The sequence below is a fragment of the Ciconia boyciana genome, chromosome 2, assembly GCF_034638445.1.
Source record: "Ciconia boyciana chromosome 2, ASM3463844v1, whole genome shotgun sequence".
Taxonomy (NCBI): domain Eukaryota; kingdom Metazoa; phylum Chordata; class Aves; order Ciconiiformes; family Ciconiidae; genus Ciconia; species Ciconia boyciana.
The window spans coordinates 153,018,343-153,162,521 of NC_132935.1; positions in this window are offsets into that span (position 1 = coordinate 153,018,343).

Below are 144,179 nucleotides of genomic sequence, written 5' to 3' on the forward strand. Positions count from 1 at the left end.
CAGTGTTCTCAGTCACTAACCTGGCTGCAGTCCCCAATAACTTATTTTCTTGTGTATATCCCTTGGCCATTTTAATTTGCTCTTTGTTCTGCAGCATGAAACAACTTATCAACAATTTACCAGCACCTTAAATGAACTGTCAGACCTGTCAAATTCCCCTCCTTAATACACTTTCAATTACTTTGCATTTTTGAGTAAGTAAAGCCCAGCCAAACTTTGTTGGGGCTGCTTAATCATTTCAAGCTTGATCTTCACTGTTTAGCCCTGGATATTCCTCCAGCACTACTAGCCAATTTGTATGTTTTTCCTGTTTAAGGATCCTAAGTCCTTTTTTGGTTGTTCTAACATGATTGATGTCCAATTCTGTTTCAACAGTGATTTGTTCACTTATCCTTTACTCCTTCTGGTTTGGAAATTAATTTGGTGATCACTAGTTTTACCATTTCTTGTGCTTGTTTTAATGTTACTAATTTGTATTCTCTTCTTAATGAAGGGAGTGTATTATATTCTTGTGGACTCTCATTAAGTCCTACAAAATTTGGGTCATACCAGACATCTCCATTCAAGTTAAGTTATTCCCCACTTGTACAGCTGTTGCAATGCCTATTTTTGCTGCTTGTTTTTTAAAGCTGGTATTTTAAAAGAATGTTTTCAAACTGTCATATTTCCTGGTAACACAACATGTGATCAGATTTCTCCTCTGATTCCTCTTTCTATCTTCCAGTAAAACTTGAAAAGTAGCCTGGGCATCACTTAATTTTTGGTTTAGCTCTTGCTTCCTCTTATGGGAACTGGTTACTCTTTTTCTATATTATGTTCCTTTTTCTAGAAATGTCAGCATTTCTGCTGCTCAGAATCCTTTTCTGTTACATGACCTGCATTAATTTTCTTCTACATTGTGTTTCAACTCCCATAGTTCATCTTCTGGGTTTTGGTTCTAATTTTGTCTTCTTTTGTTTAATCTTCAGCTTCTTTTATTCTACTTTTTTGGATTCTTTTATCCCATTTTTTTGTTTCTTTGGCTTCTTTGGTTTTATTTTCAGTGTCTTCTATCCTACCTCTGGTTTCTTCTCCTGTACACTGCAATACCCAAATGGCTCATCTTTTGAGCTCATTGGATTCTTGTAACTGAATTTCTTGCTTCATATTAACACTTAGACATCAAGAATTCATTCCACATTTTCTAATGACCCATGGAAAACATCCTCTGTCCATGGATTTGGACCTCATTGTGAGAGCCATGATTCTAGTTGAGAATTCATTTTCCCCTGTCCTAGAGATGACAATCAAAGGTTGTGATCCTTTCAATCCATTGCTCTATTTTTTCTGTTACAGATCTGGTTACTACCCCTTGGCTAACTGATTCCCCATTCCATAGGCTGTTTGGATACTTAAAACTGTTATCACCAAATGGTCAAGGTGAAAAGACAAATGTTTCGGTAGGTACTTAGGCTGTTGAGGCTGAATTGCAGCTAGATCATGAGAGCAAGACAGAGGATGTTTCCTTCTTCATGGCAGATTTTCAGTAGTACTCAATTTCGTAGATTGCCTACATCCTCCATCAACTGCTGCATGCAGAATTAACAGCCAGTCCTCCAAAGCAGGTAACCATATCAGTCAAGCACAATCACGTACCAAAACACAGTTATGTTTATGGTAGTAAGACAGCGTTACCATAGTACTAAGTACTACCGTGCTACTACCACAGCACTAAGATGGGAGTTCAGGATAGGATCTGAACCATATGTTCTGCACATCTGGTTCTGAAGTACAGGACTGAAACACAGGCAAACAGTTGCTTTTGTGGCTGTCTTATAAATAGACCTTAAAGACGCTCCACCTATGCTATCTGTTATGGGCAGCTTCATTGGGCTGCTGCACATGTCTGTATCAATGACCATCTGCGTGTCTGTCTGCTGGGTCTCTGGCCCCCTCTTCTTCCCGTATTTCCAAGGTCTCTGCTCCCCAGCTTTGTGGTTGCTTTCTGTTACACAGAAAGCCGAAAGCCTTATCCGAAAGCCACTGGTAATTTACACTGCCCAGCCATGGTGTTTCAAAGCACATATGTATATACATATGTAATACTTCCTTGACTTGCTATTGGTATCTATCTAATTGTGGTAATGTTATTATTATGGATTTGGATTTGGTTCTTTTCAGGTTGTAACACCCCAAAGAGTAAGTACAGAATATTTTCACTAAAAATGAACAGTGTGGAACTGTGACAGATGGGCATTAATCTGTCAGCAATTACATTGGACACAGAACAGAGCAAAGTTGGGAAGCTGTAAGAAAACATGAACCCTATCTTTTTTAAAGGAAAAATGAACAGGACACAAATTGACACCTCTAACCAGAATAAGTAGGTTCTAAATCCATGATTTTTTTTAAGGCAGGAACCTGGGGCAGATGGAAATAAAATGTGGAAGCCAGCTCTGGAGAAAAGGCATTATCCTCGTTCCGTTTCAGAGGGACTCTCCATGACACAGGGCCAAAAATCCAGGATCACAAATTGCTCATACAACGTTGGTAGCATTTTCAGAGAGCTTCTATGTAAGTGCCTTTAAGGAGGGGGCAAATGGAGGCAGACAAATTTCATACGAAGAAGTATGACTGGGTTCACCAAAGGAATGTAAGCGACGGGACAGTTAACAAATAGCATCTGTACCAGTGGCTATGGTAGTGCCGGGGTGTCTTTGGGGCAAAAAGATCAAACACAAATTAAGAAGCCGGACTGTAAGAGAGTCTCTGTTCCTGTGGATTTTGCCTCACGGGGTTAATGTTTGCAGTGTGTGAGCTAAGTGTAACTAGAGTTTGTTTTATTTTACTTTCCTTTTGATCATTTATTCACGGTAAGTATTGTATTTCTGCAGTGTTTGAGGTTTGGGAATGTCATAAAAGAATTGTCTCAAACATATAAAATCTACTTACCTGTTTTGAATGGTGCCATATTTCTGACACTTGCCTGGCATTTGTTGCTCAAAGAAATGCAGGCTGAGATCCAGCCAGCCTAGGATAGTTTGCTACGAGGTCTAAGAGCTGACAGGTGAATACAGTAGTATGGCTTCTGAGCTCAGAGGAGAGCTAAAGGGACAAAACTGTATTTTGTCACACATGCCAAACATACAATTCATACTTGCAATTGCCTGGATAACTGCTTGCATTGATTTATCCCATATATTTTTTTTCTCATATAAAATTGAGAGTCTTCTTACATTTAACTGATAATTGTTTGTAGGCTCACTGAAAAGTTCTACCATTTTTACAGACAGAAGGAACTCCAGTGTAATTATCAGTTCACATAAAAACATAAACAGATGCCCCATAGCAACACATATTTTATTGCTGAGAATGTAGATTTTGTAAAAATATCCAGAGACAGTGCTGTGAGTAAGCAAGACTTGCGTGACTAGCATTCCAGATGCCCTCATGATACGGGTACTGGATCTGATTTTCAGCAATATTAAAGTTTATATTGATTTTACAGGGAGAGTTGGGTACTCTGGATTTCCAAAATCCAGTCTGTTTCTTTTGTGGGTCAAAATGTGCCACCAACAGAAAACTGTAAAAACTGTTCTGGGTGAGGCTTTTATTGCTGAGCCAGTGCTGGGTACCACTTTGGGTGCAGCAGCTGGAGCGGCTCTGAGCTTCAGCTGGTCACGCAGCAGCGAGGCAGAGCTTATTACCTCAGGCATGGAACAATGTTAATGTAATTATACAGCTTTTAGGACTAGAGCTAATATTTCCAACCGAAATCAGAGCTGTGTTATACCAGATTGGCCAGTACTAGCTCAAGGATCTCTTTGTGAAAGAGGATAAAGATTGTCTCTTCTAATGGATATAGGGCTAGATATCTTCCTTTTCTGTGCCAATGCCTGATGCTAAGCAATGATGCTACTGATATTGAGGTTATCATCAGATCTCACTGCAAGTGTTAGACACAGGACAGAAATCTCTCTTTTGGAACTATGATGGCTAGGAATAGATTTTTTTTTTTAAGGAAGGTCTAGGTTGAAACTAGTTTCATGGTATGATTCTGAAAGCTAAGACTGGAGGCACATTGCTAGGCCTGAGTCAGTAAGAGTTAACTACTGCAGTATCACTTTGGCAAGAAAGGTGCCCAATTACCTGCTAAAATCGTCATCAAAGACAGAGAGAAGGAACAAACAGAAAATCCCTGATGGGTAGAATACCTTTCTGAAAATGCTGGCTCTGGTTTGCTTCTGTCATAGTGTATTCTCATACAACTTGATCCACTGAAAAGAAAAAAATATAGAGGAACAGCTCTCATGAGTAACACAGCAAGACAGAGTCATTTAGCACAAGTAGCACAACTAATTTCAGAGTTCTCAAGCTGAACAATGTTCCTTTAACTGAGCTAGAACTATTCAACTCATTTTGTTGTGGACTTTGTACCATCATATCCCAATTATTGAGCTATTTCTGAGGGATGCTTTTCAGTTACTCTCTGAGGTACTTTGTGCAATTCTTCCACTGCACCAAGAAATGTTTGCCGGGTCAAGCAACACATACGTTTTCCTGTCAAGCAAACAGATGTGCCCATCTGCTCACCCTTTAAAGGCATACTCTCTCTAATCTTTACCTGACTAATACCTGAGGCCTTGGAAACATTTTGGAGATAAGGATTTAAATAAGAAGTGAACTGTTATTTCACTAGGACCTCACATCTAAACAGTCTGAACAGGCCTTCTGCTTCAGGTCACTTCTATTCTGCTCATGCCTGCGTGGACAGAGTGCATCTCCATCTGTCCTTGCTGAGGTGGAAGTAGCAGAATATTTTGCCCTACTTTCTTAAGCTACAGATATAGAACTGCTATGTTTTTCTGGGGGACTCTCTAGCCACAGTGTATCTTTGCTGTGATAGGCAGGATCCTGGCATAGCAATTGAACAGTGCATCTATCTAAAAAAACAGACTGTTTTTATAGATTCCATGTACAGATGATGCCTATATCTCCAGTAATTTTATCTACCTGATAAGGGACGATGAAAATGTAATAACACAAAAGCAATTTACATTTATGTAACATCTTTCAATCACAGAGCTGTAGAATTGAAGCCCTACAAAGCAGTGTGAAGTTTCATTTACTGTGTCCCTGCCCAACATTGACTATACTTGCCATTTCTGGCAGGTATCTTCTTCAAGGAGTCCAGTGATATAACACAGAAATCTGCTGCATTTTCCTGTTTTGTATATCACTAGAACATTTTTTGCTTGCATGTAGCTTTAGTCTCCTTTTCACTTTCACCTGAAGCTTGTTATTGTGTTGGACCTTGGTCTTCTCTGCTTTAGGCTGTACATCCCCTCTTCTGTCAATCTTTCCTGATAGATCATATTTTCTGCACCTCTGATTGCTTTTGTTGCTCTCCTCAGGGCTTTCTGCAAGTAGTCCACAGCTCTTTTTGGAGTGTAGTAGCCAAAACTAGAAGAAATTCCTCTAGGGCCGGAAGGAGGATCCGGGGAACTACAGGCCTGTCAGCCTGACCTCAGTACTGGGGAAAATTATGGAGCGGTTCATCTTGAGTGTGCTCAACAGGCAAGTGCAGGCCAACCAGGGGATCAAGCCCAGCCAGCACGGGTTCATGAAAGGCAGGTCCTGCTTGACCAACCTGATCTCCTTCTACGACCAGGTGACTTGCCTAATGGATGAGGGAAAGGCTGCAGATGTCATCTACTTGGACTTCAGTAAAGCCTTTGACACTGTCTCCCACAGCAGTCTCCCAGAGAAGCTGGTGGCTCATGGCTTAGGCCAGTATACTCTTCGCTGGGTAAAAAACTGGCTGGATGACCAGGCCCAGAGAGTTGTGGTGAATGGAGTTAAATCCAGTTGGTGGCTGGTCACAAGTGGTGTTCCCCAGGGATCAGTGTTGGGGCCAGTCCTGTTTAATATCTTTATCAATGATCTGGATGAGGGGATTGAGTGCGCCCTGAGTAAGTTTGCAGATGACACCAAGTTGGGTGGGAGTGTTGATCTGCTTGAGGGTAGGAAGGCTCTACAGAGGGATCTGGACAGGCTGGATCGATGGGCCAAGGTCAGTTGTATGAGGTTCAACAAGGCCAAGTGTTGGGTCCTGCACTTGGGCCACAGCAACCCCATGCAATGCTACAGGCTTGGGGAAGAGTGGCTGGAAAGCTGCCTGGTGGAAAAGGACCTGGGAGTGCTGGCTGACAGCCAGCTGAACATGAACCAGCAGTGTGCCCAGGTGGCCAAGAAAGCCAATGGCATCCTGGCTTGTATCAGGAATAGTGTGGCCAGCAGGACTAAGGAAGTGATTGTGCCCCTGTCCTCGGCACTGGTGAGGCTGCACCTCGAACACTGTGTTCAGTTTTGGGCCCCTCACTACAAGAGAGATATTGTGCTGGAGCGTGTCCAGAGAAGGGCAGCGAAGCTGGTGAAGGGTCTAGAGCAGAAGTCTTATAAGGAGCAGCTGAGGGAACTGGGGTTGTTTAGCCTGGAGAAAAGGAGGCTGAGGGGAGACCTTATCACTCTCTACAACTACCTGAAAGGAGGTTGTAGAGAGGTGGGGGTCGGTCTCTTCTCCCAAGTTACTAGTGATAGGACGAGAGGAAATGGCCTCAAGTTGCACCAGGGGAGGTTTAGATTGGATATTAGGAAAAATTTCTTTACTGAAAGGGTTGTCAAGCATTGGAACAGGCGGCCCAGAGAGGTGGTGGAGTCACCATCCCTGGAGGAGTTCAAAAAACATGTAGATGTGGCACTTTGGGACATGGTTTAGTAGGCATGGAGGTGTTGGGTTGGCAGTTGGACTAGATGATCTTAGAGGTCTTTTCCAACCTTACTGATTCTATGATTCTATGCTATGCATTCATATCCTAATAAAATACACAGAGTTTGTACAGATGAATCTGCAGAATGTAGTATGGAGCGTTCATTAAATCATGCAACAGCTATGTGGTACATAACACCATTGCTGTTGTTGTTTTAAAGTTATGTTCTTAAACATCTTGACCAGTTGCTACACACTGAATCAACCAGCAGCATCCCGAGAGTCTTGCTTCCTGTTGCCCGAAGCTAGTCTTAAATCACCCTACAAATGCCATGCCTGATGGTTATTAATTCTGAGCAACCTTCAGTCATACAACTGGTTCTCCAGCAGTTAGTGGGATTCTTCACACAAAGAGGATGACTACCATGAAGCTGGCCAAAGGAGTAGCCTTATTTCATTTTGAAGGAATATCGACCTATGTGAAAACAGAAGAAGAGCAAATGCCAGAATAAACAAGGGTGGCAAATGATACAGCATGTTGTATATATTGTGCTGCTATCTCTACCTTGTAACTGACAATCAAGGATTTAACACTCAGTGTCTGACTGAGGCTTTCAAAGTGCTTGATAGTAGCTCTACTCCCATTGGCTTTTTATGCAATTTGGGTCTCTAAGACAACGTAGAGGTCCCTGCCCTAACTGGAGGTTTGGTGGTTATTGGTAAGACATTAGGAGAGACCAGACATTAATTATCTGTTCTTATAATTTAAATTCAGTTTTTTAAGCATTGCAGCATCTTGTCATTAAAAATATAGATGCTGAATGATCGGAGTCTAGAGCCCCATAGAACTCGTCAGCAGATTCCATGGTAGGTATTCCCTTTGGAATCAATTAAAAACATCTACAAATCCGTTTCTTCTTATCCTCATTTAAAAGGAATACACAAACAGCATATTTAGGCAAAGGAAAAAAGGTTTTAACACCAATTACATCAAATTAGGTAAAGATTCTCTAATAAATTGCTAAGCTTGACACTATATGAACATATTTAACTGGAGCCTTGACTTGATATATTCAAAGTATTCACTGTGTGCCACGAAAATAATTTCAATGAGTTTGCTGGTAAGCTTTTCACTGTTACTGAAACCACTCCTCCAGACCTACTCTTTATGCCATATTTAGAGGAGACTACCAGCAAAATGTCTGATTCTGCAACCACTTGAGCATTTCAGCTTCTTAATTTCTGTGACTAATGGAACTCAAAGATTATTTGTTTGCTTCGATATTTACAGGCTCATATCTGTACAGACTGAGATCATCAGGGCTGTTCTGGGCCTCGTCTACTTTAACTAAGTTGTGATTGGTCCTGCAGTACTAGCAATGAGTGAAATAATAGCAATACTTCACTACTTTTTGCTTGAGAGACTAGAAATGATTTTTCCCTTGCAAGTGGTGATTTCTTCTGCTGGCTGGAAGATGGGGAGGGAGGCCCATATTCTGGGACAATCAAGGAGCTGAGCAATGCCCTGGCAGCAATCAGGTTCTGCTCAGGTCCCTGTGTATCCAGGAAGCAGCCTCAGCATAACCGGGGTGGGCTGAGGGGGCAGGTCAGATGTTGCCTCATCGGTTCTTTATCCTACGCTATTGTCATTAAGGAACTGTGCTTGTTGACAATTGGAGCAGCCTTCCTTACTGGCTTTAATTTCAAGGTAATGGCTCTGAGTTCAGTGTGATGCCCCCCCACGCATGTCTGATTTCTATAGAACTGTCCTGGCTTTATGGAGTTGAAATCCAGGCTCTCAGGGAAGACTGCTTCAAAAGAAACAAAACTTTATCTGTGTTAGGTAATTAGGCTATGGAGCATAGAATTGAATAGATTATTCCCATAAATAAAGAATTGATATTAACGAGGAATGGATATTATGGCAAGAAAGATAAATGGAGAATTATATTGTAACAAAATTATGTACTGAAAGCAGTGTTGAAGCTCCAGGGTATTTGTCTCATCAGTACAATGTGTCTAAATAATTGCTAACCTTACATACATTTGTGGAAAAATTAAAACAACATCATGACAAAATGCTTTTTAAGAAACAAAATGTAACCTAGGCCTGATAAATTCCATCCATTTATTAAATCAAGACTTATGATTAATATCAGGGTTTAGTATATTTTAGGACTAGGAAAAAGTCCTTCAGTACAAAAACTCAAAAAAGGCTTATTCTTATAAAAGACACCCCCCCCAATGCTCTTGTATTCAAAGTTCTCCTGGAGTAGACGTGCTTCCCCCTTGCCTCCCCTTTTCCTTTTCTCAAGGGTCTGCTGAAGACATTCTTTACTGTCTACACCCAGGATTAAGAAAATGACCTGGAAAGCAGTGATGCAGAAGACTCTCTCAGGGAGAAAAGTGCTAGAAGAATCTCCAAGAGTTTTGAGACTTAAATATATATGCCACAATGTATCAGCCAGTTTTGTCAAGATCTGAACCACTGATCCTAGCTCTAGACCTATGGGAATACTTTCAGCACTTCTGCCTGCAGCCCAGGGCAAATCATTGATGATCGGATATATCTGTTTCACAGCTTCCACACTTGTGCACTGTTACTTCTTCTGAGAGTTGTGATAAAAGGCTTCCATATCTGGCAAAGTATAGAAACTGGTGTGACAGGACATTTCACAGAGCCACCGCTGACCAGAGCACAGAGTGGGGAATCAGGAGATTGAGGCCCTTGGTTAAATTTCATCAGTGATCCTGGGTAAATCACCTCACCTTCATATGCTTCAGTCCTTAATCTGTAACATGAAGATACCAAATGCTTTTAAAACTGGTTTGGGATTGAGTGGTAAAAAGTAGCTGGCTATTAGAATCAGGAGACAAGAAGATATATGAAGTGGCCTAATGTTTATAAATATCATGCAACCCAGGAAATATTGTGGTTAAAATACAAATTAATCTCTTGTTTATACCTTCCCATGCTGTGACGATCATTCAGATATTAAATATCAGACACTATTCTCACATAACCAAATGTATAGCCACTGATTTTTTTTGTCAAAATAATTCCCTTTTTCATATTACTTTCCAACACTTATATTTCTTATTATTTGCTTTGCTATTGAATATTGAGAAACAAGGCACTCATATTCAGTTCTGTACATAAAGTAAATGAAAATTGTGTGTGCACAACAGAGGAAATCAGACTACTGTAACTGTCTTGATTGCAGTTGTTGATGCAGATATTAGAAATCGTAAAATAGCATTGGCACACTGTACTTCCCACTGAGGTATTCCTCATGGCAAGATTAACCTGTCTAACAGAGATGTCCATTTGAGATACCATCTGAGGTGTCCAGGACAGCTATAAGAGCCAGCAGATACAAATCATGCTCTGCAGATACTTACACCCTTTTGGAGCCACAGCTGGAAACTGGGCAGTACACCCCAGTGTAAACTGCTTGCACACGTGAGCCTTAAAACGAAGATATTTTTAACTTTGAAAATATTTCTAGGAAGGACAACAAATACAATTCACATGCAACACTTCAAATGAGAAAGCTACCTCCAATCCTTCAATGGTTCTTGCCATATATTTCTTCTGTAAGACAGAGACATACATCAATTAACTATCCCTAAAATACGGATCCAAATCAAGGTCTTACAAAATGTGTTGTTAACAACACATACTGGTGGTGTGTTTCCGTTGCATCAATTGTTTTAATGATAAATAACCCTCACAAAATGGAATGGTTTGTTGACAGACAAAAGCAGAATCTAACAACGGACTATTTAGACTTGCAAATTACAGAACACTTAATTATTCCAAAATAACATTTCCCCGTTAGACTATGATCATTAAATCCATCATCCTTCAGTTTATATGCATGAAACATTTATCATGTCTTCTACAAACAGGAGTCAGTCATCTAAATATAGATTTTTGGACCATCCATTTCATCATGGCATTTCATCGAAAGCCCAGGATTTCATTTATTTTCAGTTACAGAGATAAAGTGTTTGTAAACGATGTGATAAGACCATAAAGAAAAGTGAAGTGAAATTCAGCTCCATACAAAGATGATAAATACAATACCTACTTTGAACACTGGGATTATTGTGAGAGAAAAATGAGATATCGGAAGTCAGCAGCTATGTTTAAGATAAGAACTTTTTTCTCCTGTGAATTTTTCATTAAAGTCAGGGGCCAATAAAGAATTATCTGAATGATTCCATTTTTTAAAATGGCCGTTAGAGACATCAAAATAAAAAAAACCAAACACAGAACAACTGGAACTAAAAGGAAGCAAATTCTGTGGTACTCTACCTCTCATATCGTGGAATTATTAAAGGGCTGATACTCAGTTACTGAAAAAGCCTGGAAACATTCCTATTGCATTAAAATGTGCTCTGGTCAGAAGACGTGTGATTTTCAATGCTCATTCAAGACAACCAAACCAGAATCCTTTTCTTCAAACAATATCTAATCTGTGTGTTTCTGGGTGTTTCCAGCAGAAGCCTGAGCTTTTAGTTCAAAACCTTATTTGGGCAGTTTGCTAGCACACATTTGGGACATTCATAAGAGCATTTAATCTGTACCTCTGGGCATTTTGGCTTCACCTTTGCATGAGTTCACTTTGGCAGGATTTATTCCTTCCCTTGCCCCCACCCCTTTGCTCTCTTTTCCTATTTGGCAGAGTGGCAGCTTCTCTCCAAATCACTGCACCCAAGCCTATTTGAATGATTGTTTTTACTTTTGTAATGCAATCTAACTCATAACTATCATAATGAGAATGTGCTTACATAATTCCTGTGGGACTTAGTTGCGCAGACTGAAGAGTGGAGAACATTCTTATTTTATTTGCCAAGGTAACAAAATTAGTTCTTTTCTATGCTTTTTCTTACTGCAACTATATAGCAGATGAACTTTTTTCCCTGTTTCTACCTGCTTTTTTTTTTCTTGACAAACAAGATCTAAAGAAGAAAACTAAATAAATAATGGATGTACGGAATGTTGTTGGCTTCTGTATATGCCTACAGGTGTCGTTTCATCATATTCATTTGGCTGGCAAAGTGGGAAAGTTCTTGCAACCTGAGGGTTAGCTTGCATAACAAACTAATTCAAAATATGGCACAGAAAGGGAAAAAACCATTAGGTTTTGTATCTAGTGTCTCTAGATGGCCCTTTTTGGGGGGCTGTCTAGAGATTAAACACATATCTCTATCATACCAAAAACTATATTAAGACAATGTTAGCGTTACAGAATGGTTGAGTTTGGAAGGGACATGTGGAGGTCATCTTGTCCAACCTTTTTCACAGAGACAAGGATTTAAAAGTGAGGAAATGCTAGATTTCAAGTAGTCTATGTAACCTTAACTTGTCCTTCCCCTGAGTATGCATTTGAACAGAGCTTTAATTACATGTGTTAAACTTATTTTTTCCATTTGACCCTCATATTATTTAATGTACTGGATTCAGAAAGCTCACAGAAGAGGAATTAGATGTTGATGGTTTTTTAAGCTGACTCAATTCCCTTTGTGATGTCTCTAAGCCTTTTGTTTTTAATACACACTACTCAAACCTTTATCACCAATAAAATCATTACACTTCCTCCTGTGTGTTTATATCATGATCAGAGGGTGAGAGCCCATTGAGATACTTTGGCTTCTAGTTCTCATTTTCAGTGCTTACAAAAGTGTAGATTTCTACCTCGTTCCCTCACACTGGGGTTCTTGAAAGGACAATGTTAATTCAAGCACTTCCTCACTTTTGAATCCTTCAGAAGTTAATGACTCTTCTATACGTTTACTGTTCATCGTTTTTACTATGAGGTTCCTTAAACTTGTTTGTAAAGCACCGTGTGAGTGATATCCAATCCACCCAGAGGGTTTAGCAAAGTTCAGGTCAAAGCAGTTGACTGCTGTAGTCATACAGACTAATCAGAGCAGCTGTCTTTGTGCATGTTCTCTTTAAGACACTAGGCATTTGATATCTTATGGGTTCACTATGAGATGAAGAGAAGTCTTGAGAATAGACTTAAGCACACTGATCCATGATGCAGGTGCTTCCTGATCCTTGTTGTAAGTGCTTCTGTCCTCATTGCTGTAACTATAATAATCTACATTGTCCTTGAGAAGAGCTGAACTCTTAATACTACTGATAGATGGGTCTATAGGGCTATCATGCCTGATTTATGCAATGTGTATGAATGACATTGTGAGCAGCCTTGGACTATATATTTTTATATATACATATATATGTGGGTGTTCTCCACAGAGAAGGAAAACATACACTGTGCACAAGATGTCATAGTTGTATGAGAAGACAGCATGCTTACTGCAAATAGAGTATTTGGAGAATTTACATTTTAACAGAACATGACTGCATAAGAATTTAGTTTTTTAGGAGATTACAGCTGGATCAGATTTCCACAGGAGTGACAGAAGAGAAGTCTTGACATCAAAGCAATTTCCTTATGGAGTTTCAAACCTTAGCTCCAAAGCTCAGACATGCTAGAGTCTCTCAACATGATGGTTGCAAGAGTTCTTAACATGACTAAAAGGATGTATTTTTACTAACTATGTTCTTGGAATTATCTGAGCCATTTTAGTGAAAACTTTCCAAACCCAATTCAGTTACAGACACCCACCATGGAAAATTTAAGCTGTAACAGTTAAATTTTGGCAAACTGTATAAGTAATTGGAAGTAAGTTCTTATAAATGAGCATTAGCCAATCTTAGCTAAAGGCATTACTTCTCCTATTATGTATACACATACAGGAATAACTAATACATTTACTCCTGCTACGCGTGTACATACACATTATATATGCATATGTATAACAGGGAATTAGTGTAATAGTTTTTAATGCAGCTGGCAATCAGAAAGACAGGGCTTTATGTGGAGCAGTAGCTTGTACTCTTTAGGCAGAATCCTGAGGTTAAACACTAACTTCCAAAGCCTCCAAATTTTTGACATAAATTTAGAGTTCATGAAAAGTGTCAGCCCGATGCTTGTTAAGAATGAAGTCCTTTGTTTGGGTACGGCACAGGGCGGCACAGAGAGCAGCAGCCCAAGCTTCCGATGTGGCTCTATCAGATGTCTCATCCCTGACCTGGAATAGGGGGGAGGTGAAAGGTTAGTCCATTCTTCATGCTCATTCAATACTTTGCTTCTCTGTTGAGTGCCAAAAGAGTATCAATTACTGCCAGTTGTGTGTTGCTTTTTGTAATGTGGACTCTTGTCCATTAAGAATTGGACTGAGGCCACAAAACCATCTCATTGAGCCTGTTGGAAAGTCATCTTGATGGCGATGGCTCTTCCATCATTTCCACAATTGTTGGATTTGAAACAGGTATCTGGATTTAATGTACTTCATTACTTGAGTCATACAGCTTCCCAACTTTTCATTTGTGTTTGGAGAGGAGCTGTCAGGGCAGGAACTCTCTCTACTAATACTGATAAAATAGAACAGTAATTACAATCTTTCAGTATAGCCAGGATGCCTGGTAAATCTATGCTTTTCTAGTCAGGACCTTGTTGCAAGAAAGGTCACGAAACATTATTCAGATAAAATTGCTCTAGTCAGGCAGTGTATGCACATTCTTAATACTCCCTGCAACAATCTAATTTATGGGATACTGCAGTGAGAAACAGACTGCGATGGTGCTAGTGTAACAGTATCTTAGCAGCAAATAAACACAGTGTGAGAAACTCTTCCTTTTAAAAACAATGTAAAGGAAAGACATTCAATCCCTTGGGCAATTTATTTTCAAAGCATTTGCATTCTACAATACTAGAGAGATTCTCAGTGCGTCACATGGGGGATATGGACAAATGCCATCTATAAGTTAATTAGTTTTGCACATGCTTTTCACGGACAACATTTCAAACACTTTGCCCTTACTATCGCTACTTTTTGGTCTGTGTGCATGTAGTTTATCCTAAAAATGCAGAATTGCATTTATAAATGACGGCTTTATCTGAGCAAGAATGCCGTATTGATTTAACTCCAGCCATTTTCTAGCTGGATATAGTTATACATTTGCAAAAAGCTATCATGGGTGTCCTACAGCCCAGGATCCGAGTCTTTCCAAGCACAGACTTTCTGCAGCCATCCCTCCGCCTCTCTACGTTCTTCACCATGACCCATATTTCAGACCTGCCCTTCTCAGCTCTCTCACATGCATATATAGCAGCACTGGGATTTCAGTGCTGGGATTTCAGAAGCTCTCCCTTCTAACTCTTTGCCTCAGGAGCAAGAGAAGCAGGAACGGTGATAGGTAATTCAGAAAGGAGTGGCTGGTGCTAACAAAGAAAATTCTCTCTGCCAACACAAAGACTCCACCCCAGTGTGCTGCTGAAGATGGGGAGGCTGTGCCAGGGAGGTATCACTACGTGTTTGCCCTGTTTCTGTACTCTTTTATAGGCAATGGCTATAGGACAGTGTCAGAGCCAGGATGCTGTGCTAGGGAGCCTTTCGTTTCGACTCTGCTCAGCTAGATTTGGTATTCTAACTGCTGGGTTACTGCACTGACGATGCCAGCAGCAAATGTTGAGCCCCTTTGTAAGCACAAGCCCAGTTTGTGGTTAACACATGGCACACCATGAGAGGCTGAAATTTGGGCCCACTAATTAGCAAGTGCCTGAAATCGCAGGGCTCAAATCTGGATCCAAACTCCTCTGGAGTTTCAAGTTATTCAGGTCTATGGTTTTGGCTCTGGCTCATCTGTCCTAAAAACAAAGTGAAGCTGACAAATGTCTCTCTTAGGCAGCTGCCCCGAAGGACTGAATATCATTACAAAAAAGACATTAAAATACAAAAGGCCTTAGTAATTTGTGTAGGGTCTAGTTTCCAGTAATGCTATAAGAAGCCTGCCAGCATTTTGGTGAAAAGGGCCTGCAGCACAAATCTTATTAACCAAACTGAATGAGGAACAAAACAGCCTCGTTTTGCACTCCCACTGAAGTCAATGGCAGAACTCCCACTGGCCATGGTGGTGCATGATCCAGCCTTTGCAGTATGGAATATGAGCACTTTCCATTAATTACCTGGTCAATTAGTTACCAAGGGCTTTTCATTCAAGAAAGTAAGCCTGTTTAGCACACCATTTATGCACCGTGTTTCAGAGTTTAATATGATCTCAAACGCAAATAGATTTAAACCTGCTATTGTTCCTGAACATGAACCTCTATGAATAGCAGTAAAAAGTATAATGAATTTAAAGCATAGTACAACCCAGGACCCAATCATCTTCATGAAAGACTAATCATGCTGTATTCCAAAGGGAAAATCATAGAATACTTTCTATTTAGCACCAGGTCTTCATGAGGACATGGTGAAGCAAGTTTTACTCCTATCTCAAAAGATAATACTTACCTTGCATGTAGTGCTCACTAACTGCTGGATTCACTAAGGCACTTAGGAGCCAAAATCTTTCTAGCCTCAGTGAACCTGTGTGTAATAAGAGCATCCATGCAGAAGGTGAGAGAGATGTATCTGGTGTGCTCTAAATTAATGACCTAGCTTACTCCTAGAAACATGACAGAGCAACATTACTGTTGATTTCATTGTTGATCAAAGGCTGCAGGAAAGTACCAATTCAGTACTGTCATGAGAGTGCACCATGGAGTATGGACAACGCCGGAGAGAACTCATTTTTTTCCCAGGCTTCTGATAGATCATGTTGATTGAAAAAAAATCATAATTTATATTGAAATTTTGACATTAATGAAATAATTAATTAATTAAAAGAACATCCTGTACTGGATTATGAGCTATTTTCATTTTTAAAATATAATTTATGCTATGCCAATGATTAATTTGTATTTATTTTGCTCTTTTTTAGTTCAGTGATCTTGTAAAAGCTTTTAATTCTCTCCAGTCTTCCTCCACTGCCAACATAGCTCAGTATAACCCAGACTTCTTAGCAAACATTGGTACACATGCCAGTATTCTGTCTAATTTTAACTAAACATTCAATAATGCTAAGCTATTTTAGTACCTTGGGCCCACATTCTCAAAGGTATTTAAGCACAGAACTCCTGTGAGGATCTTGGCTTTGTTGCTTTCTAGAAATGCTAGAATTCCCATACGTGCTAACACGGCAATGGTAAATGAACAACTAATACTGCTGCTGTATTTACATAAACTATTATAAATTACATTCTTTCAGTGTAGAACGTGATTATTAATCATCCCATTCACTTCTGTGTTATATGTAACTAAATAAGGAACACAGTGGACCTTTGTAATTACTTACCCTAACTTCAGTTTTAAAGCCAAACACATTGTGACCTTATACTGATTTTGGGTTTATTAAACAGTCTCCTCTATTATATGAAAAAAAAGAGAGGAAAATGTTTATGTAAGATTTTTGACATTTATTAACCCTGCTGAAATCTCTCATACAGTAGTCAATAAAATGTGCAGTATGTACATATGGGTGTAGTAATTAGCACGTACGTCAGAGTAACAAATGAACTCTTTCTGTCAACACAGAAAAGGCCGGGAGAAGGATAAATCAAGATTATTCTCTACTCATGTGGAACCTGAATAATTCAAAAATAATCTAATGTCTTTAAATGCTACAAATTATTAAAAGCACCAAAATATTCAGGTCTGTCCTCAAGATTGTTTGTGCACTAAATTATAACTACCCCAAGTCCTCAAACTGATGACCCAGCTCTCCCCTTCCACTGCCTGCTCCCCAAATCTGTTGCATTGCCTAATTTTCTCTTGCTTAATTAACACTGGCACTAAATTTAGAATTGTCACAGTCTGAAAGGACAATTTACAATCTATGCGTTCCTGTATTAGCACTAATGGAAATAGTGCTTGGGGAAATATTAATCTAAATTTGAACATTAGTTTAGGGTCATATTTTTCTCCATCCTGCCTGGTATATTTGCAAGCAGATGATGTGCCCATACAGATAATAGACTTCAGATAACAGACTTTTAGCCACAGGAACTCTAAAACATTGGTTTGCATACAGAAATATCGTGCTTTGAGTGGGTTAGTCAGGGGTATTTACAGCACTGTCTGCCGGGGGAATGCAGAAAGTTGCACTGTCCTAGGAAGAAAAGCCAAGGCTTTTGGTGTTACACTTTCTGGAGGGGTACAATACAGCTTAATAAACAGTTTTAACAGTTAAAGCAGAGAAACCTGTACCTCCTCTGCTATGGGCTAGTTGAGATGGGAAGCAAGAGAGTGCAATCCTTCTGCTTCGCACTGCAGGCACCCAGCTGCAGGAGGTGCGAGATGCTGCTTCTGTGTTCCTCCCACACTGCCTGCCGGAACACTGCTCCTGTGTAGTCTGGCCCATAAAAACCCATTTCTTGAGAATCTGGCCCCGTGTCTTGAACTATCTTGAGAGAATCAAGCCTTCTGAGGTTCAGCATCTAATAAATTCTGCCCCTAGGCAAGGAAGTGAATGGCCATTTAATCTTTTCTGCAGCTGCCCAGTGAATGTATGCAGAGCAGCACAAGCAGGGAGAGACAAGCACGAAAGGTAGATGATGATACAGAGAGAAGAGGGTTCATGCTCTTAAAATACTAGACCTAATGAGGAGCTGGAAGATGGCTATAGGCCTAAGAAGAAAGGGCCATGCAAATAGTAGGGGAGATTTGGATGGGTGAGAGTCCTGGAAAATAAGAGTCATACAAGTGCCTTGAAAAAAAGGAAGAAGGTGGGTGGGGGGAAGAATGTGATGGAGAGGTAAAATCCTGAAAGCAGATTTAGAAATAGTGATATTACCGAGGAACCAACAGGAGAAAGAATGAACAGAAGATTAGAAGTGAGGTGGACTGAGAAAGGCTGTGCACAACGCAGAGAGAAGCTGCTAAGGGAGGTACAAAGAGGTTCCAGACAGGGAAATCCAGGGAGCACCACCGAGGATCGTATCTTGGGGGGCTTCCTGTGAGGCACAGAAGATATAAATCTGCAGTTTCTTCTGAATTTTTTTCTTTTTTTGTTATTTCCTCTGACACAAGATTAGTTTCATGAGACATAACTCTGAGGATTTCGACACTTTTCCATAAAAGGCATCCCAGTGATTGAAAGGAAAAGCTTTCAGAAAATGTAGAAAGTCTCCTGGTTTCCTGCTAGTGGTTCAAATGTTCTCCAAGGAAGCATTTTTCATCTTAGAATAAAAACTATGTTTTGAGTCTTCTCAAAAAGATAGGAGGGCATCTAAGGTGTTAGCCTGTTTAGTTACTAATGGACAGCAGTTCTCATAGACTACATAAAACTCAGTGTGGCTGGAAAGTCCACTCAAAAAAAAATTAGAAAAGAGAAGTGTCTCAGATATCTCCAAGGTAAATTCGACTTACTCTTCCAGAGAGCGATGTTTTGAGATCTGTGTGGAGATCATTAGCACAGCCTCTCACACAGAGGTTACTTGGACTGCAACAGCCAAGTGGATAAAAATAGTCTTAATACAAATTCAGAGAAGTAATAAAAGTCCACTTCCCATTACAGTAAGAAAACCCACAAATACTCTCCTATCACTGGACTACTCCTTTTTTATGCATTTTTGATCAGTACTTATTATGCATGGAAAACATGTTCATGCTAAAAAACCCCATTATCATCTACTTCAATGGCCTGTGGTCAAATATATTTAAAACAACAACAGTAATAACATATAATATGCCCTCTTTTTTCCCTGAAAGGTAACCTTAGGCAGTGTTCCCAAACTATTTCAGATAATTTTGCCTTAAGAAAAAGCAATGTTCATTGAGTACTGTTGACTAAACCTTTTAAAACCTCTCATTTGGGGAATGCCACTGTTTCTCATCTCTCTGTGCCTGAGATAATGCAACTTCATACTCCTTTGGTTTTCTCAGTCTGACAAAAGGTTTTTGATATTTCTTATGAATTTTTGATTCTGCATCTCAATCATCTTCTAGCTGAATAGCCAGAAGTTTGAATGATTCCAACTATTACTCACCATGACTAATTTTTTTAAAAAAGAGCTTTATGCCACATATGAGTGACTCCTTATCTGCAGTTTGCAGGAAAAAAAAGTACAGGGAAATAAATATAGTGATCTGTTAAATTATGGATAAAGAATGCACTATTTTATGGCTATTTATAAAAATAATGAGCAAAGCATCAAAGAAACTTTGTTTTCAAATTCTAATGAAAGAGACAGATTATTTCCTCCAGTTTTTCCCTATCACAATACACACAGAAAGAGGGAAAATTTCTGAGGACAAAGAAAGCAAACCCTTAAGTGCATGTTTTTTCAAGAACTCCACAAATGGAGCCAGGAGTTGCTAGAAATGTTTGAATTTGTGTATGGAAATCAACCAGGCATGGGATAGTAGGAATATAAATCATGCACAGAGAGGGAAAGGCTCTTCTGAAAATGTTTGTATGGTATGAAGGCAAATAGTGAACTGCATATGAAGTATAAGCTAAACAAAAACACTAGGCCCAATTTTTGGCTGCTTTTCTCTGCTCAGCAAAAAGCACAGGTAAAGACAGCTTAAATTATTTTTTGAAGATTTGTGGTTATATTTTGCACTGGTTTTTCTTTTATTATTCCACTGGAAATGGATTTCTGCTTGAAAAGGGGTCTCCACATATCCATCTCAGTTTATTTTATAATTTTCTTTATCGTAGTTACTATACCACCTCTATGTTTATGGAATTAGCAGGTGCTCGCGGACTAAAAGGCGGATAGTAGAAGTCCATACAAACAGTATTTGGAAGCATGGTGATCCTCACCCAGAAGGAGATCTCATTGTGCACTACTCCTACCACAACATTTTCACACTGCTTGCAGATACTGACTGTAGCTGCAGTGGCTCAAACTGGATACATGCAGGACTGAAATAATGCTAGCTGAAAGGGGTGGATGATTCGGATAAGGAGCCAAAGCAGAGTATGTGCCTCAGTTCATTAAATGACTGAGTTTCTCATTAGTCCCAGATACTTTGGATAGTTGATGGAAGGGAAAACCCCCCACTCTTCTATCTCTTCTTGCTACAGGTGGGAATCAGTGGCTTCTTCCCAGCTTAAAATTTGGCCTTGGCTGTGCGTGTAATCAGCAACTCCAGCCATTACTGGTGAAATTTCCTGTATCATCTGGGACAGCGCATGAAAACACTTCAGAGACTTCAGTTTATTCAGTTTAGTGCTGCCATAGGATACAAGGAGGACGTTGCTGGAGCCTCAGCACTGCTTAGCGTTTCCATCCCTTGGCCCTGATCCCTGAAGCTGCTGACAACTCTGGTCACTGCTATCTCCGTGGGGATCCTGTAGCTTTACAGACGTTATCCAAGGAATGTCTGGCAAGTGATCATACAGCGTTTTCTTAATGTGTGTGCTGCCTGGTTTGGTTAGTCACAACTGATCTTGTAGTATTTCTTTCCTTGACTGGACAGTCTACAAGCTAACCTTGGACAATCAAGCACCACAGCCATTTGCACATCTGACCTGAAGTCTGGCCTCTGTGAACACTCAGCAAAGCTCAGTCCCTAAAGCAATTATGGAAAGTGAAAGGATACAGCACACCTGAAGGGAGCTCATTAATAAAACTGCAACTTTTTTTTCTTTTTTTTTTTTTTGGCAGTGTTACCTCCAGTCTCGATGCTTTTGGCATAAAAGAGAGCCAAGAAGTGAGGTTTTTCCCTTACAGCACAGGCAACCAGGTGGTTTCCCCAAGGCTCAGCATCAGTTGTGAAAGGGGCTGGCAGTGAATACCAATCTGACGGGGATAAGGGGCAGATGATTTCAGCCAATGCAACTGTGGCACGCTAACGTGATTGCCAGAGAACTGGGAGCTTTGGTAAATGCGTTGCTCGTATGGCAAAACACACTGCTAAAAGATCCCAGCAATATTTAGAGTAGGAAGTTTATTTTTCCCAGAATTGCTTTTGTTTTCTTATTCCATTATTCTTATAATTTTTCTTCTGTTTCCTTTCAACATGATTGTTTTTCAAATCCTAAACAAAAGAGTAAGACAAATTATTCTGCAGCAGTAATATACTGCATAGAGATGTGCAGAGTTGGCATAGAGTAACAGAAGGAGACATTATGATCTGTCAGACAACTACTTATTTAGGGACTTTTGAAACCACTGATAATTGACTTAGTAGAATAAAACAGCTTCTCTGGAACTGATGGAGTCTATTGTTTAAGTACTTACCACATTTGCTGCAAGTCATTTAAAAAATGTTATTGACCCTGGTTAAACTATTACAGACATAAAGGAATGGTGAAAGTGTGAGGGGCAATGGTGCTATTTAATACAGTTTTACTAAACTGACTGCACAAATACAGATTTGAAGACTAAGGTGGGGTGAGGTAGGGGGAGTTGGTCCCAAATCTAAACTCCAGTGGCAAACACCATCAGTAACAGAGGCAGCTGGAGACTGGAAGAAACAGATTATAATATGCAAGGCATTCGGCTGTGTCAGCCTGACAGCCTCTCTGTCTGCTCCACAGGACTCCTGTGAAGGTTGCCATGGGCTCAGATCCATGTGTCCCTGATGCATATTCAACACCAGACCCCATCTCACTCTCCAGAACAGGGTAAGTTGTGCAGACATACAAGACTGACACACGCACACAAGCAGCCACATCAGCTGGAGCAGGGAACTGAATGCCTGGTGATACCCAGGGACCTAGGAGACTCAGTCCCCTAGGTCCCTGGGAAGCACAGAAATCCTGAGAAGGCATTTGTAAATCTAAATCTTAAAATCTGGGCACCTTGTCAAACTGTGCTGAACAGTCTGATCGCAGTGGTTCCTGTTCATGGTGACAGATGTGGGCTTGCTTTTATACAGCTACAACATGGCTGTTGCATTAAGGAGCTCAGAGGCTCCTCATTTCTAGTTCTATGGTTAGGACACCCTTCTGGGAGGTGAGAAATAGGAGTCTGAATAATCACTATCTGAGAAAGGCACTGAACAGAGTCTCCGACATCCCATGCTCCAGTCTCTGAGAATTCAGATGCAAAATGTTGTATCCCTAGTAGGAAGTGCCAGTGTTTTGTATTAGACAGCAAGAGAGGATCATTTCCTGGTGAGAGCCCATTGCTTTGCCTCCTTGGCAAGGGGAATGCAGATAAGGACTGGCTGGCATACCCTTTTGCAGGTTTTCTCAAACAGGATGAAGTACACAAGCCCAGCGGGTCCTGGCAGCAGCTGATCTATGTGATTTATGCTCACGTGCTCCCACATCCAGTCTGTACGTTTGCAAGAGGTGCAGTGCTGTCTGGATGGGCCATTCTTACCATGCATGGGCCACCCTCTTGATCTCCATACGTGCTGTAGGCATAGCCAGGATTTCCATAGTGCTCTGTTGCTGCTCTGACTTGATTGTTGGACATTGGGAACTGTTGTTTCTAATCTGATTGTGTGAACAGTCCTCAAATACCACTTGAGCAAAATTTCCAGCTGGAAAGAAAGGATATACTTGGGATCGAACAGTTCCTGTATCTGCCAAAATGTAGATTAAAAAACTTAAAAAAATGCTAACAAAATTTTTGAAGAATTGTAACTTTTTCCTTGAAAAACCTTTGTGACTATTGAAACCGTGAAATATTTTAGAAAGATAACTTAGCACACTGTGGCAATTTCAAGTTCCAGTGCTAATATGGACATCTTACCTGAAGTATGGAAATGTTCATGGAGATGCACGTGCTTGTTGAAGATGCTGTGAGCTACCACTAAGGAAAACAGAGACCCATCTATCTTTTTCAAGTGCATAGCATGGCATTGGGAATAGAAATGAAGAAATTATGAGGTCTGAATTTGCCTTTACTGTGCTTGTACAAATCCGACTCACTTTGCTGGTTTCAATGGAATTACTCCAGATTTACACTGACAGAAGAAGAGAATTTACCTTACTTAGATTTCTACCGCCACAAAACAAAATAAATGCCAGTCTCGAGCTCTGGATGCCCCTGACTGTCTTTAAAGAACATTAAATAAAACTGACTGGCTCCAGCAATTATCTCCAGATCATACCTCAGTTGCAACATAAATATAACAAAAATTTAATTAGTCCCACCAACAAAATCACTAACTTTGTTGCTTGCTAAAAGTGAAACAGCTCTCCTCTGTATGACAATGTCAGTGTTATGCGTTAAGTCTTGGATTCTTGATGTAATGAAAGCAATATTTATGTCAGCTAAAGACAATAAAGGCCATGACTAAATTCATAGGCTGAGACAGATAAAACAGTACTGTTATTATGAGCATCTTGGCAGCACTGTACAGATATATTGTGCTGACACTACAGATATATTTACCTACATGGAAGTAAATATACATCTATATCTTAAGATTGGATGTAAAGCAAAACAACGGGGTATTAAGAACATGAAGCTTGAAGACACGGTGCTTTTTTATTGACTGCCTTTTCCCATGAGGAAATCTGTGGAAAGGGATAAGAAAAACTGTTCATCTGGGAAAGCAGGTCACATCCCTATTTTTGGGGAACACAATAGGGATGTGACCCACCTGATCCACCTGATCCATGTCTGAGTGATCCACCCCAAATCTTTTGGAAACAGACTTATCTGACAGGGATATCTATGCTATAGCAAGCACCAATCACTGACCACCAAGCATAATCAACCTTCTTCAAAGCAAATCCAGGATTCCCTTAGGGCGCCAATACCTCCACCTCTGTTAAGGGATCATCAAATGTGTAAAGCCATGGATTATGGGGACACTGTATTACAATATCCATCTGTATTACGTTTCTATCGCAAAGCTCATAAGCCACCAGTGCACATTCCTTTGGACATGTTGTTTGCAGACTGAGCTCCAGTCCAAATCTGTTTTGTGGGCATCTTTCTCGAAAGTGGCCTTTGCCTGTAGGAGGAAAAAAACCATGTGCAGAAGAGCCATTCACATGCAGCTCTTAGGGCATGGTCCTGCCAGCTCTCAATAGAGGCTCTTATAATGAGCTTGGCTTTCCTGAGACACTGTTTTCTCTTCTCACTATTCTTGTAGTTACCCAGGAATGTCAATATGTTCTCATGCTGAAATTGCACCAACTGTGTAAGGGCTGTTTCAAATAAAGGAGTGAAAATGAAACAGGAGGAAGAAGGTAAGAGAGGGAAAAAAAGAAAGAGATAATAATAAAATTAAAAAGACAACATTTCTTTTTTTCATGCCTTTGATTTTTTCGATTTGTTTGTTTGTTAGTTGTATTTTCCCGGAAGGAATGGTCACTTAAAGAAGAACTTCATATAGAATTGGTGAATAGTATTGAAAAATCCATCAACCTCTAGTAACATACCACGTACATTTTAGTCCATTTTAAGCCATAAATTATTTGGTCTGGAATGGAATAATGGATGTTCCTTATGGCATCATCCTCACATTAGCCAGAATTCATTTGTAAATAAAATATTAAATGAAAGAACATTGCATAAGGTTTATAGGTAGCATAACTTTCTCTCTGTCTTGTCTTCTTTCTTTTGTCATTAAATACAACATTCGCCTACTATTTTCAGTTAAGTCTTAATAACAAGTATTGGGTTTTACTGTTTATTTGCAGGAAAAGTGTATGTAAATGTATTTAAATCTTTATGCAAATTAAACTTAACCTTCGGCTGTCAGGGTTGCAAATGTTGCATTTAACAGCACAAAAGGGTAAGCACCTCTGGCCAAGAGTGAATTTTTATAGATGTGTATTGAGGGGATACCAGCATTATTTTAAGTGGTGGCACTCTAATGTTGCTCATGGCTATTTCTTAGTATTAATTAGGGAGGGACAAATTAGTTTGGAAAAATCACAAGCGTAAGTTGAAGTAGAAATTTTAACCTCCAGCTTCTATAACTGCCCCAGTAAGAATCATTTTCTGACTCTACCTCCCACAATTGACTTACCCTCTGCCCCAGACATTTCTCTTGATATTCAACCCCACTGTTGAAGGGCCTTAGCCAAAAAGGGAATCAGCTCTTGGCTGGCTGCTGATGTCCAATGTCATATGCAGTAAGTGATCTAGGGCAAAAAATACACAGGTTCAATGTTATTATGCGGACTTTGCAACATTTGTTAGTCATGCAGACAGTTTGGTGGGACAGAAATAAGAAGCTCAATGGGGTTTGTCTGAAGGAGCGTGCGGTTAAGGGTAAAAGAGAAGCCTCAAAAGAGGGTAGGAAGGGACTGGAAGAACCTACATGAGTCAGGCAAAATGCTTATTGAATTTAGACTCCCACTAATAGACACAGCTGGTTGCAAGGTCAAAGACAAAGTCAAAGATATGACAAAGGGACATAGATAAGTGCTGAAAGGCGGAGCAGAGAATCTTTGTGGGATGAGGACAATCTCCCTTGAGAGAGATGTACGACAGAAGAAAAGAGGTAGAAGAACCAGAAAAAAACTGGGTCACTCTCAGGTAATCTTATGGTTCCTGCAAAACAAGATTGCTCAACCTTTTGAAGTTTTCATCCCTAAAAATGATATGAATAATAACCATAATAATCTGAAATGGAAAAAATTCTCTCTCAGTAGGCGCTAATTAAAAAGCAGTATATTATTTGCTGCCTGCTAAATATTGCTAGACATATAGAGAATCTATTAATCAGAGAATCCATTATATCTGTTAGTTATATTAATTCTACAGTTTTATCACATGTGAACTATCAGGCTATAAATTGTACAGAAAGCTATAAAACCTTGATTATTTAAGTACGCTTAGGTGAATGGGAAAATTAGGAATGAGTAAGGTCCTATTCTCTTAAAGCTAACAATCATGTGACATCAGAAGTGGCTTGACCCTTAAGTTCCAGCTCAGAGATTTGAGTTTTGTTAGTGAGATTTTAAGGCCACTTACTGTTAATTCATTTCCATAAATGTATTAAAGCCTTGTTTAAAGGTACTCCATTCATACCTGAAGACATAAAGAATAAACCTGTTGCTGGTGTATTCTCTGCTCAGGTAAAAAACCTAAAGGATCTCCTTTCTCTTGGAGAAATCGTATGTGTTCAAATTCCTCATGTGAGAGAGAAAGAGTTCTACCCTGCCTCCTAAATTTCTAAGTAATGTGAAACTTTTGAAAAAGGTAACTAAGGGGAATGTTTTAAAACGGAATGAATTTAAAAATAAAGGAGAAAGCTAGAGTAAAGGAAAAAGAAAGTACAAGTATATGGGTACATTCTAGAACATGTCTCAAAACCAAATAGTGGAAATGATGTCTGGGAAAGAAGGCTAGAAAGGACCATAATCCTTGACAAGTTAAAACAAAAATCATGAAAAACATGTCAAAAAGATTTGGAGAAACTAATCTTTAGTGATACAGAAGCTGCTTCTTATTCAAACCTATCAGAACAAGAAAGCTAGTCTAGTTCCACGGTATGGTTAAGAAATAATAGGAATATTTGTGTAATATATAGCAATCGCAGAAAGGCTGACTGAATCATTCCCATGTCACAGTCATTCATTAAAGGGAATGAGCCTGAGGAAATGTTTCAGACTGATGCATCAATGAAAGAGTTTTAAAATAAGTTAATACACTTAAGAATAACGAATCATTAGAACTTAGTAGCATTGTCTCTAGAATTCTAAAAAAAGGTAAATATAAAATTGTTGAACTGCTAATTGACACTTGTGATTATTGTTTACATCTGTCTGTCCTAGTTTCAGCTGAGATAGATAGAGTTAATTTTCTTTATAGTGGCTGGTATGGGGCTATGTTTTGGATTTGTGTTGAAAACAGTGTTGATAACACAGAGACGTTTTAGTTGTTGCTGCACTAGTCAAGGACTTTTCAGCTTCCCATGCTCTGCCAGGTGCAGAAGAAGATGGGAGGGGACACAGCCAGGATAGTTGATCCAAACTGACCAAAGGGCTATTCCATACCATATGACGTCAGGCTCAGTATATAAAGCTGGGTAAGAAGAAGGAAGGGGGGGACGTTTGGAGTGATGGCGTTTGTCTTCCCAAGTCACCATTATGTGTGATGGAGCCCTGCTTTCCTGGAGATGGCTGAACACCTGCCTGCCCATGGGAAGGAGTGAATGAATTCTTTGTTTTGCTTTGCTTGTGTGCGCGGCTTTTGCTTTATTTATTAAACTGTCTTTATCTCAACCCACGAGTTTTCTCACTTTTACTCTTCTGATTCTCTCCCCCATCCCACCAGGGGGGAGTGAGCGGACAGCTGTGTCGTGCTTAGTTGCCGACTGGGGCTAAACCACGACACTGTCTTATTGTCAGAGGAAAGCAGATGGGAAACATGGCATCAGACTTTCAAGAAAAGCTCCACTCATGATCCTGGGAAATATGAATCAGTAAATCTGATTTCCACAAAACAGTAGAAATGAAAAAACTTGATAATGAATAGATTTAGTAATGCAGTGAGGAATATGACATATTTGGGAACAGGCTTTTGATGGAAGCCATAGTTTTATTATAGTTGAGAAAAGAATAAATGAACATGTGGATGTGGCTGATCCAAAGGATATAATGTGTGTGGATTTTCAAAAAGCATTTGACAAAATCTCTTTTAAAGAAACTAAGCACTCACGGGATAACAGAGGAATTTTTCTTATGGATTAATGGGTGATCAAAGAAGGTTAGAAACAAATGACATGTTTATGCAATGGAGAAGGGTTAGGTACCCAAAAATTTGCAAAATCTTCTTAAGATCAGTACTGGGACATATGTAAGTTCACCATAGTCTGGATCTGAAAACGAGGATGAATGTGTTGTCAGTCACTGTTAAGTCTCTACATTGTATAGACATTTTTGGCATAGTCTGTTTTGAAATTGACTCTGAAGAGCTACAAAAGGATCTCACAGTCATGAACAGCTAGAGAATAACTTATCATCTCAATATAAAATTCAACGTCAGTGAAAGCAGGGAAGTATGCACAAAAAAGTAAATTTTGCTCCAGGTACACAGTCATGGGTTATAAACATATTTTTATGAGATATAATCATTGTGGGTAGTTCTCTGAATGCATCAACCTAATACTCAACAATAGTGAAAAAGGTAAATAGAAGATTGAGCAAAACAAGATTTGTGGAAAAAAGTTTCTCTCTTTAAGTTGACCAATTTACATAATTTTGTACAAAGGAGTAAAGGTATCAAGAACACTTCAGGTCACCTACCCAATAGCTGGAAAAATATCCTGCTTATTTAAAGAAATAAGGTATAGCGGAACAGAAGCTGATCATTAGTTAATAATACCACATAATGATGGAGATGTACGTATTGAACTGAGATACGTATGCCCTTGCTTTTGAAAAATTTCTCCCCACCCAGTCATTCCTTGGCTTGAAGATGTATACTTTCTAATGTGCACTAAGGTTCTTTATCTGTTTTCCAAACTGTTTCTCCAAATTCTGGTTGAAGAGAGTGTCTCTGGTCTGTGATTCCCACCTCTGGAATGGGATGCCTGGGAACGCTCCTTGCTGTCTTACAGGCGGCACAAAGCAGAGTGCTGGCCCTTGGGTAGTCAAGGCTTTCACTCCTGCCTCTCCCTTCTGCTGGTGCTCCACCTAGAAATATTTGTTCTAAAGACAACTGACAACACAATTATAATTTTAAATCCTTTGTTTCCTGTAACAAGCAATATTCCGTACCATCAGGGCCTGGAGGGAACCCATGGGCCTTGGTGTCTTCTCCCCTGGCCCCACCTCAGCACAGCCTGGGGCCATCAGTCTCTGCCCCAGCCATGGGATGCCACCTCAAGCTCTGCCACAGCTGTGCCCTGCCTGGCCTCCCGCCCTGGGGAGCCCCCAGTGGCCAATGTCCTGCCCAGCCTTGGCCATCCCCATCCCCAGGGAGGCTGTCCTGCTCCCTGGCTGGGCTGGTGGGATGGGCCCCAGCTGCCAGGTCCTTCCCTGCCTGCTCCAGGGAGACCCTGCAGCCCCCAGCCCCTCTCCAGGTGGGCCACAGCTCCCTGACACCTACATTTACTTTCTGAACCATGTATATGAAACAAAGAGAGCCAGAGAAACTGTGGTTAATGCTACTACCCTGAGAAAAAATCACATTCTCCAGCCTAAGCCCCACCAGAAGTCCCACGGCAGCAGTGAGCTGTGAACAAAAGGGGCATAAAAGCAGATTTTTGTTCATAGGCGGGAGAGCTTGGCCCCCCAGTTTTCTTATTCTGCTGTGTAGCAGAATTGTGCCTTGTTGAACAGTAGCTTTGTCTTTACCCAAAAAGTGGCTATTATTTGTTGAAAAGGACATAGTGATTTCTGTGCAGGAGTGTATATTTTTGTGCAGCATTCTGAACTTTTGAAGTATTATCTTAATACATAACAACTCATAAACATTTCGTCTTGTTAGCAAATCCTGAATCAATCATTCCACCTAAATCATAACTAAAATGCAGAAAAGTAACTGGCGCCAGCACTCCAGTTTTATATTTGCATAATACAATTAAAATTAAAAAGAGTTTCCCTAGTACATGTCAGGACTGATGTTCTCTTTCTTTACAGGAAATACAGATACTCTTAAACATTCCTGCCTATTTCACTTTTAGAAGACCAAACTATAGAAAAGCACTGACCAATCAAATAATTGTGTAAAGGCACTTAAATGTCATGTTTTGTAAAGAAATTTCATGTTTTGTAAATAGAGAGATCATCACTGAATTCCAGAGTGGGAATCCCATCACAGGTAGCAGAAGAGTAAGATATAAATACTGAGATAAGTAATTTCTACTAATACCTGAATGGCACCCTGAAATTCAGAGGCATGTATTCTAATTCTGGATTTGGTTTCTAAATATTATTTCTTTAAAATAAAAGACAACTTGGCAACATGGCTTACAATGTATTGTGGACTATTTAATAAATAAACACAGAAATCACTGATTGAAGATATTTAGTTAATTAGTGGAAGAGAGCTTTGACGAATGCCAGGAAATAATTTCACAGCCAAGGCATAGTTCTATCTGTGTTTCGAATAATTCATAGAAAGTACTCCTCTAAAATGCCAAATACTTTATTCCTGGATAAAGCCGACTGCCTTATTGTCTACTTTATAAGTCAGTTATAGATTATGTCTACTTTTTAATTCCCACAAGGAAATGACATATTTTCATCCTTTTAAAGATTAATACTCACTTTGACCCTGCACTTTACGAAAATAAATTTAAAATGTTACATTTTTTGGTAGCACTACAGCTCTAAATTTGCTGATTAATATCCATGGGGATATGCAACTCAGGCTGCAAGCTAGTTAAAATTAAAAAGTGCTCCTTGTGCTTTGGTTGCAGCTCAAAGAATAGCAGGTGGCCACTGTTTACCCTGCTAAAGCAAGCCTTTCGGTTAGAGAAAGCTCATTTTGGACCAAAGCTGAACGCCATGCCTGAGTGATTCTACTCCTAACAAAGCAGCCGAGAGTCTCATTCGCATTGTTTTATTTGAATGAGAATTAGCTACTGGTGATGGCATATCCAGGAGCTGCTATTTTAAAATGGTTCTCCAGGAGTGCTTATTGATGACTCTCAGTCTAAGAATTTGGGAATAATCTCTTAATGGGTCTATGCTTTCCACGTTTGACTTTGCCAGTGAGAGTGAAAGTCGAGCAAATGCAGCAAAGAAAGAAGCAGGGGGTGTGGGGAGGCAGCATCCTCTTTCTGTGACAGCCACCCTTACAGCCTGGTGAGCACCACGGAGGCGGTGGGCCTATATATTTTCATTATGAAAAGGAAACATATCTGCTCAGTGTGATTCCAGTGAAACTAGGCAGGATTCCATGTTCAGAGAGCACAATGTCAATGCAATCACAGTGCATACGACTTATCAGTACCAGATCTTGGACAAAATGTTGAAACAACCTGAGATATAAATGCTCTTATTTTTGTAGCTAACAGATTCCCCTACATGCACTTGGAAAAGCTGTCCTGGAAAGGCTGGTGGCTTTTGCCTGGTAGACTTTTGCAGAGCAGGAGAATTTCACCCTACATCTCTGAGGCCTGAATGTGTAACAACAGGGTCTGGGATGTCTCCTCTCATGTGTGCAATATGTGAGAGCTCCTCAGAAAAAGCAATTCACATGCTTTAAATACTAGGGCCACACTTCTCTAACCAGTCCACAGCAAAATGAAAACTATTGGTGCCTAATTTCAGCTTCTCACAGGCTACCACAGAAAGCTAAAATTTCTGCATGCCTCATGAAGCTGCCTTTTAAATTTGGACTATTCATTTTTAATCTTCTGTAATTTTTTTTTTCTTGTAGAGAGTGCCATTTAAAATATGAAATTAAGAATGGAAAGAACCTCCTACGATGTTTAGATTGTCACAGTTGGTCAACTAGTAAGAGTCTCCCAAGTTATTTACTGTGGGGAAATGGGAAAATGGTAAGAGCCCTTATTTGGGTTCATTCTAGGTACCTATGATATACAGGTAATCAGAAATATATTGTGTAGATTCTACCCATGCAAAGTTAAATAAATAGAAGGAGGTTTAAAAATTCAACTCTCCTAGCAGGCTTGATGTGCTTTAGTTAATATCTTTAATCCAAAGTGGAACAAATCTTTTTAATTAACACATATATCTATGACCACAAGTGAAAATACTGAAGTACTTTGAAAGAGACTTGTATTTTGAGAACATTCCAGATTGTGTGAAAGCAACTGATATTTGAAATCTTGTAAGAATTTGTGAGACTTGCAGCTTTACAATCAGACTGATGGTTAAAAGAAATGGTATTGACCCTTTAACGCATGGCATATTTATCTAAAATTTTCTGAAACATTTGGAATTTTACTTTAAACAGGGTTTCGTTAATTGGCTCCTTGAATGTTTTTCTTTTTAAACATTTTTTCAATACTAAATTAAACTTACAGTATTTGACAGTTTGCTGCTGTTTAAGAAGCACATTACAATCTTAGTTAACATGCTATCTTTGCAAGAACGGTGCAATCTAATCAATCAAAGGCAAATATGGAAACTCGTTTGTGTTTTTTCTTTTAGTCTAGATCATATGGCACTGTCCTGTAGCTCTTGAAATGTCTTATCAAACAAGATTCACTTCCTTTTTTAGATTATTTTTTACTTCAATTTAATAGCAGTAAAAGTACTGAACTCCGTGGTAAAGCAGTTTCTGATCAGATGATGAAAAAATGCTATGTGAGAACTAGGTATTACTACTAAACCAAGATCCAAAATAATGACTGCTACAAAGAAACTCCGGCTTATTACGCTGTCAAACTTGAAATCCTTCCATTGACTTCCAGTGAAATTCTTTATTAATGTTAAAAGTTTGCCTGATAACTCAGACACTTTCTTGGGTTCATATGTTTTAGAACTACTGGAGTGACACACTCCATTTCTCCCTCTCTGATCTGCTGACTCATTCATTTCCTCTCACCAGTGAAGATAAGAGGAAGACTGCTGGGTTAGAGCTTTTACTGTTCTTGTCCTGTGCATCTGGCACTCCTTCCTTTAGAGATTAGACTATTTCCAGCTGGGGAGCTTTTAAAATAGCAAATTAAAATCTCTTTTTGCTTGATAAAGTATTTGATTACTGAAACATCAGGATGAGGTATAACCTCTAAAGTTATTGTAAAAGGTCTTTTTTTCTCTCCCCTTTAATATTTCTTTTTTATTCACCCTTGAAAGAAATGAAAATAATTTGTTTCCAGAATATATATACTGCCAAATTCCTTGATCTTCTCTGCTGCTCCCCTTCTGAAGATTTTTGCTTTTGCAATTAGAAGTTGAGACACTTTCCCCTCTCACGGGTCTTTGTGATAAACATACGCCAGCAATAGAACTTTCAGCAGTGTATGTATTCACAGAGTTTTTAACCTTCTTTGCAGATTAGCAACAGACAAAAAAAATCATGACTTTTAAAAAAATACCACCAACTGTAAAAACTATTGAAGGGCTCTTTAAAATGTTTGGAAGAGTTGGGGATCTTCTGCAGTATTTTTCAGAGGGATGACTCACAACAGAAGTTGTTGGGTGGCCAGCTCTGCTGGCACACGAGTGACATGTAGGAAGAAAAAAAGCAAGATGCCAAGAGTACAGGAGGGAAGGCATGGCTTGACAGGCGGCTAGGGACTCATTCAGTCTCTGCAGAAGGGGAGCCACAGGAGAAGGGGGATATGAGTTGGGAAGCTTTCTGTTTCATCGCTTTGCTATGGTGTAGGGCTTTCTGACAGCCGATGGTGTGAGTTAGCTGTTGTTTGGAGTCTGAAGAGTATTTGACCTAAGATCAGGTTCGGACACTGGCGTATTTTTCCCTTTGGGCTGGTAATCAGAAATTCTGTCACGGCTCTACTGTCAGCACTGAACTCCTGTTTTGATGGCTTGTTCTAAAAGACAGATGAAATTCGTGTTTGGACCCTGAGGAAGATAATTTATCCTCCCATGGGCACTCTATTGATGGATTTAGACCTCTAGCTGACTCCAAGGTATCCCTCTCCATGACTTTGCCTTTGGAGATCACATTGATTGGGACCATCCAGAGCAGTTCCAGAGGCCCAGAAAGCAGGCCGAGCTCTCACTGGAGGCTTGTCAAGCAAAAGCTACCTGATTGCAGCAAAAAATGTGGTATAACCTCTAATACCACCACAACATTGGAATCAAAGAAGAGATTTCTTGCCCATAGGATTTACCAAATCCCCCAGTTGCTTTAGGTTACAGATATCTAGGAGGAAAATCCTACCTGGCTCTGCTCCATGACTGACATGAGATATCTGTGAGAAAAATCAGACTGCTTTCAGATGGACATCGTCTCTGTGGAGCTAGTACAATATCTTCCCAGCAGAAATGCTACAATATTTCTGCTTCATTTTTGTCCTTGTCATGCTCTGTATAGTAGTGAAGAGATTGGTGACATTTGGGCCATGACTTGGAGGCTGAAAACATGAGTTTCACAGCTATTAAATCCTAGCAGGAGGCACCAGGTCCTGTGTAAATGGAATAGTTACTTCAAGAGCCCAGGCCAGCATCTTTTCTTAAAACAGCAGTGATATGGCTTGTGTTAATGAAACACGGATGGGTGGGTTGGCCAGCTTTGTTTTTTGTTAGCTCTTTCATTCTTTATGAAGCTTATTGACAAGGTCACAGTGAAACAAAAATTACATGTTTTGTCTGTGTATACACTCACATATACATATATAATATACATATATATACACATAATTAAAGCTTCCTGTCAGGGCACAATGTGAAAACTGACTTTGTTTAGCTGGCAGATGAATTTCCTGTACTGATGGATGAAGTCAGAGAAGTTATGCATATCCTTTTGGCTGTTCATGTGATGCTGTTAAAATACCTCTAAACCTAAGTGGTGTGCACCGGTCTGCTCTTATTCTTTACCCAGAGAAAGTCCTAGTGAGTCACGTCAGACAGTTGGTTTATCTCCTCTGAGAACTACTTTTTTGCAAGAGTTTATCCTGCTCTGTTTCTCTTGCTCATCTTGAAAACAGGCTACTGAAGGTGCTGGTAGGAATACCTGGTTAGCTTGCTTTCAGTGCGCAGACACAGGTTAGCTTTATCTTTTCTCTTCTCTGCTCCAGATGGCATGGTTAAATCCTTGTTCCTGGGTCTGGCTGGCATTGCCACATGGATTTATGAAAGTTAATTGAGGCTTGTGTTGGATGGCATTTGCTTTACTAATATCTTCACAATTACACTTGTCTTTCCTGAAGAGAGTGGCTGGGTGATGTGCAGCCTGGGGACAGGGGAGATGGTTCCTCCCCATCAGGCCTATGAGCACACTTGGACACAACGTGATGGAGAAAGTGCAGGATGAACCTGGCAAAGGAACAAGGAGCCGGAGGCTTGTGGCATGGTGCTGAGAGAAGCCAGCCAGGCCTTAGAGATGATGAAAATAACTTTCCTCAGACCCAAAGGGTACAGGGAAGAGTTTGTTGCTACTCCATAGTAAAGGAGTTGCCTGGAAGCAAGGATGTAGTGGATGAGGAAAGAGGTTGTGTACAAAAACCCAATCCTATTCATTTGTCCTTGGTTACTTTGTTTTCCCTATTTGAAAAGTTGCATTACTATTTTTTTTTCCCAAATAAAGGTTGGTTATTTTGTCTTTGGTCTTCTTTGAGGATTTCCCTACAGAGCAATGGTCTATAGAGACCCAATCCCACTGTAGCCAGTTTGGCATCCTGTCACAATGCCCAAACTAGATAAAAATCAAAAAATGGGATTATTATGAAGAATGTATATTTCTGTTGGATTGCAGGTGTTTGTCAGCCATTTGTTTTTGTTTTATCAGTGAATAGTCTGATTTTATTCTCAGTTATTCCTTGATTCTCGTAGAAGTAGCTGCAACAGCTTTCTTATCTTTATATGTGGACAAGAAGGTGCAATCTTCATGCATATGTGCAAACCCACACTACAATGATTTATGTAAACTCTGCTTCTTAAATCTGTTGGAATAATTTTGTTGGTACAGAGAAAAGGATTCCAGCTGTTCACCGGAGGAATGTTGAGATGATTATATTTTGGGTACCCTGTGATCTATGTTGATTGCTTATTGATTTTTGGGTGGAGTTTAGAGTGTTGGTTTGGATTTACGATATACTAACTGGCTTAATTTCTCCCTTGAGAAACTACTTTTTTCTTTGTGCTGTACTGATGCAGCAGAAATCTGTGCAGACCCACACTTTATCTTCTGAGCTCTAATAAAAAAAGGAACCTGCCAATGGAAGATTATGGTTTGTGAAGGGCTCTGTCTTCAGAACTCACCCATCTTCTCTGAGAAGAGAAGGTCTCTAAGTAAACCTGATTTTAAGGTGTCCATGCAAAGCCTGTCATTTCAGGGGTACTTTTCAGACATAACTTATTTCTTGAGCAACAGTGTTGCACTTCAGTTTCGTGTTGTTGGAAAGATTAACCTGCTTGTATTCAAACCTACGGTTCCAGTAAGTCTGAGTATTTCAAACCTGAAGCTTAGCTGAGGCTCAGCAAACAGCATATAAAAATAAAACAGGCTTATTTGCTTAGTTTTTGAGATAAAAAGAGGCTCAAGATTATCAGAGAAGATAGTGGAAATTAAGAGATACTAATTGTTTGAATAATGTATTAGAAGTCCAGGATACAAATTACAAACAAATATCAGAAGGTAGGAATAGCAAAAAAGGTGAAGAATACATACAAAGATATAGACCCATTATCAGGGCCCAGAAGGTAATACCATTTTGTTTGATTTCTCCATTTCCCCTCTGAGATGGTAGCTGAAACATGATTTGCTATATATACATTTTCCATTCTTTTTTGTCATTTTCATTAAACATATAAGTAAGCCATTACACATACAGAAACAAGAAAAAAATGAGGAAATTTGTGAAATAAATGGACAGAAAATAATGTCCAGAGGGGAAACAGAACATGAGAAATAAACTACTGGGTCTTGATAGAAGGTATAATATTTAAATGAAAATAATAGTAAAAAAAATAGTTATTGAAAGCATTGTAAAACTCTTGCTGGAACAATAGACTCCTTTACAAGATAAGCTTTCTGGGTCAGGTTGTGGCTTCTGCTATTCTGCTGTACAGAAAGGACTGTAAAAAGCAGCCCTAGTCGGGTAGTTGCTGGTTCTCTTGGCATACGCGTACATCGTGACATCCAAGGGATTGCACCGGATGATGTGCTACAGTTACATTAGGAAAAGGAAGAGAGGCCAGCTGTGTAATTTTTCCTCGGGACATCTCAGTCCCAGACCAAATCAGAGTCCCTGGGGGGATGCTCATCTGTTCCCAGAATCGTATTTTATCCCTGTTGTACCCAGCTTTCCAGAGACATACATATAGCAAGATCCCTCATGCTCCTCTCACAATGAACTCATGTTCTGTTTGGCCAGATTCAAAAATCATGTCCTTTATAATGCATTGTTATGGAGAATATTTAAGGAGCCAAAAACATTTAGCTATTTTCTCATAATCAGTCTGCCTAAGCAAAGGAAATGTTTAGTCTGAAAATATACAACGGATTTCCAGCTGCTCTTTGCTGCAGTGATGCAGCCATTGGGAAGATAGAGTCTCTAATGAGGAGCAGGTAATCAAGTCATCCTTGCATGCATTCTTAAGCACTCTATTATGGGCTTAGCTTTTCAAGGCAGATCTGTGGCTTGTTGCAAAAGGAATTCTATATCCCACAAGTGGGAATGCATAGAGGCCCTCAAAAAGAACAAGTAATCTGAAATGAAAGTCATACTGACCCTTTAACTAGCAGTGGCATTGCCACACAGCTTGCTACAAATGAAGACTGACAAATTGTCTTAGCAGGATACAGGCTTTCAATTTGCTGTGGTCTCACATCTTGGCAATTCCAAGCTACAAGGGTGAAACATGCATTTCACAGCTGTTATGGATGGACCTGTCCAAGGCAGGTGTGGGTTCAGCTGGAGAAAGAGAAGAAACGGGGGCTCCTGAGTTTACCATTCACTGGCAATAGGAGTCTCGCACATTCCTTCTCCGGCTCTGGGGAAAGGCCAGGAAAGGGTTTGGGAAGCTGAGAGCATTGAGATGTTATAATTAGCATGAGTTCTTTTGCCAGACATTCAAATTCTAGAAAGTGAGCCCCTCCAGGTCTACTTGGAAAAGTTTGCAAACTCTTTTCTGTTTTTCTCTTAGATTCAAGGGGGAAAGCAGGTCTGAAAGCTGCCAGTACTTCTTTATTGGAATCAGCTGTTTTAGCTGAGGCTGAGCCCAGCCATATAAACAAAGAGAGAGAAAGAAAAAGAGTGTTGTGAAGGCAAAACCAAAAATAGCTTTTTTGAAATATTCTTCTCTCCTTTTCTCTCTCGGCACCCTTCAGTTGATTTAACTTAATTAGGATCTATTTGGTCTCACAGGCATTTATTTTTTCTTTTTAAAGCAGACATGTAAAAGATTAAGAGATGTTTTGCAATACTGGGCTTTGGTTTACCGAGTTTTGTTTGCCAAGATAAGCCTCAAGAGAGACAGCACCTCATTTTCACAAATATCCCTGGAGACAGCAGGTGCTTTCCGAAATGTCCACATTTGCATCTGGCGAGTTCAAATAGCCAAATTAGTCAAAGCAGTACTTGCCCACTAAATCAAATACCTGACATCCTTTCCAGTCATGTCCCAGACTAGCAAATGTCATGGAAATGGACAGCTGTCCAATTGCAATTCCATTTGAAAGCATTGGCTGTGAACTAAAATTTGTTCAAGTTGAAGGAAAGATTCCCATGAATTATGCCTTATCTGTTTCACTGCAATATGGGATATTTTCCTCAGTGTTTATGGGATATTTGGAGGTGCTTAATCAGAAATCTCCAAGATTAAAGGGCCAAGATGGAGATTTCTGAAACACTCCGTTTACCAGACATTTGCATGCTTTTCTGGGAGGATGATAGCAATCTGCCCAAAGATGGGAATGTAAACAGACACTTAATGAAGATGGCTTGCACTGATACTCGCTCTGGTCTGTTCATGATGCAGAAAATAAAGGTGGACTTGTTGGAAGAGATTGTACTGCAAACAAACAAGTTCAGATTCATCTCACTTAACTGTTATCCACAGAGCAGACATCTGCAGCCATACTGCTCACCCCAGGCTTCCATGAGAACTAGACATATTAATCAGATACTCCTCACTATTAAGGGCAACCTGGGTAACAGTCACTATAAACATCTGCATTCAGCAGAGAAATCCTCCTTACAGTCACTGACAGTGGTGGTGAGCATCATGGTTAAGAAGAGCTCCTTTATGTGTGGAGTTAAGGCCAAAGTCCCACAGACTGGCTGGCAACATCTGCCAAGCAGCACAAGCTTTCTGAAAGCCACGATACTTCCTATTACAAAATATGGGCAGTCATAAAAAAAAAGTAATGTCTTCACCTGTCAAAAAAATGGCCAATAAATTATAAAGAGCTTGGCACATATCTCTACTGGTTGTGGATATCTTTTGTTAATCTACCTCCCTCGTTAATTGTAATTTTTAATTATTGATCTTTCCCCATGTGAAATTTGTGTCTGCTGTAGGTGAACTACTTTGATTGCCAGCAATCCAAGCACATTCTGCCTGCCACACATGCACAGGCCACTGCATGGAAACCCCATTCATCAACTGATTTCTGTAAGTACTGGGTGAAATGAGCAACCTTCTCAATCGCGAGAAAAGTACTTTTGTCTAGAACAAAACCAATTAATACTTGGGCAGGGCTTTAAAACACAGATGTAACACAAATATAAAAAGAAGGATTTAAATGCCCATTCAAGAACAAAGAGAGGTGGGTACAACTTAGCTCAAATGAAGAATAGTACTGGTTCCAACTAGTTGGGCTTTGGGATGTTTCAGTGGTGGATGCATGGAGAGGAAAACCTTCTTCACCTGCTGCAAGCACCAATACCCTGAATGCTGAAAAAGCAATTCTTCAAACATGTGTAGAAGTGAGACAGCCAGGGGCTGCTGTTGTCCCTGCCTGACATAGAGAAGCTGTGGTCTCACCAGTGATATAGTACACCATTGTATATGGCTGAAATGATCTTAAGAGGTTACAGTCAAGGTGAGGACATTTTGTTTCTTGAAGGTAGGACTACTAAATCTTTCTTCACAACATGGTGTAAAATACATAATTTTTTTTTACCCTGCAATTTTACCTTCTAATTGGGTGCGGAGCATCCTCTTGGGCCTCTTGATCTACCTTATTATGCTTTACCATGTCAGCTGAATGAGCTCAGCTAATGAAAATCCAAAGACCCATCGTTCCTCTCTAAGCCTTGCCATTACTTCTGGTGAAACCCCATTAGATCTTTCTGGAAAATATAGGTTGTGATGTTGGGAGTCTACAAGCTCTTGCTGGACACTGTTCCTATTTGGCTCAAGGTTACCAAGGTTCTCAGTGGCTGTAATCACCAACATGCTTTGAGTTGCCAACCCTGAAAGGTAAGAAGTGTGACAAGCAGATATTTTCCTGTCCTCTTTCAGTAGCCTGAGTGAAGTTCTTGATTTCCCAACCATTTCCAGTTTGTCATATTCACAAATATTTCTTCTTGAGAGACTTGATGCCTGCGAGTTCTTTTCTGCCATAACAGCTGGTGTTCTGGATAGACGCCTTGAGGCCCCAGACATTTCTCAGTGTGGGATGCACACTGCTTTGTGAATGATGCTTTTGCATGGGAGGAAAAGAAGGGAGAGTTTCCAGGTGGTGATGGATCCTTAACAGGGGTGATGTAGGCAGGCTGACTGTACCAGCGTCATACAGGTGATTTGTTGCATAGGATGACAGATAATTCCTATTATAAATGCCATGTCCTCAGTTGGTGTGGCAAAGGGGCATCTTTGCAAAGATTTGCCCTGTATTAGTTAGACTGGTGCCACCAGAGCTCTTGCAGGGTTGAAAAAGGAATGTTGCTAATTCAGGAACAGGGGGCAGGCCAGGCATCCTCACAAACATTACAGCTTGGCCAGAGTACTTCCTGTGCCTCAGCCTCCAACTTATCTCCCAAGCAAACATGACCTGGCACTGTCAGATTACAAATGCTTATCTGCAGTGACTGGTGACTAACTGTGTTTTTACTCTCCTAAAAAAGTTAATTTGGGCTTTGGCAGGGGAAGGGTCAGCAGCACATGTGCGTTCAGGTGCTGGCCTGTGTTTGCTCTCTCCAGTGCTTACGGTAGTAGATGAGAAGACTGGTTCTCATCGTCGTGACTCCTCCAGGAACCCTAGTGGGTATTGCTGTGATAAACAGTTGGACTCTGAATAACTGAAAACTCTGTTTCGGAGTTTAGCAGCCTGGGGAAGTCAGGGGGAGGTTGGGAGAAGAAGGAGCGCATGAAGTATGGCTGGTTCCTGGCATGCATGCTGAAAACTTTGGAGTCTGAAGGGACTTGGGTGTCTGCCTAAGCCAGATAACAAGTCTGGGAGAAGGGAGGGGAGTTTTGTATGCAGGTTTGGCCAACAGCCTTTATGTGAGGAGGAGACCAGGGGAAAAGAAAATAAGAAGCAAAAGGAAGGTAAAGGAACATTTTCCACATCTGACCACAATAATGTAAGTGGCACCAGCTGTTTGTGTGTTGGCAGGAAGGGGCATCTAATGGTTGTGCAGGACCAGGATGCTAAAAAGGCTCTTGGTTGGTGAAGAGTCCTGGTTCCTGAGGATCCACACACACTGTTTTGCCCAGTCTTATGCAAGTCAGGTGCAGAATCTGCAGCAAAATGTGACTTGAGGTGATGCCTTTGCAGACTGTACCAGCTTCCTGTTTGAAAGTGCTTGTGGCACCTTCGGCACTGGAATGATGATTAATATCTCTCATCCACCTCTGTACTCCTCAAAGTCCTTGCCCAAGGGCTTCTGGCATCTCGCTGGAGTGCAATAGGCTTGTCAAACTCCATGTTTTCAGGCCTGCTAGGCCTTTGCTTTTCTCCTAAGCCTGAGTTTGAAAATCTTTATGAGGCACCCTGAGGGGACAGATGGGAGACTTACAGTGATCAGAGAGCTAAAGGCATAGGTGGGATCCCAGAGTCTCCATCGCTGGAATGTCTGTGGAAATGGAAAACGTGCTCCTGTGCCAGACTATAAAGTGGGAAATGACAGCTAGTCTCTGGGATGTCAGAGTAGTAGAGACCAGAAGGTGACCAGATACGCCTGTCCTGGAAGGGTGCAAAATGGTGGCAAAATTATTAGGGGAATCATTAGGTGAATCAGAAGGGGATCACGTATAAGCATAATAAAAAATACTATGTTTGAAAGTGGCAAATTTATTCCTGACCAACCAGGAGCAACTATGTTTGCTACTATGGCATTGTAGAATTTATTCACACCATTTTTGGTTTCAGGTCACTTTCATTTAAATGGACCATAAAATAACTTTCTAGTCAAAGGCCTGAAAAAACCTCATTGTAACAGTCATGGCCACCAGGAACATGGAGGCTAATGCTTACTTAGAGTTTGTCAGTGACCAGAGGCAGGGGTTTCTCACCGGAAAGGTGCAGGCGATGGAAATCCTTTACCAGAAGGAGGCCTGGCCAGAGAACTGAGGCTAACCTTTTACTCTTGTACTGGCTTTTGTACTTCAGTTTTTCCATACAACTAAGCTGGTGATTTTGATGTTTAAACTAAACTATTTCACCTTGCAAAACAACATACTAAAACCAAGGTTAAATGCTTGGCAGCAAAACTCGCAGCACTTATTCCTCACCCTGTACTGCAAGGGCCTTCTCCCTGTTTCTGTGGGTGCAGTGGTTGGTGGGGTCTTGCTGCGAAGCAGATCAAGTAATGAATCCTGTTTGGTCCAACAGAGAAGAAGTCTAGGCTGGGTTTTTTTGTTGATTTTCTCCCAGAATTATTTCCCTTGCTCAGTTCAGTCTGCAGCCCCACAAGCACTTGTGGTGGTACCATTGGGAGAGGAAGGACAGGCATGCAGATAGTAGCCACAGGCAGGAGAAAGGATCCGGCCCATATAGCGTAATGGAGCCCTAGGGGAGGGCTGGTTACCGTGATTCAGCTGATATCTGTTAACTAACTGAGTCATAAACAGTCCTGTGGCCAGACGTATATCCCTCTACAGTTTACACTCCTTTCCTGCTATTTACTCCTCTTTACTGGTTTAATTTTGTCAACACTAAGAGGTTTTAGCTTCTAAGAGAGACAAGCCTTGAGGAACGTGTTTCAGTGGCAAGGTGTCCTCAATGTGAAATGAGCAGGTACAAAATTCTGCAGTCTTCTGTTTCCAGGCAATGGATCTTATTATCCTTTCCCTTAGATTAAAGAGACCTTTAATACCGAAAACCTCTGCACACAGACTCTAAACCAATCAGGGTGTAATGTTTAAAGGTGCTAATGGCCTGCCATTAAAGGTCACTGATGTATACACATGCAGACCCTAATTAAAGGGACTGTGTAGGTTAAGGCAGTCTCTTTTGTCTGGCAATTAAAGCTCAGAGGTTCCTTTGTATTGCAAAGTGGCACAAGGGGAGAGCTGATATTCAAATCTCACCTTTGAAGGCCACAAGTTTCCAGCAGCTTTTAGGCAAGGGGCTTTTACAAGGGGGACAGGAAGTTCTTGTCGAGGTCTTCAATTTAGTGTGAAACTTTAGAAGAGATAAGAAATCTCAGGCAGTTCTTTTTTGGGCAAAGCAGTGAGGTCTGTGGTCTCTGTGAGTGGCAGACTGCCATTTGTTATCCCTGTTCGCAATCCACTGCTTCCACAGACGTGGGCTGGTGAATACTTTATAATAAACTAATCACATCACAAAAATAGCTAACATAAGCTGACCGTTTATTATTGCCCAAAAGAGGACCCTGATTTACACAGTACACTATTCTTTAGGAAAAGTTACTATTGATCTACAAAGCAGCAACTGTATTAACAGTACTGGAAATAAAAAAAAGCACAAAACATTTCAATCTATCTTTAGATGCAGCACAGGTTTTAGATGTAGCTTTAAGGTTTCCAGCTACTGTGGAGCTGACGGTAATTATCCTCATTTTAAAAAGTGGAATGCAGAGGGGCTGATTTCTAACTTTTGAAGGCTTAGCACAAAAAATGAGGTGCTTATGAGTGTATACAAAACTTATCCAGACTGATTAAGTCTTAGAGCCTTACAAGGAAAGGTTTTCTCACATGATTTATGAAGCTTCCCACTTTTGCTGGACTTGAGTGCAGAGCTGGGCAAAATGATTCTTCAGATAATATATTGAGTGACTAATCAGAGAAAGGTGGATGAACATTGGAGATAAAATAATTCAATATGTTCGCAATCAAAAGAGAGGAAAAAAAGAAAAGCAAACTGGAAAGTATACAGTCCATGTGCTTTACCAGAAAGTTGAGATTATGATCATCTGTTGTCACAAGAACACTTTTTAGAAAATCTGTTTGATATCCTAATTTGATCAACTCTACATAAAGTGTAATATTCTGAGGATTTTCTTGTGAAGATTTTTATGTTTTTCCCTTGTCATATAATTTATTTAAAAAGCTCATAAAAAAGTGAAAAACCGTATTAAACATATCAAGCAATCCAAGTTCCAAGCCTCTCCTATCAGTTTGCAGAATAAGAAAAACAATAGCAGAATAAAGAGAATAAGACATAAATGCAAACACCCAACTGAGAAAAACCTTGGAAAAAGTTTTGAAGGTAGAGCACGCCAGCAGACATCCTCACGTGAGGCATTCCAGCCCTGATGCTGCTGAGCTGCTCAGAGCCTCTGAATGAAGGCAAACTCAGGCCTGATTTGCACATTTTAAGTCTCCCCCCCAGCCTTTGCTTATAGGTGATTTTTACATTGAAAGAGTTTTAAAAGAAAAACCACTGTGACGATACCCTAACTTATAGTTGTCCTAGACTGGTATTACTTACTTTAATGCTGATACAAAGGGAAGTCTGGTCTTAAGAGCAATTGAGACTGTAAAAGAGTTTGCTGCTATTGAAATGTTGATCTCCTCCCTCTCCTCCACCACTTCTCTCTTCCTCTCCCCTGTTCCTAGCCCTAAGGCCCTACTTTCTCCTTTACACTTGCTCTGTCATTTTGCAGAGGTGTCCCTGGGCTGCTTTAATTCACTGAGCCAACAGAAATCTAACCCTTTCCCTTCCCTTTCTCCACCCTCCTTGAATTATTTTTCTGCCTGAGTAGTGAGTTAAACCAGCACAGGGAAGGGAGAAGGGCTGTCCAAACACATGCCATAGCTAGCCCTAAAGAGGAGGTAGTGTTTCACAGCTGGGAAGGGTGGAGTAGAGTGGGACTTCCCATTTTTGGTAGCAGTGAGTTCTACCTCATACTACAGGACTATCTAGAAATGAATTTAGTGTTAAGGAATGTATGCCGCTAACTTCTAATAAAGTAATACGAAATATATACATTGCGATTGTACATTTCTAACATGTCTCCCTCACCATTTTGAACTATTCAACATCCCCTTTCCCTCCCTCTTCCCCACTTGGTGACCACTGGCTGGATAATACCTTCCATGCAAACCTCACACAGTGGTCACTGTGTCTGCTGGGAAAGAGGCAGGGCAAAATATGAAGTTGGCTGAAGCAGGAATTTGAGACTGTGGTTCTCAAGGACTGATCCGACGGCAGTCTGTGCCATTCCCATGGCATCGGGCAGATCCTGGCAAAGACCAGGCTGCAGCAGAGCGCCGTCCTGTTCCTGAGCTGCCAGACCAAAATTCAGATTGGGGTTAGTATATGATTTATAAATTGACATAAAAGCCACACATCATAAGAGAAAATGAAATTGAACTGAACATTTCCTAAGCAGAAAATATGTGGAGTCAGGAAGCTGGGGGAGCAGTGGCAGTTGCAGCAAGGGGGAAGCAATTCTGGTGAGGATTTCTTTGGCATTAGCTCTCCCTTCTGCCTTCCCAGAGGTGGAGGAGCTAACAGCCACTTGAGAAGAATTGCTAAAAGCGTGGGGGAAAGTGTTCTGCTTTGCCTGTGATGTTCCCGTCTGTAGAAAACGATGGACCCTAATTATGCAGATTTCCTTAGTGAATCATCTCTCTCCACTTTCTCTTACAGGAAATAGTAGAAAGTAACAGTGTTCATTAAGTATGTTGGGCTGCTGTCCGTGGAGAATAAAATCTCCCCGGTACAGTTCGTATGGTGTACACAGTGCGAGCTCTCCACATTAGTGTGCTTCAGTCCTCCACAATTCACTCTGGACAGCCACAGGAGAAAAGTGTAATTCAGCGCACAGAAGTGCATGCATATTATTCCAGGAAAACCCCATCTGCCCCTGGGGAAAAGAAAAAACACCAGAAAACTGCCCACATGACATAGCCCCTTGGCCTGAAGTAAAACTGTCTGAGCTCAAGGGGCTCCAGCCTGCATCATTTCCCCCCAGAATAGCTACATGTGTGTGTGTGCGTGCGCAGTTGCCCTGCGATGGTTCCCCTCACATTGTGCCAGGTGGTTTCCTGTCCTGGGGTACCTCTGTCCAGGGGGGCAGAACACAGGAACACTTTTTCTTCCAGGACAAACAGCTTTCACCCTCTGTCCTGGGTCGTCTTTTGCTCCATCCATCTGTCCTGGTACCTCAGCCCCCTGCCCTTTGCACTCCTAGAAACCTAAGCAGGTAAAAGAGACTGAAATGGCCTGGAAGGAGAAGGGGAAATCTCAGCAATGTAAGGGATGACAGTGCAAGGGGATAGCAGTGCAAACCCTGGGTGTTGTTTGAGACCTTGTAAACCTTGTTGCTAGTGGACTGCCTCCCCTCCCCTCTCGCACATCTCCCTGACCTCTTCCTTCAGGCCTGTGAAACCATTTCTCTTACTGTCCTGATTGCTAAAAAAGTGCCAGTTAGCAGTGTCTGTTTTCTGACATTGACCCACATGCATGAGAGGCAGAAGAGGCACTGCCAGGGTCTGGGTGCAGAAGCAAAAGATTAGCTGATCTGTAGGAAGTCACTGGATTTCAGTACCTGAAGTGCTTGGTCTCTAAAAGCAAAGCTCTGGAGTGCACTTATATACCCTCCTGCTTTTCTATACTTTGACTCAAGAGAACTGACAGCGGTGACATTTGTGGTCACATTCAAGGTTGAGGCTGTGGCATGTTCAGGGGAGGGGAGCAGCACGCTGAGAGCTCAGTCTTGTGTGAAACCCAAAGTTTCTATTTAGAATCATGGATTTAAAGCCTTGGCATGTTTTTGATCTCATAAATACTGGCGTAGCATACTTACCATATCTAGAGAGAACGTCTGGAATTCGGATTCTTTTATGTAGTGTTTAATATAGTTGAGGTAGATGTGAAGCACTATGGGACACCATAATTTTCCACATGGAGTATTGTTCCAGGATGCTTCTGAAACACTCTGGGTCCATCACCATAGTATACTTGTTAAATAGAAGACATTAAATAGAAACAGGTGATCACCTAGTGAGGGCAGGATCGGATGGTACTTCGCATTTTGACACGATGTCCAAAGAAGCGTATCCTGTTTTAGTGCTGGAAAGACTGTTAGAGTACAAGTGTTTGTTATTGAAGTGAGGCTGGCATTAATCCCCGAAGTCAGTGTTATCCATTCCAGGCTGCGGGACCATGTAGTGAACAGATGTGCCAGTGCATATGCACAATCCTTATTGAAAATACAAACCACTTGTATTTTGTTAGAGCAAGGCTCTGGTATTGGCGTTCTCCCCTTGCCTTAGACAGACAATATTTCTAGATTAAAAGACATCTGCAAACAGTTTTTGTGGTGGTGGGGCAGGAAACATTTTATAGGCATTACATAACTGTACGGTATGAATATTCAAGCTACATTTTATTAAAGTACATAATTCCTCCGACATAACTGGGTTATTTCTTCCTCTAAATTTAGCATACAGCAACACTGATTTGCTTAATAAGGAGCAATATTTACTTTAACGGTCCCATGATATTTACTTTGGGACCCAAATCAGTTTCTGATGACTTCAGTGGAGATTGGGTCAAATTCTTCCTTATTTTTGTGAAAAAGAGATGGGACCTCTCTAAAATTTTTCCTTTCCAAGTTAGAGAACATGTATCAAAAGCAGACGTCCAAAAAATGCTGAAGAAAGACTAAATGAGGAGGAGGTAACCTGGAGAGTAGATACTTGTATAATCACTATATAGAGTTCGTAGCCAGTTTTCCATATTGAGCTTATTATGAGAGAGTTCCCAGAAGACAGAAACCAATTAACTCTTTATTTTGTCAGTGATCATTCTAGGTGTTCTTTAATGGGCATTATTCTTGCTAAATTATGAATGAGCTTTATAGTAAGACAAATGCCATTATCAGAGTTATTTATTCATGGGCTGTCATCCGTAACATCCCCACACTAGTTTTTCTCAAAGTTTAGTATCGATCATTTGCTTTAATCAGATGCATCAAGGGACACTCAAAGAATCAGCAACTGCAGATTTGAATATCAGCATCTCTCTCTGGGTCTTTGCCAGGTCTAAGTGAGTACTAAGGCCATGTCAAGCGTCAGGTAACAAGGGCAGTAAGTGGGGCCTTACTCTCCTTACATTAGGATAAGTGTCTGTGTGTCCCCCAAACTCTAACTTGACTGATGATTAATCAGTCTGCACCGACATGTCCATTACTCTGTTTTTCCACTTGATTCTGAGATCCCCCAGGGCTCTGTGGGGATGATGCCCTGAAGAATTGCTGGTAGTGCAGAAGGGTCTTGCTCACCCTAATGGTATTGACAGCTGTTCATCTGTCTCGCCAGGTAAAATCTTCTAACATGAGAGTAAATATTCTGTGTTCCATGCTAGCTAGCAGGCTCAAACCAAGTCTAAAATCAGCATTACATTCAACGAGGCAATTTAAAATGATACAATGTCTATTACTGTTTATACTGCTTACAGAGCGGACAGGAGAAAGCATGGTGTCAGCATCTTGCCTGGCTCAGTGAGTGCTTGCTTCTGCATCGATCTACATGTGGCAGAGACTGCCTTATTTTCACTCTTCATTTCTTTATGCAAAAGTTCAGCTTTACCAGATACTAAATCCAGGCACACGCAGTAAGAAATCTGCCCTTCTTTTTCTTTCTTCATTGATGTATATGGTGTACCTGAAACACTGATTAGCAGACACTTCACTTCACTTTAGGCATGAGAAAGTTAAAGTCTAGGTCTGAGTTAGTCACCATAGACTTTTTCTAAACTCAGTGAAGAGAAATGGGCATCTCTAGTTGTCAATTTATCTAAGAAGGGCATTTAGGAGGCAGCAGACAGTCTTAGACACTAAGACTATTTTTATACTACTAAACTGAGCCAGGTTATCACACAGCCCTGCGCACCGGTGCATGACCATCCATATGGTCAAATTGTGAGCACTGTCAGCAGCATCCCAGCACTCTCCCAGACAGTGCCCACACACAGTTCAGGGCTCAGCATGGGCCTGACACATCCTCAATAAGCATATTAAATGTGGTCAGTCTGCTTTGGGGACTGAGAGAGTTTAATCATGTGGATGTGAAAAAGTTAGCCCGGAGTCAGAGAATGGGTCCAGTCCCATGTTATTTTCTAATACAGCGTGAAATTTTAGAGGTCTGTAACCAAAGATGAGCTGGATCCCATGGTAAGTGTAATTTTCAGTGTTTTGGAGGACACTATGGCACGCCTGTGATACAATAGGGGAACAAGTGACTTCCGTCTCAGAGCAGTGTGAAGCAATCCTAGAGCCCTGCAACATGCCCTTAGGATGCAGATTTTCTATATTGGGATTAGATCAATAAATTAAGGTCCAATCCTTAGGTTTTTCTACAGCAAATGGGAAGCCATCCTTTGAGGATAATTCTGTTTTCAGTTATCAGAGCACAGATCTAGAGCAATTTCACTGAGGTCTGAGAAGTTACCCTGATGTAAAAGCTGCTGGAGACTCAGATCTGACTTCAGAGTTGAATCCTTACACCAGCAAATGCCTTTCAGACTCAGGAAATGTCAATGACAAATTTCAAAGTCAGCTCCATAGTCAGATCTGTTTCGTAAAATAGGACATTTCCCTGTTTTCCACACAGTCCACTTGACTTGTCCAAAATATGAAAGAAAAACCATGTTTGTTCCTATTTAGATTTATTACCAAGATAATTATCCCTGTATAAATGATCTATAACATGGTACTTTTGTAAATGCCTTCTACTGTTACTATTAAAGATTTCAACATATTTTAAAATTACAGTTTACCACAGCTCATTATATTTTAGCACAGCCTGACCTCCTTATCTTCCTGCTGGAAAAGATAGTAAGAGACAGCGTGTACATATTCCCTTTAAAATGAGATACACAATTCCCTCTTTCCCTCCCCACTAACACACTTTTTTGAATTCCAAAGTCCCATCGTTTTACGCAGACCCATCTGCTTCTATTTTGAGGCAACTATTCTTCTGGCTCTGGAGTGCTGGGTAGCACTCCTGTTAAAGTCTGTCACTGTCTCTGGTTAATCAGCTGGAGAAGCTGCTGCTGCTATCTCTGCAGCACTCAGTGCCCATGACAGCCTGGGGAACAAGAGGGTTGGAAGAGAACCTGTTTCTCCCACATGCTAGTGGAGAACAGATCACCCGGGTGCCAGCCTTCTTTTTTTTCCCCACTTCTGTATATTTCGTGCTGTAGCAATAAATAGTCTCGATAGATATGCACAGAAGTTTAGGCTACATCCAGCAAAATGGGTCATGTATTAATTTTAAATAATTTGAATTGGAAAGATCCAAGGTAAACCTAAGACTTGCCAGTAAAGGGGCAGAGGCATTTAGGAGGCAGGCTGCATAGTTAATTGGTATAGTCATTTTGCTGGTTAAATTAACACATATTTTGAAAATACTTTCATGTACCCTTTGTGGGCATGCATGCAGAAATTCTCCCAAAACAAAACTGTAAAGTTGTGAGCTGGATAAAACATTTCATTCTCCAGCCTTTGTAGTGAAAGAAAAACACACTGGGGAAAGAAGGCCAGGTTTCACTGCGAGTGACAGCGTGGCAGGTCCAAGCACGGAGGGCACGGGTCGGACCAGGCTGCCGCTGCCCCCAGCTCTCTGCCAGGCTGCCTTGCACGGACGGCTGCTCCCTTTCGGAGCCGGCTGCATGTCTGTGGCACAGCGGAGCCCATGGTCGGGAGGAAGCCGTCTCCGATTCCAGTTTGCTTAGCAACACCGCAGTGTTGAGCCCTGATTTACAAGGAGATCAGTTGCCCGGGCACTCGAGGTGGAGCGGGCTGCTGAAGGCAGTAACCTCAGCCAGAGTTTTGTTCTTAATTTTTTTCATTCATACAAAAGCCCTTACATGGATTCCACCTGGGTTCAGGAGGAGATCTGGCTGATCTGAAACTGCACTCTCTGGTGTGCATGCATGACTTTTAGCATCTCCATCCTGAACATGTCACTCATAGGTGTCTAAACCGCTTAAAAACAGGGTTTACCGTTCTAACGTGGGTACACACTGTGGACAATGTCACCCATATTCTTCAGCTGTGCCTTTTAAAATTCAACATGAATGGAGCCTTTTACCTCATCAACCTCAAAATGGAAGCCCTATATTTGCATAAAAAGGAATTTTCTCATTTTCAGAGGTCATTTTTATTGATTTTTTTTTCTGGATGGGCAGCAAAGTTTTTCTGTTTTATTTCATTTTCTGCTTCCTGGGCTTTGTCAGGGCTTAGAATACTTTTCTTGTATAGTGAAGATAACATTTGATGAATAAAATGTTTGACAACATTTTCTTGCTTGTCAGAAAAGGCATTCAAAGCGCTTTTTTTGTAAGACCAAACCTGTACATTCTACAGCAGTAGCTGAACTTTCCTTTGTATCCTATGTTTGATGTGTCTGCCTTCCTTCCTGCATTCTAATCTCTGGGCATATACAGTTGTGAAATGTCATATATACCATTTACACCTTTATTCTAAATGAGCTGCAGAAAACAGCCTTATCACACTAGTGTCATTTTCCTTTCAGAGCTTGAAATACAATGTGTTAATTGCCAGCTATTACTTATTTATGATTACTGCACCAAATCCACGTCTGCTTTTTTGTGGTTCTGAAATCATGTTCTGGACCATAACTGTTATTATTGCTACTACTGTTATTTATCGTTCTTATAATGGTGTGCATATGTAAATGATACTTTTCCACTAAAATTAAAACTCTTTTCTAGTTTTGATATATTTAGGTAGTACTGAATGAAATAATGGCAATAATAATTTAAAGACACCCCCCCACACACACACACACAGAAAGACTGCTGACTGTGAAGTTTGGTCAAAGCATGGTTAGGGGAAAATTGTCAAGATACAAAGGGATTTATGCATGCATTTATCACTTGCACTAGTGGGAGTTCCTCCAATAAATCCCTTGGGATGAATGTGAGCCTACATTTTTCAACGCTAGTGGAACAGACCTTATCTTCAGCAATCATTTTATTTCCACACTTTAATGTTCCCATTCTATAGTGCAGCTCTCTATAATTTTTCTAAAAGATTTTTTATCAGTCTTGATCAAGTGTGTTAGCTGATAAATGGTTGAGAGGTGCAGACTACAAGGAAAGATGCAATGAGTCATGCTGTCTCCTAGAAACCAGACAGCAAATAGCTTTCAACAACATTTCAGCCTTCCCAAGTACCCTCCACTCCAGTACTCTCTCAAGATGTAATATAGACTTCCACATTACCTGTACGTTCAGCTGCCCAGGAAAATTTGGGACGCAACTGTAATGAAACAAAGTTTAAGTGGAGTCCTTCAGTACCTACCCAGAGGAACAAGACTGATCGTAAAAGAAGGCAAGAGGATGATGACAAAATATGTAGGTAAGGGAACTATTTCCTCAACAGTTTAGCCCAGTCTGAATATGGGCTTCTGCCAACCGCAGTGGTTCAGCTCTTCCCCCATGCCTCTGACCACACATTCCCTTCCCTTGGGGCAGCACTAGCTGTCATATCATCAACCATATGAACCAGCTGATTTGTCTGAAAAACGTACAGAAAAAAAGAGACTAGTTTTCTGTGTTGTGAGGCTATGCAATTGCTACTGCCAGCACAAGAGATGCGTCAAGAACATAAGGCAGGAAGTGCTGAGGAAAGACTGCTTTAGGCTATTGTGGTCTAAGATTGCTCACTGAGAAACTACACCCTCAGCTGGAGTGGTTTATTTTGAAGGAACACAGTTTTAATTTCACTAAATAGACAAGCTGAGACTACAGGAGGCCTGGGGTAACATCAGGGACAGTTGAGAGTGTCATTGCTGCAAGAGCAATTCCAGGGATCTCCCTCCTTCCCCCATGTGCTGCCCATGGTGCAGAGGTAGCACCTGATGCTACCTGCACATGATGTAGGATACAATACCAAATATTGCAGAGTGCCTCTAGTCAGATCCACTGCTTAGTGAAGAGTAAGGGTCTGCTGGGTAACGTTCAGGTATTACCCTGAGACACGAACAGGGGAAGGTCCAAATACTGGGGGTATGCAAAGACTCCTTAGGCCTGAGTCTGGAACAGAGATTGGACGTCATTGAAAAGTCACTCCCAAAAGCACTTGCGTTGTCTTCTCCAGCTGCCTGTCCACACAAAATGAGGCTTCCTCCTAGGACTCCAGTGAGACGGATTTGGATTTTATTCCCATTTAGCTGGCAGGAAAACTAAGAAAAAGAACATAATTTGTCTAAAAAAATGGAGTAAACCTTCATAAGTATTAAAGTTACTGGACCCAAGAGGCTGAGACCCTCATTTCTGTGCCCTGATGATCCGGCCATGTCTCTCTAGATCCTGTAGCAATAGTTTCTATGGCAATGACCTACAAGAAAAAAGTTATGTTTGCATATGCCTTTACTGATCTTGCATTTCCTTCAAATTCTATTCGAATAGATTAGTAATGAAGGATAAACATTGGAAGAGCCCTGTGTGGAAACTATGGAGCGCACCACCCCCCTTCTCCTTTCCCAGCTGCAGTGCTCCTGAGAGCTCTGGCATCAGCTCCAAAGCTGCAATGACTCTCAGGGCTCTGAGTCAGCCATGGCGTGGGTGCACTGAACATCTTGAGGCACGCTCCTCCCTCTTACTGAGGCAAGCATAAGCAGCATGATATGGCTGATACCTGCCTGTGACCCACTGGGTCCTTGAGCTGCTTAGATGCAAGTGCCCTGTTCAGAATGCATCCTGCAGCTGTTCGTGTAGGGGACCCTTCTCATAGGTGGCCACAGAGATATGGCCAAAAACTTGTGTCATGTTCTTCAAAGATGAAATTATGAAAATAAAGTCATTAAATGGGCAGATGGTAGAGGTTGAACTGAACTTTCTTTGTATAAACTCAGTATATATGCATATTTGATTATAGCTAATTTACCCTATCTGATAGGAATGTGTTTTACACTGCCATCGCAAAACAGATCTTTTTCTATGTTTTGCCTAAGAACTTGTTCTAAAAGCCTATCTGCCTTGCATCCCTATGCAGCTTTTTGTGGGGGGGATGTGAAGGGAGTCTTCAGTAGGTTCTTGACACTGCAGATGAGGTTACTACGACACAGCAATCTGGAAACTGATCTCAGGTTTCCAGCACATGGGTAAGCCTGATCTTGAAAGGTCTGGGAGGATGATCTATTCATCTTCCCTGAGGATGTTTTGTTTCTCATGGAACCAATCTCTTCTTTCTGTTTGCTCCTACTTTGAGGTTGTAATCCCCTGTTTGTGATACCAGCAGGATTCCCACAGCAACAGATTATGATGTCACAAGCAGAGATTTATGAAGCCATAGGACAGAGAAGCAGGAAGAAGGGCTCTGTTGTGAGACGGCCCTGTCTGCAAACTCTTTTTGTAGTAATTGCCCAAATGGGAGGAAACCCATCTCAGAGAAGTTATATTTTAACCATCTAAGTGATTGGTTATCAAAGTGCAACTGAGCATGGATATTCAACAGCAGGTTTTCTGCTTTAAAGCCCATTCATAAATCCTGACTGAATACACTAAAATCCTCTGAGGTGATTTCACAAATGCTGCTAACAAAAGGAGGAGAATGCATTGGCATGTACAACAACTATATGAAGTGTCTCCATAAAATGAAGGAAGAGACACTGGGAGCTGCAGAAGGCTGCTCAAGGGACATCCTAAGCAGTGACCATGCCTGAGGTAGCACCATCCCATTCACAGCCTCATGGCAAGCAGAGTCTGCACGTTTTCAGAAAGGTCATTGATTCTCCATGAATACCTCCTTAGCTCTGCCTTGGCTGGGTTGCCTGATTTTGAGCAATACTCAGTGCCCATTGCAGACACATTCATGAGACAAGGACTCTAAGACAAACAGCTCTGTGGGACTTTCTCCCCCAGTGGGTGAGCTGTAGGGCTCTAGGTCTCATGACTGGTCAGCCACATGCTGTGATGTTGGGCTCAGCTGGGAAATTCACCCTCTCTGCCCATCTATCCCACCCTTGTGCTGAACAGAGGTAATGGTAGATTCATCTGTCCAGCTGGGTCTAGGACCTGGCTCACAGAAAAGAAGAGTAGCTTTGGAGTGCTGTGGGGATGGAATGGGTCTGTTTGCTGGTGTACATTTTGGGACTGAGTGTGTGGGGTTTGCTCTCAGTGTGTGACCCTTGACTGGCCTGCACACTCTTCCCTAGCTTGTCCTTACTTGTCCTTACTTCAAAGTGACCAGAATATAGTTTTGAATCTAACTTGCACAGTGACTGGCAGGCATTTGATCTGGCATTTTACTGAGATGTAACCAAACGTGACTTGTAGAAGAAATTCCTCAGCAATGGCGCTTGTGCCCTTTTAGTGGGATTTTAGTCCAAGTTCTGGACTTCAGCTTTCCCTGTGGTTTAGCTTTGGGTTGAATTCAAACCAGAAGGAGCACATTTTCCAGATCAAAATCAGGTGCCGTAAAGAATAGATGAATTTCCACAAGAACGTCTGAAATGCAAAATTGACCTTGTCTTGCATATGAGATTTCTACCAGGTCAATAGAACTGAAACCTCCTCTGATTTCAAAAATGTAAAAGAAAATTTATTTTTCTTCCAGTTCTTTTCAACAAAAAAAGCCCTTATGAAAATCACATTGAAAACTGTAAGTTGGTGTCAAGTCATCCGATTGTTGGAAGCCCATTGCTGATTTTCCCCATGGTCACAAACCATACAGGAACGGATAAAAAGATGAGTCTTGTAGTCATACAAGTCACACAAACTACCCCTTCATGAAAACAGGTTTTTTTTTCTGCTGCAGACATAGGCTGCAATTTTACAGCAACACCAGTCAGTGATGTCACTAAAAGGTCCCAGCATCCTTCTGCATCTGCTGTTCATCACTATCCTCCCACTGCTCTTTCTGTAATGCTGGCAAAACCATTCATGTGAACTCTGTTATGAACTTGATCAGAGAAATGGTGACATAAAGGCAGGAACAAGCAGCCTACAGTGGTAGGTGCAAGATTACTTTTGTTGGCATGGGTTCTGACTGATACTGACTTAAAGTGCATATGAAGTGACAGTTATATTTGCATATCTATGTGTTGGCTTAAATTCTCTTCGTACTGTTGCTTATACAGATTATACCTCTATGAAATTAAAATTTACCCAGAATGTTTTACAGGCCTGTTGCATAATACTAATCCTGAAACCAGCTGAGTCTTGGTTTCAGTCTCAGATCTTCTCTCCAGATCCACTCCAGTTTGGACATCATCTGAACATCCATCATTTGACCTAATGTCAGCCTTTGACCTTCATACATGTAGGATAAATGCCGGATAGCAGAGCATTCAGAGGGTTTGGTGACTGCTGCTAGACTTTTAAGATAACTCTGATTATGATACTTGATTTACTACTTCTTGTTGGAATTGTATAGACATTCCGATTATGAACAAGCACTAAACAGCTGTGGCACTAAAAGAGATGGGCAGACACAGCAGGCAGAGCCAACACGTGGTGCTTGATGTAATTCCCTAAGACTGTTACTGATATATGCTTTAGTGTCATTCACTTTAAGAAGCTCATTCAAAACAATGCTATTTAAAAAAATGTACAGAATTAAGTAACAATCATCCTGATATTTTTGGAGTTCCTCATTTCTTGTAAAATGAGTTGTCATGCTATTTTAAATTCATCACAAGCACAGCCAGTAAGTAGAAAAAAATCCCCCCTTAAATAATATATTAATTTGTGCTCAAATTTCCAAAGTTCTTGGGTTTTTACTTTGCTTATTTAAAACTTGTCCAACTTTTATGAAGTACTGCATCCTCAGTCACAGGAAAAAACATACACAAGTGTTAAAAACAATTAGTCTCGATATATTTTGAATGCCAAGTGGGAAATTAATAATGAAACAAAGAAAGTGTGTTTCTTGAACATGACTTACATTAGGCTTACACCCACACTTTCCTTAAATAACTCTTATAGTGGAACTCCAGCTATTTACTTTGTGTGTCTCTCAGCCCACACTAATGGTTCTTAGGACCTGTAAAGTCCTGCCATTTGAGGATGTGAAGTGATTTTACAAATATGATCAGATCACAATGAGTAGGTAGATTTCATGATCTCCATTTCAGAGATGTGGGTCCTGAGGCACAGAAGTTTAAGTGACATTCCCAAGGACACAGAGGAAGCCAGTGAGAGAGATGAGAAGCCCAGAGTTCCTGACCTCTCTGTCCTGCTCACTAATCACAAAACTGCGTGTCTTCTGTGTACCTCAGAGATTTTTCCATTGCAGACTGTTCAGAGGTGTCTCTGTACTTGGTTCTTTCTGCAAAATTCCCTATGTAGCAAGTATAATCTAACAAAGGTGTTAAGGTGAACAATGAAAGGGCAAGAATCGAATTTCTGCCACTTTAGCCTTAAGAAATGCAAGAGGTATGTTTCTGCTGGGTGGGTCCCCGAGAGACACTTGTCACAGCATCAAGTCTTCTTCCCTTTGGCAACAGCCCAGGGCATGTACCTGGGAGAGTTAAAGATCTGTAAGGCTGAAGGACCTGGGCACTAGTGCTCATTTTCTTGCTGGGCACTGTGTGTGCTCCAGTGATTACAGAAGTGCCAGTGCTGAGTACATTTTGACAAGCCACAAAGGATTTGACCTCCTGGGAACCAGTTCATAAAATTTACAGTAACCTTCAAGCTTCTCCTATTTTGTTTGTAAACAAAGACAAAGAATTAGAGAGTCATAAGAAACTCCCTTATGCCTCTCTCCTGATTGAAAAAAGAAGTAAGTAAGTCCATTGTCTATGAAAGAAGACCCATCTACATGTGACAACTTACCTATATTCCAAAAACATTCCACATAGAGTCATATATTTTTTTTCTGGGTTCCCTTGAATTCAGTTCACGCTAAGAACAAAGATGCATTTCTTGGGTTTCCCAAAGTTTTTTTGTCAGGTGTGACAGTTCTTCAGGGCTTTTTGACCCAGGTTTTCCCTGCATGGTGCTAGAAACCTTGTCTTGGCTCCTTGGCGATTACTGCAGAGAGGGGAAAGAGTCAAAGTTCTCTTTCAAATAAATCCTTTCTTGTTTCATTGCCATTTATAATACTATTTTTCAGTTCCTCGCTAGCACATATTGAAATAAATGTAGCAAGTGACACCTCCTAAGTAGGCAGAAGTGGGAGAAACCTCTTTGGATGACGAAGTCCTCTCCATCCCCTGTTTAACACAGTCAGTCAGATGGTGTAATCCTTTCCGTAAAATTAAAACCTTTTTAAAACTCCTTATCCTTTTTTGGTCTTGCTAAAAAGATGATCCAGAACTTTGTAACTCTAATGGTTCTTTTAAATTTCTTCACTGCAGTCACTGTTGTTAACTCAGACCAGTGTGAAAATGCTTGAGCTAATTTTAAACAAGGAGTCTTTGAAATAATCTAGCTGGGCAGCAAGATGTTCAGCATGGGCTCTCTTAGTTTGCTTCTCAGCAAGTAGACATATTATTTAGCTGTGTCTACATTAGCAAGAAGCATGGTTTCGTATGACCAAATCTGTAGAATGAAACTTGGTGCTGAGGAGTCTACATCCACATTACAAACACTTTGGGGATTTTACCTGCTCTGCTTGGTTGAGTCTCATCCTGTGGATTGAACTCCCACTAGTGACTGGAGCTCACCAGATGAATTTTTATCACATATTCCAGATTAATTTCATCTGAAAGGAATCATTCTGGTGCCCTCTAAAACCATTCTGCAAGGTGAAGCAATCTGATCAGGAGATCTGCTTCAAAATTGATCTGAATCAAAACACTGATGTAAACATACCTTCTGCTTTCTTAGGCTAAACAAGCCACATGCATCTATGTGTGGATACAGACAAACAGAGATCACCCTTGCCATGCTCTGAATGGGCCAGATGTGACCCAGCTGTGGTATGGAAGTGGAGTGCCGTGATCTGGGTATTATACTCTAAGGAGAGCTTAAGTCTGTCTCTATCCTCTCACTTAGTCTTGTTCTCAGTCTCTTCTAAAATGAAATCTATTCTCCATGCCAAACTGGGAGTAATTTTCCTGGCCTGCACCAATTTTAATATGTCTTTTTGGAACAGGATAAACAGAACTGGACATGCTACTCCAGATGAGGCTAGTGTTTGGAGCTTGTCATTTAGATTCTGCAAATGCTGGTAGACATCACTACATCAGTTACAGGCAGTTCCCATTTCAAGGCTATTTCAGCAATTGTATCAGATAGAAATTTAGCCATCAGCTACAAATAAGATAGGCAGACACTGCAGACCCAGAATAAAAGAATGATAGCATTCTGTACCACAGCTCACCAACCTACTCTGAGCAGCACCCAGACAAAATTTTATATATAGTTAGAACTGATCCATAGTCAAGACCATGTGAAATATGATCTGAGGAGAAGGACTTGAGGGTGTTGGTTGATGAGAAGCTCAGCATGGCCCAGCAATGTGCGACTGCAGCCAGAAAGCCAACCGTATTCTGGGCTGCATCAAAAGAAGTGTGATCAGCAGGTCGAGGGAGGTGATTCTCCCCCTCTACTCCTCTCTCATGAGACCCCACCTGGAGTACTGTGTCCAGCTCTGGGGGCCCCAACATAAGAAGGACATGGACCTGTTGGAGCGAGTCCAGAGGAGGGCCATGAAGATGATCATAGGGCTGGAGCACCTCTTTTATGAAGACAGGCTGAGAGAGTTGGGGTTGTTCAGTCTGGAGGAGAGAAGGCTCTGGGTACACCTTATAGCAGCCTTCCAGTGCTCAAAGGGGGCCTACAAGAAAGCTGGAGAGGGACTTTTTACAAGGGCATGGAGTGATAGGACAAGGGGTAATGGCTTTAAACTGAAAGAGGGTAGATTTCGGTTAGATATAAGGAAGAAATTCTTTACTGTGAGGGTGGTGAGGCACCGGAACAGGTTGCTGAGAGAAGTTGTGGAACAGGTTGCTGAGAGAAGTTGTGGATGCCCCATCCCTGGAAGTGTTCAAGGCCAGGTTGGATGGGGCTTTGAGCAACCTGGTCTAGCAGAAGGTGTCCTTGCCCATGGCACAGGGGCTGGAACTAGATGATCTTTAAGGTCCCTTCCAACCCAAACCATTCTATGATTCTATGAAATAGCCAGAACACATTTTCTATGAGCTATAACTCCATTCATCTGAGAAAAGTTACAGAGGGAAATCTGCTGGGAAAAGCACATGGATCTGCTGTTATGTCCCCTATAAGATATTACTGGGGCAGATTTTACAACACTTTTCTCTCCAGCTGCTCAGATATCAACACTCTTGGAGTTTGAAATGGGCCATTGATGGGCTGATTAGGACTCTGATGGGGCAATAAGGTTGATGAAAGTGAATATTCCAGGGCTGCACTTTTTCATAGAATTTACTAGCTTCTGTTGTCTAATGGACCCTCCATCCCTGCCCACATAACCCATTACTTTGCATTTATGCACCACAGGCAGAAGACTTAACTATCAGTAGGAGAGAAGGCAGATGGGAGACAATATGCCTAGTTGCAAAATAAAAGATTGAAAGGACAAAGAATAATGGAAAAACTTCTATTTTTGACAGCTCTACATCTTAAATACATAAAAGACTTAAAAGTTGGAAGGCAGCACACTCCCAAACACTTCACAGTTGCTGTCATTGGGCACTTCATGTCAGAAATATGATTCTGACTGACATTTGTGGGAGTAGCATTCACAGGAAGGATTGTACTGAACAGTAGCTTTGATTTGGCATATCTGTATTGTGCCATACAGCATACTATAGATATTCCCAAGCCAGTTTCTCATCTGGTTTCAGGACAACGTTGTGTCTTTGATGATTAGCCATGGTAAGAGACAGAGTTAATTTTCTTAGGGTCCTGTGCTATGTAAATGTAGTTCTGCCTCCAGGACCTGAGCTAGGACATCAGTGTCAGGGTGCTTTTGCTTACAGTGGATTTGGGCAACAGCCAAAGGTGTAGTATTGCACTGGAAGGTGTGGACATGTCCTCAGCTGGTGATGCTGCAGAGAATGAGAGCTTTATCTGCACTGCTTTCTCCATGTCTTATCTTCTCATTTCTTCTTTCAACATAAGGAGGACCTTTGGTCTCTGGGTGGTTTACTTAATTTTGAACTAACTCAAACACTTTGGGTTCAAAAGTTTACCTTCAGTGTTACTGGTTTCATGTTCTACCAGGATGAAACTGGGGTAGAAGGCTCAGAAAGAATAATTTCCAATAAGAAAAGAAAAAAAAAAAAGAAGGGATGAGCAAGGATGTTGCAGAATAATAAACAAATGTTGAGATGAGCAGAATGAGAAAAAAAAAAAGGTAATGGAAAAAATAATACAATAAATACATTCCATATGGCCAAGGCAAGGGGCAACCCAGCTTTAAGGACAATCTGCCACGTGCTGGCTTTTTTTTTTTAGCTTGAATTGTGTGTCACTATGAGTTGGTTGTTTTTTAATTGAGTAATTGAATCATTCTGGAAAAAAAATAGGGAAGCTAGCAACCTTACAGCTCTCAGCAAATAGTTTTAGAGCGTCACAAAAATATCTGTCATTCTTTCTTTGATTTCTAGCCGCCTCTTAGAAACTTTATTCCCACACTGGTGATGGGGTGAGAGCCCAGGACTTACATGCTTTGTGTTGGCCTCTGGCCAGCGGTGTTCAAACTGCACATACTCTTTGCCAGATCTGCTAAGAACCTGTGATGACATTTTTGGAAGGGCAAGATGTCTCTCAGAGTTCGGGGAATGAGTGGATTATCTGTCACTGTAAGTGTGTATGTGATCTAAATAATTGCTTGGCTTCAGTTTGTAACCTGGGCTGTGGTGCCGGTTCATTGCTCTGATCTCTGAACCAGGGAGTCCATCTCGAGAGCTTGGGACATGCCCTTCTTCTGTCCACCATATTTTCACAATAATTTTCTGAATTACAGGGAAGCTCTTAAAAATAAAAATGTTTAGATGCTTTATAGTTGTCTGTACCATAAAATGAACTGAACTTCCATGACCTTCTGGGCCTTATACAAAGGCCCATCAAGTAGGGTTAGCCTGAGGGGTGGGTTAGCTGGGCCACTGCCCAGCATGCTTAAGACTAGAGTGCACAACTGAAATTCTAGGTTAATGTTTATCCCCAATCAATTAGCATTTTGGAAAGGCATGAAATTCTGGCTTGCCCTGGGCACTGTTTGACTAAAGGCCAGCCATGGTTGGGAGCCCCAGAAGGTTGCAGATTTTGGCTCTGTGGGAGGCCCGGCTATACAGCGGCAAACAAGCTTTCCTCCAAAGACCCTCAGTGCTCTGTTCAAAAGAATTTTTCATCCTCCACCTGTGGCCATGAAAGAGGGTTGACAGATGGGCTGTTGTAATGGGCTATTGTGTAAATAGCATGCATTTAGCAGAAATGCTGAGGGTGTGTATTTACAGGGGACTTACATGGAGTTTTATTGTAGATGAGGAGGACTCCAGAAGAGCCACTGCAGGCCTGCTGCATTAATTCCCTATGCAGAGCAAAGTATTTTCTTTTTCTTCATTATCTTCTGTCAGAAAGTAAATACAGCAATTCAGAGAGGGAGGGAAGGAGATGCTTTGAAATAACATTTGGCCTAGATATTAATGGTCACTTTTTAATAACCTGGCCTCTCAAACCTTGGACTTGCAATGGCGTTTGTACCCATGTACAAAGGTTTTGGGTGATTCTACCTCATCCCTCTCCTCCTCACATCCCTGAGCAGAATATTCAGGGATACAGCAAACTGGGAAATCAGGAGCAACAGAGTGGAGAGGACTATCAAGTGTATATTGATAGGATGGAAGGAAAGGTGAAGTAATGTGTGGAGGAGAGCTATAAAACTGGTTGCAGAGGACTCATGGGAACCTGAAGGTTGGAAGGGGAATCTGAGAAACAGCAGAGAAAATTGCAATAAAGAGAAGATGAGAGGAAAAAAAATATGTCATTTCCACAAAGCAGTGAGGAGCTGACAGGAAGAAGATGATCCCAAATAAAAATGGGCAGAAATAGAGGTGAGCTGGAGTAGCAGGAGAAGTGCTGGCGGGGCCAGTCTGAAGGACGCTGATGAGAAAGCAGGAGAGGTGATGAGTGCTGGTCCCTGGGTGATCCAACAGGCAGGTGGGGATGGCTAGCCATCCTCTCCACTGCTGGCCTCAGTAGTGTGTCAGCTGACAGGGCCAGGAGTTGGCGATATAGTACTGACGGGGGATGAGCAACACGTGGTTTCACTGGCAGAGGATAGCTGTTCCCAAGGGACTTCAAAAATTTTGATATATATAGAAGCAGGTCTGGCTCTCAGGCACAAGGCCAGCAAGTGAGAAAAGAGTCAGTACACATGTCCATGTTAGTACTCCCTTCTAATAGGTACCCAGCCTCTGTGGAAACTTACGCTCTCAGGTCTGCCTAGAGCAGCTCCTGATTCCTGTCAAGCAAGTTCATCATGGGGCCACCAGAGATAAAAGTGTCCCTCATCTTTTCTCCGAATCCTGCAATAAGCCCACATTTCTGTTTCCAGCTCAGGATGATATACTCTGGCTGTCAGTACAGAACAATTGCAGCCAACCAGACGGCACCGTGACAGTCCACAGGGCTATTTTTGGAGGATGAGAAAGTTTGCTGGAATCTATACCAAATACCAAGGGGTTCAGCCAGCAGGGAAAGTTAGTGCCACTCACCTCAGGTACATCAAATTTTCCAAGCCTTCACTGCTGGTGTTTTGCACAGCAAAGGGTTGGCTCTGTGTGAAATATTTAGAGGGGGTGTTAATGTCCTTCTCGTGCTGTTGACTGTGCTGACAGCAGGAGCAGCCCTGTTTCCTGGGAAGATGGTAGAAGCCATGATTCTTGACGTGGATCCCCCTTTCTCTCCCCAGAAGCAGAAGTCGTGTGAACTGGTGGGGCAGTGAACTGTTTTTGACTGGATGAGGGATGAGTCATCTCTTGAAATTGTCATCGAATTAGTATGGAATCAGGATATCCAGGTCCTGTAGAGGAAGATAGGCCTAAGGAAGAGGTCAGCTTTGGCTGATGTCTCAAGACTAGGTCTGAGGTTGTCTTCCTGGGCACTGGATTTCAGTTCCATTGCAGCTCCCAAATGAAGAAAGAGTGTACCCATTAAAGATAATTGTACTTCTGTGCAATTTAGTGAGGAATTTGTGCCTTCCAAACACACACAAAAGAAGTACAGTCAGTTTTGTTGTTGATTTTTCTTTCCTGATTCCAGTCAATTGTTAATAATCATGTTGTCATTTTTTTAAAGAGTTGGCACCAAAACTTCATTCATTCCACTTAGAAAGAACCACCACCAACCTATTACAAAACCTGTCATTATCTCACAAAGTCATATTCTTGACATCTGTTAAGTAAAGGTTTATTTTACACTTCAAAAGTCAATCTGCACAGCTGACTAAACTTCTTCAGAACTGTACAGTCTGCTTCTGTCAAATATTTGGGAAAATAAAAGTTGGTTTAAGAAAAATATTTGTTTTAGTTGGAAAATGAGTCGCCTTTTTTCTGTATATGGGAAAACATGACTTTGTTTCCTTAAAAATTGAAGTAGGGGATGCAAAAAAGAAGATGAAGCATTTCCTAAGTACTGTATCTGATTTTATCAGTATCAGAAAATGACAGCTGAATCAGTTCTCTGTACATTTCATTTCAAGCTCTTTTCATTTTTCATTTTTTAGCTATAACATAGTGGAAGGTTGATGGGGGTCAAGCTAAGCTCCTGGATAGTTTGCAAAGAAAGTTCTAGAAACTATTTGGTTCAGGGTACCTGTGATTTGCAACCAAGTCTATGCTACATGACAATTTTGGCTTGGCTGTCAGACTTGGTTACGCCATTAACCCAGGTGCAAGAATCTAATGTGTATAATTATAGGCCTTGGCAACGACACCTAGAAACACAAAAGTGCTGGAAGAATCTTTAAGGTTTTCCAGCAGCTGATCCTACCCTATTTATTTCTCTTTATCACTAGCTCTGGCCATGCATGCATAGTATTTACTAGACAAGTCTTGTAACTATTGAGAGCAATGATACAAATGCTACTGTAGACAACTCAGATATTTTTTTACCGTCTCAGAACAAATCTCAACAACATGGTGGAATATGTGCATGAGTCCTTTCTGCTCCGGGTTTTACCCTTTTGACAGCCTTGGTCACACTGTGTCATTATTAGAGAAGAAAAAAATTGTCTCTTGAATTAAAGAAATAGACATTATTTGGGAATGTTTTGTCAGAATATTTTATTAAATAGAAAATTCAATTTCCACAAAATCAAAAATGTTCATTTCCGTTTTATCCCCCTCTCCCCAGAAAAAAAAATAATCATGGATTCTTGCAGAACTCAGGAGATCTGGAGAATGGAAATTCCAGATATCTCTCATCTGTGCAGAGTCACTCTCTGCAGTCAGTCATCACAAGCCTATACTCAGGAAAGGAATCAATTTACCAGTCAGTGGCCAGCAGTCAAAGCAGATATATTTCTGATGATCACTGAGATAAGACAAGGATACAGAAAATTCAGTTAATGAGTAGCTATCTTTACTTTAATACAAAGAAATTTTGATTGCTTCTATCCAGGTAGTCTTGGACCTTATCTTACGCCTTCAGGTCAGCTTTGGGTCAACTATGTTGATGACTGAATTGGAGCTTAGTAAAGTAGATTGGGTACGGCACAACTAAGCACACCTCATCAGTGGAGTTAAGCCCTGAAAAGAACTTGTCTTGGGATTATGCTGGTGCAGACAAAGGGAAAAGGACAGGGAAGCCGTGTGTGACAGAAAGCAGGAGCAACACTTCATATATACTGCTGGACTTGCAAGGTGAATTCCAAAGGGATGATTTTGAATTTCTGAAAAATAAATAAACAATATATTTTTTTCTTCAGTCCAACCATAAAAGATTGGGCCATAACCAGAAGGAGTATTATATGTGATTGGTCATCTCGGGCACTCAGATCCACAAATTAGCTCCACAACCCTTTCAGTAGTTGTCCCTTAAATCTGAAGTATATCTATGATTTCAAGAGTGGGGTTCATTTTGCCTTAATTGAGCCATTAAAAATGAGATATCTAATCTGAGTGGATTGTTTAGCCTCCTTCTATAGTCACTGGAGGAAAACTGGTATGCATACAAGGTGTCGTTTATATGATAGCTGGAGTGACTTGCTCTCTCACAACATCTATTTCTTCACATCCATTACAGAGTGAACATAGGCAAGTTGGACTAAACATGTTAGTCAGCTCAAGTTTGGTGAGATTAATCCTCCCCAGTTGTCTTAAATTCCCACTCTAGGCAGACTCGCAAAACATCTCAAGACCTGTCCCTGGCCCAAATCTTGCCATTACTCATAAAGATTCTCCTACAAGGATCAGTGCCTTCTAGAGCAAACCTAGCAGCTGATCTGCCTGTGATAAAGCCAGGAAACAGGAGTGCGGCTAGTGACTTTTTTCATCAAAGGGTAGAACACCAACCCAGGACAGAAGTTCAGCTTCCTCCTAGGTGTATGTGGATTTGAGCCTTCATCTCCTGTTTCCTGGAGTGTGTCTTTACCACTAACCTGAGTGGAAAGGTGTGGATACCCTCATTCTCCCATCCTGAGTCTCTTCTGCTTTATATAGCCAACTTAAACAGTCACTGAGAAAGAGAGAAAGCAAGTACCAAGTAACAGAGCTTGGGCTAGGGAACTGTGTCATTTATTATAATATTTTACTATTACATATTCCTGTGAGTGATTTAAACCCTGGGGTTTAGAGTCATCTCTCTCTTTTCCATTTCATCGTTTAAATGGGTCACATAAAGTGGAGGAACTTCAGTATGTGGGAACACGAACAACCCTTCACAAAACCCCTAAAGCTCTTCTTAATGACTATGGTGCCTCAGGGAGCTGGGAGAACAGGGCTTAAATTCATTAGAGAGAGAAGGGAGTTGAATGCAGAACCCCACATTCTAGATGAGTGCCCCAGTCCCTGGAAGTTCTGGAAAACAGGGGTAAGGGATAATAGCATTTCCTTCTCCAGCTAGTTTTTAAAAGAACCCATTATTGAAACAATTTTTCGCCTAGCTTTCAGAGAGAAATCAGTGCAGTAATGGGAGCAATGTGTGCCCAGACCCTGGAGATCAGGAGGGAGGATGTAGAACTCCTGCTTTTATTGTAATTTCTTGCAATTTGAGAAACTTCAGTTCAACAGACCATGCTGTTTTAGGCAGAACTTCTTACAGGATTGTCCATCTCAGTGCTTTGGGTATATAGTAAATCTGGATGCATAACTTAAAGACTAGATGCTACAGTGCTCTAAAGTGCAATGCTCTTATTGACCTAATCTTAGGATTACAGAACACCAGGAAAACCTAAGTAGTAACTTGCCAACAATTTATTTTGAATTTGATCATATGATATAAGTTGTCTCAGCCTAGAGTCCACTACCAATTTCCAACCTATTCTACATGAACTTTGGGCATTTTGATTACATTTTATGTTATTACACTTCTGTCCTTTGCAGTTCAGGTCTGGAATACCGATTATTATTTCTGTTGCCTTTATAAGGTTTTGGGGGTAAAGTGTTTTACAATAAATGATAGGAATTTTCTTCATCTACTAGTACAGTATTATCACCAGGACACAGGCTTTGGATAAATCTAAGTGTTTTGGGTTTAATGCATCCTTTTATATACTGACCTTTGTTATCATAATGTATTTAACATATTTTTTAAATAAACACACTCATGTAGGCTGCAGATCAATGAGTTTTTCTTACATGGGAAGATTGATTTTCTGGAAGCCTAAGGCTTAAATATGACTACCTGCTTAGCTTAATTTGTAGTGAAATGTTTGCACTCTTACTCCAGTCACTTGTGTAAGGCAGCTTCTTTGCAGTGATGGTTGCATTATAGTATATGACAAAAGTCTGAGATGATAGGTTTAATATAAGTTAGAATCAATTTAATACAAAATGACCCGCAGAATTTCCACAGGGACAGAACATAGTCTTTCAGCAGCTGACGGAATAATTCTTTATGAAATGATATCAATTGGGATACTGCAACTTCCAAAAGAGCATAATATATTACACGTCAATCAACAAGAGCTTATGAAAATAATTCTTGTCAAACCAACCAGATGTCTTTCTCTGATGGGATTACAAGCTGGGTTAATAAAGGTAAATAGCATTGATACAATATATATAGAGTTATGTCAGGCATTCATCTGAGCGCCCAGCAAACATTTCTTTAAGAAACTGTAATGATTAAAAGTCAACACAGCACTCATTGAGTTTATTAGAACTGGCTAACTGGTAGGTCTCAAAATGTAAACAAGGAATAATAAGTGAACAAATATGGCTTTTGTGATCCTTGGAAGAGTGAGGAGGAGTTGGCTTGCTATATCTTCTTTATATTTTGCATCTGTATGGCTGTGACTACAATAATAGGTGCAGTTCTGGGACTCACCATCTTATGAAGTCATCTGCAAACTGGGGAGGGGAGAGAAGCAATTTGGGGGAGAAGTACAGGAACGGTTAAAGGACAAGAAAACAAGGAATGTAAACTCAATGAGTTCAGTCTGTTTAGTTTATCAAAGGAAAGGTTAAGAGATGACATAATCACAGTTTATACGTATCTCCATGCATAAAATAAATTTGATAATTAGAGGTTCTTCAGTTCAACAGACAAAGGCATAACAAGACGTAGTAGATGGACACTGAAGCTGGAAAAATTCAGATTTAAAAGCATTAATTTTATAAAGAAGATGATTAACCTCTGGAACAATTTAACAAGGATGATGGTGAAACCTCTGTCTCTGGAAATCTGTAACTCAAAACAGGATGTCTTTCAGAAAGATTGGATTGGATTAGCACAGTGGTTCCTCACAGTTTTATAATCTAAGAAACACTTGGGTGACTTAACTATTCAGTCTGCTTATGTTTAATGGATATCTGCCATTTGTATCTTTACTACTTTGTGCTGGCTCAAAAGTGGTAGCATGGACCAAAGCCCCTCTCTCAGATGAGAATGTGTTTATATGCTGGTGCACTTTGTGGGTTGCCATAAAACTTAAACTACTCCTTTAAGTAGTTCAAAATGAAATACAGTCTCTGGCAGCAGCAGGATGTACACAGCTGTAGCATGTGTGCCTGTCATGTCATACCCCTAGCAAACATTCAGATCCTGGCATGTGTTTTCTTAACGTAAATAGTTTAGAGTACATGCTCATGCTCTGAGAGAGAAAAAAATTGCTCAGTCTACTGTAGCAACCCTGACCAATGGGGATTTCATGCCCTTTTTAGAGAAGCCATCTCAATGACACAACTCTACTGGCTTAGTCTATCATTTAACAGCTCTCAGAAGCAGCTCAATGGCTTGGTCAAAATTTGGACTACAAGCTGCCCAAAGGTAATACCAGGCTGCATGCCATGTGATGAGAGTATGCAGTCTCCACCTCTGAGAAGAATGGGATGTAAGGGTATATTTTAATGACTAAGGAAACTGGATTTGAGAGCTTCTTTGTTGGTGCTTCTTCTCTGTGGTGGTGCGACTGTTAGCAGCTCTGACACAAGGAAGGAAAGGGGGCCTTAATCCAGCCAACTGGCATTGCTCATTCCCACCTCCCCCCACCTGCACAGCCTCACACCTGCATGATGCCAACCTGTGCGTTGTTAGCTATACTTCTGCCATTCTTAATGCTGTTGTGTGGTTAAAAGAGAAAACATGTGCGTCACATTTTTTTGAGATTATCCCTGGCCTCTTGGCCATATTCTAATTTACATAATCGCATTTTCCCTCTACCTTCTTCCTTGAGTTTCAGCTGGTTGCAGTATTTCTTCATATTTGGTTCCTAATAATAGACAACTACCATAACATGTAGAAAAAGAATGTAGATGTTTCAAAAGAAAGGATTAGCCATTATGTGAATTATAAGGATAACTGTGGTTTCTCCAGGACATAAATCAATCCACATTCTTCAGGATATAAATCATACGCTAAAGGTCTGAGACTTAAAGGAGAAATTTCCCTCACCAACATGTTGCATAATTGCCTATTATGGAAGTTTTACGTCTTCCTCTGAAGCATCTGGTACTGGTACCATTAGTTTGATCTGGAACGGCAATTCCTGTGTGCCTTTGTGGAGCATTCCTGTGACAGTTCAGCAGCTGCTCGATTCCATCTCGTACAGGGCAGCCAGATGTCCCACTGCTTTAAGGTTGTCCCACTTTTCAGCATCCTATTCTGCTTCTTTCGCTTGCCTTAAAGAAGGCAAGCTAACCTTATATTTTCACACACTTGCGCTATTGAATGCCCTTCACACTGGGACATAAAGCTACCCGCAATGTGATTGCGACACAGGAGGAAACTGGTCACAGTCAGGGAATTTTAGAATTCTGGTACTCAGGAAAACATACAGAGAAAAAGTATTGCTCTCCAACTAATTTCATATCCTGTTTTATGTCTTTCTTACTGCAAGGAGAGATATGTGCCGTAAATCACAATCATGGCAACAGTGATCACTGTAATTAATTTTGTATAATGTTTTCCATTCCAGTCCTTTGTTTTCAGTAGTTCATAACTTTCTAAAGCTTTCACTTATTGTTTTTTGAATAAGAGAAGGAAATAATGAAAAAAAACCCCTATATATTTCTTTATTACTAAACAGTTCTGGTCACTGTTTTCAAATGGCTCTGCTACTCAAATAGCTGCAGGTAAACTGCTGCTATTGAGATTGCTGTAGATATTTTGAAGTAGATTTTTATTTTTTGAAGCTTGGAGTATGTAAATAGCTAATGCTAAAAATGCTGAGCAGATTTTTCAGGAAATATCATTGGACAAGTGCAATAAGTGAAGAAAAATTGCAGGTATCATCCAGATGTCTATCTTGGATGTCCTGTGATGACTGAGATGACCTAGGGAGTCATTCTGAGAAATTGCTGAAAGGTTTAACCAAGGGATTAAACTTTAGTACCAATGCATGGGCTACCAGCTCATAAATTATTTAACTTTTTCTAGACAGAAGCAAGGTGGAAAGACATAAGGTAGGGTTCAGAACATCAGAAGATGTCCACTTCTGAACTAATTGTCCCAAGCTTTTTTTACAGTCAGTGGTGATGTAATCAATATGGTCATTGAAATCAAGTGTACAATCCAGTCTAATGTAGACATGCAAAAGAGGTTGTATGAATTGCTTTCAGAAATACCCATCTTTGCTAGCTAAAGGGAGATTGGAATGAAGAGCTTAGGTGTCTGCATTAAGATGCCTAAAGTTTAGAGACATACTCCAACCCATATTCATTTTGATCCACATTTCTTCCATCTTCTTCCTTGTAAGATCCCTGGGTTAACATTGTTACAGAGTCCACTTAGTCTCCTGCCTTTTTTTTTAAGCTGGAATCTCTATGATACACACATGACAACATTTAATCCAAGTAGGAATACACATACCTGTTGTTCTTTTCCCTGTCCTTTGTCTTATTTGTCAGCTGGGGCACTACATAACAGTGGCCGCAAAGGTTTAAATGTGTGAGCGGTGCAGTCAAAGTTGATGATTTCAAGGTTAAGCTTGCTCATTCACCTCACCATTGAGGCTGTGGAAGAATAAACTTCCATGTTTGACACAGTATCAGTTTATGCTCTTCCTGCCTTCCCATTTAGAAATAGCCCAGCAAAAAAATTGCAGATCACTTTCCCGATCCAGGTCACTGTGTTACCCCAGTCCAGGTCATGGACAGCTATTCCAGCCATGCTGAGGGTGTGCAGCAGGTACAAGCTGGTTAAACCAGCACTGCCTCAGAGAGAAATGTCCAAAATTACCTGAAAACAAAAGTAGGCAGTAAGGTAAGAAAATATGCTGAATCATACAGAGTTATTCAGACTTGTAGGACAAGGGCAGACTGTGAAGCATTACAAAGACTGAGTGACTGGGCAATAAAATGATAGATGAAATGCAATGTAGATATATGTAAAGTGATGCACATAATGAAAAGCAGTCCCAGCTCTACTTACTTACAAAATGGTCTCTGAGGTGTATTAGGATTTGAAAAGGTCCAGAGAAGGGCAACAAGGGTGATCCCTTTTTTTCTGAAATGGTTTGTGCATAAACAGCAACTGCACAGGCTGGAGCTCCTTAGCCTGGAAAAGAAACTTAGGGAGGATTTGGTAGAGTTCAGTATAATTATGGGTGACATGAAGATTGACAGCTCACTTTCTTTGCCAAAAAAGAGAACTGGGGCTATCATGTGCACACATAAGGGCCAGGTTCAGAACCAATAAAGAGGGTGGTTCTCCACGTGGCAGGCAATGGACCTGTGCGACAGCTTGCCGGAGGGCGTTGTGCATAAAATTGGCGTGATATCAATAGGCAGCTGGACAAATACTTGCAAGAATCGCCCTCTGGAGATTACTAAATAGGAAAATCTCATCAAGATGAGGAAATCCTTGAGCTGAAAATAGTTTCAGTCTGAATATGTAAAGCATTACATATGCTTGCTCTTCCTTGGATTTTTACCTGTGGATACTGATGGACACAAGATACTCAGCTAGATGGACTGTTGGCCTAAGCCAGAACAGCTGTTTTTGCATTCACCTAACTATGGCCTTGTGAGTAGGAATTTTCCCTTCTACTGTGTTTTGCAGTAGCCGCTGTGCTGGCTGCCACACAAATATGGAGTCAAGAGATAGTCCTTATCCCAAAAATCTCATCTTAATGGCAAGATATAACCTGTGTAGGGGTAGATGGGAAGAAGCCTAATGAAGGAACCAGTTCAGCAAGTTTTTCCACCTTCTGCCTTTACCATGTATAAATGTATGAATAGGAACCAGAAGATAATTAGGTGTTAATCTATGGCTGGTTTTGTTGAGGAGCTCTTAATGAACTTATCACTTCTAAGTTTTTTACTTCATTCTTAAACATCACTATGAAGAATTTCATACTTCAAGAAATTTGTTGATAAGTTTGGGAATGCACTGAGATGAAAAAGCACTCTGACTAAAAGCAAATATGATCGCTTTCAGGAAATACACCACCTCCAACTACCCAGTAAGACTCTTTCTGTATTATTCTCAAACACTATATTCTGGCAGAAATAAACTGTGGAAATGGTTAAAAAACAATTTTTTGTTTGGTGTAAAAAACAATAAAAGTTTTCTAATTAGATCAATGAATATGAATACGATATGGTGTGTGCCAGGTTATATATAATTTCATATGATGAACAAGGAATGCAAAAATATATGCCTGCGCTGGTATCCTGTATGACTATAAGAATGTCTGCGTGAGTTGGTCTGTTTGCATATATTTAGGTATTATTTTTCACTGACAAAGAACGTACATGTGTGAGCACTCGTGTCTTCCTACATATGGCTGAGCTATTCCATTTTCTATTTTCTTTCCTTTCTCTAAAATTTAATTTACCTTCTGCTTCCTTCACATATTTTTTTTAAAGCAAAAAACTTTTCTGTTTTACAAGTCTTATAAGATTTTCTTTCCAGGACGTTTTGGGAAAAATAGTCAGCCAAATCATTCTGTGCAATTTAAAACCCCCAATATCAAAATAAACATGAAAGAAACTGAATGGGGAAGGAAAACAGTACTGCAACTTTTGTCCTCTGATCAGCATTTTTGCTGTTCAAGACTTCCTGAGTGGTAAAATAGCTCAGCCACCCATGCAGTCAACTCAGAGGGCAGAAAATTTTTATATTACTCAGATTTCCTCAAGGGGATGACCACGCTGTGACCTCTTTGCATTCTGTAAAGCTCTGTGACTCAGAGACGTTATGATGCTTCTATTTTAAAGAGTTTCTCCAGTGAACATTCAGGCTTTCCTCTGTGACACTTTTCAGCTCAAGGTGGGTAAAAGCATCTTGCCAGATTTGGTAACCTAAGGTCATTCTTGGACTCCCAGTATTAACATTTGATTAGCTGTAATAGTCTATTTCACTGTCCAAACTGTGCTTTACTTATGTAACTTGACGCACTTGAGTAGCCCCACTCATTTCAAGCTCTGATGTAAATGAATTACTCTACTTACAGAGTCATCCCATCTGTTTTTTTCTAGTCCAAGCCTGGTAAGCCTTTTTTAATTAATCTGGAAAAAAAAAAGTCCTTTAAGGCTTGTAAAACAGCAACATGTTCCTGTTTAAAAAAAAAAAAAAGAGAGAGAAAAAAAGATAGCTGCATGGCTAGGATATAGACCGCAGACATATTAAAAAAACCCCAACAAACAATAACGTAGGTGAGCAAATTATTGATGTTAAATTTATCCCCATTTCCAGGACTGAAGATTAAAGCCTCCTAGGATTAAAATAATACATAAACAAATGCAAACGTGAATTTCAAATGATATTTCATTGTGACAAGTGTTGTAAGCTAAAATGAACAATTTGTCAGTACTGTCCTGATGTACTTCATTCTGTTGCCTTCTATTTTCATGGGTTTGTTACTTAACAAATGTAGTTATACACATGAAAGAGAACATTGAGAAATATACAGCAGATTTTTCTTATGTTCATATGTATCTAAACTGTGGGTAGCAGAAGAAACCATTCTCAGAGTTTAAGAAGCAGGACAATTAATACAGCTTTTGCAGCTTGATGCCATATATAAAAATGATGATGGAGTAGTTTATGAGGAAATGGAAGTAGGTACTGTACACACATGAATGTATATGAATTGTATATGAATAAATTGAGAGAATATTTGATCAATCAGCTCATTGTGACACTTTTCCTCACGTTGCATGTCTGCTTTACTGCTGATTGCATGGTAGCTTGGCACAGGGAGCTGGTGAGGAAAGCGAGAAACACTCAACATATGTAGAAAAGCAGGTGAGAGAGGAGGAGTAAGAAGTAACTTGAGTGTCGCCCGTAACTTGCATGTCCTAAAAGCAGTGGTCAGGTGCGAGACAGGTAGTCTCACATCCTTGTCTTTTCTGCACTCCAAAGAGGATGAAGCAGGCAGGGAGTCAGGGTGGGACCATGCGTTTGATTCACAGCTCTTGTACAGGCTGCAAATGCATTTTGTCCTGATTTGCCTGCCAGCCTCTGTTCCTGGGCTTTGTGAACCAGGTGGTGTACACACGTAAACAGGCAACAGTGTGAATGTCATTAAAGCAAAAGAATAACATTCACCATCTCGTACTCTGAAACTGTGTGATCTTTCCATATTATTCTGGGTTATTTGTTATAGTAAATAAGAGCTAAATACAATCTCTAACATTTCCTAAGATGTGTTGTGGGTTTTAAATAAAAAACAAGGGAAATGTAGAATATGACATCTAAGTGGCATTGAGCATCTGACCAAAACACAGGTAAGAGCAGACATTTAACAGTAGTTATTCAATAACATTGATAAAATGCTTCCTATGTAATGTAAAAATTAGAGCAGTTCACTTGCCTGTGTAGAGACATCTAGCGCAATTTTATGCAATTTTATGCAACTCAGGGTATGCAGGACACCAGTGCAGGTATGGCACAGGACCTAGGAGAGACCCACAGATTTCTGGAGAGGCCTTTGGAGTTCACAGGGGATACCAGGGGTTTCTAATACCACCCTATGAATCCACCTTCATGTGTCTGCTAAAGGCTTATCATCCAGTCTCCTACTACTGTCAGTCGTCTCTGCTGTCCCATGTGACTTAATCTAGATGAATTTTCTCTCTTTCCATTGAAGGAACCTAGATCACTAAGTAGAGTAGTCCCTGACATGGCTAAAGGTAGGGAAGGTCAATCCTGCTCCCTGTGCTAGAATATTATTAAAAAAGAGTTGCCAAATCTATACAATAGTTTGTATCTATGCAATACAGCTCAGCCATCAGTCATCCCACCAGACCATGGTTATACCACTAGTTTGATTGCCTGAACAGACAAGGGGCAGTCACGAACTCCTGTGGTCTTTTTGTGGCTCTCACAGATAATCTACAAACATTGAAAGAGGAGAGGATCCTGTCCCAACACTATCTTTCTGGGGCTGCCCAAAAGTAGTTAAGCCAGCTTTCTAAAGTTAAGTGTCAAAACTGATTGATTATTTAGGTACTTAATCAGGCATGGATTTTCAGGTTTAATAAATGCAGTCATGCCTCAGTTTATTACCAATCAATGCCGCTAAAAAACACCTGCGGACTCAACAAAGGGAGGACAACGGTTTGCAAAATGCTGTTAAGATTAAAAGTATTGCTTAGCATCTCATACAAACTGAAGTTTGCAAGAAAAGAGCATGTTTTCCAGTCAGCTTTGATGGTGGAACAGAGAAAGAAAATGCTACTCGACATTTCCTGAGAGGAGAATCACATATTCTGCTGAATTCTCTTTTATCTGTGACTGATTGAATTATCCATTGCAAATAATGTTTGTTGCTAATTTGGCCGTTTTGCAGTTCATGAATCATTCTGGAAACAATCCTGATTTCTACAAACACATTTGTTATTTGTAAGTATTCACTGAACAGTTTTATGTGAGCAGATTTCAGCCTATCTTTTTGTTCTCAAATTGTTAGTGTCATCTATTCACTATTTGAAGTGTTTGACTGGTCAACCAAATCACATACTATTGTCTGCACTCCCTGATTGGGTAACTGAAACTTATAAATACAAGTATAATGAATAGCAAATGATGAATAGCAAATAGGGTATAACAAATATTGGATCGTCTGAAATTTCATACAAGAAATAAATAATTCATGTAACTTTTAGGACTCAAACATTTCCCTGAATACCTGGCAGCTTCCAGAACATCCTGGAACTATGAGTAATATATGTCAGAAATATCAGCAATTATACTCTCCATTCTATTAGCATAACATTCAAGAATCAGGACTTCCATGGGTAAAGAAATGTTGAACATACTGGCAAGAGTGCATGTATCTGCATTTATGAATGTGTAGATGTGATTCATTATTTTCCACCAATATTCTAAATATATCGTTAAAGTACGAATGTATGAACCTAGTACGTGATGCTTTTCAATCAATAACAGGACATGACTTCTTCATATACACCAAAATGGAACAGAGGGAATGAGCAGGGACAGGGAACTTGTTTTAAATTGAGATTTGAGGAGGTAGAAGAAAGCAGTTCCAGATTGCAGGAGCTTCATGAAAGAAGATTTTCAAGTAAACAATTAATATTGTTTCTAAATTCTTGTTTTCTTTTTGACTTCTGTGTTTTGTTTTGAATGTCTTGATTATTTGTAATTAAAATATTAAAAATGTCTGGATTGCTGTTCATTTCTTCTTTATGTCTTTAGACATGAAGTTGTCACATTTTTATAAATACACCCTGGCACAGTGAGATTTAATAACTAACTGATGATGAATGCGACCAGTATTTGTTTTGAAGGAGAAAAGTTAGTTATAAAGAAAAACCGGTGATGGTTAGTTAGTTATCTAACAATTCTCCATGGTTTGGATCCAGAATGTCAATGGACTTAATGCCTTGACCCGGTGGCCAGGAGGATGTTTTGGCTGGCCCAGATGCAGCACAGGTAGGGACAGCACCTCCACCTCTTGTGCATCCCTCTGCATCATTGCCTCTAACTCCCTCATGCACATAAACCTCATCAAAGAGGGGATTCTTGGACAAAAGCAGACTGGGTAAAGACAGGAAGGGACTTGTTCTTATAAGCCCTTTGAGTCCATCTGGGGATCAGCCAGCCAGACCTGCAGGAAGCAGGTACCATCTAACCTATTTCCTAATGGGATCAGTCAGTAAAAAGTAGTCAGGACATCCTGTCATTGGTGTTTGCAAAGGCCAAGAAACAAGTTCTGTGGGAGATGTAGCATTGTCCTTTTCAGCTTGTTTTCTCTTCTTTTTTTCTTTATTGCAGCATTAGCAGCTAGCATTCATTTTTATGCAGAATAAGGGCAATGGCACCCCCAAAACGGAAAGGTTCCAGTGAAGTAAGACATGCCAAGTCCAGCCCACAAATGCAACAGACATGGAAATAAGCTTTGGGACATCAAGTGATGGCTAGGACCAGTGCACATCTGGAAAGATTTGCAGGGGGGGAGGAGAAGACCTTGGTAAGGGAAGCTGCCACAGATAGCTTGAGCAAACTCAGTCTCCTCTCTTGAGATCCCCAGGAGGTGAGTGAAAGGGCCTCTCTATGCTAAGTATAACTGGATGTTTCATACATAATACAGATATAAGCAAAACTGCAGTCTGCTATTTCAACCACTCATCCAATGTTTGGGTCCTCATTTGCCTTTGGTCAGATCCAATCTTGTGTGGGAGAAAAATATTTTCTCTGATTATATGAAAGAAAGGCATGGAGCCTAACTAAAGATACAAACATTTAAAAAAATAATTTATACATAAGTATGAAGTACAGTACTGCTGTCATGATCTGTTAATTAGTTTAAGACTATCAGTTAAAAGGATTGTATAAGATCAAAGTTGCATGGTTGTTACCCCTTTTGGCACAACCACTTAGCCAACTGCCAGTAGCCTTGTTTTCTGTTTCAAGGAGAAAGGGAAAGAAAACTTCTTGGGTATGTTCTTTGGTATAGCTTCTTCGTTTTGAAAGATGACACATCACAGGGTCTTTCCTAGAGCTCACTAGCTGCTGCTAAGAAGTCCCCAGCCTTTCTTTCTACCGAGTTCCATGACAAAGCAATGTTTTCTCCATTTTCTTTGGCCATGCCCATGACTACTTCTCTCTCTCTGATGGCTTTATACTCACTTCTTCTGCTGCAATACCTGTCCATAGCTTGCCATGCCAGCCTTACATCCCTTCAGTTATAACCAGTCAACCTCTCAGGCCACAGGTAGCAGCTTTTGATTAAGCCTCGCTGTGTGACCACTGCCTTGGGCGATGACTTCTGTTGTTTCTAAGAATCTCACTAAATGTAGTTTAATTACTCCTTTCCTTAAGGCTGAGTGATGGTTGTTTAGCATGACCATTGCTTAAGCCAGTTCAATAATTGTCTGGAGACCAAAGAGTCACTTGAGAGCAGTCACTCATTTTTTCCAGTATAACAATATTATTATTTCCTGGCCTTGCCATATGGGCTACATAGGAGTGGGACACATAGCCAATTAACTGAGACAAAGGTTTAACTTAAAGCAATAACGATAGTGCATTTAGTGCACTTTGGAGCCATGGTTATCATTACTGAATTATAAATATTAATAACAGTTAAACACACTGTCAATGGTGCAGCCATTAAACATCTGCTACCTCTGTTACATGGTGCTTTTTAGCTGGAGTGAAATCTCTACTTTGGGCATATGCAAGTGCACTGATATTTGTGACTTAATGTAACCCAAACTCCTGCAGTCTCCATAATGGCATTTTTTCTTCAATATGGCCAATATAACACATATACTTTTCAGGAGTGTCTGTTTTTCCAGACTGTTGATAAGGATTGTTGTTATCAATGAATGTAGAAACAGAAGACAGGACCCACTGATGCTTGCACTGCAGGCTTAGGACTTCAGGCACAAGGGCTGTGCCAACATGATTTGGGCACAGAACTCCCTCACAAGTGCTCCACAGGAATGCAACGATTACCTCCTTCTCATCAATACACTGTGGTATCATGCAGAAACCATATCTGTGCCTCAGTGTGGCCAGCAAATGAGTTCCTTTCATGAAAACAATAATGATCTAATTTTTATCTAATAACACGTTGGAGGGTGTACCAGTCTTCTCCCAAGATCTGATTTTCTTGATATCCACCAAGACGTCCTGAGCAAAAATTGTCAAATACAGATTATTCTGAGAGAGATCATTTATTTATAATCTTTTCCTCAGGAGTGAAGCTATAAATATTTTTTTTTAATCTCTGAGCACATAAATGAACATGTAACTGTGCATAACCCTTAGGAAGCCGAACAGGAAGAAAGAAACTTTACTCTAGCAGACTTTATTTTTTAAGAGTTTCATTTGGTGCTTTTATCACAGGTAAATGTACCTTGACAATATGCCAGAGAAAGAAAGAAAATAATTTCATCTGCCAGATCTTTTTCCCAGAATTACTTTGTTCCAAATCTAAGGCCCAGTAGGGAAGAAGTGATTAACTCCCAAGGTCATTTAAGCATCGAACTCTACTTCTGGTAAGAAAAAGCCCTCTCAGAAGGAACAACCAATGACACCATTATTCTCAAAGCAGGTGTAATCAGAATTTTGTAAAAGCAGAAAGAAAGCAAACACGAAAAGAAAGGAGGAAAGAAGGGTGTGAAAAGCACAGCATGTTAATATCTGCATTCCTCCTAATTTCATAGGAGGTAGAGAACAAACCAGGCTCCACTCCATAGGCAAGACATTATGTGAACAGATATTGTATTGGATTGGTTTCGAATCCAGAAAGAACAGTCTATTCTGTTGGTCAAGTAAAAAGTTAAGAGGTAGCTTGGTCTAAAAGGGAGAGGCTATCTTACAGCAAATTCTTAAATTCAGCAGATGAAGTCTCAATAAGAAAAGACCAAAGGCCAGGAAATGTTAGCTAGAGATAAAACACATTTTTAATATGCAATGGAAATAGCTACTGCAACGACTACCAACTACCAGAATCCAAAATCTTTATTAAAAAAATAATCAAGTGACCATGGAATATTTTTATACTAAGGACTTAAAGGAAGTCTTGTTGATTTGAATTTAAACTCAGACTTGTTTTGGATTCAGCTTTGAATCTCACTATAACTTAATTCTGCTACAAGCATCGTCACTTTAGTGAAGTCCAAGGACTTTTGGAGGTAAAAATATTTACACATCTCTAATATTTTAGTTCTTGATTTACATCAAAATCCTATGTGGTTAGTTCCCATATAAAAACAAAAAAGAAGGCTAGAATTCAATATGCAATATTCATTCAGAATGTAATTGAATCAATGGTATTAACTGTACAGATGAATTTAGCTGCTATAGGATTATGGATAAAAACATATTTAGCAGAAGCAATAAAATGGCAATTTAACATATTAAAGGGCAACTAGCAATTTGACATAAATAAAACAGAGACAAAAGCAGACCCCAGCAGAAGCAGAAAGTGGAAATTGTTAAGTAAACTGTCCAGTTAAGCAAGACTATCGCTATGCAACAACACTATACCTTGCCAACTTAGGGCTCAGTTGAAGGTGTCACAGTGTAAATGTCAGGTCTAAAAAGAATGTGGTATAATTTGGAAATCCATCAGAGTGGTGTTAAGTAATTTTACAGAAAAGTGATGGAGAGTTTTAAGAGTGGATGCCACCCAGAGAAGGCTAAGCATTCACCATACTTCAGTGGACGTACATGCCATGGGAATATTAGCTTAGACCTTGAGTGTTTTCTAATATGTTTGGTTGCTTCTTGCAGTGATTTCTGTTTAGGACACAGGGGACTAAGATCACTTACTCTGGATGAATCTTTCTTTTGCAGTGCATTTCTAATAAAAAAAAAAAAAAAAAAAAGAAAATGAGTGAAGAATTCTGTCTCCAATTTCCCAAACCATTTTTGGTATCCAGGTAAACTGAGCTACTGTTTAACACCCACTATGATTTACAGTTTACATTAGATGGGTTTTTGTACAGTATTTTGTAGATGGCAACATCTGAAAGCCAAAACCAGCAATGTTTTTGGCTAGAAAATAAGAACCTACCTTTGTATACATTGGGTTTGGTGATCTCGTTGGCAGGATGGGATGGCGAACTGCTCCCGTGAGTACACACCCGGGATGGTTGGCACACACCACTTGCTGCCATTGCTTTGTCTTGAACTAGAAATTCCTGCACCATAGGTATCAAGTGGAAAGTTAAAAAAAAAGGTGCAATACTTTCACTATGCTAATAAGAAGCATTACTCTGTGGTACTTGCTAAAGGATTTAGTGCCACTAAATTCGGTCTAAAACTGGCTTGAGGATAATCTGATAAAGTTAAATTCATTCAATTTATAAACATTTGCATGTTATTTATTCATATCGTTTACATGTGTTTGCCCTGATAACACGAGCCTATATGAAACAGCTGTCAGCAGCCACCAGAATCTGCTTGTTCACTGCTTTTTGCTGGAAGCCAAAAACAACTGCCCAGGCCCCGTGAATACACGCAGTTCATTTATCCCAATTAGAAACTAATTTCAGGCAAGTGCCACTAACCAAGAACAATGTGAGACAGAACAGGAGAAATTATCTACGGCAGTGCAGTAAAAGAAGAAAGAAATAACAAATTATTATTGAGAGATCCCATGGAAAGTGGCTTCTTTTTGCCAAGTTATAAATAATGTGTTTTTCTGCTACTGAGGTTTCTATTATTTGTGCAGACACATCAGGCTCAAATTTTGAATTGAGTTGGGGTGTTTGTCTCTGAGTTTGCAAAACTCAGATGAGAATCTTGCATGAAAATGTTTTCCTCTCTAGTTGCAGTCATAAATACTGCAGGAATAGGCCTCTTCACCGCCTGCTGGCATGCCTACCTTCTGCGCTTGGCCAGCAAGTCTAAGTGCTAAAACACTCAAAAATTTCAGAATTACATAATGTTTCATTCCCATTTGGACTCAGATTCTGGGAGGGCTCTTCCTCACTTGATGGGTGCTGCTCATCCCGAAGTTAAACCTAAGTGCCTATGTGCACCAGATCCATAGTTCTACCAACTGCGATTTCCCTTTTATTGATTCTTTTTAATGCTGATCATAGTTTTTCATACTTGTGTGTCTTAACCTGTGTCATAGATTGAAAAGGCCAAGGTTGTCCAGCCACTTATGCAGACATATAAACAAAGCACAAATTTGACAGCTACCACCATTCTATTGACATGCAAACTTCCTTGTGAGGTCAGCATGAGTTCTACATGGTTTTCCCAGTCTTAATTTTTATTTGTTTACAATTTTGCATGAAATGTTAGCAGCAGCAGTGTAGAATGATGGTACATCATGTGAAAACAGAGCAAAAGACTTCATTTAACATCATTTTTTAAATAACCATAAACAGCCATTAATTGGTTCTAATTGAAATGCATCACTTTTTCAGGAACACAGTGTCACCCATGTGTGTTGCAATGGAAGTATTTGACACTTAAGGTTTCATTACAACACACACGCTAGTCTAGCAGATAAGTTATTCAAGGTATGAAATAGAGTAACAATACTTTTATTAATATTAAAATATGTAGCCAAAGGATATTGAAAATATAATCAAACCCCTAATTTGTATACTATCTACCTTATTCTCTAAATGAAACTGTTTTTTTGTCAGCCATTTCATTATAGGATAAACAGGATATTCTAATCTGGAAAAGATGTTTAAGTGCAATGTATGTGAGTACAGCTCTTACTTATTTTTAAAACAAGATACTAAGAAATTATGATATGCCATACTATGACACCTTAAACTAAGTAAATATAATCAAAGAATATTAAAATAAAGTAAAATGCTATTTTTCTCAGAGTACAATTGTTTTGGAATTCTGTTTTGCAGAACATTTGCTATTTGAAATGAAAAATAATCAAGATCTCAAAACCCCATTAAAGGTGGATTTCCAAATCTTGATCACATCCAGTGATGAAGTGCAGAAATCCTATTAGAAATAGTAATTATCTTTGGGAAAAACAAACAAAATTTGAATAAATTTCTGTTAGCTTTTCAGTGCAAAAATTTGAGACAAATAAGATTATAGCAGGCAAGGTAGCTACCACTAGACTATCAACAAAGGGAGATTAAACTGCACTCATGAGACCTTCAAATGGGTGTCCTGCTTCACAAGCACAGTTTGACTTTCAAATGACACAGACTAAGTAGGTGCTACAGATCACTGCACTTGCTTGTCAATGTTACCTGTGATGCTTAGCAATCAGTTTTGGGATTTACATTTGCAGGAAGAGATAATTACATGCAATAAAACTTAGGAATCCTTGTCTGACAATGATGTTATGAGTGAAATACTTTTCCAGGTACTGAGACACAAGTTTTGTCCATGTGTGTCCCTCCCTCCCTCCCTCCCTCCCTTCCTTCCTTCCTTCCTTCCCTCCTTTCTGTTCCCTTCTTCTCTCCCTTTCCCCCTCTCTCCCTCCCTTAGCCTTTTTCCTTTTTTTCCCTTTTTCTGAAGATTTTTTTCATGGCAGGATGCCTCACAAGCTTTTAGGGTAAGACAACTGGAAAGCAAAGTTAAACACTTCTGTCACCCTATGTATGCAACACTACATCAGCTTTATACAACATTTAATAAATTCACTTGGTTATTTTAAAATATACTTTATAGTTTGGAAATGAATACCTCACACACTCATTAGGACCAAAACTGGGTTGGTCCCTTTTGTTGAAATGATTTATATGATGTCTTTTTTCGGTTATGTAAGTATTCATATATAATGAATGATGTATATTTTCAAAACAATTATGTAGCTCACTACTGACACAGAAATTACAGATGGCCTACGTTAAATATACTTTTTTTTATTATGCATGAGGTTTATATCAAAAATCTTCAGCTGTGTCAGAATTAGACTCAAACAAAACTTTTTAGTTTTAGAATAGCTTCTCATTGTGAACAATACATTCTGTTTACTAGTTTAGACATAGGATACTAAGGTAAGGATAAATGTATTTTATTATTTACTTGGCTGATGTAAAAGAGTTGGAAAAAGAGAGGAGTAGAAATGGATGTTACAAGCTGCAGAACCACATCACCGTGTTAGTCCCAGGGACAAGAATTAGCATTACCTCTTAGTAACAACCTTCCCTTATAGTCCCTCCAACGTTCTCTGGCCATCAAATCCTGGCTCTGTAACTTGAGACTTTTTTTTTTTAAATGATATGGGCATCAAAAATAGCAAAATATACTTTGATTTTCATTACTAAGATTTTGGAGGGGGAAGTTCATATTCCATGAAATTGCACCAATGCCCTCATTAATTACCTCTTGTTTACACATCAAGGTCACATTGGAGAACCATTTGCTTTACTTAAAAAAGCATAACATATGCAGTGTTGATTGTTCAGATACTATTGGCTTCTAAGTTCAATTTCAGATGCGTTCTTACACGACTGAGCACAGTACTCCAAGCTTCTGCTCTTGTCACCATAAGTTTATGAACATTTTGCAGTGAGATTTCTGTTAACCCTGAGGCTGTCAAACAGTATTTAAGATGAAACAGAACCTGATCGCCATTGATCATTTGCCTACTTACAAAGAAGAAAAGAGAACATGCTAAGGAATGAACAACAACAACAAAAATAAAATAATTAACAACTACTTTGTTCCCACACAGCAAAAACTAGATGTCAACTGATCAGTTCTTTATGTCTGCATACGCTTTTAAAGTGATTTTTTTTCAACAGTTATCCCCATCAGAACATGTTCTACAGTTGTAAATCAGTGCCAGTGAATTAAATTTTGCTCAGGGCATTGTGTACAATTACAATATGGCTATTAATGCAGGGAAAATAAACAAGGTTAAAATGTTTAACATGACATAGGATCTGACTTATTAACTTATTCAGTATAAATGAATGTCAAGAAAGTAATGACAGCCCCAGGATCCATCCAACATACAGTTGTTTGAAAAAGCATTTCACCAATGATTTAGAATATGTTATTCTTTCATTCTGTTGCCTGTACTTCCAAGTGAGGGAAACATAGCTTCGGTTAAAAAAAGAAAGAAAAAACAAACACACCACTTCGAGTAAAAATATTACATAAAAGAATTTCTATATCAGAGGGTCAGGGTAAAGACAGTGATTAACAGAAGAGAATGCATGACCAAAGAAAAGGAAGACTTCTTTCTAAAAAAGCAACTGCTGAAGACAAGAAGCATGAAAAGCCCATTGCCATGGTGCTGGATGTGGTGTTGTTTCTTTCTGACCTCACCTTGTCCAGTCAAGATGACTAAAAGCCTTACTTTGTTATTTACTAGCTTTTAAGCATATGATTTTTGACAGTCTTCATTATTCTTTAATAAGTTTCTTTTGTAGTGGAACTCACCCTTTAGAAACTCAGTTAAGGAATTGAATTGCATGTTTCATCTAGAGCAGGTTCATTGTAATTCATTTAAATATGTAAAGACATTCTGTTTTGTTTTGTGGGTTTTTTTAAAATACCCATGGGCTTGCAGGTAGAGAGGTATATAGCCTTATCTCTGAGTGAAAAGTCAGGTTTCAGTTCTCTGCAAACTTTTCCTTGTTCAAATTAGGGCATCTCAATGCAACAGCTTTTTAAAGTTTCATGTTATAAGGGATGGGTTTGCCTTGGCAGATTAATTTACCATCAGGAAAATCTACTTCTGTTTTTCTTAATGCCAAGTTTTAAAGCCTGCTTACTTTGTGGGTGGTGTGATTCAAGAGGAAGCAGGGTAGCCACAGGCATGGGATCAGAGCTTCGTCCTTATGCACATGAGCAGGTGTGTGGGTGTGAGAGAAAAGAAGGTGCGAGGGCTCTATCCTTCCTCCTTGCACCCAAAGAACTCTCCTCAGCATCCCAGGGCGCTGTGTGTGTTTGTGAGCAAATGCTCTGGGCCAGTGTGCTTCCCCTCCATTTCGACAGTGCTGGGGAGTTTGAAAAACTTGCAAACGTGTTCCTGGGTTTGAAATGAGAAGAGATAGAGGAAGCCATGTGCACAGGTCGGAGCCTTACAGCCCTAAGGAGGGCTTCACAAAGCCCAGAGCAAATTTCACCGTGCAAGACTGTGACTGCAAAAGGGGGCAGCGGGGCTCCCACACAGCAAGACCAGTGCTTGCAGAAGAACAGATGCACAAAGGTCCGGAAGCCAAATGGTTTCCCGAAAGGCCGATCTCGCAGTCGACCCCACACAGTGAGCTAGGCCTTTTCCCATGCACACCTATTTGGAAAGAGCTGTCAAATTAAAATGAGTGCTTTTGTATATGTTGATGCTAATGGTTAGTGTAATAAAAGACAACAGCATTTACGACATCAGGCATGTGCAACCATGGAGCGAGAGTCTGTGGGCTTCTCCCCAGTCAGTTTTCATATCGGTGTGATGATCAAAGGAGACAGCTTAATGTTTGAACATTTGCAGGCCTGGTCAGCCATTGACACAACCAAGCAAATCCCATAGACGCCGACAGGGAGCACAGCACCTTCACCTACCACAGACAAAATCATCTTTCGTTTGGACCTGGATTTTGCAGTTTTAACTACGTAATACAGTGTGGACTTGCTCCAGGCATATACTCAGGCAACACTTTAAAGTTGCTGCAGGTCCTACAGACATACCTATATGAAATTTTAAATGAACTCTAGTGCCTTTACCCACCAGAGTCCACTCTGGGAGGTGGCCCTGTGCTGCTGCTGCTGCAGCCACTCTGCCAGCTGCCCTCAGCCTGGCTAGTCTAAAGGCACCTGGCATGCCTCTAGGTCTGCTGCAGCATGGAAACAGAGATATTCCTTCAAACCATAATACCTTACTTTTACCTTGCCCTAAGATTACTGGAGACAAACACTAGGTACCTTGTAGAGCGCCTGGTTTGACAGTTTAATGATTCCTGTTTGGGGCTTCTGACCACTATCAAATTTGAAATCATGAACCTGCATATTGATATTTCTACCCATGACACTCAGGAAGAGGATAGAGACTCCTTCATAGCTCTGACGACCCAGAGACAGCAAGAAATATGGCCAGGCGAGCTGTGAGGTCCGGTAGTCTATTTGCTGTAAGAAGAAGCTGTAAGACTCCATTTACAGCTTTGGCAGAAGAAAAAATCAGAGTCAGAATATAGTCTTTACTGTTTGGCTTAGATCACAATTCTCTGCTGTTTGCCAAAGCAGGACCAAATTGGAATATCTGAGAGTAAAACTTGTCTTCTGGTTGCCTTTACACAGCCTGTAACTGCATAACCGCTTTTGCAGTTGTCTCTGTTTTTCTCAAGAAGCAGTTTCTCTCCAAAAATATTGATACAGGAGTGCGGGCAGGACAGCAGAGAATCCGTTCAGCGCATCCTTCTCCACCAGCCTGCACCGTGAGCCATTCTGCTGCTCACAGGCTGATGTTTTTCTCACCTCTTCCATCTTCATCTACTTACTTGGTTTAACTTCAGCCTCTACACCTGCTACTGCAGGATATTGCCGTCTATGGCTTTCCAACACTTCATATTCTGATGAATAGTTGGCTTCTTGTTGCTTTGCAGTAAGTCCCCAACTGTTGCTAAATTTTCTCTGCAAGCCCAGAACAGAACAGAAGGGGCCTTTACTTACCTTCATGGGCTCTGAAGATTAATGCTGCAGACAGTCAGGTGTCTGGTCTCCTCATGCTGATTTCTGCCTTAGGTTTCATGACTTCTGGCTGGCAAAGGAGAATTTCTGCCCAAGACATTCAGATCTCTAAAGCATGATGTTCTTGGCTAACTGCAATACCTGTATATTAGGAGATGCCATAGGAAAACAAACTGTCCTGTGTCTTATATAGATAAAATTTACACACTCTCTCAATAGAGTACCATAGTGACAGAGTAAAATGAATATACTTTAAAGCAACACAGCCTTCAATACCAATAAGCTTAGAAATTCTCCTGAAATAAATTAATAAAAATAAATAAATAAAAAAAACAAGCAACAAAAAACCCCAACAGAACCCCCTACATCTTTCAAACACAGTCCACAGCTTAATGACTGTAAGTCCTTCTTTTTTCTGGTGAACTTGCAGGTTACTGTGCTAATACTACACAGCATTCCTTTAAGGTTTAAGCACATACATTTTAAAAGCTGGTAACATTTTTTTCCATTAGAAGAGCTTAAGTCCTTTTATGATATGTTCAGGGATCACATTTCACAAATTCAGTTTCCAAGCCAAGTCAAGTCAGATGTCCTCGTACCACAAAGCTTAATGAGTGAACTTTTGCCTCACTGAGGCCTGGAAGATAAGAAGAGATGAAGACTTTAAAATAAAGGCAAACATTTGCTTGAACACATAAATGTAATTGTTCAGACTGTAAATTAAATTCAGTTAAGTTCAGAGAGTAGTATCTTAAGCCTTTTGCTAATTATACTTGTGAGTTTCAACTCATTAAACTCAGATAGTACTTTTAAGAAAAGGGAATCTGCCAGGAAACTGCCCATTACACAGGCTGGTTATCTTGTTTCCATTAAAGCATCACTAAAACTTTGAGACCTGCCTCCAAGATACTCGACAGGAGAAGGAAAAAAGAGAAGAGAGAATCAAGGGTCCTTTTGCCAACCATGGCAAAAGAAGATGAGCTGCAGAAAGGAATCAGTATTTACTGGCTTTGCAAAACCTATAGCTGCACATCCAAGAATATCCTTATTCAGCATCTGGGTGACTGCTGCACTCAGGAGTCAGTTGCTTGCGATGCTGTCCACCTTGACAGATGCCCTGGGACTGGCTGATGTCTCTCTGGTTAGCAGCATACCCCCGCTCAAAAGAGAAAGCTCACTTAGAAACCTAAACCTCTCAGCAATTTACGGCCAAATAAATGCTCCCTTTTGCGATAACCGCTAGCCTGGCCAGAACTTCGAGGCTTGATTTGGGTATCATTTGACCTAAACTCATGAAGGAAACTATGCCAGGGAGCAGGAACAGACGAGGGGGAACCGGGGTCAAACGGAAACTCTGATACGGGGGAAGAAAGGGCATGAGAAATACAACTGAGGCAAACATAGTCAAAACAGTGTGAGGAGGGGATGAGGGAGTCCAGAAGTAAGTATGAATTGAGAGCCTACAAGTTCCCTAACTGGGGGAGAAAACAGCATAGAAAGGAAGGAAACTGAATCTTTATCAACTCCCTGGCATGAAGGAGCAAGAAGGAGGCATCGCAGGCAACTGGAGAAGTAAAAATCAACAGGAGGTTGACACGTCAGGAGAGAGACAGGGAAGATTGCAGCCTCTGGAGACTAAGCCAAGAACATGGCTTAGAGAAGCTACAAAATGTGCAACCGAGTGTTTTTATAGAGGGACTAGCTAGTGTTGGCACAAGACAGCAAGTGTTAGCACTGGAAGACAGAAGAAGTGCTCAGTGTGTGACAGTGACGAAGTCCCACGCAGCCCTGCGAAAGTATGTCTAAGCTGCATAAAACCGAGGAGCTTGCTTTGAGCTAGTTAGCCAAGCCTCAGAAGCAGTCTGTGCATACTAACATTGCTTTAATTAATTTACCCGGGCTAATACCCCTAATTTGTTGGAGATATCTGTAAACTGCATTTTGCAGGGTTAAGCAGACTCAGTGTATCTTTGTTAGAAAGAGTCACTCCAGAGACAGCAAAACAGGTCAGTCCTTTCCAAACCCATTCAAACCCTTAATTTTCCTGCTGCGTGTCCTTGGTCAGTGATTATGAACACCAGAGCAATAGGCACTGAGCAGAGACTGCCAACAAGCCGAGGCCGCTGAATAACTGCCCCCTCTTAATTACTGCCAAAGCTAACAACCATGGCTGTGTTCATACCAGGTGGTCTCCCTTTAAGAAAATGCTCTTTTACTTTCCTTCTCCTTTTCTTAAAAAACATTTTGTTGTATAATAGAAAAAAATTGCCCAAATGCACGCTGACTATTTGCAGCAGACAAAAAGTGCTGCTCACACGATTTTTCTGTGTTGTGTTTTCATACTGCTCTAAACTTTCTGCTGGGTTTGAACTCCTGCCAGCATTTTAGCATAGCAACTTGCTTTCTTCATGACATTCAGCAAGTGGTTTTGCCTCCTGAAAGGCTTGGGCTGCAACCCAGGGAGAATTTTACATTATGAAAGAATGAAAAGTCAGTTACAGCAGGAGCAGCGAAAGGTACACACCTCCTTCCCTCTGACCACAGACTAACCCAGCACACTGTCTCTACGGCCCGGGTACGTGATATTATGACAGCGATCATGTGGGACCCAACTCTTCCAGGAGGGAGGGGAACATACCTTGTTCTGCAGAGCAGAGGCTATTCACAGGGCTTCTGTAGGCTTGCTGCTACATGCATGGTTTTAATATGCTCATGCTTACGTGACTGACTTTGCACACATTGTGGAGTAGAAGAACGCAGGTAGGAACCAGACATCCCTGAAAAAGTGGGAAGCCAGGCAGGCGCATCTTCCTCTGCAGCAATCCAGCCTGCCTGGTCCTGGCTGCCCTCTTTCCAAATCACCATCACATGACAGGGAGGGAACATTTTCCCAGGGGAAGAAGGAGGTTTGGGGCAGGCCATGACGTAGATAAATTATCCTAGCAACCTGCACATGGCCTGCAGAGTGTAGGTTGAACATTCCTTATTTGCACAAGCACCATGAGAGCCAAACTCCATTGACACCAACAGAAAGATTTCCATTGGCTTTAGTGAATATTGGATCAAGCCTTAAAGTTATAGATAGGCAAAAATGCAAATAAGACATCTCTGTGGGTTGTTGGCACGGTGACTGTGACTATAATTGGAATAGAAACAACTGCAAGGTACCCTGAGGCTCCAGCACAGTTGCTGTCCAGTAGTCACTGGCTTTTATTCATTCCCTGCCTCAGTGGAGCTACTCTACACCACAGGAAAAATCTGGCCCATGCACTCTGCTCAGGAACATTTAAGTCTAGGTGCTTTTAGCATTGGGCACAGGGTGCTCACCATGCAGATTACACCAGGTGTCCGACACAAAGTAACTTCACGTAGTTGTACCAGCATGCAGAATAAAGGAAAGCATCCTCTTAACATAGATAGGCTGGACAAACTTGAAACTGCTGTTCCTGAGCCAGAAAGACAGATTCCTCTTCCCATAGGTGGTTTCCTGTCTCCTAGACTCAATGTGAGACTGCTTGCAGGGAGGAACGGAGCTCCTTCAGTGCACATTGTGACTCTTGCTGCTGCATTGCTTTAGGCAGATTATTATTCTGTCCCTTCCTTTAATCACAAGCTAGAGACAGGTTAGTGATGGTTTTAGTACCACCACTTGTTGGGGATGGCATGTTAATTTATGGGGATTTTTTAATTTATATTTTTTTAAAATTAAAGCCACTTGTTGCTAGGCAGTAGGTCTTGTAAATTAATAAAACAAGCAATAAGAAATGGAATAATAATAACAAATGCTGTCTTAAAAAAACCAATGCTGTACATCAACAATAATGATGAAGTGTGGCAAAGGGACGTCATCTCCTTGTGGATTATTCTGGGTCAAAAAACAGTATCACAGCTGGGGAACTTGTTCTAGAAGCCTCATGCCTTGCACATGTGAATCCATTACCCAGAGAAACCCCTAAAACCAGCGTAACTCAGCAAATTTGCCTTGGAGGGATCAAGTCTACATTTGTAACAATACAAGACACCTGCATTTCAGTGCTCTGCCTCCTTCTTTCTTGTGCTTTCAAGTACACAGCCAGGTCACTGGAACAGCACAACTTTTTTCAGGGTTATGCCTTGAGTCCTACCTTTCCAACCAGACATGCACAGCTGTGGGCAGGCAGGTGAAAGCCTGAAGTCTCAATCTTGAAGGACCTGAAGGACTACTTTCAAGTCCTGCTGTGCACTGGGTGCAGCAGGATAGAGTCCAGGCTTCTACTTCTTTTGTTGTATCTATTCCCATGACTTTCTTGCCCACACTTCTCTGTCTACATAAAAAGCTAACATTAACCTGGTTTAAATAAATAAAATAAAAAAGCCATCCATCTTAATAGTCTATTCCTTCCCTTATGTTCACTGTGTAAGAGCAAAATTGCAAGCTTCACCCGAGGCCTATGGTGATAAATTTCAAGGAGGGCAGGACCTTCCATTATGAATAGAAAGATGGCTTTAATTTAAAAAAAAAATCAATACAGTATTTTCAATCATTAGAATCTTGTGCCAGTTGCAAAATCAATCCTTTTCTTATTAAAGTGCTTACATTCCCAGTAAAATACTCTATGACATAGAATCCCCATTATAAAAGAGCTGGACTATGCTCTCAGGAAGCCAGCAACTTGCATTGTAATCACAGATTTTGCATAGTAAATGAGATCCTGAGTTTTAACTCCTGGAATTCCTTTTGAAGGAGTAGTGGACTTGTAACTTGGAACACCTTCAGGAAGACTGGGAATGTGGGCAGTTGTATACAAGTAAAATTGGACCAAGGACATGTAATTAAGGTGTTCCCAGTCCATAACAGAAAGTCATTTAATGCCTCTTGGCAAAGTCTGTCATAACAAAGAAACCAGATTCTCCAGAGGGAAAGGGAAACCTGACCAGATTGACTCTGATCGGGCATGCATAGTGATGAAAAAGTAAGGTAGGGAGTGAAATAAAGTGTCAGGAATTTGGTTTGCACCAGAGTTTTGGTTTGTTCTTATCTCTACTGAAAGTGACTGCTCTATTTAGTTTTGAATAATTGCTCTGCTACTTGGATTAAATTTTCTTCTCTCCCTTGGTTTAATGTTGCAGCAGAGACAGTGTATATTATAGACTGGCATAACACATGCCTTTTAGAAAAAAACCCTGACAACATGAAATTCCCATAGGTGCTATGCTCACAAAGCATTAGCATAATGATGTTAGGGAGAGATCTTCGCTCTTATAGAAACTGTTTGTATCTGTCAGGGTCTTATATGTAGACTGTTGCAAACACTATGGAAATGAAAAACCAAACTAAGACACAATAAAATTTTGTTAGTGACTGAGCAAAAGCAGAGTATGAAACTGAGAGATGAAATTCCTTCCACTAGAATAGCTATATTTTCGCTATGGTAAAGCAGAACTAAAGAAAGCATCAGAAAATAGAGATGGAAATTATAGGCCAGTGCCATATTAGTATGGGACACTTTAAGGCCTAATTCAAACCCTTCTGAAGCCAGTGTTACGTCTAACAGGTCTAATAGTAATAATAATAGTAATAATGGTTGTTCTTCATAATTAAGGATGATTACGAGGCACTTAGGGTAATGCAGCTATTTACTTTCACCACCCATGTATTTGCTTGTGAGAGAATAGATTCAACTGTGATGAACAGCTATGGTTGTGTGTGTTCGGTTTTGATGACTGCAAAGTGCTAATTGATTCTCCTTGAGCTTTCTTCTTCAAGGCTCTTTTGGCCTCCATTTTGTTAAGTATTTTGCCTCATAGGCTGAGTTGTATCATCATACATCAGGTAACTTGATCTAAAGACTTTTCCCCCACTTATTGAAAAAGATCTTGCAAGCTTTAAGGGATGATTTCAGCATGCCCTTCAAACTGGATTTTAGCTGTTCTTTCGCCACAAGCAAGCAAGGTCCCCTCCAAGGATCAAGAGCATCCATGCTGCCCGCCTGCCCAGCTCTGCACTGACCGAGACCTTGCCAAGAGACCTACAGCATGGGTGGCTGTTTAGAGGACAAGGCCTTTGGTCTCTTATCTGGCCATGCCTAGATCCCCGTGTAGGCAGAACCATCCTGTTCTCAAATACAGCATCTGTGCAAACACAGATCCCATCAAGAATTGCAGGCAGTATGACAGTCTGATAAATGGTAGTCGCTGTGCTGAGAAGACGTCACAAGCTAAACACAACAGCAGATCTAGAGGACAGAGAAGACTGTCGCCTGCCAAGAGCAGAGAACCAGAATGAAGGCGGCTTGCAAAGGATTGATTTTTCTTTCCCTTTGGACGAATGATATTGCCATGTTCCCAGTAGACTGGCATGAGCCTTAGTGTACGTAATGAAAGTGGCCACTGGAGGAAGAGGGCCAGGAAAAGGAAGATTAATAGATCAGCAGATTAGTATTATGAAGCCCATTTTAAGATGTCGAACCACCAACATCCATCTAGAGGAGGCATCCTGGTCTGAAATGAATGTCACCTCCTGAGTAGCTGGGGAAGAGACAGGGACAATCTTCTCCAATCAGTGTTCCAGGGGTACATCCCCATTAATTCCCCAGTGGATTTCCAACAGGAAAGTCAGAAGGTTTACAAGGAAGGTTTGCTTTGGCTCCAAGCTTCATGGAAAATGGTGGTCCCATGGTTTACTCATTAAGGACTTCCCACAGTGTCCAGGTAAGAGGCAAGGCTCTAAGGGAGCAGGTTCTCTTGCTTTCATTTCTCCCACAGATCAGCCAGTTCTACTCCTTTCTATGAGTTGCTGCTCACAGAAGAGAGGAGAGATATGGGCTTGAGTGATTGTGAAATAATTCTTTGCTTTGTAGTTGAGTTTTCTTTTTAATTAACTCAGGTTTTGAAGAATAAAATTAAAGGTGACTTAGTATTTAAAGCATGTAAACTTCTTCTAAAATGTGAATAAATTAAACAAGAAGTTAGGGAAACAAATTAATAAAAAGAAAAAAATCTTCCCTGAGCTCAGCTTTGCTTGATGAGCTTCAGGAGTGCATGGCTTTTGCTAGTGAGAAGGAAGGCCCTGAGAAAAGGTGCCTGAAAAAGTGGAAGCCCTGATGCAGGCACAGGCACTGCAATGCCACAGGCCTCCATTCTAATTCCTGTCATCCCTAGCAGGTCCCTTTAACAACTGTAACAAAGCAGGCCTCGATAAAGTAGCCTTATATCTTAATCCAAAGTATATTATATTCATAAACAATTTCTATCCTTCCCTCTTCTCCCTTTTGAGACAGAATAATGTACTACTGAAAAGAGGATTTCTGCTTTCCAGTCGAGAATGTTAGTAGTGAGAAAATAAATTGTTCCCTTCATTACTGAAGTCTCCAAGGAATGCAAACAGAGAAGAAGCAGCAAACATAAAACCTATTTCCAAGGTGTTCTGGAGTAATGGATCAGCCTCTGATCTTCAGATACACATCAGTAAATCCAGGCTTTGATCTACAAAAACACTTAAGTACTTGCATAACTTCGAGCATATGAGTAGCCTCTTCACTTGAGATTAGCATGTGGTTAGGTTCTTTTCTGGACTGTGGCTTTTAAAAGGAGTGTAAGGATTAGTTATGTATTTTGTATTGTAGGAAGGAATAGAAGGAAGGAAGGAAGGAATAGAAGGAAGGAAGGAAGGAAGGAAGGAAGGAAGGAAGGAAACAAGGAAACAAGGAAATAAGGAAACAAACCTGGCTTAGGTTAGAAAACAACAAATCCAAACAGAGCTTCCCAGCAGGTGATAAGACTTCTGATTGAGACCAAAGAGAAATTAGTATGTATAATACATTGCAGAAACAATTCAGCACCTGTTGGCCTTATATTAAAATCACTGCACTGAAAAATCCAGGAAATTTACACTTTTACGAGGATGACCACTGAGAACTTGGAGCTTCAGGACTATGTGGGATCAGTTTTATTCACATCTTCCTTGGTTTTCCCTGCTTCCTCAGCCTCCCTATTGGAAATCCTGTCCCTTATAGCCTTCACATGAGACGATTATATGAGATGCAGCTTCTCTGCTTCGGTCAAAACAATCTGAACTCATTTAAATGGAACGTCTGAGCTTATTCTTTTTTAAATTGAACAGATTAGGGATGCTCAGCTCATATGCTCAGCTTATAGGTTATACCCAACTCATATGAGCAGTGAATTGGCACACTGGAAGCAGAGATGGCCATGCACAAACTGACCGTAGATAAGGATGTAGGAGTTTCATGCTATATGGTTAATTAGGCAGGGCCAGGGGACATTCCCAGGCACTGGAGCTTGATTATTTTTACTATGAAATTGTTAGGATGATGCCCGGCATGTTTTTGGCAAAGGTACAAACACCCCAGCTAACACACTGCCAAGCAATTCCCAGGAACAGCACAGGGAAGGAGTCCTTCTCCACAGGCAGTTTGCATACAGCCACCCTGTTCTGGAGGGTAAGCTAATTCAATAGACGGATGCAGGCTGTTCTGCATCAGCTTGCCTCAGTGCCAGCGAATGTTCCTGGGCATGTTTAATTTACTAATACAGATGTAGCCATAGGTCCTATTCATGGACACAGTGCTGATTCAGTTGACTTACCAGTCTATTAAAATCTAGATGGAGCTTGATTCATTGTAAGCAAAATAAATACTTGGAAATGCAGTAGAGGTGAAACCAGCAGGAGCCTGGGAAAAAGTGCAGCTGCAGAAGGATCTGCTTTGAGAATAAACTGTAATAAAAATACACTGACTATAGATGTAAGGTCATCTAAGGAAACAAAATGAGAATGTGTTGAGCTGGCACAAGAAAACAATTATGTTGGTGAGCCCTAGAATTAATGAAGCCTGATTTGCTACGATTTATGTTTCTCAGCTGATTGACTTTGGTTTTTAAGGAGATTTGACTAAAGCTTATTTCTATTTTAGATATATTTTCGTATGGTCTCTCTTCTGCTTGGATTCGCTGACGTCTGACCACATGTGCATATATAATGTTCCTTTTCTTCAGTCAAGTCACTTAGTAGATCTTTCTGTATGTGGCAACTTGTTTTATTGAAGCTTCTAGGAACGTGGTTACCTTTGGGACTTCCACCTCTCTGTCAAAATCAGTCAACAGGTTCAAAATTTAGAGGAGTACAAGCTCAAGCGCTGACTGCAGAAGCCTTGTTTCCATAGGAAATGGGGCTGCAGATCCATGGCGCATTAAGACACTGCTCATGCACTCAGCATAAAAACAAAGAGACAGCATGAAAACTCAAGTGGAGAATATGTCAAAACCAATACATGACAATTTAGTTAACAGCATTCATTAATACATCTTTTTTAAAGTTAAGACAATTAACTAATTTCAAACCACTATTTCCATATTTTCTAATTCATTAACTCCTAGAAGAAGCACCCATACTGTTCAAAACATCCCTCTGAAAATACTGCTGAGCTCTTGAAAAGATTTATTTTCAGCAACACCAGAAAAATAAAAAGATCTGGAAGAATAATAAAAAATGGATTAAAGTGAACAGAAATAATTTATCAACTGCAGACATACAGGAATGGAAAAAGATGACTACAAAAGATTCCTCCAAAAAAATCAAGGGAAAAAAAGGGAATTAAGCACAATTACTTTACACTAACAATACATCTGTGTATGTTTGTCATTGTTGCTGACAAGTTGCCTACCTGCCTGTTGGTACAACAAGGTATTACACGACATGAGGAATATAAGGCAGATTGCTGCATTGGAAACATGCATAATTTTTTTCAGTTCAGGTATCTAACAGGGCTGAATTCCTCTCATTTACACTGCATGAATCAGGAATAGCTTAGTCTAATTTCAGTATTTCAAAATCTGAAGAAGTAGGAAGAAAATCAATATGTTACCTATTTATGGGTCACTTATAAGCTTGTGCTTCTATGCAGGAAACGTATAGGAGGAAAATAGACCTGAAAAGTGTCCCTTGGGACAGATGTACATTTGACTTCCCCAAACCCCTCTTATACTACTCTCTATATGCTTTTCTAAAATCAGTCCCCTATTTCTATATATTAATTTCTATTTCCCCCACTTAATTTTTCCCTACATTAGGTTTCCAATTTGTACTGGAATAAGAATGATGTGTCTGTCAGAGTACTGTTGTCCATTATTGTTTTACATTAGAGAAGTAAATTGCTTATCTGAGGCTACTCAGAGAGTTCTTGGGAGAGCTTAAAGTCAAACTTAGGCTTTATGCTTAAGCTATTAGACCCCGCTGACTTTAATAGCATTTCTCCCAACTAAGAGTTAAAATTCTGGTTCTTGACAAATAGTGGAGACAGGGGCTGATCTCAGACTGTTTCCTTTGTAGACACATGTCACTTAACCTCTGCAGTTTCAGCTTCTTCTGCTTTAAGGATGAATTAGAATGTAATTAAGATGGATATTTATGTTTATGTGTCCTTTTGATGAGATGAAGCACAAAATTACATATCAAGAACCCTCAGCTGAAGGTGGGGGAACCCAAGTCCTCTCTTCATTCCTCCAGACAGAGGCCTGGGTCTCTATAATGCTCCTGGGCTTATTCAGCCTGGTCAGACCTGTTGGCGGGAATGAGCAGGAGCAACTGCACTTTCCTGTGGGAAGACCTGCATTGAGGCAGCAATGTATTGGCCCTATGTGTACAAGATTGCAGTAATTCTCAGCCTGTGGAATATATCTCACATAGTGGAACATTTTTGATCAAGCTTAAGATGATGCAGGCTCGGTGGTTCCCCCAATTCCATGTACTTTTCTTCCTTTACCTCCCCTCTCATCTGTACACCCAGTTGTTTCTCTACAATATGTCCCTGCCACTATGGACTACAGGTACAGAGGGAAAGAAAACTAAACCTCCTCCTCCAGCAGCATCCTACTTCAGTCAGTCAGTTTAACTCACTGAACTGGCAGAAAACTATTCACTGTTTTCCACTGGGTTAGTTTCCCACCGCTTTCAAGGTTGGGCAGCCAGCTTATTTCAGGTCAAACAAACACTAGAACAACCAAAGGGGAGGCAGAGGGATGCCAGAAGCCTGGAGGAGAAGGGTAGGACCGACCCTGGGTGGTAGCATGTTAGCAGACAGATGCGGCTGCCTCGGGGCGGGGGACTCGCTCGCTCAGGTCTCCTCACCAGTGCGAGTCAGTCTGGTGTCAGCCGGAAGGCGGAGAGATGAAAATGGTGATAGAAGCAGGAAAAGAGAGGGAAGAAGGAGGGAAGTCTCACCAAGACAAAAATAAGAAAGATGAACTGGAAGGAAGAAGGAAGCCAAGGGGAAACAGATTGAGAGTTGCAGGAGTTCAGTGCCAGCAGATGTTCAAAATCGGATGGGCTGAGGGAGCTCCATAGGGAAATGAGGGTTGGAAGGGAAATGCATAGGAGAACGGCAGGAACCCAGGGGGAATTGCTGCCAGGTTAGAAAAGGGAGCAGGTTGTGCTGACAGGCTCCTCTTAAGCTGCTTTTCTCCAATTCTGTCAGTCTGATTTGTTTATTTTGCCCCTGAAATTTTCAATTCTGCTATGAGCTTTAAAGCAGAGAAAAGGGATAAACTTGTAACAGACCCACGTGTTTGACCCTCAGCTCAGGATATATGCAGGTAAAAGCTGTTGCACCTGTGCAACTATCACTTTACAGGTATTTCATTATTTGTGAATAGATATCGTGTATATCATTTGGAAAATACCAGTGAGCCCGTAACCCTGATAAAACACTAGCTGAAGAACCAAACCAGACAGACCCTTCAGTAACTCCTGAGCATGTAAGGCAGCCTGCAGCCACTCTATACAACAGTAAGACCAGAAGGAAAGGAATTTAATTTGGTTTTGAAACCTTACGGGTGGTGCAATGTATATTTAGGGAGGGGAAATGTACTTCCTTGCCCTTGCTTCACTGACAAACATGCAGATTGCGCAAGGTGGAAGCTCACTGATCATCCTTTCGCACACATTGGAGTGGCTGGAAACGTCCTCTACTTTGAGGTTTTCCTTCTATCAAACTCCATCTGATTTTGCATGATAATAAGGTTGAATAGCCCATGTCCCATGCTTGAGCCAGGCTGAGCTGAGTGAAGGGACCTGTGGAATCCAAAGATTTTCAAAGAATTAATCAGGTAGCAAATTCTTTTCCTGTTATGAAAAAAAAATTCCGAATACAGATTTATAACTTTTATTATAAGCTAAAATTTATCAACTATCTGGAAGTATTTACCCCTCCTTCTATGAGACATTCATTACGTAGCTCAGTTGTTACAAGAATATTGTGGCAACTTCAGCTTCACCTTTAAACCCTCTTCAGATTAAAAGGAGACAGACAGAGAAATATGTGTTCTTTCTTCTGGGCTCATCTTTATTCTTGGGTCTTAAAATGGAACAAGTTTTCCCATTCTGGATACCTGATACAACTTAGATTGTACTATCATGTCATGTTATGAAAGAGCTTTAGGCGCAAAACTTCCCAGATTAGTTGTATTAACTGCATTTTACAGGCTGAGAAAGCTGAGACAAGAGAGGTCATTTAAAATGACATGACAACCAATGAAAAAAAAAGGCTGTTACTTTAATTTTGAAAAAAAAAAAAAATCAGTGAGATAGTGAGCCCATCTTAATGAAAGGGGTAGTGTGGAATTTATTTCCCTGCTGTGACGAATCTGTGGGCAGATACCCTTGTCCCAGGCAGCGTGGAAGTATGTTCAAATTCTGCCTGAAGAACAGAAACACTGAGAAAGATCTAGGATCAAAGCAAGTTATGCTATTCAGACCCCCCAAATTTACACATTCTTAAAAGCAAGGCTGAAGCTAACATATCTCTTGAGCTCTTTTCATTTACAGGGTAGATATAACTCAGGCAGATACTAATTTTCACAACACTACAGGGAAATCATGATCAACTACATCTTCCATGAGGAGTTTCTCTAATGAATTAGTCACAAACACATTTTTATTCCTCAGCACTCTGTATCTCTTGTGCCCATTACATGAATCTCAGATTCCATGACTTTTGTGTTTTAAAATGAGTGCTCAAATAGCTATTCACGTTCTGGAAGTGATATTGGTTAACAAGTGAGCCAACTTTACTGCATCCCAATTGAAAATCAAAATCTGATGAATTCTCGGACTCTCAAGATAAGCCATTTTTTTGTGATATTCATTCTGGAACAAAATTAAAACCAAGGGTGCTGTTCCATCAAAAAAACCCCCAACAACTGGTCAAGAATAAGGTTGTTCTTCTGGACTTTGCCACAAATTCTTTAAATGCCCTTGAAAAAGGCCACAAAAGCATCCAAGCCTTGGTCTTCCATTGCTAAGTAAGAATGATATTACTTTATTTCTCCCATTCTTAAACTTTCTGGCCTATTTTGAATACAAATCATCAAGAAGAGGGAACTGCCTTATGGAATCAAATACATCAAATGCAGTACCTTCCCTTTGGCAGTGACTAAGAGCAGATCTTCAGAAGACAGGAAAAGATACTCCAGGGAAAGGAGCGGTAGCATAATCTACCCTTATCTACCCTACCCTTACCCTTATTCACTCTAATCCCTAGAAATTAGAGATTGACCTAAACCATGAAGTTTTCTATCTGGACAAATTTATTTTAGTTACTATAAGCTGCTCTCGTTATTCATATCCATACCAAATCCTCTTCTAAATGCTGCTATATAATATGGGAATGCATTCTGCTGGATGATTCTTAATGTCTGTTTGAATTATATCTATGCTATGGGGTATAACTGTGTCTGGGGCTTTTGGTTATTTACATAAAGATAGTCATAGGGAAACAAATGGGCAGGGGAGGGAGGAAAGAGAGTTCTTTCATATAGTTTTAAACTTCCTTTCCTTTGTTTGCTGGCAAGTCATGAAAGAAAATGTTGAGTTGTGCATTTTGCAGTGGATTTCTTTGCTAAACTATATCAAACAAATGAGTCGGCTCTTTTGTATCCTCTTTCTAATTTGAGATGACTCTGAGACAGCTTTGCTTTTGGAAAAACAGGAAGTTTGGGGAATCCTTTCCGCCAGATTTGATATTTTTCGGTTTATAAAACAGGCTGGATGAAGCATACGACACCATTATCTCCCTGTGTGACTTTGCTCTGCCTTCATTTGATCTGGGCAAGCACCAACCCCTAATTATTCGCCCTGCACCTGCGAGTGTGACTTGGGCATCTTTCTGGGTATGAACCCCAAGTGAGAAGGGCAGGTCTAATCTTTTCTCTCCTTCAGACAGTGTTAAGCAAATTGTAGCCTTGTTTTCTTTCAATAATTGAGCCTCTTCAAACAGCTGCATATGTGTGTAAAGTCTGCTTGGGTTTTTTTGCCTCCTGCCCCCTGGAAGGAGCCAGGAGCAGGTTTACCCGCTGGCAAACACAGCCTGCATCGGGGTGCCAACAGAGCCCGTGGCCGCTGTGCCTTAGTGCTGCGGTGGCTGCTGCAACCCCCATGCACAGCACGGGGAGGAGGGGCTGCGCTCCCCGCCGCCGCGCACCGAGATGAGGAAAAGCAATTTCAATCCACAGCATAAGGCTTACAAAATAAATCGCTCTGCACCACCCCAGATAATTTGCAGGGTATTAAATGGAATCCTTTTAACAGGAAATGCTCGCATTCAAGAAAAGGGCAGCAAAGTGAGGCTGCCAGACTGAGGGAATTGCCAGCCTTGCTTACCAGTACCGCAGGGCAAAGATAAACTTTAAATGGATTCGGCAATCGAAATGAGGACCAGGCGAAAGCACCACTGAGAGAGGGATGGTTTCTTACACCCTTCTCCTTTTGAGCATTCATCCGGGTCTCAATTTATTCTTCATTACACTGTCTGGAAAAGGACTGTCTGAAAGAGCAGCGGCAGCCTGAACGCCGGTGTCTCTCAGCTGGCTGCAGCCGTTCCCCCATTCACCCCAGCCGTGTGTTTCACATCATCAGCAGCAGACTGGGAAACAGCTCTTGCTCTACACATCATCGGAGCGAGGTGGAGGGGGTTGCCACCGTCAAGAGGGGCAAGGGATACAAACAGGTCTGCCAAGGGTCCTTGCTACAAGCCAGGGGCAGAGAAGGATGAAGAGGAGGGGTAATTGCCCTGGGAAGGGTAGCTGGCAGTTTTACAGGATGATACTGGGTTAATGTGCTTCACAAAATGAGACGAAGTACTTAAATATTTGAAGAGCCAGGGGAAAAGCGGGAGGGAGTGATGATATATTGCAGAATCACAGAATTGGCTGAGGTGGGAAAGCGCCTCTGGAGATCGAGAGCAGGTTGCTCAGGACCACATCCAGTGGGGTCTTTACCTAGCCTGATGACACTGCAACCTCTGCTAGAGTATCTGAGGAAGCTTTAAACTGGCTGTGCTGGGTGGTGTTGCACTGTGCTGAGTAAGTATCCTGGCTATTAATCTTCCAGGAGTTGGCTTATCCATGCTTACATGGATCTCAGTGACTTGCAGTGTAGAAACATCCTGGAGCATCTTTGGTCTGTTATGGACAGGCCAGGGCCATTGCCTCCATCAGGAGCCTAGTAAGGTTACAGGCAAAGTGGGCCCAAGAATGAAAATCCTTTCCAGAATTATATTTCAAAAATAGCTCTTTGGTTTTGGCTTGGCGTATTGCAAAACATTACCAGTTCTTATGGTTTGTTCAAAATGCTACACATAATCAGTATTACAAAGACTCATTTTTATTTTGTTTCTATAAATGTTATAATCCACAATCCAAACATGTAAAAGGAAGAGCAGTGTTGAAAATAAGTTACTGAAATATTTTACATTTCCTTAATGTCAGTTTTAATGAAACTGCCATAATTCCGTAACAGGTGAAGATTTGAATAAAGATGCTTCTGTTTAAAAGTGCTCAGCAAACTGTAGTTCTATTTTAGCCCTGATTGGGAAAAATCTCCCTCAAAGGACAGGGTTGTATTTCCATTAAAATCTTAAGATCCCATCTTGTGTTCTTGGGTCAGGCTAAATTCACCCATACTTCATTTGGATTTCTTCCTGAATGAAAGGTGCAAGATCTAAGCTCAGCTTGGATTTTTGAAAAGAGTTAATAAAAACGTAAGTACAGATGGGTGCAGCAGCTCTCTCTCCCATGAGAAAAAGAAATAAAATAGTTTAGTGAATATCTTTCCCATGCGAGTTAAAAGGAAGATATATGTAAAACTGCTTTCAGCATGCAAACTCATAAATTCAAAAGGAAATTGTTAAGGATCTGAGCAGCCTTCACACATACTGATTTCAATAAAAATTGAAAATACTCAGGGAAAACACCATCATGCCCTTAAATACACTGTTTTAGAACTTCTTCAGCTTATATTCTGAGCACAGCTCAGGACATTTTATACAGGATGTGGAACTGGGACTGTGTCTGCTGCTAGCATCCTACTGCCAGGGGCTGGCTAGTAGAGCTAAACCACATCATTCAAAGAGACCCTGGGATAGCTCCGGTGTTCACTTTTTAGGGGAAAAAACCTATAAAGCCTCCAGCCTGGTTTCTTTCCAATCTTTTTTGCAGCTATTCATAGAGTAGCCCATTCACAGTGGTAGAATTCAGCAATATTAGACTAATGCCTGTATAAAGGGTAAGAGAAACAACGTCTTTTAATTTACTTTATTGCACGCTCTCTGTGCACAGTTTACATGCATCACAAGAGGTTAAAGATCCTTAGAGAAAATATCTTTGTAATCTAGCTACTTTGCTAAGAGATAAGGTTCCTAAGACAAATAGGACAATACCAACCACACAACATTAAGGATATGATTCTCAATGGCCTTAGCAAACTTAAGCAAATCCTTTTCAGCAGTCTGACACCATAAATGAAGTGTTTGAGATGGTATCTCCAGCATTTGAAAGAGCAACCCTGACACATACTTTGATTAGGGAAGCTGACATTTCTGTTAAAGTTCAGCAAGTCACAGAATCCTCTTAACATATGGCCAAAGATTACAATGTTCTCTTCTGAAAAAGGTGAGTGTGATTGCAGATCTCATAACTTTCAAAGTCAGAAACAAAACTTATTGCATCTGCTTCACTTTTTCATTCTCAGCAAAACAAACAAAGATAGGGAGACAGATAAAATACCAAAGTAGAATAATGATAATAGCAAATCCCGCACGTGCTTTGAAGACATAGAGAAGACAAGAAAGCAATGTAAATTTTGCTATTATACAAATATTATGGTACTGAAATTGCTGAGATAGAAGTAGAAGAATATTTTGTATGATATTATCACTATTCTGGTTTGATGACAAACAAGCCTCAAACCTAGAGATGGGACTTGCGCCATAGTGTGAGATACAGCAGCCAATTTTGCCCATAGCTCAGATTACCGCTGTTCATATCTTGAGATTTGGAAGTCCAAAGAAATGCCTGCAAATTTAGAACATATGGAGTAGAAACTAGGCTAGAAATCCTGCCACAATAGAGCTTCCTGAAAGGTTGCAGTATTGCTGGGTTGTGACTGGATCGGTATACTGACAGATTAATCGTCACAGAACTGGATTAAACCAGAAGGTAGAAGAACGCCACTCTTTTATGTAAACACATAAAACGATTTAGATTTTATCCAGTTCAAGGTCTGGGTAAAGGATCTGGTCAGTTCCTATTTATTGAAAGCAATTTACCCAGTGCTCTTGTTTTGTTCTTCGTCTATCTAACAACATAAAAAAGATCTCTGTAGGAAATAAAAAGAAGCATTGAAGTGTACCACAAACAGTATGGATGTATGCAGGGCTTGCAAAAGGTGTAGCCTGAAGAGGAGGGTGCTCCTCTTATATAAATATACTATCCACTAGCAGTTTATGCAAGCTGTCTGTATAACTGCACATCCTAAAGCATGAGAATAAGGACCAATCTTCAGAATTGTTTAAAAGGTTTACAGCTGCTTTCATTGAAATAAATGTACTGGAAACAACAGAATTAGGAAACGGTGCGAAGGCTATAAAGTTTGCATAAAGAAACCATTATGAAGGTGTGCCAATAGAACAATTGTTTGATGTTGCGTTACAAATATATCTTTTTTTTTTCTTTTTCCTTTTTTTTTGTTTTAAGATTCAGTTTATCCAATGGCTTTTGCATTTAAAGAACAAAATGCAAGAATTGTTTCCTGAGATGCAAAGTGGAAACTTTCAAAGAAATACAAAAAAGCTAATGAAGATTAGATATCAGTCTAAGATGTGTCTGGCTTTTTTACCGAGATTTAACTTTGTTCTTTGCCATCTCAGCTGTACTATCAGAATTGCTTCTCACAACATTTTCATTTCAGGTACCAGATGGAACCTGGAAATACAGAACAACATAAAAACTAGAACAAAGCACCCTGAAATTAAAAATTTCTGATTATTTCAGATTAAGGAAAAATGTCTGGCCTCTTTTATGGTGACTGTTAAGCTGAAGTGTCTATCAGGATGTAGGATTTGGAGGAGGACTGCCCTGGTAATCCAGTAATGGAGCCCAGAGCTCCATTGCACAAATGCTTTACAAATATATATTATTTTCTGGAGAACTCAGAGCTGTGTCTCATCCTAAGCCCTTGGGATACTCTAGAAAATTTCTCGAGTGGATGCTGTAAACACTAATCAGAAAAGCACCTGGCATTTTTGCCTCTTTCTATTTCCCAGTGCTGCTCTCAGTGTCAGTTTTCCCATTGGAGAAGAAGCTGAGGCTGGATCCTGGACAAGGCAGAAAGAGTAGCCAGAAAGGCAAAGAGCCTCTTCTCCTTTCCCTTGTGCACTCACCCACAGACCATCCTTTAAGAAGAAGATAAAGTTTCAGCATTCAAGGGAAACAAAAGCTGCCTGTAACTTACCCAGAGTAACAACTAACTGTCTGCAAACATGTGAAATGGAATGATAACATCTTTTGATCATCACACCACAAAGCATAAAATATCTTGTACTCCCTGTAATTCATTACCTTTGGATTTTTTTAGGAAACAAATGTTATTAGTGGTGAAGGATCCTAGACTGGCAGCCCTTCAAAGAAAGTTCTCAACACGGGAGTCATGGCTCACCCCCTCATTTCCCCTTCCAGCCTCTGATGCCAGTCATCCCAGTGGCCTTTCTGATGCAACAGCTGACAGGGAAGGGGCAAGGCAGGGAATTAACACTCAGCCTCAGCACAGGCCCTGACAATGCTTCTGGTCAGGGCTGTGACTTGTCCCTTAGGTAACCAAAGAACATAATCCAAAACCCATGGGCTTACCTTTCTAAAGTTCTTCATAGAACATGACACTTCTGAAGGGTTTTATAAAAAATTTTTAACTGTCTCTGAAGATTTGGGGTAATGACAATACTTAAATTTCTTTCCTAGAAATGTTAGGTGTCATAATGATTTTGAGTCTTCAAATCATTTTTATAAGTTCAGATGTTGAAAAATCTCTCCAAAGCAAGTTCTTAGCCATGGTTAGAAGAGCGCTGGAGGGCCAGCAGCTGAAGGTTGGAATCCCAGCTCTGCTCATTTGTGCTCTGGGGAATCCTGGGGAGCAAATGAGACTATCAACCGGTCCTGATTCTTCAGCATCTGGGATGGACACTTTGAATGGGATAATGATGAAGCCACAGAGGATTGCTGGAGCACAAAGGGAATGCAAATGCAGGATATGTTTGTGGGAGGGGTCACTGCATGAAGCATTCAGCTTCCTTTAATCAGCATTTGGCTTCAATTCCAAATAGCATTTTGCCTCTATAGTAATCTCCTGATGGTGATTCCTAAGCATATTTCATATGAGATGCAATGCAGTTAACCATGTGTTCTGATGGCTTTGATTTTAACCTCTTTCTTCTACCAACGATCTGTACATTCTTGGCAAAGGCTATCTGGCTAGTGTACTATGAGCAGGACGAATGTCTTTCTCAAATTCTCTGTTGCAAATGGACTGTAATCCTAAAGCTGGTGATGTCACGAGAATCTTTCCCTTGACTTCTCAGAGCTTTGGACTAAGCCCATAATACAACTACTTCTTCCAGTCCTCGGATGCTATTTCAGACTAATGCATACAGGAAGTTTAACTTCCTCCATTAACTTTGTACATGCAGAGGAACGTGAGCAAGAAAATCAAGTGCAAATGGAAATATTATTTCCGAGAACAAAGCAAAAGGGCCTGGGAGCGTGTCATCTGCTCACAAAAGTGTGGTCAGTATGGGGTGACTCCAGCACTGAATTTTATGGCACCTTAAGCTGAAGGGGATTTTCAAGGGCAAGGTGAAGAAGGCCAAAATAATAGGCCAAAGTCTTATTCAGAGAAAACTCCCCCTGAGCTCAATGGGAGTTTCCCTTGAGAAAGGGCGGCAAGGTTCGGCTCATAATTCCTGCATGTAGATTTAGCAAAAAAGGGATTTGTCTTTTCAGATTCAGAGGAGAAAAAAGTTTGTTCTCTTAGGAACAAACTATACATATGGACCATGTTAATTACTGGGGGTTCCATAGCATTTATCTGTTCGCCAGCATATTTATTTCCCCTAACATCTAATGTACCTTTGACCTTTAATATAGTATCAACTTTAAACAAACAAACCAATAAAATAACATGGTTACCAAAACTTATGAGTTTCTCTTGTATTGTTGAAATACTCACTTTGCAGTCTTACTCATTTCCTGTCAGGATAGTTTGGCACTCAGTCTCCAGTACATAAACAAGCCCAGGAGCTGGCCCAAGCCAGACATTTTGCACAGCTAACTGCAGAAGATGCTTTAGAATGAAGAAAATATAATTCTTCCCAAAGGACCTGATCTCTTTTTGGGTGTCCTATATCCCTCTGCCTGGCATTTTAAACATCTCTCTCCATCCTTCTGGAGAAATGGCCAAACGAAAGCAATGAGAAAGCTTATATGTTTGTGCTGCATTTCTAATGAAATTTCTATTGGCTCTAAAGACAGTTTCCTGATACGCATGTGATTGTGCCTGATGCAAATGAGATCCATTGGAATTGTCCCTCTTTTGCAGGTAGTGAAAGGAGGTTATAGCTGCAGTTCCTTGGGGGGATATATACATTAGCTCAGGTAGTGAGGAAAGCCCTATGCGGAGCACTGTCATCTCCGAACTAATATTGGCCATTAGCAGAGTATCGCATCTATATTGCTTGGGGATTTGAGGTAGGTCTTGCAGGGAGAACTTGTGAACCTCTGCTCCACAGCACAGCATTTTGCCCTGTGAACATTCCCATGCCAACGTCTGAGACTCGGTCAAAAAAAAAGAATTTTGCTCCAATCGCTTTTTTTTCCTTGAGCCTTTGCCACAGAATAATCCTTTCCTCCCTATAAACTTTTATCTTTAATTGCCTTTTTGGGACTCTTATCCATCTACTTGTTATTCTTCATGTGAAATAATTCTGCCTTGAACCTCTATGTTGCACCTCAGACCTACAGTTTTAAAATATCCCCCTTTGCCTTGTTTTCTGGGTTGTTCCTTAAGTGATGTGAGTTTAATGCTGATACTGCATTAGTGATCAATCAAACCTTTGCCAAGAGCACACACAAAATAAATAAATAAGCCCTCCGGTATATTTTGATGTGCCTTTGAAAGGAGGAAAATTCCTTTCACATGGCCTCTTGTCCCTAGAAATCTACAAGTTTCTTTGTCTTGGCAAATGGCCAAGCAGCACCGCGATGTACCATTTTTCTTGGCCAGTGTTTTTAGGTCTTTTGAAACCAGACCAAGTGTTCACATGGTATTTCTTCATTTAACAGCTGCAAGACAGTGACCGCAGCTGCATGTGCCGTGAAACACAACTTCCATCTATAGTAAGGGACGCTGTGTTTTTGTTTTTCTGAGATAGCTGACTAAATGAATTCAAACTCAGGGCTGATACAAGCAGTGCTGCAGCCTCCTATGAAGCCATTTACTCTACCTATAAACCTCAGCACTTTAGAAAGCAGAGACAGAGAGGGGCCTTTGCAGGGTGAATGTGTATATGCATGCTAATTTTCTACGTGCATAGGACTGAATTAGCATCTCCCTAGGTGAATGCCATGCAAGTGGACTGAAGCCGAACATCTGTAGCCCACCTGGCAGCAATCTTTGCAAGCCCACACTGCTTGGTGCCTCCCCTCAACCCAAGCCAAGTCCCTTGAGGTTACAGACTTGGCAGCCTGTTTAAATTGACCCTGTTTGGAGTGGTCCCTTACATCATTTCATTTCATAAGCTGTTAACTAAACTATTTGTGAGATTGGCCCAAGTTGCTTGCTGACAAATTGCAACGATGCTTGTAAAAAAGGGAAAAAAAGGGAAGGGGAAAAAACCGTCAAAACACGGTTCATGTGTAAGGCAAAGTCAGCCAGGAAATATTTATGGCAGGTCCTGAACGATCAGACGTTCTTGAAGTGGAAAGGAGGAACAAATGTTTCCCTGTCTGCTTGTTAGGGGGTTTTGTGGTGTTCCAGTGAAGAGTGGTAAGGTTTTTGTGGGGTTAAGATATCTGAAACTAAGCCTGGCAGAATGGAAAGATTCTGCCCGTGCTTAAAAAGAGACCATGCATCTGTGCACTAAAACATGCTGGTTTAAGACCTTAGTAATGATATTATTAGCTAGTTGTTGGTGGTTTGAACATGAACTGAGAGTGGAACAAACCCAGTTTAAAAGCCATAATAGGAATAGTACCTCATAACATCTGAGGAAAAATGCCCAAGGAGTTTAATGGTTTTGGCAAGACTAGAGGATTGGGGCACTGGTCAGTGAGGTGAATGTGGCTCCCTGCTAGATTTACTTGGGTGTAAGGATGTGTGTTAGTTTTTTATATATTTGTGTAGGAATTGCAATGACCACATTGTGAAAACAGGATTCCTGCCCAAGAGGTCACCTAATCTACACACAATAAGAAATAGATAGATGGGACAAACTGACAATGACGGCACGAGATAACAGCTACGGTTAGCAAAGTAAGCACACTTTTCCCTTTCTCCAATTTATTTTTCCTTTTTGTTCTTGTAGAATAGCAGTGACTCGAGGCTTGCAAGCAGCTGAAATGTGGCTCCCGTACTGCAGTTAAACCTGGGCAAAACAGGGCAATGGGGCTGTGCAGGCAGGACGGTGTGGGAGCTCTACTCTGCCGTGCAGGGCAAAGCCCTGGCAGTGACAGGCAAGGCAGCTGAAATTGCCATGGAGGGGGGGTCACTGGGGAGCTGAGCAGAGCGGTCACTGCAGACCACCCCGGCCTCAGCTGTGACGGCGGGGCCCTGGGGAGCAGTTAGTGTTTCCTGCCTCTGAAACTCTCCTGGAGGTCCCTTTTCTTTAGGGTCTCTGAGGTGTGTGTCTCATGGCTCTCAGCCACACAAAGATCTGGGCACGTGGCTCACAGGGTCAAGAGGAATGGCCACCCTTGTAGCAAAAATGAAGCTCATCTGTGTTTATTGAATTCTTTCGGCATGTTGTTTTTACTGAGGAGAAGCCATCTCACCCCGACTGCTCTCCCGGTGCAGGACACAGCACACTTGTTTATGCCTCCTGCAAACACTCTGTGTCCCACTCTGTTGGTTGTTTTTGCACTTACGTCTTTGCAACCTGCTCTGATGCTGTGATGTCATTTTAATGTTTAAAAGCAATGGATTGATAAAATGAAAGGAAAAAGGATTACACTTTCTAGTAAGGATTTACTTACAAAATGTATTCAAAGATTTGCTAACACGTTCATAGATGTTTAAGAAGGGTGTAAGCAGTCCAATGGGTCAACAGGTTGCTTTTATCCATTGTTCATCACTAACAAGAGTACCTCATGCCGGCATGCTTACATCCAGCTGTGGCATAGCCCCTTGCACCTATTATGTATTCAGACATTATTAATAATTGATTAACCCTTTACAAACTGCTGAGATGTAGAATCTCTCTCTAGAGTGGAAATGGGAGCTGATCAGGCAGGGGCTTGTCAAAAAGGCTATTAGGCAAACTCCTTCCTGTCTGAAAAAAACCACATTAATAAACTAACATGTGCATTCAGGTAAATTCTGCTCCATTTTTATCTGGAATTCAATTGCTTCTTTGGCTCTTTCTCTGTTTACTCAAAAAAGATTTCAAGTACTCTAGGGGATTCTGGCTGTATTTTCTGTGAAAGGGTTTTCTACCTATGTCATTTATTAATTCACCAATCCTACACAGCCTGGTCTCCTCATGACATACCAGCAATTATGCGCATGCACTCAGGGGTGAGTGGGCTGTAACAATTTCTCCATGTAAGGCTGCCGATATGTTTGTTGTTGAAATGTGTTACTATACAACAACCCTGGGGGAAAAACATGTGTGTAAGTAAGTTGGATGAGTGGCTTTGTTTGAAGTCCTGTAACCGCAAACCAACTGAATCTGTATTATAGGTTTATAGAATCATAGAATCACAGAAGGTTTGGGTTGGAATGGAGCTTTAAAGATCGTTTAGTTCCAACCCCCCCACCACAGCAGGGACATCTTTCACTATATCACGCTGCTCAAATCTCCATCCAAGCTGACCTTGAACGCTTCCAGGGATGGGGCATCCACAACTTCTCTGGGCAGCCTGTTCCAGTGTCTCACCACCCTCATAGTAAAGAATTTCTTCCTTATATCTACCCTAAATCTACCGACTATTACTTTAAAACCATTACTACCACTACAGGCCCCAGTAAAAAGCCTCTCTCCATCTTATGAGCTCCTTTAAGTATTGAAAACCTGCAATAAACTGTCCCCGGAGCCTTCTCTTCTCCAGGCTGAAAACCGCCAACTCTCTCAGCCTTCCTTCATAGGAAAGGTGTTCTAGACCCCTGATCATTTTTGTGGCTGTCCTCTGGACCAGGTCTAACAGGTCCATGTCTTTCTAGACATCATAGAAGTCTCAGGTGTGTCTGTCAGTGGCCAGGGCTTTGGTTTCATCATCCATGCCGAACCCAGGGAGGCTATAATTCTTCAGAATGCGAAGCATACCTCTCCTCATAGGCTCCAATGAAAGGACCTCTCCCCTCCTCTCCCAGGCAGCATGCCATAGCCTGCCAATGGCAGAGAAGGGATAAGCACACATGATTTACAGTAACTTTTAATGGAATTCACTTGATGGCTTAAAAGCTTTCTATATAATAATATTAGTTCCTACTGACTCCTAAACAAGCTTTTTTCTAGTCAAAAAACACAAGCGTGTGAACTGGGAGGTACCGAAGGGACTTGGTTTGACAACAGAGGCTGAGTTGCACAATTGAAAGGTATTGCTGGCAGCATGCTCAGGGGATTCACTATGAAGGTTTCATAAATTTAAAATAAAGCACTGCCTTCTACGCTGAGTCCTTCTCTATTTCTGTGCTACTGAATGCTCCTTTGAAACCAAAGATATTGATATATTCTATGCTGCAGAGAAATCAATAAAAACTTTAATCACAAAATTAAATAAAACCAAAGCTACTGACATTACATGGTAGCACTTTCAGAAGGAGCAACACGACTTTTTATGGTTCTCCTGCAACTGGGCTTATTATTTACAAAAAAAAAAAAAGTCAATAGTTTCTTCAGAGCTATTGGGATGGAGAATAAGGACCTTCCCATCATTTTGAGTTGACATCTTAGTGGGCTTTAGTGCAGTTAGAGAGGAATAGCAAGGCATATGTTCTTCAGTGCTGCAAGTAGTTTTGACAGAAGGAATTTGTTAGCTCTTAGATCCACTTTCATCACAGTCTCTGAACTTCCTTATAAAAGTTTGTGCCACCATCCTATCCCCTTCATCATTTATACATTTCCTGGGCCTAACTGTGAAAAAGCAGTGATGTGAAGGTAGTGACATGCCTGTGAAGTAGCAAGGTATGCTGTACAGTAAAGAGGCACACCTGAATCACATATACATGGCAGTACATTGTATCAAGCAAAATTAATCTAGAAATTTGTTTTGGCAAATTCTCAGGTAGAACTGTGCAGAATGGTATCAAGTAAACATAAAACTACATTAAAAATCTTTATTTATATAAAACCTTAAAAATCCTTATATGCGTAAAAAGTTTAAAGGTAAGAGTTTCTTCACAAAATATACCTGTTTTTAAATTAATCCATTTCCCTGAAAATGTGTTGTAAAAGTGAATAATTAAGTCTTTTTACATATTAACATTAAGACATTTTCTGAGAAGAATAAGGGTGACATATAGAGGAAGCTTCCCAGATGGAAAGCCATGAAACCTGTTCATTTTGTGTCAAAAATAAAAATTTGACATCTAGGCTCTTCCTGGAAATTCCTAGAAAAATTCCACTTCAGGGTTTCCTCTTGCCAGGGGAAATGTTCTAAAAAGTGAAATATTTATTCACAAAATTGAAAAACAAATAAAAGATGCATTTGTACACAATTCTACTATAGCCACCACAGGTTTTCATTTCAAATTTTGCAAGAAGCCAAGGACTTTACTTATAAAGAGAAAGATTTTCCATTTATAATCTTCATATTTCTTGCTATTATGATCATTATTTGCAATAGAATAAAAAAATTCAATTAATCTGAAAATGGTTAGGAGTTTTACACCACAAATGCCATATATCATCTACAACAACGGAAGTATATAACCAGGATTCTATGAATCTATAGTTGTTCTTCCCACTTCTGATATAATGGAAACATGTGGAAAAGGAAGAAAGGGAAGAGAAATTTATATATATAACAAGCAGAAGCAGACCTTTTTTTCCCACTTAAATGAGCAGATGTATTCAGATTTTGTGGTGGGTTCACCTTGGCTGGCTGCCAGATGCCTACCAAGCTGCTCTATCACTCCCCCTTCTCAACAGGACAGCAGAAAAAAATTATCATGAAAAGCTCATGGGTCGAGACTAGGTTGAGATAAGGACTGGCAGATCACTTGCCAATTACCGTCACGGGCAAAACAGACTTGACTTAGGGAAATTAATTTAATTTATTGCCAGCTAAACAGAGAAAGATAATGAGAAATAAGAACAAATCTAAAAACACCTTCTCCCACCCCTCCCTTCTTCCCAGGCTCAACTTCACTCCCAACTCTTCTACCTCCTCCCTCCCGAATGGAGCAGGGCAATGGGGAATGGGCGTTGTGGTCAGTTCATAATGCTTCATCTCTGCTCCTCTTTCTTCCTCATGCTCTTCTCCGCCCCAGTGTGGGGCCCCTCCCACGGGATACAGTCCTTCACAAACTGCTACTGTGTGGGCTCTTCCCATGGGCTGCAGTTCTTCGAGAACTGCTCCAGCATGGGTTCTTCCCATGGGGTACAGTCCTTCAGGAACCAACTGCTCCAGTGTGGGGCCCCTGTGGGTCACAGGTCCTACCAGAAACCCTGCATGGGCTCTTCTCCATGGGCTGCAGTTCCTGCCGGGAGCCTGCTCCTGCATGGGCTCTCTGTAAGCTTCCTTCAGGGCATATCTACCTGCTCTGGTGTGGGGTCCTCCACAGGCTTCCAGCTGGATATCTGCTCCACCAAGGACTTCCATGGTCTGCAGGGGGACAACCTGCGTCATCACAGTCTTCTCCACAGGCTGCAGAGGAAACTGTTCTGGGGCCTGCAGCACCTCCTCCCCCTCCTTCTTCACTGACCTTGCCGTCTGCAGAGTTGTTTTTCTCACATGTTCTTACTCCTCTCTCGCAGCTGTTGTGCAGTATTTTTTACCTCTTCTTAAATATGTTATCACAGAGGTGATACCAACATCACTGATCAGCTCAGCTTTGACCAGCAGTGGGTCCATCTTAGAGCTGGCTGGATCTGGATCTGTCTGACATGGGGGCAGCTTCTGGTGTCTTCTCACAGAAGCTACCCCTGTAGCCTCCCCACTACCAAAACTTTGCCACAGAAACCCAATACAGAGGCATATGCTGCAAGAAGAATGAAAGAAGAGACTGTTTTCTCTTTAAGACTATTTAATATTGCTTAAGATACAAGAAAATACAAGTGTTCATTCTAAACCTAAGCAGGTTTTTTACCACTTTGATAATTACTTCAAAAATATGAACAGACAAATTCATCAAGAATGACAGCAACTCTTCCCCAACGGATGTCTTTATATGCTTCATAACAGGGGAGGGACAGGGACTGCAGGATATAAGCCTTTGTTCTAAATCAATTTTGGATTTATTCTGGAATAATGGACAATTCCCTAGATTTTGGCAAGGACAGAATCTTTAACACCAAGTCCTGGTCATAATCAAAGGCAGAAGGAGAGTAGTGCAACACTTCTAAATAAGCTTGCTTATGCCTCATTCAGATCCATTTCTTCTGAATAGGTTCAGAGATATTATTCTCTTTTCCACAATATTCTGCAAAGAGTTGCTCCGTAGGGCTTACTTTGAATTCAGGGACAAAGAACAGGAACCACCTGTTGAGAGATGTGTCCATGCCACCATTTCCAGGATAGGGACTAGCTTCTTGAATGTTGCTTTTTGTGGAAGTAACCTTAAGGGCAGAATTTGTATAAGAATCCATTAGGGACAGACACAATTGGATCTATCATAGCATTTAATGACTTTCTGGGCCACATGTCCCTTTGCTTTGCATCTTGCGGGCAATTTGTGAATGGCAGTTGGTGAGACAAGATCTGCTATATATATTTTCCTGTAGAATATTGAACATGACACAATAAAGTCTGATTTTAAACTCAAGATAAATAATAAAAAATAACATAGAAAAGCTGTTAGTAAATACTGTAAAAGGAAGTACTCGAGGGTGTTTTCTGATAGTGTAGTTATTTATAAACCTCTGCTTTCCACATACTAAATGACTCATTAAGGATGGGGATTCTGGATAAGAGCAATAGAGTGTATTGTGCAGTGGGTAGCATGAAGTAAATATTCATTAGGCACTGGAGAGTCCTTGTTCAGGGACCAAGCTCGGGAAGTGATGTAAACTGTTCACAGAGCACTTAATTTGATTCTATCAGAGATTTATTTCAGCATGTGATTGATGGAAACTGACTAAGTGGTAGTGTGGCAAAAGTACAAAAGCTATTGAACTATTAATGTTATTTATAAGGACAGGACTAACCGTGATAAGCAAGGACCAATATGAAATGTTTGTTTGCTTATTTGGAGTGAAAACCCTTCCTTTGTGAGGAGCCAGCATGATTGCACAGGCTTAACGGAAGCTAAGGACAAGTGGAGACCTACCAGAGGCAGCATAGGTTCAGCTCCATGCTGTATGGTGGTGTGGGAAGCAGGTTAGGGCTGAGAGTTTTTGCAACAGATTTTGGAAGCACTTTGGTAAAAAAAAACATAAACACAAAGGTGCTGAACTAACTTGCATTCAGAAAATGTTGTTCTTCATCTCTGACCTGTCAGCTGCGCTGGGCTTTGCCAGTTCATCTCTCTTGCTAAGGGCAGCAGAAATGGGTAAGCAAAGTGGAGCAGCAATCAGTATTCTTTGTATTTGACAACTATTTCATCTCCCAAAGAAATCACCCCTTCCTTGAGTCCACATTTCCTGAGTGCTTGGAAACCACGACAATATAAATATATGCCAATCAAGTGGTTAGCATAATAGCATATTGTGAAATTATATGTAAACATCAAACTACATTGATTGGGCAATTTCCTATCCAGTTATTCTTGAATTACTGCTTCCCTGAATATGTCTTTTAGGAGTTCTCAGCTAGAAAGCAGTCTGCAATGTTTTATTCGCTTTAGACCTAATTTATTAAAAATATTCCAACTCCCACGTACTGGTCAATATACTGCAGGCTGCTGGGCCAGCAATAGCAACCCAAAGCGGCAAGTGACTGACCAGCTACAGAACTCAAAGAGGAATACGGGTAATTGATCAGTAAATATTTGTATGAAATAACTCAAGAACCTCTTGCTTGTGATTTACTGCATGAGCTCGATCACTAACCCATTTAATACCATTTCCCCGAACTCAAGCAGAGGGATCAGACATACCAGCATTCCAGTACAGGAATCCCCATGGTGCCATTTAACTTGTAGGAGGAAGGAAGGGTTAAAGTCACAGGTGGCCTTGCAATTCTTGGGAAAAGTCCCACTTCACATGCAGGTCTCCTCAGCAACTAAGCAAAGTCAACCAATGTGTCAATCAAATTGTAGTGAGTAGAAGTCAGTCCAAACAGCTGCCTTTCTTGTCTGGTTTCCCTGGGTGTTCTGCTTGGGTTTTGTGCATAGAAATACTTGACATCAAAGAGTTTGCTCACTTCACAGAGAAAGGCACAGCAGCTTCTTGGACTTCTGTCTTATTTGCTTTAGCCAGCCGGTCATCTGCATGACAGAGAACATTTTTTAATTTGATGCTGGTGCACTGATTAACAGCACAGGTCCCTTTACAGATATCTATTTCTTAGACTTGCCAATCAGCAAGATTAAGGAGGGAGCTTGTAGTAATTTACTTATAAAGAGTGAGCAGGTGACAGCCTCATAACAGCTAATGTTGGCATATTATCTACTAAAAGAAAAATGAAACCAAATATTTTGTCTCCTAAGAATCAAAGTAGGAAAGAACAGGAGGAATGTGTGGCATTTCTCCCCAGTGCATCAGGCAGTCATTTCCCAGATAATAATTGGGTCTCTTTCCTTTATTGACATTGCAGGCTGGATTTATGCAGAAAATAAAGTATTTGAAGTAATACGATATCCATGATCTGCTTTCAAGTTTATTCAAAGTTCATAGAGGCCAAGGAGAGTTTTGTCTTAACAGAGCTTTGAATCAGGAGTTGTTTTGCTCCATGAAGTCTCCACTCTTCAATTATCTGCAATATTTATGTGCTATTTTTTCTTGTGAGAACAGGCTTTCTGACGGTTCTTGCAGGTCACCAGGTTAAAATAACATATAAATATCTTCCAACTGGCTAGATCCTAATTCTGACCAGGATCAGGATGTATAGAGATAATTTTTATTTTCACACAAATTTTAACCATATTTTTTTCAGAAGAATCCAAAGAATATTGGGTTTGTAGTTTAGGCCCAACATTATCTCGTCTGTCATTACAACCACATACTCCCAAGGATCTCTAGAAGTTAGGGAAAACAGTTATGATAGAAAGATCTCTAAACAGAAGTTCAGGTGAGCATAGAACTAATACTGCCTGTCCAGTAAGCCTGTATGTCTAGATCCTACACACCAGCTGAGACCCTGTGATCTCTTGGCCATATCTGCTCTGTCAGAAGAATGACACGGTAACTAGACAAAACCACCATGATTATACTCTTTCCTTCCCAATTGTTGGCTTTAACTGGGTTATCAGCTGGCTTCAGTGGGGCTACACAGTGATGAAATTGCGTTCAGATTCCCTACTGTTGGATTGCACTGGACATGTCCAGCCCTGCCCGTATCCAACGCATCCAGCATGTGAACGTGAGTAGGAACTCTGCTAGTCACCAAACCTGCCTGGGCTTAGCCAGAGCAGTCCCAGCAGCTCAGCAGGACAGTATTGTCATAACAATACAGTTGGTCAAAAATAGATCTTGCCTCAAGCTTCTTAAGTTGAGTTCTTCAGTCAGAGTAAACTTCTATCTAGGGTATCCAAACTCAGAGAATTTGACAGGAGTACCATGATGCTTGAGCAATAAGTAAACTGGAAGAATATGAGGTAAAGATGATGGAATTGTCTTAGGCCTTTAAGATCGCTATTATTTATCCTTTTATGAAAAACATGCATAATTTTCTTCAGGTCCCGGACTCTGTGTGGTTTTTGTTGGATGTTGCAGCTGCTGCCCCTATCTTGGCTTTTTAATTTTTCTAATTGGTGAGGCAATAACATAGGGAAGATGGAATGTGCTATGCAAGTGCAAAGCACAAGCCAGGCTCATTGATTTTAGAGGAAATTAGGCCTACATCTATATTTTATGCTTATATAGCACATTCCATCTTCCACACTTTTCCATTTATGGGATAACTTCGTCGCTGGAGAGAACACATCACATTCACTTCTGTATTATTTAGCCATGTAATGTGATAGTGATAAGATCAAGATGTTTGGCACTAAAATCGCAACTGTTTCAGCAAGTGCTTCATGGTTGCTTGGGGTGTCATATCTGTTAACAAGCTTGTTCATCATCTTTGCTTTTTCCTTGTGGAACAGGTAATGAGTGGTAACTTGTGTATCTCTTTCTCTAGTCATCCACTGCCCTGTTACAGAAACAATTGCCCTTCATTGAGTAAATGTAAATCTTTCCTTAAGTTGGGTGGTTTGTTTTTTGGGTTTGGGTTTGGGTTTTTTGTTGTTGTTGTTTTGTTTGGTTTTTTGGTTGTTGTTTGTTTGGGGGGGGGGTTGCTTCATATTAAAATCTGTAGGCTAATTCACACAGGAGATTTTTATGCAGAGCTGCAAAACCTGAGACAAAGAACTGTCTGGTGCTTGAATAAAGGCAGCTGGGAATCCCCAGTCTGACACAGACTAATACAATCATAGACCACTCACTTTACCAGTCTCTTCCATTTTTCTGTCTCTAAAAATGGGACATTCTAACATTTACCCTCCTTGTGGTAACATTGCATGACTTACTTAGGAAATGTTTATGGAACAACACTGTTATTAGCATAGCATTGTTTACTCCTGCAAATGTTGATTAAGGACACTGAAATTATTGGGATGATAACAGTAAGGTACAAAAGGAAATGAAAATGAGGCTTTAATCACTCTCTCAGTGTATAAAGGAACACAGATAAGGCCATTCCCAACCAGAAGCTATAAACAGGACATTACCTAGTGAGTACAATTTTGTCACACATTTTCTCTCTGGGGGTTGCATCTCTGCAAAACCTCGTCTTTGCTGCCTACTGCCACTGCTGCTAGCCTGGAACCAAGCTCTCAAACATAATGAAAAGGATAAAGACAAAGTTAACGGCTGCAACATCTCATATGGGTCTTGCTTCCACAGACTTGGTAACCTTGTATAGAGCTGCTTTAATTACATGCAATGGCATGCTGTGGCTTCAATTACATGGGTGCTGCTGTGTTACTGCTTTGCCTACTGACACTAAGATACTGCCTGGATAAATATTGCTTCCTGAAGTCACTGAGTCAACTGCATGTACTAAGAGTGATGAAAATCTCTTCTGGATGAGACAAGTTAACATTGCTCTTGCTGACTCAAGCAGTGGGAGAATCCTTTGCGATTCACTTACTAGAAATGCTGGTTTTGTCTAAAAGTCTGCACTCTTCCCCTGCTCAGAAGGCACAGCCCCAGCTCTCTGCTTCTCCTAATTTGATTGGTGTCTATCTCAGCTTACTGTGATGCTCGCACATCAACCCATGTGTGTGTTGTCCTCGCTGAGAATCTCTGTTGCAGACTACATGACATGCCAAATTCCAGCCACTGTCCCCACTTGCGTTTACTTCTTGACAAACCCAAAAATTCTCAGAAATGTCAAGAAATCATAGTTAATCTGAAAAAAAAATGTGGAAAGCTGCGACAAAATATCTATGATGCCTGCAGGATGCCTGCATATGATGCCTGCATATATTTACTTCACTGATTATTTTAAAACTCATCAGTTCTTCACTGTGTCCTTCACAAGCTGGGTTTTTCCCCCCATCTCCTTCTTGTTAGATTTTTGACCTTTGGGTGCCTTGCAAGTGCATACCAGCAGTGTGCACATTACATATGCTTTGTGCAGTGCAGATGCAGCAATATGAAGTGCCGATGAAAAAGCAGCTTTCAGTGAGTACCAAGTATCTCATACACAGTCTGCCTTCATTAGCTTTTCCCTTCTTGGAGCTGAGGAAGAGCAGAGGAGAGCAAGAGGTTTGCCATGGGCTCTCCATTACTTTTCTACTCAAATTTCCAGTTATTCTAGATCTCTGCCAAAATTCTTCTTTCTACTCCTTGGTGCCACATCTAGAATGACCATAATCTATCACAGAATTAACAGTCTCTAGCCCCATGAAATATAACCCACTTGTCTATGTAGGCTTCAGCAGTACATCTACTGGAGCTGGTAATTTAATCTGGTTTTCCTCCCCCTGTCCTCATCCCCCTTAATCCTTCCTGGGACCCTGCGGCAACAACTATGCCAGTAAACTGAGTACAGTCAGGGCATGTCCCAAGCACTGGCACACCACTATCCATACTGTAAAACTGTTATCAAGGTACATGACATGTCTTTGGATCAGGCAATCCAATACTCTTCCAGACAAGTAGTGGACATGGCTCAGGGATCAGCATGGGCTAGAGACTGTCCCCAGTTCACAGTTTAGATACGGTTGCCCTGCCTGGGAGTTAGAAAGAGAGAGGTTAGGTAGGCATGAACTGTGCTGTATCAATTGGCTACAGGTGTATCCACATCAGTGTTTTAGTTCAGGTCAGACATATGTATTAGAAGCTAATTTCCTGATTGGTTCCCAGTTCCCTCAACCCTATCCTGAATAAAATAAAGGGTGCAAATATCCTCTGTCACCCAGGGCAATACTTCACCATGAAATAAAATTATTGCAAGCATGCTACTGTATCATAATTCCCAAGCTACTATGTAAGGTAGATAAAACAAAATGTTACTGTTAAAAAAGGTATTTCAGAGTCTTGATGTACCTTTGAACATTGGAAGTAACCTTCCTTACGACATTGGACCTTGGGGCTTGAATATGACATCGGATATTCCTTTTTCCTCATGTTCCTGTAACAATACTATCCTACATACGACAGTCTAGATTGTAAAGGGGCCATCTACAGATTCAGAGCTCAATGTACTAAACCTTTGTGCCCAAAACGCATTGGGACTTATCCACAAGCAAAAGCTGTCCTAGGTTAGTTCTGAAAACGTGCAGCAAGATCAGCATAAAACATCATGTAATAGATGGACCATAATTCTAACTTGGCCACAAAAATTGGGCAGTCTTGAATGGCAAGTCTGCAAGGATTTTATGGTCCTAGCTGGTATTGCTGGTACTATAGCTGCCTTTTGCTCTAGTCATGTATTTGATGAATCTGCTGCTTAGAGGAAAATTTTGAAGGAGAATTGCAAATGGGATGTCTTCTCCAGATGATATTTCCAATTTGCCCAATTATCTGAAGTCCCATGCAATCTCTGTGAGGTTGTAAGACTTCTTCATTGAAATGTTGCTGCTGTATTTTGCAGAATGGACAACAGCAGCCCTAAATTCAGAGACCTATTGATTGAAAAATGAAGCCTTTTCAGAGGAGGACTTGAGGAATTGATATCTACCAAAAGCTTTGGTTAATTTTAAGGACACGTATCATGCTTCTCCTATGCACAGCATGGGTAACAAGTTAATTCAAAGGCACATCTTGGGGATGCCATTGCAGAACTTTCCAGCGTGATCTGTATTGGCATTAAGATCAATGAGACTGTGCCAAATGCTTTGTAACAAATGGTGCCCATCTTCCACATTTCTACAGTTCTTTTGCCACTTGTCATGTGCCCTCACAAAGGAGGTCAGACATCCAAATGGGAGTATGGAAACAAGTACTAGAAGATAAGAGATATTTAATCCAATAGAACTAGAAAAAGATTGCCTTGAACATGTTTACAAAACAAGTTATTGTTTGTATTGTGCAAGGATTAGATATCTTCTTGGTATAATCTGTACTCTGAGGAATTATCACTTAGCTCCAGCCCTGGATCATGCTTACATGAGACTATGAGAAACCCATCTCTGGCTGTCCATCTGCCCAGCAGATGGACATGATAGATCTGGCTTTTTTCTTTCTTGCTTTTTTTTTTTTCTTCTCTTTTCCCAAATCCAGTTGGCAGATCTTGTAATTTGCTGGGCTGACCCTTCCAAGGGCTTGATATTGAACCTGCCATCTGGCTAATAATGAGGCCAGCTGGACAGTAACACCAAGACTCAGTCCCAGACTCACATTTTCTTCATCTGGCTCCTTTTCTATCTGTTTGTTCTTGCTCTGTCTGGACCCAATGGACATCATGTTGTGCAAAGTCACATGAAGTTCTTAGCCAACCTTTTAGTTTCTGGGTATACTTCATGATGGCAGAGGCGTTGTTTTCCTGTCCCGTCAGGCAACATTTTATTGTTGGATGTGGACCATATAGGATGCCAAAGAGAGAAAAACCTGATGAAACTACTCTCACTGTTAATAAGCAGCAATATCTTCTGGTTGCAGCAATAGGGTCAGATAAATCACTTGATCATTTCCCTCAGAGTTTAATTGAACCACTGCTCTAACTCACCAGTTTGATTGATGTGGCAGTGTACACAGATTCTTGATTCATAAGAAGTAAACAGTTTTCTGTTGTTAAATTAGAGACCATCCTCTAGGACACTGAGAACAACTGAATCTGACAAAGACTCTTGGTACACTGGATGCTACTGGATCCACCTAAGTTGTGGAGTAGGGGGGCTGACCGTCAAAGACACGTGTTTGTATTCTGCATAAGCTTGCTATGGGACCCCATCATGTCTGCCTCTGTCACGCCACTACTATCAATGAAATGAGAGTTAGAGAATCTAGGTGTCTTTACTGGACACAAACAACTGATCATGCAGACAAAAGGACTGGTCTGTAAGGGAAAGTGAGCCAGGAGCTGAGCACAGCAGCAAAGCAGGCAGGGCACAGGTCTCACCAGCACAGCCCCATAGCACCCCAGCAACATGAGCAGGGCAGGTCCAGGGACAGGAGCTGGCTTCAGCCTAGATTCAAGATTGCCAGACAAGTCTGTAGTGATGTGGCAGGTCTGAAGTCAAGCCAGGAGGCCAAGTCTGCCTGTCAGGGTCAGAACTCATGTCAGCGAGGTGTATGGACAGGCATAGGCATAGCTGAAAGATAGCTGAGACAAGGACCAAGGCTTTCATGCAAAACGTTTAATGGTTCCTGCCAAAACATATAGGGTGAGAAGAATCAGACCTATTATTCTTTGGAAGTTTAGTTTTGTTAACGTGACATAACAGATGTCTCACTTTCAAATATAAAAATATGAAGTACCTATCCTTTTTCATGAATATACTGAAAGGCATCCTCTCCACAGACAAGTGTTTCTCTTTATTAACATGATTTTGCAGACACTTTATCCATGAGAGACTGTAAAGTCAATGTCCATGCTGTGATAGTTTCCCTGCTCCTATCCAATAACATGCTAGTGCCATATCTTCACGGAAGAAAGAGATCATTCTCCCCCAAGGGGAGAATCTTGTTTAACATCTGTTCTATGTCTTCTGCAGCTCCTGCTGTTGCCTCTAACACAGACAGGGCCACTCTCAAGTGTAAAGACCCATTTTGAAAATGATCAGTTTCTTGCCAGCTGTTAAATGAAGTACAGTACAAGGACAATCCTTCACATGTCCATGGAGATAAGTTAATGATACTATGCTAATCAGGTGTGTGTTGTCCCCATTCAGCAAGCCTTACTGTGCATGTACCAAGGTCTATTCACCCTGAATCCTCTGAAGCTTGTTGTGGCAGACCATTGATTTATACTGTTGTTGTTGCCTTAGAAAGCACAGAAGGGTTCATATTGCCAGGGATGCGGGATCAATCCTGTAATTACAGTCCATTAGCAGGGAAGCCACTGTTAGGGCTCTCTTGCATTAGAAATAGACCATCATTTCTAAAACTGTCTAAAACAATGAGGTCTATGAAAATAGCTCCCAGTTGTAAGGAAGAGGCTTGTACAATCAGCTGGAGATGTAATTGCATTGGAGCACAGGTCAGCACAGAGGGGAGATGGTCCTTGTCTCAGTGCATTAAAGGCAATACACTACGGCTATGGCAGACTCCTTTAATTTCAGAGTGATTTTCAAGGTTGCATTTGAAAGCAATCTGCCTCCAGGTGGTTTTCTCCAGAAAGATTTCCCACCAGATTTCTACTTAGTGCTTTGCACCCTGTCCTCTGCTTCACCCAGGAGACCTTTAAGGAATTGCTTTCAGATTCACCATTCAGGTTCTTACAGACACTTCCAGGTCTCACTTACCTATCTCCACCTGTGACTTGAGTTTTGAACCAATGCACAGCCACTCATCTCTCCTCCTATCCAAATCTCTGTTGATGAATTCACTGTTGGTATTTCCCACTATGTAATTCCAAAAGGTGAAGTATGGCTGCAGCTGACCGTGGTGCTATTCATGGTCACATTGTCAAGAGCCAACTGCTCTTCCAAAGTGTAATCTACTATTTCTATTACTTTTTTGAGAACAGGTGCCAGCCAGCTGACACAGGGTGCTGGGTACTTGCAAGCTCAAACAGCCAGGTTATTAAAATATTGTTAAAAGAAAACATGGGCTGTCAGTTGTAAACTTGGCTGCCATTGGCTGCCTGGCATCGCCAGACACAGCATTCTGCTAAGTTGGAGGTATTACTGTTGGTAAATTATATAGCTTTAATTATATCAGCTCTAATCTCTACTGTCAACAATTGCCAAGCATCTGCATTTTCTTTGTTCTGCTACTGCTCCAGCCAGAGAAATAGTGGATTGAGGACCCTCTCTGTTGCTGTGCTCCAAGGCTCCAGACATTGTTAATAGGCCAGCAGTAAGATCATGTCCTGCATTTGCCAAATTTGATCTTTGTCATACAACCTCGTATCCCGTGTGTTGACTGAAATGCAACACCATTTCTGTGAACGTATGTTCAACATTTCCTTCACCACCTGATTTTCTCTCATAGCTGGAGAACAAGAGAAAGTCTCAGGGAGAGAAATCTAAAGATTATTGATAATGGTTTCTTCCCTTGATCCCCTTTTGCCATGCGTAATCATTTAGCCATGACTCCACTTATCTGACCAGACCAATCTATCTTTTCTTTTGCCAGTTCCCTGTCCAACTGTCAGCAGTCCGAGGTACAGTGGTGCTCAAGCCCCCAGGCTAGGTGGGCCTTAGCAATGTATCCTCTGTTACTGGAATAGTTTATGCCAATGCAGCTCCCTGGATTTCAGCCCAAAGACTTCACATAAAAGAACTGAAATCAGCACTCCCTAGTCTCTAATTCCTAGCTTAGTCTCTACACACTTACTGTAATCTTCCGGGGCTGTCTGGGCAGTTCTTCTAAAGGAAGGGCAATCTCACTCGCTGACCTATAGCTTTTTTCTCTTTCAGCTAGGTCAGCAAGCAGCCTTAGCCAAGAAAGTGTTTAACCCCTTAGCAGCAAGGATTGCACTTGGTGACATTTCCCTGGCTCTTCTACAAGAACAATGTCAATGATCATTAAGATCATCATTAATGATCATTTGTTTAAAAACTCAATAATGTGGATTTCTTGGCATGGAAGCACACCTTAGGCCACTGGGAAATTCAGATCCACTTGCAGAACTTCATCCTTGCAACCTCCCAGTAACATATCCACAAATAGATTTAGAGAAGCTTGGAATTCTTGCAGGTTTTGATTCAAATTTCACAACCTGAGCCTATTTCAGTCTATGCATTGAATGGTACCTGAGCAGTACCTTTCGGAACACCAGCTCCTTGAAGCACTCACAGCAGCTCCCCACCTTGCCCCATATGTTGCACTTAGTTCAAGAGTTTCTTTTCCCTGGTCATGGTACAAAAGAATATTAAAATAAAAATCTAGCCAATTACCAGGAAACTGTTCTGTTAAGTTAGCAACTATTCCTCATTTCTGTTCTTTTTATCACCCTCTGTGTAAAAAACCTGCTCAGTTACACTGTAAATAATTGCATTTTATTCCTCTCCCATGTTCCCCTTCTTGTCCCAAGTGACCTATTCAATTCTCAGCTCTTTTTTGAAAAAGAAAAATCTACACAAACTATCAGTGACAGTCAATATTTAAGGAACATCTTCAAATATCCCATACTGCTGCACACAGATTTAGGGGCTCTCTCATACCACCTGTCTGAGTAGGAGGTAGTAGCAGGTGTTACTGTATTTCTGTGCTGTTTTGCAGAAGAGAACTGAGCTACCGCACCGCACGCAGGTTCATAAAGCCAGGGGAAGGATGCACTGAGTTGCAGCTGAGGCTGTGTCGCAGAGAAGGTCCCTCCAGAGACTCATTCCCCAGCGGGACCAACAGCCACCTTTCCCATCAGGTGACTGCACAGTACAGACGGATCACTGTCATATGGTCATGGTGCATCTGCTGCCCCAGGCACCAGGCCAGGATATGGTTGGTGAAGACACATGGGTGTAGAAAGCTGAGCGGGTAACAAAATGGTGGTCAGGGCAGAGCAGGTTGATGCTGTGTGACAGTGGGCAGCCGCCCGGGTCTGAGAGGACATCAGGGTGTTAAATCCACCCCTCTGCAGACAGAGCTGGTCCGTGTCCAGGGGAGCCCTCCTGCACTCTGCACCCTTCACAGGAGCACGGGCACAAAGGGAGCAGGATTTACTACTTCTCCAGGCACAGAACGAACCTGAGCACTTTTGCTCCTCTTCCCTAGGCTCTCTTGGCTCTTGCTGCGCTCTGTGGGTGACTGGGCCAACACAAACACACCCTGAAGGACCGTGCACACTCATCCGCCATGGTGGGTCATGGGAAAGTGAGCGGGGAGCCTGAAGTGTTGGCATGACAAGCCTGTGCCACACAGCCCCAGCCACCCCTGCTGCACCAGCATAACGGGAGCTACAGCCATCAGTCCGTGTAGGTGCTGCTATAACCTCCCTTCAGGTCTGGAGGCTTTTCAGTAAGCTCTGAGGTAGCATCTGTAAACAGGAATGCAGTGTTGCAGCTAAATACCTCCTTTCAACCAAGAAAAAGGCCAATTTTGAATCCCTCAAACACAGGTAGAAATTTTCAGAAGTCACTTACAGCAATCATGGGAGAATCTTTGCTAATATTCCTCTTCACTGGCTGCTGCACAAGCACAGAGACAGCCCCATCCAAAAGTGTTTTGTCTCCAAGAGAAAAGACAATAAGCAGGTACAAAGAGCTATCTAGGAATTACAAGGAAACAGCTAGAAAACTGGTCAGCACGACAAACACCAGTTTTAGCACAGCGGCAGCCTGCCAATTGTTACATCTTTTGCAGCCATCCCAGCAAGAGAGAATTTTTTAAATGGATTTCAAGGAGGAGGTGCAGAGGTGCTTGTTCAAAAATTAAGAAACGGAAGTAAGAAAAAAACCAGATAATAACTGAAGTCCAGAATGACATTGAGTGGTCTTGGCTTTTGTTTTTGCGACTCAGTTGTTTTGGGTTGCTGTGGGGTTTTTTGGGGTGGGAAAGAAACAGACTCTTTTCCAGTATGTGAAAGCACACATGCACACATGCACACACACACACAACACATTTCCCTGTTAACGTGCTTTCATTGCCTACATCTCAGAGCCTTTGTTACGGTTACATTTGGTTCTCATTTAATCTGTGCTGCCCCCCTCGCGCCTCTCTCTCGCATCTCTCTAGTGTTTAGCTGAGGCTTCTTTCAAGCCTCTCTCCTCACAGTGCCACCAAGGCTTTGTGCCAGTCTTTCTCCTCTTTCCCTCTTAGCATTGTTTCTATCTATCTTTTCAACATTCCAAGCATTCGCTCTTATTTTAAGCCTCTGTTTTTCTATTATCGGGATTTTTTCCCCCACTATTTCTCCCTGTCATTTGCCCTCTGTCTCTTTTTCTGTCATTTTCTTCTCCCTTGCATTAAGCATGCCCTTTACCTTTATTTACCCTCTAGATCAATTCCAGTCTGTGTCCTTTTTTTTTCCTTCCTCCCTTCTGGTTGTTTCATTCCCCTTCTCTCTTTTTGATCCTCTTTTTCATGCTCTCCTTTCCCCTGAGAGCCTGTTGGTATTTAAGCAATCCTTCAGCGTATAATTTTTGTTTATTGTAAGACCAAGATTCAAAGTCCACCTTGACAAAGAAGATATCTCCACTGACTTCAGTGGGCCTGCCTGAGTGCTGTAACTTGTAGGATTTGTTTTGCTCCAGAAATTGAGTTTCTGAAGGCTTTGATTACAAACAGAACTATTTACATATTAAACGTGTTTGTGGCCAGAACTTGAACTCAGTGTACTACATGGGGATCACTTAAGTCACAACAAATATCTTTTCCTGCTACCTATTTATTTCTTATTAAAAACATGTGAAATTATGTTGGAGAAGCATGGTCCAAATTGAGCAGTGGTTGAGACATCCTTTCTGTTTTAAAGGAACAGAATTTCCTGACGCCTACAGCAACTCCGTGCTTGTGAATCAGTAGTTGCTCTCAACGTGAAAAAAACATTTTGATGTTAGCTTTTGGGATATTCTAGATTCTGTCTGCCATGATGCTCTGCCTTCATCTTCACTGAGTAAAAACACTGGGACATCTGAGTTTTATTCCATCAAACAGAAAAATGTAAACCACTTCTAAAGACGCTATTTAAGTATTTTCCTGTCTTCTGCAGCTTAAATAGTTTCATTTTTTGTTACCTATTTCTGTTGGGGTTTTTTCCACTGCTGAAGAGAAGTACAGATCCAGAAGAAGACAGATGGGCTGAATATGTGGGAAACAGTCAGAGTGATCTTAATGTGAACAGTCAGAAATGCTCTTTATTAGCCATATGAGTTTTATGGATTGTAAAAGGAACCATCAAATTCAAGTCAGGTTCCTTGAATTGCAGGAACTATGCCTTTTCCCTATTCTGGATGGTTAGACAAAATGAAAAACATGAAAAAAATACTCATGTAGGACAGTCAGAGGAGTTATTCAGTTTAATATGTTTTTAATTAAATCCCAGCACTTGATGTGAATATCCAACCTGCATGAAGAGTGACATCGAGAAATTTTTCAGTGCTGTCACACTCTGGTTAAGTTCCTGCCTATTTCTGACCAGTGTTCTATTTCCCTATTAAAAATGTTCATCATCTTTCCCCCCTTGCTACTTTCACAATGTTATTTCCTCCCAGCATCTTTTCTTTTTCAGTCACAACCAGCCAAATTCTTTCTCACAGCTACGTAAGTGTTTCCCTCTTCCACTTTCATCTGTCATGTTGCAGGAACCATTTCCTCTTCCGCTGCCATTATCTCGAACGGGCTTCTCCATATCAGTGACTCTTTCATCTCCTTTCAAACATCAAGAACATCATTCAGTCTCTCCCATGGATAGCCTGCTGAGGCCTCCTATCACTTTTACATTTAAATTATAGTTTAAATTATAGCCTCATTGTGTAAGCATTTAGGGGCTATCATTTGCACAGATGACTACAATAAGGCAGACTAGTTCCATCTTATAAAGCAGTCGAAGTGCACATCTTGCAGACTTGTTTAGCCCATATCTCAGCCTGATTAAAAAAAAAAAAAAAAGGAGGATGACTTGGAAGAGGGATCAGAAAGGTGGGTCAGTGACCTGCCACCTGCGGGAAGGGGGCTGCTGGTGCAGAACCACCCCCCCTTGCTTTTGACATCTCACCAAATCATGTCACTATCTGAAGCTCAGTCTTCCTAGCCTGCCTTTATAGCCAAATCAGAAATCAAGGCACCAGATCTGAGTTGACAGATAACCTCTGAAGCTCCCTTCACCAATGATACAGCTTAGGACAGACCACTTAAAAGCCTCAGGTGCCTAAAATTAAGTGAGATGGATCTGGAGCCCAGCCCCTTGCCTAAGGTGTTGATTATTTAGAAAAGGTCACTAACATATCTACTGGGTTTCCTTCTCCACAAAGACCAGGCCAAAAACACAGCGGCAGCTTCAATATGAGAGCATCTACATGAGCTGCAGGTTATCTGTATGAACAATGAGTGAAATTCACCCATGCAGAGCAGGGCCTTTGCACCACTGGAGTCCAGCAAACATCTAGCGATGGCCACAGCCTAACCTTTTTCTGCAGAACTGTCTGTGGGTGTTGTGCCCATGCCTGAGCTCTGCAGCAGCAACGCCTCAAGTCACAATATTCCCGTGTCCAGGAAACCTCTGGCGTAGCACTCTGCTATGCCTTTCTTGCCTGAGTCTTCCTCTGAGCTCTGTTATGGCTCTTACAGGCAGAACCGAGTCCAAAGCATAATCGTGTGAAGTTGCAAGAACAGGTAAGAACACATCTTATATACCTATCAGACAGGCTTGAAATTAAAATCTGGTATAACAGACAACTATTCTCAGATCTAGCTGCAAACGGTAAATAAATCCAGCTTGTAACTTAATGATCCTTGTGTTTGCAACCAGCAGTGAAAACTGCCTGGGGAACAAAAGCTGGAACTGTACGTGGAAGACAGAATGAAGTCATTGGCAATTATATACAGAAAGCACCTGGATTTTATCATTCCGACCTGGAGATACAGTCATGTTAGTTCTGGCCAGAAATCCACCAGTTAGTGAGGGCTGGGGTTCAGGATCAGTCCCCTGGATGTTAGATCTGTGCTGCTGCTCATTTCACGTTCATATCCCACATGAGACACCCTGCACCGCGCAGAGGCTTCGTTATATTACCCCGCCGGTCTCTCCTGCTCCCTCCTCCCACGGCTCAGACCAAAATCGTCTGCCTTTCTTGGAATTCATTTCAAAACAGATTCATGTGGCGCCTGCTATTCCCCAACAAACAAATAAATTAGCTGCTGTGATATGGAAATTTGCATGATTCACTGTACTTAAAAACTGTTAGCTGTGAACTTATTAATTGAAAACCACAGGACGATAATAAGCGTGTCCTTCAGTCTGAACACGAGTCCCTTGTTATACGGAATTTGTAAAGCAATAAAGATGTGTTTTTCAAGGAAAACACCGCTGCCTCAGGACAGTTGAGACCTGGTCACACCTCGCAGCAGACAGAGATGTTTTCAGGGAGGGGAGCGCAGGAGCCTCCTGCCAAAGCCGTGGCACCCCAGCTGCAGGGCATGGGCAAGGCACAGGGATCCCCAGGGGCAGCCACACTACCGTGGCCTCTCCCACCCCTCTCCAGCAATCCTTCCATCACCTTCGGGATGCTTTCCCCCACCCCTTCCCCACAGCTGGGGTGCAGGGAGATGGCTTTTGCCTCCCTCCTGCACAGCTGCCCTGGGGGCTCTCCCTGCTCGTCCCTCCTCTGGCATCCCCACACATGGGCGGGGAGAAATGATTTAGCCCTAGTGTAACGTCACCTTTCAGCTGACTCTGCTTTCCTTGCAGAATACTGTACCTATTGATTTATTTGCTCTGCTTCGGTCATACATACTCACATGGGTTTCCTTGTGCCTTGCATTTATTGCAGACAAACTGTTTCTCCCCTCTTTTTTAGAAAATTCTTAAGCAAACTGCATTTATTTTGGAAATGTGATGCAAAGGCTAAAAACTAGCCAGCATATGTTTTCCTTAGTGTGTATATGCAAGGTAGCTCCCATATATAACAAGTTCCCCATATGCATTTGCATGTCTAATACATACAGTCTGGGCCCGCTTCCACCCTGATTCACGATCTGCAATCCCAATGAAGCCAATAGTAATTACTGGTCTGCACTAGATTATTGTACCATGTATTTTCGTACACATTATGATTTTCACACAGGAAACAATTAGTTAAACCTGTATTGTCAAAGCATGGCAATATTTGGTATGAATCCTGGCAGAATCATCCATTGCTTTATTTTCTGTATTTTTCCTTCTTCTCTGTTTTCCTTCATTTATTCAGAAGGAAAGAAAGAGACTGCCTCTAGTGCTTGAATTTTAATTCTTTGCTGCACTGTCCTTGGGCAGAACTGAGTGTTTCTAAGAGGTGTAACACATTGTACAGCAAAAGCATGAATGTAGTGCCAGTGGTTCTAATGCCAGGATTCGTTGCTGCTTTCCTTATCAACGGCTGTTATATATTATTTTTGAAATACACTGAAAATACTGATATTTAATCTAACTTGAAAATTACAACCCTAAGAAAAATACAGAAACAACTGTCAAAGAACCATAGCATTTGTGGGATTTAATTCAAGCACAGATTTATATTCTTGTTGTTCTTGATGACAACAGTAAACTACTGCATGCATTGCAAAGCCAGGAATTTATTTTTTCAGAAACATACAGTAGCCATATGAACCTGATGACCATATTGGCTCAAAAAGGCAACCAACATGCATTGCGGAAGATATTGCCTCGTGACAGCGCCATGGTTTAACCCCAGCCAGCAACTAAGCCCCACACAGCCACTCGCTCACTCCCCCCCGGTGGAATGGGGGAGAGAATTGGAAGAGTAAAAGTGAGAAAACTTGTGAGCTGAGATAAAGACAGTTTAATAAGTAAAGCAAAAGCTGCACAAGCAAAACAAAACAAGGAATTCATTCACTACTTCCCATGGGCAGGCAGGTGTTCAGCCATCCCCAGGAAAGCAGGGCTCCATCACGTGTAATGGTTACTTGGGAAGACAGACGCCATCACTCCGAGTGTCCCACCCCTTCCTTCTTCTTCCCCAGCTGTTTATGCTGAGCATGACGCCATATGGTATGGAATAGCCCTTTGGTCAGTGGGGGTCAGCTGTCCCAGCCGTGTCCCCTCCCAGCTTCTTGTGCAGCCCCAGCCTCCTCGCTGGTGGGGTGGGGTGAGAAGCAGAAAAGGCCTTGACTCTGTGTAAGCACTGCTCAGCAATAACAAAAATATCCCTGTATTATCAACCCTGTTTTCAGCACAAATCCAAAACATATCCCCATACTAGCTACTATGAAGAAAATTAACTCTATCCCAGCCAAAACCAGCACAGAAAGATCCAGTTTATGGGATAGGACAAGGGCATGAGGCAAGGCACTAAAAATTTTATAGGCAGAAACAGCTGAAAAAATATAACTCAATTTAGAAATAAAGATTTCTTTTATCTGCCCTATAAAAACAAACTGTTCTTGCCCTACTCTCAGCCTTTGCTCATTTACCTGGTGTTTCTCTATCCAACATTTTATACCACTGTGATTTTTGATCTAGTGTTAATGTAGATGAATGACAGCAGTGGTCCAGCCAGCAAAGCCAGGTCTGCAGGGGGGTTCAGCAGATATGGATTATCCATGGATCCTTCTTCAAAGGGGACTCCAGATCACTAGATTCTTGCTGTTGTTCATAACGTCATGACCATCACTATTACTTATTTTCAGCAAAGTAAAATGAAATCAGAATAACATTTTTCAGCTAATTAAAACATTCTTTGCCAGCTTACTCTTAATTTTATATCCCTTAGCCATTTTGCATCTTGTATCAAAACCACAAACTTGGTATTTGAAAGCTCACTTGCTCTCACTAATCCTTCACAGAGGGGAATTATGATATTTTTTTGCTCTGAAACTTAGAACAAAGTATCTGCAACAGATCTAGCCACTGGGTAAAAAACACTAGAGCTCAAAACCTGCTGTAGGAACAATTGATTTCAACTTGTAGTCCAACTAATCATAAGAACATTACAAAAAAACAAGCTTATATATACTATCAGTATCTACACTTCCTCTTTAAAAATTAGAAAGATCCAACTCAAAAGAAGTCAGGAGCATGGCAATCAAATTTCTGAGAAAAAACATACTAGTCTGTCTGTAAAATTTTGGTTCTTGCTAACAGAGACTGCTATTTGTCTAAAGGACACCTTTTAAAAAGGCATAATTTAACCAGAAAGGCTGGAAAATTATTTGAGCTCACTAAATGAATGCACATGACTAAAACATGAAAAAATCAAGCTTGACATTCAAGATACATCTGAAGTTAAAGGGCAAGAAAATCTAATAAATCAGAAGAACATTTTTATATCAGAAAAGCACAAAAATCTCTTCCATGTCTCTCAGAGTCACAGAAGCATGGCCCGTGTTATGGTTTTCTATTTATTTTAAACTAAGTAATATCTCACAGTTATCTCATAGAGTTCAAAGAAAATTGGCAATGTGAGACTTATGGGCAAGAACATGAACTGCCCAACTCTTAAGACACCTTTATTAGATGATCCTTAGTGCCTGATTCTAGTTACTTAATTGTAATTAAAGAATGTTTTAATGAAGTGGGAAGGCAAGTCAGGCAATGAGTAGATAAAAAAGAAATCTGGAGAGACACTATCCTAGATCCAGATCAAAACCACAAATATTAAAATAATGTCTCTTTTTGAAGCATTTTACCTCATCAGCACCATCCTATTTTATCATTCTGAATGGCCTATCTGGTTATGCATTAATATATCACTAATATGTATCAACACTTTAAAGAAGTTAAAAAAGAAAGAAAATTACCAGAAAAAAAAAAAAGGAATCAAAACAAAGAGTCAAAATGTGGCCCTTGCATATCAAGCTCTCAGGTAAGCTGCAAAGGGATTATTAATTTTTTTACGACAAAAATGTAGAAATATTAGCTTTTGCATCTATTAAAACCATCTTCTCACACTAACTCCCCTTACCAACTCCAGTATTGTTAGAAAGTGTATTTTAATGATAGTCCTTCTTAAGACTTTCTTAAGTGATATAAGGAAAACAACTAACTAAATAGAAAGGAACCAAACTCAATTAAAAAAAATCCTTCTCAGGTCATTTAACATGTCAGAAATAAATAGCTGCAACATGACCAGGGTCCCCTTGGATTAATCTGGGTATATAGGCAGGGCTGTAATGCTCACTTTATGAATCAAATTTTGAAGCTGCAATTTAATCCTCGGTAGGAAAGAAGCTGTAATGTTTTGCTCTCAGAAACGTTAAGGACATGCCCTTTAGTCCTGGCATGCCAAAGGCTGTAACAGAACAAGTCATAGAGGAGACGGACGTGAGCATCATGTGTTCTTCACTGCTGGAGAGAAAGCAAAAAAAGACCTCATCGTCCCACTCAGACAGACTGTCACTGACAACTCCTTAAGTTAAATATAGTCATCTCAGATTGAACGTCTGCTGTGCTACGGCTGCAGCTAAACAGCATTTCCTCGATGTGGACATGCGATCCACTGGCCATGTCTCTGAGCGAGGCCACAGCCAGCTGTGGAGACAGATCTCCCCGACCCTGAGGGTGCTGGGGAAATGACATATATGTGCATCTCCTTGCAGCGGAGCTAAGGTACAAAGGCTGATTTGTCACTTCATAACTATTTGCTCAACGGAAGTCACCAGATGCAAACTAAGCAAATTTGTGTGTGTGTGACCAGCAAAGCAGCAATTGAACTTTCAGAGAAAACTTGTGGCACTGTCCTACTCATCGTAGCTGTTTTAAAATCACTGCGCTACAGTAGTAGCAAGAGGTCTCCTTGGAAGTGTGAGTCATGTCCTTTTTGAGACTTGTGGGCTTCCTTTCTTCTGAATCACAGCAAGTTTGTCCTGGGATAGGGCATACCCCTCCCTACAGGGACTAAAAAGGGGTAAGGGAAGGAGAAAAATGGCTTACATTAAGAGAACAAACCTCTGACAACAGACAATGGGGTCAATGACCTTCGTTCCCTTTTTCTTTCCTCCCCAAAGGTAAGAAACTGAGTGAAAAAATTTCAGTGCATCCACTAAAGAGAGTTTACAAATTGCACCTCACATCCTATACAGAGGAAATTGTGCTTTTGGAAATGGAAACCATCCTCTGGTTCTCTCTCAGATCAGCTTGGCACATCCTCATCACCTGCATACTTAATATCTGACAATAAGTAGCAACAGGTGAACAGCAAGAGGCAAGGAGTTCTGCTTTGTTTAACCTGAGAATTGCTATATGCTTATCCAAACCTTATCTACATCCTCCTACAAATATGTGAACCTCTGGGCATGAGAAATATTTAGACACCTGCTACTGAAATTAATGGGAGCTGCAAGCGCAGAGTTCCCAGGACAATCAGATATCTTAAGTCTACAAAATTAGGTTGAAAATCTCCCAGGAACAATTTTTCTCTCTCATCATATTTACTACTTCCCACCAGGCAGGAAATATTTGAAGCACAGGCTCACTTGTGGTATGCTGGCAATCCTGAATTTTTTTACGGGAAGGAACTAGGAGACAGGGCAGGGCATTATACATAGGAAAAAAAAACCCCAACTTTTAAAGTAACTGAAAAGATTCCATGTCTGAAAATGCTCGAGTTGGGATTGTCTCAAGATTCTGAATGGATTTTCAGTTGGTTGTAATTTTCATCCCAACAGATTAAGCGCTCTTTAATAAAAGGGAGGTTTCTCTGGAAAGTGCAAGGAAAATGGCTTCTTAGGCCCCTTCTTATAATGTAAAACACATGGGCATGCTAAGCTCACGCACTGCCTTTCTGCATTCAGTGGGTCTCTTTGCCGATGCAAGAGTTTTGGGAAAGAATGAGGACTGCAGCCTTCAGCCTGGCAGGATCAGGATAGCATTTTACACACTCTAAATCAAGAGAAGAGGGCTCTTTTCCAGTTAAGTAATCCCTTCAGGAAAAATGGCTTTAGGATGGCTTCTGCAGTTTCTAAAGCTTAAAATGATCCCCTGGAGAAAAAGGATACAGTTATGAGGAAGAATAGGTACTGTAAAACAGCTTGCTGCAAAGGTCCTTAGCAGATGAGAGAAACTGGGTGGTTTACTTGTAATTCTGCCTTGTTTGGCTTTATGGCTTTGGTTGCACTTTTTAAAATAAAGCCAAATTTGTGGTTTGATTGGCTGTTTCCAACACTGAACAAATACTGCAAGATATAAAAGTGCACACACCTTTTAGTAAAAAGAAAATATATCAAATCACACTGAATACCTTCTTTGTAGTCCTCTTCCACAAGCATTCATGGGAAGTCTTTTTCTTTTCTCCCCCACCAAAAAAAGCATGATACATTCATAGCAGTCAGGTCTCACACAACTGATGACAGTGCTGAGCGCACAGGGACGATGCAACTCATAGCTACAATGATGGACCTGTGCTTCCCAGGAGTAAGGTTGCTTCTTACAAGTTTGTGGGTTGCTGGCTGTTTGGTGACATGCCACCGAGTGATCCAGGAAATGATTGTTGGTGTCGAGATACATGGAGCTACACAGTCGGAGTGAATCTGTAGTAGCTCTCTCCTCCCATCCTGCCCCTTATCCCCAGGGCACTGAATACGGTCCAAAATGTAACATCTCGTGCACAGTTATAGACAATTCAGAATGTGGTCCGTCATTTTATTAGCCTGTATGGGGCATCTTGGACACCATCCATTGAACCTAAAATTTGAGATGAGCCTGGGTTCATCCTGTAGAAAAACTTGGGCACTGACCCAGCAGCTGAAATTTAAACATTGGAACTTGTGGCTGTGGAAATTAACCACAATCTTTCCAAATGCCACTACTGCATTTCCTCGGGGGTTATGTAGCATTTCCTGTCCCAGCCTCTGCAGAGGCTGTGTGGGCTAGAAACAGCTTTGGGGAAAGGAGTTAGTTGCCTCTGTAGTCATGACTCTGTCCCCAGGCACGTTCCTGTGGTGCTAACATTCAGAGATTGTGCAGGAGCAGCTGTGTCTCCCTTATTGCCTTCCACATGCCTCCACCAGAGCCACTTGAACTCAAACAGGTGTGAGTACGGGACTTCAAACAAGCTTTCGTGTGCCCCTACCCTCTGAACCTTATGAAGTCCTGCCTAGGTGGTAGGTACAGAGGAAGAGAGATGCCCAAAGTGACATTTCTGCCTTTGCATCATGTGAATTTGGAGCACAGTTATCCATCTGCCATTGTAACCTGGCTGGTAATCAGCTGAGTATCCCCATAAGGTTCCCTTCTTTTACCTATTGGGGGTTTCGTTTCTCAAAAAGCCTTCTGCAGCAACAACAATGGCTATGAATTCTTCACCAACCCAGTCCCCTAGCCAGGGTGTCTTAAGAATGAATGGGGCTCTCTGCACTCCTCATATCTGCAGGAGATCAAGAGTCTGACTTTCAGTGTATGTGCAAAGCGACTTCATATTGCATGAGCACAGTGAGATCAGATCCTTCTTATAACACATAGTTAAGCTATGGAATGCAGAGTCGTAGGCTGTTGTGGGTGACAGACGCTTCTGAGCTTAAAAAAGTTTTTAGAAAAGTGCTTAGTAGGCAACATCAAGGCCCATCAAATAGGAAGAAATCTCCTTTGGTTCAGGAGTGCTCTGACCTACAGATTGCTGGAGAGTGGAAAAATACGGACTAGGGAAGTGTCACTATATACTCACTTTTGTCTAACATTTTCATCTCTGTTGGCCATCAGCCATCAGCCACTATTGGTGACATGCTGGGCAGACTGGGCAAGACAGACATTTAACCTGATTTTTGGTAGCTATTCTCACATTCTTTCTCTTTTGACTGGCTTTGCTTTGTGTGTGTGTTTGTGTGTGTGTGTGTATACATATATATATATATAAGTATATATACACACACGGGGAAGGGGGGGGACAGGGGCGGCGGGCAAGGGGCTCTTTCAAATAGGCTAGGTTATGGGACCAAGTCATAAGACAAGACCATACTTGAATCGATTTTGAAAAGCTGCCATTCAAGAAGTAGAAGGTATTCCTGCTATAGGCCAAACTCTTAGATTTTCAGGTTTTATGTAGAGGTGGGCATGAGTCAAAATCCCAGGTCTGAACAGCCCAAAGCTGAGATTTGAGATTTCACGGGTTTATAGTACATGTAATCATTTTCTCATACTGCCTTCAGGAAGGCTTGTTAGAGACTAGGATTTTCATTTTCTTCCAGTACAGCTCCAAAAATGCATTTGACAGTGTGTAAATTACCTGATGGAGCTAAGCCTTCAGCTCCACTGACCACTACATTCACCTCAAGGGCTAGAAAATTCCTGCTGAAGCTCCGCCACATCTTGTTGAGCCAGAGGTGCTATGCTAATGTATAGATACACTGGATGTAATAAGCTCCAATTCCCATAAGCTAATAATGCTAGAAGTGCTCGTAAGGGTGCATAATAATGTATACAAGTATAAAAGAGTGGGAAGCACATGCACATAGGGTGGGTGGACATAAGAAAGAAGATGCTTTTACCTATTAAGTGTAAGATATACGGGAGGTCTGAAAAAATCTTTCTGGCTTTCTGTCACATAAAGGTAGGCTCCAGTTTCCTGTTTTAAAGATGAGTTTAATAAAGTGAACGATAAAGCCAGATTAATTTTGTTTTCATCTGTAGGTATTATACGAGTGGGAAATGCCATCTGATAAAGGGTCTGATTCAGCCACCAACCTTTCTTGAAAAAGGCATAATAGAATAAAAGCTATCTTCAAAGGACATTGATGTATTTATGTACTGAAATTAAAAAGGAGATACTTCTGTCTTCTCTAAAGTTGACTGAGTTTATGCCACATTTCTCCAGCAATTCAGCAGCTTGGCTTGGTGTGAGCAATGTTCTGGTTTTGTGTCTCAGGGTCAGTGGCCCTGTCTGTTATTCTTGGAGCCTTTTTTTGTGTGTAATAAGCTAACTATGTGAGTTAGCAGATCTCAGTTCTGCATAAGGAGACAAGCATTGTTCACAGGGAGAGAAGAGATTGTTTTGAAGCTGAGGAAATAAAAGGCAGGGAAGTGTCTTTATTTTCGTTCTAGCCTAGCAAAGCTCAGTGCTGGCACGCTCAAATCTAGGTGGAATATCTACCTTTGACAGTCTTGGGATATCAGCAAAATTAAAACTCTGAGCACAGGGGGTTTTTCTTTTAATTGGGCTTACTGCCTCCACTAACAAATTGCGAATGTAGACTGAACATAGATGTAAACAAAAGCCTGCATGTAGAACCCCTTGTACTGTTCAAATAGACACCAAACAACCTTCTCAGCATAAATGCTCTTTCTGCACTACCCCCTGCACTCTCTTTACACGTATACAAATATACAAACAGAACCATGTATTTCCATTTTCTTTTTTTTAGCCTTAGAAAGTATGGGCATTTATCCCCACCAGGCTGTTTATAATGATGCTCTAGGTTTAGCTTTTTCCCCTTTGGCTTTTCTCCTGAAGCAGAGAAACATTTGCACAGAGCACACCAGGTGTTACTTTCATATCCTCAGACATACTGGAATATATTAACACAAACACTAAATCAAAACACAGCAAAATTAATGATCACTGCTAGGCTAGAGAAACCAAACTCCTTATTACCAAACAAGACTTATGTGTATTGTTTCTGTTATCTCGGTTCCTAGATTATTATAAAATCAGATACCAATAGCTAATTAGCTGTTCTAATTATTGGTTTGAGTTTGCATAAATTATGCTGAAATGCCCAACTTTCTCTTGCTTTAATCAATATAATATGTCAAAAGGTTGCTTGGGGTTGTAAGATAATGAGATAACTAAAGCAGTATCCTGTACACTTCATTATTATAGGCTTCAGCCAAAAGAAATATCAGTATTTCCAAATTATCCCCACTTAAAGCATGCAGTCTGAAGCCTACTGCTCATCAAGCGACTGCTCATCAGTCCTGTTTCTCTTGTAACTACTGCCTGACAATCAGACTACCAAATAAAATGGAGATTGAATAATGTAAATGGTTGTCTCTTTTCCAAAACCCTCAAACTCCTGAACAATACAAACTGCACCATCGTTTCAATGTGTGGATTTAATCTTTGTCTGGATTGGCCTCTTGAGAGGAACATGTAATCCTCTGAGGGCACAATTTTGGCCAAAACTAACTCTCATTCAGACATGACCCTACTGCAATCCAAGTTCACTTCCAGGGCACTGTAACATGCTCTTGCTTGTAATGCTAATACTTTAATACAGGGGTTACTTCTATAAGCACCATAGTCATTTACAAACGTAGTAAATTCATTAATTTCCTAAAAAGCTGACATCTCTTTCCCATTTTCATCTGCTGATTTAAAGCCCTTAATTATGAACAGATTCAAATGATTTTATTATAAAATACAATTTTATGTAGTAATGACGTAAGTGAAGGATAAGAATCAAGAAAAATATCACTGCAGTGGAAGAGGTGGAAACAAGCACAGTGAAAGTGAGCTTTACTGCTCATATATTTTCACATGATAATCTTCGTAGTGTTAGGCAACACTAGCTCTTCAGCTGTACAAATAAGACAACTATTCATCCCAAATCCTCCCAAATTACTTAAATATCCAAAGGGTGATTTCAGTGGAACTTGGGCATCTAAGTCCAAAAATGTGATTCTCCAAATGCATTCTTTGCTTGCATTTATGCCAATAAAGTTCCCTAAGAGACAAAGGTTTTGCTGGTGTTCACGACCCTTTCCACCTTGGCCATCATAAGCAGTCTGTCACTTAGGCTATGCTTCAACTCATTCAAGGTCTAACATCAAGCCTTCCCCAACTAAATTCTAAAAGGGAGTGATCCCGTTGCCATGTACTGATCACACACTGGAGAACCATGTTCTCCACATAATATAGAGGCACTGGCTATTGGTGTCATCTGTTAAGATTAAGATAGGACGAAATTAAGACCCAGCTAGACTGGGGGGTGGGGTGCGGGTGGGAGGCAGGGAAAGAGGGAGAATGACTCTTTTGGTGAGAGAAAGGTTCATTTAGTTGTGAAATGGAGGACTTGGTTGCTGTACACCAGAGTCCTACCATCTTTCCTTTGCCCTTTCTGTTGGCTCTCTTAGGTAAGCCTTCACTCAGCATCTGGCTGTTTTGAACTCCACTGAAAGGATGCCATCCCTGCCCCAGAATCAACAGAATTCCAACTTGATCTTTGGAGTCTGCACAAAGAACCAAGTACTTATCATGGCCGTGGTCACAGAAAACAACCCAAACCTGTGGGTACAGTCCTTACTAAACTCGATTCTGAATGATCCTTTGTCATCAGAAGGGACCAAGGACTAGCATGCAAGTCCAGATCAAAATTTCACACCTGCTGTGTACTTACTTAGGGCAAGATTTTCGTTATATGTTTCTCATGCTATTAAGCCATTAAAATGAGAAGAATGTGGGAAGGAAGGTAGAAATAAGGATCCAGATTTAAAATTGGCGATTGGATTCTCTTCCAGTAACATGAGAGCATTTACTTTTCAAAATAATCAGTCATGCCTTTGCTTTTAGAATTAATGGAAATTGAAGGTATTCAGAACCTCAT